Source organism: Coffea eugenioides, chromosome 9 (genome assembly GCF_003713205.1).
Source record: "Coffea eugenioides isolate CCC68of chromosome 9, Ceug_1.0, whole genome shotgun sequence".
Lineage (NCBI taxonomy): Eukaryota > Viridiplantae > Streptophyta > Magnoliopsida > Gentianales > Rubiaceae > Coffea > Coffea eugenioides.
Window position 1 is genome coordinate 6,966,173 of NC_040043.1, and position 126,720 is coordinate 7,092,892.

Below are 126,720 nucleotides of genomic sequence, written 5' to 3' on the forward strand. Positions count from 1 at the left end.
TTGACATCGGATGAGGTGCAGGTCTAGGCAGAACACCGACGACTGGAGGCCTAGGTGGAGGTGGAGCCAAAACACCGGGACCAGTTGGGGTTGAATACTGAACAGTATTAGGAGGCCTAGGGATATTCAAGGCAAGTCCAGGAGGTGGAGGAAGAGGTCTAATTGATGGCATGCCAGGTCTGGGAGGAGGAGGAGCTGCAGGACCTGGAAGATTTCTCATATCACTGTTGCCTGCTTCATTTAGATCTTCTCCACCAGCATTCTGAGACATGGCCTGACTTGCTGTACGACCAATACTTCCTGTATGCCCATCCCAAATGACTTGCTTTGGTTGATCATCTTTTTTCTTCTCGATCTCTGCCTTAACAGCATTAGAGACTTCCTCCTCAGTAGTACCAAAAATATCAGGACGGGTTCGAGCAAGTCCAACAATATTTTTTGTGATCTCATCATCAGGAGCAAGAGTTGTATCCCTAATTTTTGCAAACATCCTCTCCTTCTGCTCCTTGTACTTTGGATCAATTAAAGAGATCCTGATATGTTCAGACATCTCATTGTCAGGAATCAGCTCACCAGTTATTGGAGACACAACAAATTTAGTTGGATCTCTTTCAGCAGGTAACCTCTCCTCAGGTCTCTTCCAATTCTTTACTATCCTCATAGGTGGTTCTGCTTCATCTATTGTAACCTTAGCTTCATTATTCTTCAGGTCCCCATTCTCTTCGAGACTAGCTGCCCTCATGCCCTCCTCAACAAGTTGCACCTCCTCTTCATCCATTTCCATTTCTACTTCCTTTCCAGGCTCAATGATCTCCTCTTCTTCCATACCCGTCATCTTGCTTCTTCGTATAACCTCCTCCAGGGTCATAGGAGGGGGCAAATCTTCATCCTCATCATCTGCAAAGTCTATGGTCTCTACTACAACAAAGTCATGCCAATCAATCATGGCCATATGTAATCGCTCCTGTTCTATCTCATCTTCAGCTTTCTGCCTAGCCTGCTCCTGCGACCGTTCCCACTCCAAGCGATGAAGGCATCTTTCAAGCACCGTAGTCATGTCAGTTACACTCTTTCTCAACTTATCTGTTAACGCTTTTGGAGGCATCAATACTTTCGAATAAGCATCCGCAAGAGATGTAAAAAACATAAACATGCTATGGGTTGGTTTTAGAAAAAGAAATTGAGGATTGTTAATCTCCCTACTGGTCAATCCAGTCAAAAATGATTTCCCATTCCTTGCGACAAACTGGGCAGTAAGCTTAATTATGTCCAACTCCTCCCCTGTAATCCCTTCAGGGAGACGAACAGTGTACTGCTCTGCTTCAGGGGGTTCAAGAATTTTACGAACAGGCCTAAACTGCACCGACGGATCAGGCTTTGCAATCGCATCCTTGCCATCAGCAGCCGGGGCAGCAGCTGCAGACTCAGGAGCAGCTGAATCTGCCAGTTGCAATGGCTGCAGAGCAGAAACCTGATTTTGTGCACGAGCTTCAGATAAACGATGCTGATAGTATGCATGGTATGGATCAGAGGCATTCAAAAAGTTAAATTTTGGATTCCCAGCATTGCTAGCGATAATCCTCTTTTCAAACTCAGGACCATTCTTGGCCACAAACTGAGATGTCTTGTCAACAATGTTTCTGATATCTGGAGGAGGATAAATAATACCAATAGTTCTCGTATGAGTCGCAACCGAAATAGGAGCTGAGTTGGATTTGTCAGCTTTGCTCAGATCCTCTTGACTTCCATTCTGTTTCTCGTCTTCTTCAGTTATCTGAGCTAGTGGTAAAGGCCCAAGATTACCATCAGAAGGGGGTGCAGGTAAAGGCAATATCGGCAAATTGCCCAACATTTCCAGATGGTCTGCAAAAAGTTCACAAAAAAGTTAAAAACAAACCAACAAAAAACACATGCAGCACACTATTTTTACTTCCTAGCATATCATGCTCTGATAACTCATGACTTCATGAAGCTTTATCACGATGAAGACCTCAAAAATGAGCACAACTACAAGAGACGGGTATTACCCCCTTAAAGATCATAAACTAGGTATGAGTTCATGCCTACTTCAGACCATCCACAAACTTTTCAATTCACTCAAGACAAACATTCACAAACATATTTCATCACATATGTTCACATACATCAAGTGGAATCACTACATAATCCCAAGTACAAGCAAAATAAACTAACGAATAAAAAATGTTAGAAAGCCACCTTTTCTTAAAATGAAAATAAATAAATTACAGTAACAGAACAACCAACTTCAGAATAAACTAATCACAATGAAATTCATTAGAGCATCAAGATTCAGATTTCAGCAAAAACAACACCAACTAAAATAAGCAAGGAGAACTCATCACTAACCAAACAGAAAATATCCCCCAACCACCAAGGAATAATAAGAAACTTTCTCAGCATAAAGAGAGAGTAAAGAGGTCACTACAAGCTGCAGATTCAGAATTGTCGATAGGGGAACTAGAGTTACGGATTTGGAATTTCATTTTTTTATTCTCGCTCTCTTAGACTTTCACTCTTGCTGACTCTACATTATGTTTCACATAAAAACTCAACAAAACCCAAAGGAAAAAGAAATGGGTGGGTTGGGGCATTCCAGGTTCTGATACTACTTCCTATTCTTCCTTTTCAGGGTCCGCTACCCAGCCCTAAAACTTTTTCAGGATGCAATATCCTTCAAGTGGAGTTCTTTTAATAATTGTCCCAAAAAATTCTTACTACTTAATCAAGTTGGAGAAGGAGGTTTACAAGTTAAACTTTTTTTAGTCATTTTTTAGCGTTACTTTTTCCTTCACTAGAAAGGTTAAACAGTAGCATTTGAAAATAAGAATGTTAGCCCCCACTTCGTATTGATTAATCAAAAGCTTACCTCTTCAATTTATTCATCTTCATTTTATTTCTTATCTATTTATAATACACAACAAACACCACTAATATACACCATAAATGGCATACAGAAATAACAATAAAAAGGTTAATTACAACATTCACTCCAAAACTATTATTAATTTGTACTTTCTCACTTATAATATCAAGTCAGCACTTTACAACTAACAATTTGTGCATTAATGGCAAACAAGTAGGATGGCCGGGTTTTAAAGAATTCCAAGATACAGAAACAGACACAAGAAATCCAACGTTGGTCAAAGAACTAATGAGTGAGACAATATAAAGCCTATTTTAGTACCCGCCTCCTGTTTTACAAATTCTACCCATATTAACATCCACCCACTTACACTCTCTACCTCTCTTTCCTAGTTCCCACCATCCCAAATACCTTGAGGTACTTGGATTTACAAGTTTTTAAAATCATTGAAGGTACTTGGATGCATGTTTTTAAACTCAATTCTGATATTAAAACAAAATAGTTTGGTGTCTGGTTAACTCAAACAATCCAGTAGGTCTGGTTCAAAGACTAGGAAATAAGTACAAGCTTTTCCATCATATGTTCCAGTTCGAGTTAAGATACAATTGCACTTGGGCTTTCTAACGGTTGTATTTTTTTAAAATGGAAAATAAGTAAATCCAAGATGGTTGCCTCTCAAAGTCCTTTGTCCTATCCCAAATCCAAGTGGATAGCCCAAGAAATGGAATCCACTACGAGATACAACAACACCAGACAGTACCCCAAGAGCCGAAACAAATGACAATTATCAGACCAGGCAAATCAGTTGCAGGACATGACCCAATACACTGGCTCCAGGAACACAGAAGCAATTCAATCAAATCGACTCAGTGAAATCGCAAGCCTCAAAATCCCACCAACATCAAGAAATCAGAATCAGGGACCACTAAATTAATAAGAAAAACCTGGCACCAGGGAGGTTGGGTTGGACTAGAGGCGGTGCGCGGGCAAGGGGGCAACGAGCTGTGCGTCACGAGTGGCGCAGGCTGAGTGTTGCGCGAGGTGGTGCGCTGTTTGAGGCTTGTGGGCCGCGGCTGCTGGTGGCGCGGCTTCGGTGGTCGCCCGTTGGAGAGCTGCGGCGGAGCTGGCTGGAGGGTCGCGCGTAACTGTGGGCTGCAGGTGGCGGCGGCGTCTGGTGGTGGGCTGGAGAGAGACGCTGAGAGCTGGTGGCGCGGCTATGGCCGCGCGGCTGTCGAGGTGCGGCGGTGGCGCAGGCAGCCTGACAGGCAGCGGCGTGCTGGGCTGTTGTCGCTGCGGCGTGCTGGTCAGCGGCGGCGCGCGAAGGGCGGGTGACGGTGGTCGCGGAGCTCGGTCAGGCGGCGCGCGTTGGTGGCCTGGGGCGCAGTGGAGCTTGGAGGCGGCGGCGGCTCTGGTTGAAGAAACGAAAAGGGGAAAAGGGGAAGAGGGGAAAGTAGCGGGGAAGAAGAGAGAAAGAAAGAAGAAGAAAGAAAGAAAGAAGGAAAGAAGGAAAGAAAAAAAAAGAAGAAAAAAAATGGGAAATTTTTTTTTTTTTTTCAAAAACTATCTGAACGTAGATCTGAAATCTGAAATTATTTTTTTTAAAGTAATAATAATAAACAATAATAATAATAATTAATATTTTTGTTTTTTTTTGATAAAAAACATGGTTTAGGTCGTCCAATACCGCGCGGGCACGCCAAGATTGGTTTTCGTCCTCTGGTCTCAGAAAACACAAATACCGCACGCCAAGATTTCACTTCCTGGTCACAGTGGAGGAGATATTAGCCTTGATACTACCCAATGGAGAAACGACAAAACGAAAGAAATAAACAACTAAAACCAATAAAATCAATATTCGGGTTGCCTCCCAAACGAGCGCCTTTCTTTAATGTCTTTGGCTAGACATAACCTATAATTTGCTCAAAATAAGCAAATCAGGTCTTCCACATGCATCGTCTCCATCCGTTCAACTGGAACCCCTTCATAATACGACTTAAGACGATGGTCATTCACCACAAATTTCTTCTCTGTCCTTAGACTCTGGATCTCCACTGCACCATAATCAAAGACATTAGTTACCACAAAGGGACCGATCCAACGAGAACGTAACTTACCCGGAAATAACTTCAATTTTGAGTGGTACAGTAGAACTTTTTGCCCACATTCGAACGTCTTCCTAGAGACTTGCTGGTCATGAAAAATCTTGTTTTTCTCCTTATAAATCACAGCATTCTCGTAGGCTTCATTACGAATCTCCTCCAATTCTTGTAATTGCAACTTCATTTGAATTCCTCCCTCTTCAATATCCATATTGCATCGCTTAACTGCCCAAAATGCTTTATGCTCGAACTCAACTGGAAGATGGCAAGGCTTACCAAATACCAACCTATAGGGAGACATCCCTATAGGTGTCTTGTAAGCGGTCCTGTATGCCCACAAAGCATCTTCCAACCTTGAGCTCCAGTCCTTCCTATCAGGGCGGACCATCTTTTCCAAAATGGACTTTATTTCCCTATTCGAGACTTCAGCCTGGCCATTGGTCTGTGGATGGTAGGAAGTGGAAACCTTATGTAGAACGCCATACCTCCTAAAAAGTGTAACAATCGTCTTGTTGCAAAAATGGGTACCCCGATCACTCACAATCGCTCGCGGTTATCCCCAAAGCGAACAAAGATGTTCGACTTGACGGAATTCTGCAACTACTTTGGGAATTCATGTACGGTGGCTTTTGCTTCCACCCACTTCGAGACATAATCCACGGCAAAGGCAATTATATACAAAAAACCAAAAAGACGAAGGAAAAAGGGCCATTTAAAGTCAATTACCCCACACTGTCAAAAAATCTCAACAAAAAATCATTGGGGTATGGGTTCATTTTTGATCTCTACGAAGAAAATTTACCTACTCGTTGACCTTATCAACCATACTTACAAAATAAGGTAGGCAATCCCTTAAAAAGGGTAGGCCAAAAAAATCCACTTTCCAACACTTTTCTAGCAGTCCGTTTAGGTCCAAAATGACCCCCACATGCAAAAGAGTGACAGAAAGTCAATATAGATTGGAATTCACCTTCACTTACACATCGCCTCATTATTTGGTCAGCACCTTGTTTCCACAGATAGGGATCATCCCAGACATAGTACTTTGCATCGCTTTTTAGTTTGTCCCTTTTTGCCTTGGGCCAACCTGCGGGCAATTTGTCAGTAACTAAATAATTCACAATATCTGCAAACCAAGGAGGGGATGAATTGATAGAAAGTAAATGCTCTTCAGGAAAAGACTCCCTTAATGGTAATTCTTCCTCCGCTACCAGTATTCGACTTAGGTGGTCAGCTACTAGATTTTCCGCTCCTTTTTTATCTCTGATTTCCAAGTCAAATTCCTGCAGGAGCAATATCCATCTTATCAAGCGGGGTTTAGCGTCCTTCTTGGTCAGTAGGTACCTCAAATCTGCATGGTCAGAATACACAATTACTTTAGCACCTAACAAATAAGGTCTAAACTTTTCTAAAGCAAAAATAACAGCTAAGAGTTCTTTCTCCGTAGTAGAGTAATTGAGTTGGGCGCCATTTAAAGCTCTAGAGGCATAATATATTGCGTGCGCCGCTTTCTCCACCCTTTGTCCCAAGACTGCTCCCACGGAGTAGTCGCTGGCATCACACATAATTTCGAATGGGCGATTCCAATCAGGAGGTTGGATGATAGGTGGAGAAGTGAGTAATTTCTTCAACTTCTCGAACGCTTCTTTGCACTCCTCGTTGAATTCAAAACTGACATCCTTTTGCAAAAGCCTAAAAAGTGGTGCCCCGATCTTTGAGAAATCCTTGATAAATCTACGATAGAAACCTGCATGTCCTAGAAAAGAACGAACTTCCCGTACAGTTACGGGGTAAGGTAAAGCAGATATCACATCTATTTTAGCTTTATCAACTTCAATTCCTCTAGATGACACTACATGTCCTAGAACTATCCCGTGCTCAACCATGAAGTGACATTTTTCCTAATTGAGCACTAGGTTAGTCTCGATGCATCTCTTTAAAATTAATGTCAGGTTATCTAAGCAATCATCAAAACTATCACCATAGACACTGAAGTCATCCATGAATACCTCAATTATTCTCTCCACATACTCAGAAAAAATGCTAATCATGCACCTCTGGAATGTTGCAGGGGCATTGTACAATCCAAAGGGCATCCTTCGATAGGCGAAAGTGCCAAAGGGGCAAGTGAAAGTTATTTTCTCTTGATCCTCTGGCGCAATTGCTATCTGAAAATAACCAGAGAAACCATCTAAAAAACAATAATAGGCATGCCAAGCTAACCTTTCAACCATTTGATCGATGAATGGAAGGGGAAAATGATCCTTCTTGGTCACTGCGTTCAATTTACGGTAATCGATGCACTGGCGCCAACCCGTAGGCTTTCGAATTGGAACAAGGTCCCCTTCATGATTTTCTTCCGCAGTTACCCCTGCTTTCTTTGGCACCACTTGGACCGGACTCACCCATGGGCTATCTGAGATAGAGAAAATAATTCCTACGTCCAGAAGCTTGATTACCTCTTTCTTGACCACTTCCATCATGATGGGGTTCAATCTCCTTTGTGGTTGTCTTATCGGCCTAGCATCCTCTTCCAGGCGAATTCGATGCATGCACACGAACGGGCTTATACCCTTGATGTCCGCAATTGTCCAACCTATAGCTTCCTTATGCTCCCTTAAAACCCGCAGCAGCTTGTCCTCCTCCGTGGGTGATAATTTGGATGAGATTATCACTGGTAAAGTCTCTTTTTCACCTAGAAAGACATACTTTAAATGCTCGGGCAGGGGTTTCAGCTCCACTTCAGGTGCCTGCACGATAGAAGGTAATAGCTTTAGGTGTGGTTCAGGCACAAATATAGGAGCAACATCATACCTTAGAGGACTTTGGCCAAGTGAATGCAAGGCTCCAACCATTCTTTGCAAACTGATGCCTAACTCCATTTCACAGGTTGCTTCTAGATCCAAATGTTTGGTGATTGCTACCTCCAATTCATTCCTGCCATTAATCTCAAATACTTCTTGCACCAAAGGGTCAATTATACTCACAGCAAAAACAGCATTAGAATGACACGGATATTTCATGGCCTCAAATATACTGAAATGAACTATTTCTCCATCAAATTCCATCGTTAGGGTGCCCTTACTAACATCAATTTTTGTAAGAGCCGTGCTCAAGAAGGGCCTCCCCAACAAAATTGGTGATGGATTTGGAGAACGTTCATCACCCATATCAAGAATATAAAAATCAGCAGGGAACACTAAATTGTTCACTTGTACTAACACATCTTCTATCACCCCATCAGGATAAGCATTAGTCCTATCAGCCAATTGAATTATAATGCCAGTTTCTTTTAAGGGGCCCAAATTCAGAGAAGCATATATAGCCTTGGGCATCACATTTATAGAGGCTCCTAAGTCTAACATGGCATTCCTAATGCTAGTGTTCCCTATTTTACAAGGAATAGTGAACATACCCGGGTCTCCGCACTTTGGTGGAAGTTTTCTTTGAAGCACTGCAGATACGTTCTCTCCCACGATTATCCTTTCATCTCCCCTCAATTTCTTCCTATTGATGCATAGGTCCTTCAAAAATTTGGCATACCGGGGTACTTGCTTAATTGCGTCAAGTAAAGGGATATTTATCTCCACCTTCCTAAACATCTCCAAAATTTCCTTTTCCTTGTCTTGCTTTTTAGGCCTTTCCAACCTGCTAGGAAAAGGTGGTGGGTTAGGCTTAACTGGACCCACTGGGTTACGTAGTACCTCTTCATTTGTGCCAGGAGTTCCTTCTTCCTCAAGCTCCTTCTCAATACGGTCCTCATTCTTGTCCTTCGGAGCCACTGGTGCTGGACCTTCAACCTCTTTCCCACTCCTGAGGGTCATTGCACTTACATTCTTGGGATTCACCTCAGGTTGGGATGGAAGTTTTCCCTTCCCCTGGGAGTCTAGTCGGTTGACAATTGAGGCTAATTGACTCATCTGATTTTCCAAATTTTGCATACGTGCTTTCATCTCTTGATTGTTGGCCTCAGTGTCCTGTTGAAATTTCATAGTATTAGAGGCTATGGTTTTAACCATGTCTTCTAGGGACATACCTGAGGTAGAGGAGGGTTGATTCCTTGTTTGATATTGTTGCTGGAAGCCCTGCTGTCTATTGGGGATGAAATTTTGTTGCTTATTTCCCCCATAGCTTAGATTTGGATGATCCCTCCAACCCGGATTGTATGAGTTGGAATAGGGGTCATACTGTCTACGTGGCATGGGCATGTTACCAGCCATATTTGCTTGCTCAATTCCCTCTTCATGTAACTGTGGGCACGAGTCAGTGGTATGACCAATATTCGTGCAAATCCCACACACTTTGGCCTGCTGTGCATTTCCTACAGCTATCTGTCGAACAAATGAGGTTAATTCCGATAACTGCTGTTCAATGGAAGATGAACTTACCTCATTGACCTTTCTCGTAGGAACATCTGCTCTCGTACCAAACTGCTGGCAATTCTCTGCCATTCGCTCGATTAAGTCCCATGCCTCCTGGGTAGTCTTATTCACCAGTGCACCACCACTTGCTGCATCAATGATATTTCTATCGTTCATCAGTAATCCCTCGTAGAAGTACTGAATCAGCAGTTGATCACTTATTTGGTGATGCGGGCATCGGGTACGCAGCCTGGTGAACCTCTCCCAATATTCGTATAAGGATTCTCCGTGAAATTGCTTGATGCCACATATTTCTTTTCGCAAACTAGCAGCTCTGGATGCAGGGAAATATTTTTCAAAAAATTTTTTCTGCATCTCTGGCCACGTGGTGATAATGCCTGCAGGTAGACAGTATAACCAGTCCTTTGCCGAATCCTTGAGAGAGAAAGGGAAGGCCCTTAATTTAATTTGTTCATCAGTTACTCCCGAAGGTTTCATACTCGAACACACCACATCAAATTCCTGCATGTGTTTGTGGGGTTCCTCTCCTGGCAGACCATGAAAAACAGGCAACAAATGTATTAAACCAGGTTTTAATTCAAAAGCTGCATTCTCACTAAGGCGAGGAAAAGTTATGCAAAGAGGTTGTTGGGTCAAGTTTGGAGCAGCCAACTCCCTTAATGTTTGTGTGTTTGCCATGTCGACGCTCTCTTGGCAAAAATCACTTGAAGTGTCACCAAACGAATCTGCTGGTTCAACTTCGGGCTCAGGTCTCTGAGATGTAGCCCTGGAGTGCTCCTCTCTGAGCTGTCTGGTTTCTTTCCTTGTTCTACGCGCGATTTTCTCTACTTCAGGGTCAAAAATCAATTCACCTGCACGAGAGGACCTAGGCATACACTAGAAAAGTACCAAAAAATTAGAGCAAAAAATGAAAATTAAAAAGAAACAAATAATAACGCCAGTCCCCGGCAACGGCGCCAAAAATTGACAGGTCGTCAACCTGTGCAATAATAATAATAATAATGTAGAACCTAGCTACCACTAAGAGCTGTCAATAATTAATCCTAGGTACTGGAGCAGGGACTCTAGGTGTGCAATGGGTTACTTGATTCACCCTGTTCCCGAAGAGTTTGCTGAATCCGATATACCAGAATTAATTAGTTGGCAAAAATAGTAGACAGTGGCAAGTAAAGTCGTCTCCTCAGGGACTGGAGATATTTGTCTCTTCTTAAAGTCCAATTGATAAGGGGGGGGTTTTACCGGAATGAAACTAAAAATAATTAAACAATTCAACTAAAAATAAATAATTAACTAGCACGAATATAGCAGGAATTAAATCAAGAATAAATAAATTCTAGCCAAGGATGCAACTATTCAGGCACAGTCCATTTATCCGATCATTGATGCAGGAGAGGTTCACTTAATTTATTAATAGGCTAGTTATAGTCTGACGACCAATTTTTCCTTAAATTATTGATAACCAAGGTACGACCGTTGATTACCCCTAATCAGCAAATACTCCTAGGTACGACCATAGGAATTTATTTTCCAATTGCATTAATAACTAGAAAAACCTAGCCCTAATCAATAGCACGCTACGAGGGTTATTTAAATTAGATCGCACGTTCCCCTAATGTGTAAACACACCAGTTGCCACTAATATTAATCAATCAAACAATTACGGATTTAATTGACTAAATTGGCACGAGATTAATAAATCACATTGAACATCGGGCCCTTGACATCCAATTAATAAAATAATCTCATAAAAATTCAAGCAGACAACGTGCAAATATTAATAAATAAAGAAACACGTGAAAACTAATTAGATCTCACAGATTTTCGGGACTGCGCCGTCGAGTTGACCCTTGACTAGATGGAAGGCTTAGCCACGCCGCATAATTAAATCACCACACGAATTAATAAATTGCAAAGGCATTGCGTTTTCTATTAGGAAGCAAGGAATAAAAGGTGTTTTTCCCGTTGGGGAATATTGTCGAACACCTGGCGTGTGTCAGAGGCCAGTCAGGAGAAGAAAAGAAAAAACTAAAGACTAGACTAAAAACTAAACTAAAAGATAAACTAAAACTAGAGATATCTTCCTTCCCTACGTTATCCCTATTTAAGAGACAAAAGAAAGATAGACTAAAGCTATCTAGGTGGTCCCCACACATGTGGACAAAGCCTCCAAAGTGCTTCTTCTCCCAAGTCTCTTTTCTGTAGCTTTCTTTGAAGAGCCCAAATGACTTATAGCTTTGTGGTCCCCACCAATCCAAGGGCCCAAGGATTGAAGCCCTTAGAAGTCTCCATATTCTCCATAAAGTCCCTCCTTTTTAGTAGTTTTCTGTTTCATTCCTGAAATTAAGTCCACAAACCAAATATAAGTAGATATCCGCAATTAACACAATATTTGGCAGGGATAAAAGGGGAAATTACTAATAAAATTACTAACAAATGACGCCCTATCAATAGCCTCTCTACGAGTTTTTCTTTAACTATTTTGTTTGCTGAAATCAAAAGGAGGGAGGGAATCCATTTAACAATGAAAAACTAGGGAGAAGGTGGAATCCTTTGGGAAATTGACATTTTTTCCCTAAAACATGAGCACAATTACAAGAGAAGGGGTATCACCCCCAATGAAGATCATGAACTAGAGTACACTTTCCAGCCCATTTCAGACGATCCACAAACTTTTCAAGTCCCTCAAGACAAACATTCACACACATTTCCGCCTCATATGTCCACATATCAACTCGTATCACTACAAAATCCTAATCACAAGCAAAATGAATAAACAAAGTCTAACATGTTAGAAAGCTGGCTATGCTGAAAACGAGAACAAATATTATCGTAACAAAGTAACCAACTTCAGAAAAGAACAATCACGATGAAATTCACCCGTCTAGACGAAGAACAGAGCCCATTAAGATTCAGACTTCAAAGAAAAAAAAATCACCAAATCAGCAAGCAAGAATAACTCGTCGCTAGCCAAACACAAAAAATCCCAAACCCCAACGAGTATGCCCAAAAAAATGAAAAAAGAATTCAGCATAAAAATAGAGTAAAGAGGTAATTACAAACTGAAAGCCAGCTACTTCTTAGCAAAATTCACCAACTTTACCTGAATTTTACAGAACCCCAACCAAAAAGGGGAAACTTCTACGTTTATAGGGTTTATTCATCACAGAACTTCAAAACGAAAAACAAAAATAAGAAGAAAGAAATGGAAATGATTAAAGCGAAGAAGGACTGACCAGAGAGATTTGAGCTCACTAATTGAAAACAGTATATTGAGAAATTAGGGTTAGGGATTCGGAATTTCTTCTCTTTATTCTCTCTTGCTCTGACTCCCACTATCGCCGACTCTATGCTTCGTTTTGAGATGGTAAAATCTAAACGAAAGGGAAAATGGGTGGGCCGGGGTTTACCGGCTTCTGGAACATCTGTTATTACTTCCTAATTGCTTAACTCTTTTTTTTTTAATTATAAGTAGAAAGTCTTGAATCCAAGTACCTTCAATGATTTTAAAAACTTGTAAATCCAAGTACCTCAAAGTATTTGGGATGGTGGGAACTGGGAAAGAGAGGTAGAGAGTGTAAGTGGGTGCATATTAATATGGGTAGAATTTGTAAAACAGGAGGCAGTACTAAAATAGGCTTTATATTGTCTCACTCATTAGTTCTTTGACCAACGTTGGATTTCTTGGGTCTGTTTCTGTATCTTGGAATTCTTTAAAACCCGGCCATCCTACTTGTTTGCCATTAATGCACAAATTGTTAGTTGTAAAGTGCTGAATTGATTTTATAAGTGAGAAAGTACAAATTAATAATAGTTTTGGATCCCAGTTCTCAAGGACAATTTTTACAAGGTTATTCTTGCATGTTATAACAGGCAAGCTTTAGATCCAATGGAGAAGTCACTAAATTAATTGATCACAATCATCTCATTTACTGGGTGTCAAATTAATCCAAAGAATAGTTTTTGTCCCAGAAGACTTTAGTTTTGGAGGACTGAACCTTAGTTCCCCGTTTGCTCCAAATCAAATGACTAAACAAGCTAATGAATCAATATGCCCATAAGAATGACCACAAGACAACCACCAAAGGATGAACAAAGTTCAATTACTAAATTGGCATACGATAAAGATCTCAAGAACGACAACAATATTTCGTGAAAAATTCATAGAATATTTTAGCAATTGACCCTAAAAGAAGTAGATACAACTAACAAAATGAGCTCAATGAACCTAATGAGCTCCAAAACCAAGTCTTTCTACACCAAAAAATATTCTCATGCTTCTGAAGTAGAAAAGTTTCTACACAGGAAAGCATTCTCCCCTGCATCATCAAACAAGGAACTTCAACAATACCTAATTATGTCAACACTAATCTTCAAAAACCTTAATAATATGTTAACATTGAACAAAATACTCAATTTAATATCTAAATTAAATAAAGTAACCTTGGAATTACTGAATTAGCTAATTTTAGTAGAACATCTCCCCTTTAACTTCTTATTTTCCCTTTTTTTCCCTTTGGTATCTTTAGGAAAGATAGAAACCCAATCAGGGCCAATGTGGAATCTTGTCAACCCTAAACCCTTCTAAAACCAACAAAATCAACCCACAATTTCGACAACCCAAAAAAAATGCTGAAAATCAATCTATTCAACAAAAAAAATCCCAAAAAATTGTAGAATTTACCTGGTGAAGATTAGGGCTAAAACTGAAAAAGGGACTTGCTTGCCGGGATTCTCTGTCAACCTGCAAACAATCAAACCAATGAATCAATCAATTTTCCTGTTAAACTCCAAGAAATAAATCAACAAAAATCCCAGTAAAAATTGAAGCTTTTTCTCGCCGGAATCTGTAAAATTCCGGGATTACCAAGAAGACCCAGTTGACGGCCGACTTAGAAGAGACCGACGAGACAGCAAATACAAGAAACCATTAAGTAATCTTGGAGTATATGTATATTAGCAGTAGTAAATATACCTGAACGGAGATCGCGGACTTGAAAAGCAGAGTAGGTGCCTAGCTTTGGGTTGGGATGGGGCTTATAAGTTACGGGGCAAATCGCCAATTTAATCCCTAAATTTTTTCACTTAAATCAATTTCGTTCTTTATAATTTTTTTTCACCAATTTAGTCCTCGAACAATTTTATCAGATTTAATGTAAGATTTATTGGGCGACGTCATCACATTTTATGTATTTCATATGGTGGGCCAAGGGTATAATTGGAATGACAAGTTACACTGTCTAATTATAGGGATTATAACTGAAACTTTTAGATGATTAAAGACAAAAACCTCTGAAAATTGAGATTTCCCAAATTTAGAGAGGCAATTTAGAGAGATTCCTCCGGCTATCCTGTTTCTAAAACCTTTAGCCTCTGCAAAACTCCAATCCAATGTCAAGCAACAATGGCTTCAAGCCCAGCCAAACTAGTTCGCAAATCTCCCTTGCTGTATCGTTTTGTACAGTTTTCTCGCAAACCCACTTCACATTTTAGGTGTGCCCCCAAAATTCCACCTTTCTCCACTTCTATAAGCAGTAGGGGCTTCAGCTTCAGAAGCTGCTATCACTCAATTTCTTTAACCTCAACTCCTGTGTATAAAGAATTGGGTTACTCTAAAATTGGTTTTAGACAACTGGGTTCTGATCATTTTCGCCTATTTGCTGTATCTAATGGTGGCTCCGGCGGGGGAGGTAGTGGGAATAGTGGTTCAGGTGGCGGAAATTCTGGTGACGGTGGTAGTGGTGCTGCCACCATGGATCACAACTAGAGAACCAGAAATAAAAGTGGTTACAAGCTTGATTGGCATCGCGAAAGCGTTGAGCTTGAAGGGTAGCGGCGTGTTTGGAGACCAAAGCCTAGATCACCAAAGTCTTGATTTCCCCAGCAGAGTAGGGATAACCCTTCCGGGCATCGGAGTTGAGCAGTGTGGCGGTGGACTCCTTGACCAGCCCAGCAAAAGCGTTGCCCAAGTTGTCGCTTCTGGATGCTGCTTCTAAAAGCGTCAGATCGTACCTGAATCTCTCAAAGGCCCTGGAACCAAATACATTTGATACAGTAGACATCTGGGGAACCATTTTCGGCCACGACTCTGCTCTGCTGCTCCATAAGGATCCAAAATATTACCTTGGTTGGGTTTCTCTTCAGTGCTCTTCTCTCTCAATTTTCAGCGGTTTTTGTCTTTAATCATCTAAAAGTCTCGGTTATAATCCCTATAATTAGCCAGTCGAACTTGTCATTCCAATTATATGGCTGGCCCGCCATATGAAATACATAAAATATGGTGGCGTCGCCTAATAAGTCTACATTGAATCTGATAAAATTGTTTGAGAACTAAATTGGTGAAAAAAAATCATAGATGACGAAATTGGTTTAAGTGAAAAAGTTTAGAGATTAAATTGACGATTTGCCCTAAGTTATAATATGTAATGTTATCTCTTCAGCTGTCTTTCCGCCCAAGCTAAGGCAATATGCTTCAAAAATTTCAAGTTTTAATTTTTATTTATTTATTTACAAAAAATTTATATTTAAAATATGTTTGCTATTTTATTCAGACCCCTCATTTAGCTACATATTTTAAATCCCACCTATCTTTTATTTTTCACTTTCCAATGGAAATTTGAAATTTATTTAATGTCCATTTTTTCTTTGTTGTAGTTTGCTCGAGTATATATATATATATTTTATTTTTATTTTAATAGTAAAATTATATGTATATTTTTAATATTTTATTATTTATTAAAAAAATATTATTTTATTTATTTTTAAAAAATAAAATATTATTTTTTATTTTTTCGAGCTTGAGCTTTAAATTGGCAACTCGTCGAACTCGATTTGAAGTTCAAGTTTGATAAAACTAAGTCAAGGTTTGGCTCAATTAGGCCAAAGTTTGGCTTGACTCGACTCGTTTGTAGCCCTAACATTGATCTCCAGTTGAGTTCGAGCTGAAGAAGTCGAATTTAAGATCAAAGATATTGAGGTCGTTAACTCGCGAGCCCGCTCAATTTTATATATATTTTTATTCTAATAGTGATTTTACACCCACACACACGCATATATATTCCTAATATTTTATTATTTGTTAAGAAAAATTACTATTTTGTTCATTTTTTAAAATAAAATAATTATTTTTTATTTTTTTAAACTCGAGCTCGACTCGACTCGAATTTGAGATGAAGTTTGAGTTTGACTTTATATTGAAAGCTCGTCGAACTCAAGTTCGAGTCAAGTTTTGGTAAAATTAAGTCGTGACCCAACTCACTAGATCAAAACTCGATGCGATTCGATTCGTTTGCAAGTCTAATCCCCAACAATTTGTTTATTTCATATATATCACATCACAAAAAGTGCTACATTAATTATTTTAAATAATATTTCAAAAAATCTACTATCTAAACACACAAGAGTCTCGTGTAATTAGTAAGCAGTTTCTACTAATTTATTTCTGCAAGCCATGAATCTTATCACTATGAAGTTATGAATCTTATCATCTTTTTCAATGATACTCTAAACCCAGCTTGCATGCTTGTGTTATATATATATGACTAAAGTTGGGATTTTTATTTCAAATTTTTACAAGGTTATTCTTGCATTCTATTCTTTAAACTTCTAAAATTTCTTGGGTGCTAAAATCAGAAAACAGAAATGCTTGCCAAATCGTAATTGAGCAGACAATCAGAGGTAGTTAATGGCGGTTGGCGGTTACGTTTAGCAGACATATCTTTTAATTAGTTAACTGCTTATACACCTATTCAATAAGGATTGCATCCTGTGATAGTGCCTTAGACAGGTGCTTCAATTCTTTTAAATAGTAGGATTTCGACAGAATTAAATCACTTTTACTTTTCATTTGATAGTTCTTAGATTTTGTTGTATTCTAGTGGTAATTTGTCTAATATAAGCAAATAACACCTTAAGTAAAGTGCTTTCACGCCTCAAAGTCTCTACATTTGTCTAGTTTAGTTTTGTTATTTACTACAATTTTCCAACAGTTGGACGAGATGTATTTGTGGTGTAATTAAGGATCATGTCGACATCTTTTATGGTGACACTGAAGAAGCCATTCACATCTGTTATAGTTACCGGAGCGACAAAATTTGTAGTACCAAGATTGCAAGTGGCTGAGACTTTGGCTCCAATTAGAGGAGGAGAAAGGCCAGCAGGTAAATGATTCCCCGTATTGGTGCAGTGTAATCGACCAGAAACCCTCATCCCTGACACAACTATATATTGACGTTGGCTGTAGCAGAAGCCATGAAAGCAAAGAGGATAGCGAGGCAAAGAAAGACATGACAGAAAGAATGATCACGATGAGAAGCCATTGAGGAAAGCGCTGTCTTTTTTTTTTTTTGGGAAGGAGGAGAAGTTAGAGAAAAGGAGGAGAGTTATATAGAAGAAAATATCGTTCACCACTAATGTTTAATACATACACCAGTGGTAGCGTTTTTTTTTTTTTTTTTTTTTTTTTAAATGTAAGTGAAAAATTTCGAACCTCTATCAGATACACTACCAATCCCACCCCTACTGGTGAAAATGTTTTGATATTTTTATTATACCCTTAATTGTAAGGCCTAAGTCGTCCTAACCTCTTAGGTTAAAAAATAAAAAATAAAAATAAAAAAATACCATATTTGAATTTGAACTATTATCCCCAACAATTGCACGTTAATCTCGATACTGCTAAATTAACAACCATACGTTATTTAAATTTTTCTAATCATCCTTGTAAGTGACATGTGATCCTAGAGGCCTGATTTGACCGAGGGAAGTGACTAGAATTAAAACCATCCAACATTTTTTCTGTCCAATAACTTCTCCAATCATTCATTCCTAGTCCTCCACCATTTGTAAACAAATTCATTATTCATTAAACAAGTAAAAACTAATTATAAGTTACCATCCATTCACATAGACATATCTATATATTCATTAGGAAAATACAAAATCAATTTTCATAAAAACAATTTTACAAATATACGATATTTAAGATTTGATGCATATACATTGAGCGTGCACTAAATACTAATTTTATGTAAATTTGGTACAATAATAATATGTACAAAAAAAGGTTGTAGCAAACACAACGACTAGTAGAACCGGTCCAGCCGGACAAAGTACAGCTATACCGACTTTGAAGTCCGACATTATCTCTTGCTACACTAATACCAATCATATTTCAATTTATGAACAATTTAATTTTACAAAGTATTTGATAAGAAATGATGGATAGTGAGCTATTGCACCCATGCAATAACTTCTCGGTCTTATAGATAAGGGACTGCCCCAGCAAACGTGCAAGAACAGCAGCTACCTTAGGAAACTACCCTACCACAATCCCACCTATAGATCAGGGACAAGCTTATATATGGTTGGGACCGTCCACGAAAATCCACTGCAGCAACTGTCCTGCCATACTGAAATCCCCTAAGAAGTAAGAGCTTGGACAGGGAAGTGCCAAAGTCAAAAATTTACAGCTAATAATAGTTAAAAAAATAAATAGATCCCAAATCACAGTGGGGATACTTAGCAAGAAAGGACCGGAAGTTGTCAGGACTCGAGGAGAAATGGCGAGCTACAGCGTTTGCTTCAGCATTACCAGCTAAAACTAGCGGCTACGACGCCAGCGAATGGATAAGCAAAACCATACATGGATCCAATTGTTATAGCAATGGGTTAAATGGGTGCTCTAAGGAATCCCCTTTGAGGCAAAGCTGAGCATTCATGTTGAGATTAGAGATGCTGACGCCGGTTGGGCTACTTAGAGTGAGATTGACGAACCCCATTGACATTTGCTTTGGTTCCCGGAGTGACAAAATGTCGTGGTAGGATTACAAGAAAGTAAGACATTGGCTCCTACTAGAGGAGGAGAAATTCCCCCGTGTTGATCCAATACAAGGGAACAAAACATTCATCGCAGGTACAACTTTAGCGATCTTCCCCCCTGGTGCATCGATTGTAAGTAACGAGGCCACCAAAGTGTCCTAGACATTCTACCGTGTCCTACCATAATCCTATATATAGATCCGGCACCAGCTTATTTATGGTTGGGACGGCCCACGAAATTACACCGCAGCAAATTGTGCTACCAAACTCTAAAGTCTAATCCTTTGAGAGGCGGGATGAGGGACCTCCAAAGTCAAGAATTTACAGCCAAATATTCCTATAGTAGCTAGGAATGGCAAACCGATAGTAGGGCGCATTGTAGCAGCCGATAGTAGGGGGCAGGATGTGATGGGATGGAAGATGAGAGAAAGAGCAAGTGAGAGTCAATTTCAACATTTGAGCTGAAGGTGTCAAGAGCAAGGATGGAGGTTTGTATGCATTGGAGTTGCAAATAAAGACCAGCTGCAGCAAATTCAAGGGGGTAAAACAGTCTATATATGGCTAGCTACCCTGACAAATGACATCCGTGAATTGAGTACGTTTTACAAATGCTCCTTTTGTTTAGGAAAAATTAATAAGAATTATCTTAGCTGTTTATTTAATGCTCAAGCTCTGAGTAATTATCATGATGTAGAGTGGGTTAATCCCAATCTACTGTGCTAAATGCACATTGTAAAGCATCGAGCATGTGCTCGCCTTTATATACTTCTGTCCAATCAATACAATTCTATTGTTTCAATAAAAAAAAAAAGTTAGGCATGGCAAACACTTGCCCCGCAGAGAGCAACGGGGCAAGGCGAGGCAGTGCGAAAGTGGGGGGATTTTTCTTCCCCCATTTTAAATGGGACAAGGGACGGAGAAGGATATTCTCGTAGCAAATATACATACATACATACATATATATATATATATATATATATAGCTGCACATTAATAATATATGCATATATCTTATAATTTAAGAACTAAAAATATCATAATTTGTATGATAAAATGATGACTTGGTTATTTAGAGTTCATTTTAATTTTTTACATATTGTAAGTTATTTATTAAAAAATTTAAAATAAATATGATGGTTATAAGCTTATATTTGCTGTACCTGTTATGACTACATATCAATAATATATGCATATACATTAAATTTTGAAAATATAAAAACATAATTTGTATGATAAAATGATGATTTTGTTATTTTTAGCTTACTTAAAATTTTTTTACATATTATGAGTTGTTTACCAAAAAATTAAAAAAAAATGCAAGATCCTAATTATTCTTTTCAGTGACATACCTATTATCAAACATAATCGACAACAAATAATAAAAAAAATTGCAGATGAAACATTACAAAGAGCAAACCTTAATATCATAAATATCCTTATCAACATATTAAGGTTAGTTGTCGAGATTTTTATGGTATTAAAGTTCGCTCTTTGTAATTTTTGGTTGCAATTTTTTTTTAGTTATTTGTTGTTGTTCATGTATAACAATTGGTATATAACTGAAAAAGTAATTTGAATTTTAAATTAAGTGAAATATATACAATGATATATTATTTTTTGATACTATATGTTATTTGATCCTAGATGATAAACAGCGGATTCTAGTGTTTTTCTTTAATGTGTGAGATGATATTAGATTAACTGAATAATCTAGGCAATGGTGAAATCATGTTGTATTCTCTCTCCTGATATCACCTTTTAATTGCTGGTTGAACCTAAATGTTATAAGATAATAAATTTAAAAAAGGTTAGTATAATTTTTGAAGTCTAAAAGGTGGCCAGTGAAATAGTTAGAAACCTCAAGGGAGGTTTCTAAAATTATTCCAAAGGATAATTAGTGGGATTATTTGTGAAGAGTTTGGTCAATCTTTGGTACATTAGAGACTCTTTTTTGCCTGGTTCATATATTTCAGTTTCTCCAAAAGCAAAATAATTTATGGGCTCATCTTATTTAAGCTCACCGTCCATCCCAAATTGATCTTCCTTGAAGAAAGTTGAATCTTGAAAGAATTCAATTGATCTTGCATTATTCTCAATCAATGGAAAGTTCCCCTACTTCAACAACATTCTTTCGTGAATTCCCCAAAAATTTTTGAGATAAACCATAAAAAATCTTTCCTTCCAAGTTGGATAATTGAGTGAGAGGAAACTTGCTGTCTGGTTATAAAAGTTCTCAAAATTAAAAGGTCCGGTTTGTCTTCAAAAAGAGTGGTTGTATAGGATTTACTCATCCCTTATATCCAAAATCCTTTCACTTCTTTCTTAAATTCCCGAACAATATTAAAAGTTCATCTTCTTTTCTCTTCTTAGCTAACTACAAAACTAAACTTCTGTGCAAACTACTCCTAATCTGTTTATACTACTGTAGAAACTACTAAGCCTAAAAACCCTAATTTCTACTAAGCCTAGAAACTGCTGTGAAAACCCTAATTTTTTTTTAATTTCAATACTGTGCAAATTACAAGGCTAAAGCCTAGAAATTTACAATAATATCTAAAACATGACGAATCAGTACCGACATAACTCAAACACGGGCCTTTGGCCCTCCTTAGAGCCGAAAAAGTGATAAACCGAAACTCCAATGGTCCAATCCATTCTACTGAAGTCTGAAGAAAACAAGAGTTTAGCATGATTGTAAATAAATAATTTTCAGACCAGAAAAGTTACCTAACTGTCAAATGAATAATCTTTTACCTTTGAAAATTTCATTTTGCTTTTTGGTTAAAGAAGGAAAAGTAATAACAGCTGCTTATATTTCCAAAATTTTCTGGAACCATAAAAGTCCAATGGAGATTGCAAAGTTTTACTTCGAGAATTCCAGTCCGGAATGCAGAACAAAAGAGAAGGGGGTATGTAAGGTTTCATCAGTGGTTGATCAACCACCATACTGAAAACTTGAAGGAAAAAAATATAAAGAAAAGAAAATTTAGAGTCCAACAACCATGTTAATAAATTGATATTACCACCTCGAACAGTAAACTGAATTCCAAGAAGTATTAATTCGAATATCCTTTAGAAATACATAAATCCACTTTGCCCCTTCATTATCGATCTAATTGGATTTATTTTGCCAATAGCCTTTCAATACTTAATCAACCTAAGAAGCCCAACCAAAAATATCGAATTTTCATGTGATATATAGACTATACGTAGACTGCCTTATTCAACCAATTTTGGGAGCTTCTTTTCTCAAACATTAAAGTTGCACACCTACATTCATTGTACATTTGATTTGATTAGTCTTAGGCACCATTTGGATGGAAGGAAATTGAAGGAAAGGAAAGGAGAGGGCTTTAATAGGAAAAAAAGAAAGAAAGGAGAATAGAGAAAACTTGAGTCTATTCATCTTTTTAACTAAACTTTATAACTCCCTTTCCCTCTCAATCCTTTTCTTTCCCTTCTCAAAAATTAATTCAAATATCAAAAATCTTCTCTCTCCATTTCCTTTCCTTTCCCTCCCATTCTCTCAAAACAAACAATGCCTTGGAGACGGACAAAAATCTTGACTTAGGCCAATTCTTTTTCAAACAAACTATAGTTGTTCTTTTGGCTTCAACATGTGCATTTTGCGCTCAAACTTATATTCAATAAATAAAGAGTTAATCATATATCACGGTTACATGCACGATACATTAGCTGATTTTTTATTTTAAATTTAAATTCAGAAGAATTATCATGCATTCAATGCTGACGGATCATACATTATCAGTGTATTGAAGATTCATTTATAGATTAATTGAAATTTATGAGTTGATTGTAAGACATTGGGAAACATAGCTTAGGAGTTTGATCTAATTAAACCTTAAAGAATTGTAATACTCTTTCCTAGAGAATCTTTATAGGTAAACTACACCATTTGGCAAAATATTTACTTGTTTGCTGAATAAGCATTTTATTTAATTGAGGCAACTCAGAAGGTTAAGGTCAACTTTATATGCTTAATCCATGTTTTCAATTTTTTTTCAAATTTCTGTTTCTTTATTGTTTAGTCTGGCTAAGTCAGAACTTCCTCCACAATTTTATGTGACTTCCAGTTCGGGTCAATACGCTAGCTAAATGCAGTACAAGAAGGTCTGGCCAAAAAAAGTGGAGGTCAATGACGGATTCTATCCACTGAAGACGAATACGTGTATCGATCCATACAAACTAAAAGAGAGGTAACTTTTAATTTCAGACAATTTTTTTTTTTTGTGGGGAATTAAGTTCTAACTTAAGTAAAGATCTTCATGAAATTTTATGTTGTAACGGTGTTTTTTTTTTTTTTTGTTTGGAAAATACCATTTTTTTCCACCACAATTTTATGTGTTTTTTTTTTAACCTTAAACGATTACCATGAAAAAAAAAACAAAAAAAACTGTATGGATGTACTAACAAATTGACTAATGGAAGAATCTGAAAAAACTTGATCACTCAATATCTGGTAAAGAAATTGCTATCTCTATTAGCCCTTTTTTTGGGGCAATATAATGGTGAGAATCACATGAACTTTACTTGAAGTACACTGAATATGTGACAGCAAGCAAAGTTTTCCAAATGTTGATGTGACTTTCAATTAATATTCCAAAAAATCTTTATTGAGTATTGAATATTATACAACTAATTATTATTAGTTTACATCAACAAGGAATCAGTCTTCAGACCCTTCAACTATTCTTTGCCTCAGTCGTCTTGCCTTGCCATGCCATATGGGTTTGAATTTCAACAAGTTTACTTTTACTAACTCTTGAAAACGATTTGTGCGAAATTAATATGCCATGCATCACTTGCCCTTATTTGCTCTTAATTGCTTGCTTTTTCTCGTTAATATATAGTATATTTTTAAACCCAATAAAGTTTATTGCCCAGATTAAAAAGAAATGAACCCAGAAGGGAATTTCATAACTTTATTCACTTGCTTTTATTTTACGTTGTTTCTTTATATAAAGTGGATTTTTTCTTATACTTTTCAGCTTAGGAATCTTCTTGTACCATTTTCAACTATATCTCATACTCCATAACATTTTTCGCTAACCAATAAATTTCTTTTGCACTTGTTTTGAGAATCTTATTTCAAATACTACGTCCGGAGCTCCACATTTAGCAAAGAGTTCATTTTTGCTCGTTTGTCACTTTCCATGCTTCTCTTGTATTGCGCTTTTCATGACATATAATGTCATTAATTTAGCCCTAATAATGCTTTTACAAAAATTACTTCTATGGGATGAAGTTTTCTTGAAGGAAAATGTTGTAGCCCGATTAGTATTACTTGGAATGAGTTTGAAGTCTTTCAAATGTTAAAAATAGATAATCTTGATGCAGCGCAGAGGATCTTAGGGGTGTGCATCGAATTCGAATTCGGTAATTCGGAAGTTTGAATTTGAAATTTTTTAGAATTTTGGTATAGGAATTATCGACCGATTTCGATTTCGAATTCACCAGTTCCGATTTCGATTTTGATTCCCAATTCAATTCGGAATTCAGTAAATTCCGAATTCACTGAATTCGAAAACCTTTTTTTCCCTTTTTTCTTTCTTTTTTGTTAGATGTATTGTTATATAATATAAATTTTATATTACATATATTATAAAAAATATTATTATATATAAATATATTATTCAAATATTATTATATACATAAATGTATATTAATATACATATTATAAAACGAAATTGAAATAAAAAATGTTATTATATATATAAATAAATAAATATTAATATATGTATATTATAAAACGAAATTGAAATCGGAAATTCCGATTTCAAAAACTCCATTATTGAATTCGCATAATTCGAAATCGAAAATTCCGATTTCAGTGCAGAATTTCGAATTACCGATTTCGAAAATTTATAAATTCAATTCAAATTCGGTCAGTAAATCAGAATTTTTCGATTTTACACGCCCCTAGATGATCTAGTAACAAAAGGTAGTCACCTGATTGTCTTGATCAACCTTTCTTAATAACTTAATAAACATATACCATATCTTATTCTATAAAGTATAGATTTTTGGGGCGATAAGATTTTGATTTAGTGAAATCAGAGATTCTAGATTCAAAATTTTTATGTTCCCCCTTCGCTTCTGAAGTCTCACACTTCCCCTACAAGAAAAAAATTTTAAAAAAGAATAAAAAGCAAAGTATAGATTCTCGGAGAATGGAATAAACTCCTCCAAGGGTTGAAGAATAATAAATAATATTTTGCATCATGCCATATATTTTGCATCAACTTGTATGTGTAGCATTTCGATAGTCCCCATATTTAGTAACTCTCGAATTTTTTTCTTAATATTGAGGATCATCGATTAAACATGCACAATTAACAAATTTCCATCTTTGTTTCTGCATCTTTATTCTGTAGTACACAAATTAACGTGGCCTATATTTCATACCATAACTAAAATGTTTCTCTATTTTTAAAACTTGTGTTTGATATCATTGATTTCATTTTCTTTTCATGTACTTTGATGGATTTATATTACCCTAGCCACTTAATGGAACTATTAACTTGATGACCAGTTTCGAGGAAGCTATAAGAGAAAAAATTTTACATTTTTCGTAAACACATTTCTCAATCACTTTTTTTTTTTTTACTTCACATATAGCATATTGCTATAATACATTTTCTACAAAAACTCTAGAAAATAATAATCCAAACGAACTATAAGGCTATCATATTAGCTAAGTTGTTTTGCATCTGCTTTTTTATCCCTTTAATGGATAAAAGAAGCCTTATCTTTGCCTTCCAACTGTATATGCTAAAGTGGATTGTCCAAAAGACACAGAATCATGGCACCCAAGTTTAAGAGGAAATAGAAATTTTAATTTATAATACATCACCCAAAATCTTCATAATCCAACTGGAATTCACAGATTGCCATCTACCTGAAACAAGTACATCCATGCCTTTCTATGATCAAGATTTTTTAACTCCTTATTTTGATTTTTGAGGCATTTTATGATAATATCCTCAAAAGGGATTCATCATTGCATAGCTATGAGTATATCCCTAGACCACCATCTGTTGATTCTCTCTTCTTTCTGTTTTTTCCAATTGATTTGTAGACAGTTTATTTTAAGGTATTCAATTAGATCTTTTTTTTTTTAAGTGCAAAATCCAACACAGAATGGTAAATCATAGTATATGTCCAGCAGTCCCATTTTTCTTAGCATGGAATTCAAAAAAAAAAAAAAAAGAGGACAATTGGCACTGCAATATATGATATTCCAATTGGACTTCACCAGTAAAACCAGAAATATAGAGTTCTTTATTAGGAATACCGATGTCATTTTCAATTTTTTATCTTCTCCAAGCCTTTGCTTAATTTGTAAGATAAAGATTGAAGGTATAATTGACTAACTGTAGTGTGGTTGATAACAGCAACTCTCTAACAACATATTGTAAGATAATAACTTACCAGATTTTGGAAGAAAACCCTCTGATTCATCTATTTTAATCTCCCTTCCTGTAACAAACTTATTTCTGGGAAAAATTCAAAAGAAAATTTTACAAATAATAATCAGGAAGAAATTTCCAAATTTTCTATATATTCTTTTATAACTTACAAACAATTGCAGCCTGATAAGCTAGAGGTACTTAGTATCAAGTACCCAAATCTCAAGGTGGAAACTTATACAGAAGAAGCATCATATATATATATATATATATATGAACAAATCTCAATTCACTTTTTAACAAGAAATCCCACCAAATCCCAAACCAGTCATCAATTATTAAATTGGTGCAACCTTCAACTTGTGGGGTGATCTTCCATGGTTTACATTTTGTAAATAAGTGAGTAGATAGGTGAGTTTCTATGATTCATTATTGCTAATTAGGTAGTTACATGAGCTAAGAAAATCACAATTGAGCACAAAAATTTCATGGACCGCACAAGGCACACATCCAATTGTCAAATATGCATGCACATCTAAAAGTCCATAGATTTGCATAAATTTTTAAATTTGATCAGGGTTGGCCAAGTAATTACTTGAACAAACTGTTCTTTATTATTATTATTATTATTATCAGTTGATGCCTACAAGATGAGAATTGCATTTTCTATTAAAGCAGTAAAGTCAATAATACACGTAATCACAAAAGTAAGCATGCAACAAGTAGGTAGTGTAAATAAAATATTTCAACATAATTGCCTTTTCTTTTTTTTTTTCCCCCTTTTTTGTGAAATTGCCTATTAGTATCATAAATCCCCTATTAGTAGAATATTTAAAAAAAATTATAGAGTTTCAAGATTGAAAAATGCTACTTTACAATTGAAAAAAAAAACCTGTCTTAATTTAGGTTAGTTCTATTCAAATTAGAAAAAAAAAAGTGCTTATTAGAATCTGTACTTTTGATTTTCAGTTGGAAGTTGCATTCGTGGTGGTTCCCCTGGCTGCTTTCCACAATCCACACTCCAACTCTTCCTTGCTCTTTCTCCCACCTTTCCAGTCGTTTCCTTTACGTCATAGCATTGATTCAATTCAAGAACAAGAAGAAGAAACAACAAAAAAAAGAAGAAAAAAGGTGCAATAGAAGCCAAAGTCCACCCCTAAACCTTTCTTTTTTTCTCAGTTTCTCTTCCTTCAAAGTCTTCTCTCTCTCTCTTCGTCCAATATCCATCCATCCCATGTAGCAAAAACACTTGGACTAGTTCTACTACTAGCATTTACTGCCCCTTGTAGAAAGACCTGTTCTATCCTCTTCCCTCCATCTGTTTCCATTTTGTCAGCATTTCATTTCACCTCTTTCTTTATATCTGAGCAGAACCCACAATTTTACAAACGCTTGTCTCAGTTTCTGCAGCATCTCAAATGGCAAATACTCTGTTTTCAAGAGCTTTCTTGATTGTATCCACCCTTGTATTGTCTAGTACTAGTATTTTAACTGAGGCAAGATTCGTGGTGGAGAAGAGTAGTATTAGTATACTTGATCCTTCTGATATTCGCTCCAAGCATGATGCTGCTATTGGCAACTTTGGTGTGCCTGACTATGGAGGATCAATGGTTGGAACTGTTGTTTATCCTGATACAGGTGCTACTGGTTGTTCTCCTTTTGAGGGTGATAAGCCCTTCAGGTCAAAGTCTTCCACTCCCACCATCCTCCTCCTTGATCGTGGAGGTAATCATCAGCTTTCTTCTTCTCCTGTCGCTTTTCCTGGTGCAATTTTTTTTTTTGTTAGTTTTATACATCTGCATGTGTTTATGTGACATGCAATTAACAATTTTTGAGAATTTGGAGAATGGGATTTTAGTAGTTAGCTCTTTAAGGTGGTGGGATTATTTCTTTTTAATTTTTTTAAAGTGAGTTTTATGTTGTTTAGAAGATTTTGATGTGTTGCTTCTGTCCTTTAGGTAATTAAATTGTCTTTTTGGATGTCCAGATTTAGTTACTCTGTTTTATTGCTCTGTTTTCATGGTCAACCTTGATACTTTCTGCCATGTGATCATCCGACGGCAGAGAATCAATTTGCAGTTTATACCTTTTTTTTTTTAATTTAATCAACTATAGTTTCCTAATTTAAAACCTTAGATTTTTCTGGTGTATTTGTGCAAACTTCTTTTTATTTTTCAGAGGAAATAAGTTGTTTCTGATGCATCAAGCTGTTCTTATATTACCCTTCTGTGTCTTCCTAGAGGCACCCAAACAATTTTGCGTTCTGGAATACTATCCTTTGTGCATGGATTATTGATGCTTAACGGAAAGTCCTGGATGAACTCAGAATGCTAATCCAATCAAAATAATTTTGGTTACAGTATAAACGGAGCAACAAATAGTAGGGGTTCAAAAGTGGAATTTAAACACTGCAGAATTATGGAATCTCAAATTTTGGCCGTGGTTGATGAAATTCTACTTCTTTTCTCCTGTCTTGTTATGAAATCATGCTAGTTCTGGTTTCTGGGAGAGTGGAGGGAACCTTTTAGCTGTATACCAATTACCAGGAGACCTTTTTGAGATAAATGGACGAGCCCGATTGAAACCAATAACAAGTAATTAGAACAAACAATTTTATGATGCAATGGAACGCTGTGGTCTCTAATTAAAACTTTTTTCTGCCCTTTACAGGATGTTACTTCGCTTTGAAGGTATGGAATGGACAACAAGCTGGTGCTGCTGCAGTTTTAGTGGCTGATAGCGTAGATGAGCCCCTAATAACTATGGATTCACCAGAAGAAAGCTCAGATGCAGATGGATACTTGGAGAAGATTGGAGTCCCTTCAGTTTTGATTGATCATTCTGTCGGTGAATCTATAAAGGGTGCACTGAAGAAAGCTGCAAATGTTGTTGTAAAAATTGACTGGTCGGAGTCAATGCCACATCCTGATCAGAGGGTGGAGTATGAGCTGTGGACCAATAGTAATGATGAGTGTGGAATCCGGTGTGATGAACAAATGAATTTCATCAAAAATTTTAAGGGCAATGCTCAGATTCTTGAGAAGGGTGGATACACCCGTTTCACACCACACTACATCACTTGGTATTGTCCTCACGCTTTTCTTCTTAGCAGTCAATGCAAGTCTCAGTGCATCAATCATGGAAGATACTGTGCACCTGATCCTGAGCAAGACTTTGGGATGGGGTATCAAGGAAAGGACGTAGTATTCGAAAATTTAAGACAGCTCTGCGTGCACAGAGTTGCAAATGAGAGCAACCGCTCTTGGGTTTGGTGGGATTATGTGACAGACTTCCACATTAGGTGCTCAATGAAGCAAAAGAAATACAGCAAGGAATGTGCAGAGGAGGTTATGAGATCGCTGCGTGAGTTCTGCTCTCAAAAGCTTTTTCTGCAGAACAAATTGATCTTGCATTTTGAAAATACTCAATTATTTACGTATCTTGTCCATCAGATCTACCGATTGAGAAGATAAAGAGTTGTATGGGCGACCCCGAAGCTGATGTGGAAAATCAAGTACTTAAAATTGAACAAGACCTCCAGGTTCTTACAATCTTCACACCTCAATTTTATTTGTCTCAGTTGTCAGAAATTAACGCTGATGAGACAAAAGTTAGACATGATTTTTTGGATGAATGACCATTACATTGACTTTTTGTTCTTTGTTAAATCTAGGTTGGTCGAGGATCTCGAGGTGATGTCACAATATTGCCAACATTGGTTATAAACGATGTCCAGTACAGAGGTTTGTTACAGATGTCTATGTTGTTCAATACTTGTAGTCCCTTGGTAGTTTTGGATATTACTTCAGAAGATTAATCCACATTCTTTTTGGATGGTTAATGGAGAAAACATTGGACTTGTAATTTTCTGTATCAGTTCAAAAATGCTGGCCAGCTGACATGGTCATCCATTCTGATTAAAATTTTCCGAGTTAAGATCAGATGCAAGATTCTGTCTGCAGCTGCAGCTTTTGGCCTCCTTTTTCTCCTGAAGATAAAAAAGGACTCATTTGGGAGTAACAGCATTGTCTTGCATTAGTTTATCCAAACAAAATTAGTAACTGAATTGACAACTTAATTCGATCACAGTAAGAATGACACAAGACTGGAGACAATATTTCAGAATGGGGTTTTCCTGAGACATATTCCCTATTGCGAATTTCATTTATTCTAATACTTACTCTTGCAACTCCAACAAATTTACAATCTGAATGAATTCTGATTTGGTTGTGGCATTTCTGATCATACTTCAATTAGTTTGACTAAAGCATATAATGTGAAATGCTTCTACATCAAACAATTAACCATATAATAATCTAAAGAAACTATTTTTCTAGTTAATGATGGATTTTTGTTTTGCTAACCAAACTAAATTTGCTTTTTCTTCACTCCATCAAGGAAAATTAGAGAGGGTTGCCGTCTTAAAAGCCATTTGCGCTGGATTCAAGGAGACTACTGATCCTCCCATTTGTCTAAATGGAGGTTTGGCTCTGCATGGCTGATGGTTTTTGCTAGTGACAGAAATAGTACTTGTGTAGCATCATCTGATCTCTCTGCTTTATAAACAGATCTTGAGACCAACGAGTGCCTTGAAAACAATGGTGGCTGTTGGCAGGATTCTCATTCTAACATAACTGCCTGCAAGGTAAGTGAAAGCATTTCTTCTGATTACATACACGTGGTGACTTGTGCTTCTTGCTGTGGAATGTGATTGAAATACACGAATAAACCACTTTAGCTGCTCTCTTATCAGCCTTTATTTGTTATTTCTTAAGGATACATTCAGGGGAAGAGTTTGTCAGTGCCCTTCAGCGAATGGTGTGCAATATAGAGGAGATGGATACAAGTCTTGTGAAGGTATCTATTCTTTTCTATAGGGAGATATATCTTTCAACAATTTAGCTTTGATACTTCCAAACATGTTCCCTTTTTATTATCAACTTGTGAAGGAATCTTTTCCTGGAACCATTTTTTTTGGGGGCTTTTGCGGTCCAGAATAAGGCATTACGAGATAACATTTTAAGTGATTTCGCTTTGTTCTGTCACATTGCCTAGATCCAACAGGCATGCAAGTATCTTACACATTCACCAATTCCAACCCTGCTGCTTTACATAAGTGGCCAATTAAAATTATGTTCAAATTCTATATTCAAAGATTGCACCTGAGTTTCTCCTTAGAATTATAACCTCGCAGGCACATACTATCCAGGATTCATGCCTCTTATGCTTTTGCTTCCTCTTTTATATTTGCAGCTGTTGGACCTGGAAGATGCATGGTCAATAATGGAGGGTGCTGGTCAGAAACTCGACATGGACTGACAGTTTCAGCTTGCACAGTTCAGTGATACATTACTTTTCAAAAGACAACAGTTCTTTTATGGATTCTACCATTCTAATGTTGATATGATATCCTTCTGTGGATAAACAGGAATCTGATCTTACAGGCTGTCACTGTCCTCCTGGATTCACTGGAGATGGCTATAAATGTGAAGGTGCTTTCCTGCCATTATCAAAAATGGATAACTCTTTAACATATATAAGATCCCCAGTCTTCTACTTAGCTCTGGCTATCCTTCTTAAGTTTACTGCCTTAATCTGAGATTTCAATTCAATGTTCTACTCTTTAATGTATGACAGAAATAGATGAATGTAAGGAAGGTAAAGTTTGTCAATGTGATGATTGCACCTGTAAGAACACATGGAGCGGATTTGAGTGCGGTTGCAGAGGGGACAAACTTTACATTTTGGAGCACGATACCTGCATTGGTAAGAAAAATCATCTCAAATTGATTAGAATTTGTGATTCTGCAGAAGTAACACAGAGTTGTTTGCTGCTTTAAACACATCATGTGCAACTAGTTTCATTATCTTTCTCTTTGGTTGAAATGAAAATTTCATATTTTTCCGAGATTCTAATATTCATCTAGGGTAAAAAAGATGTAAGAGCCACCAAAATGTAAAAGATGAACTATGTCTTATTCTTTGCTTCAATCTGCTGATATCTCCTTGCTTGCATAGAGTTCCATCTAAACACCCTAAAAAGTGTTGACTTTCAATCCTGAGTACATATTCCATGCAGAATACAATGTGAGCCTATTTTTATGGGATTTATTTACTCAGACTTCCTAAGTGCGGGTGCTTATGAATTTAAAATTTGTCCCTCGAATAAACCAACAAAAAGAAAAGCTCAAAAGACTACTCATGCTGCCTTATTTGTAAACGGCATAAGAAGATATAATGCACAAGACTCCCACCACATGGGGCTAGGTATACAAGATTAGATAGTATTTTCGTGTACCTGACCTATGAATATCGTCCATGTCAGAATATTCTGCAGGAATGCCCAAAACCTCGACCACAGCAAATGTTTTAGGTTGTCACTCAAGAAAATGAAACTCACTTCTTTAATGGCGATTCATTTCTTCAAAATAAATAGATTTAATTTTACTTGTTTGTTTGCAGTATACTCTCTCTCTCTCTCTCTCTCTTTGTGCTTATGTATACAAACATAAGCTCCTATGCAACAGGACACACGTATCAGTTCAAGACTTCATTAACTTCAGTTTTCCTGCATCTTTTTCATTTCTATTTCTTACTGTTTTCCTTATAATGAGAGGCAAACCACCTTTTATCAACAGGACAGTACGTTTGAGTTGCTAGTAAGAAGGTTAAAAGCTATGCACTCGACAAGTTATCCCCTGAGGGGAGATGAAAAATATGTACTTTAGTAGGATGCTGCAAACAAAGAACAAATTACTAATTACTATCTTTCTCATTCCTCACAGAAAGGCACACATCAAAATTCGGGTGGTTCCTCACATTATTGGTTTTAGCTGCAGTAGTGGCTGCTAGCATGGCTGGTTACATCTTCTACAAATATAGACTTCGAGTACGTCTCATTATCATCAGCTCAACAAACTTCTTACATTGCGATCATCTATTTCATGTATCTAACTTCCATCTGATTTGCAGTCTTACATGGACTCGGAGATTATGGCCATCATGTCACAGTACATGCCAATCGACAACCAGCAAAATCAGGTTGTCCATCATGAAGCTGAGCCTCTTCAACAACGTTCATCTGTGTAGAAGTCGCCGATTGCTATCTACACTCAGCTGCCACTTGTCTTCTTCATCAACTCTACAGTTTTCACAAATCCTGGATGAGGCATGCATTGCTTTATTTTCTAAAGCAGCAGCTGAGGCAACGACGAATTCTGATGGAAAGTATACATGAGAACTTGCATCTGCTGGTTTGGAATTTTGAAGCTGGATAGAAATGAATTAATGTAGCTACGCTTGAAGTTGGCAAAAACATTTTCCCTTGTGTACATAACATTACTCGTAGATGTAAGCCTAAACTTGACAGGCAAAGGCGTGGAAGTTTACACTGAAATCATTTTCAGCTTTTATAGATGATGAGCTTTCAAAGGTGCAGATTTTGATGGGAGGAACATTTTCATCTTCGAATGGGTAAATTGAAGGCCATTCCTGTTTACTGTGTTTCTCCTAGAGTTTATAGGATATGTATATACAGATATTCCGAACTAAGAAAAGACAACTTACTCTCCTCATCACTCAATAAGCAATTTCAAAGGAAGCTCTAAACATCACAAAAAATAATTTTGGTGAGACAATGACAGGACAATGCTTCTTAGGAGAAGTAACAGATCCAAATAGGAAAATAAAGCGTTTCAAGGCTTTGGCCAATGTTAAGCTTCTCATCTCTTTCTTCCTCCACGCTCTCTGAGAGAGAGTTGAAGTGTTTCTCCGGGTGCAACGTTATAATATGCGAGCGACAAATTGTCCTTGAGAAAACCAGGCCTTCCACTCAGTTTCTGTTTGTTAGCCGGAAGTTGAATCTCACCAGCTATTTTCTCTTTCAAGCTGCTGACAGTTTCAGACAGCGACTGCACAAGAATCTCCAGCACCTGCCCTTTCATATTGCCTTCATCATGATTGGGCACAGACACGTTGATACGAGCAGGTCCCTGCAGTGCACACAAATGCAAGCTTAATTACAACCCAATGACGTAAAACCTTCTCTTTTTTCACAAAAGGAAATTTTTTTTTTAAAAAAAACACAAATATAAATGAATGCAAAAGTGCATCATACCGAATGTTGAGCTAAAAATTGATCCTCGGGAACAAGCAGAGCATCATCAAGTTTCTGTCTTTTTGGTTCTGGTTCTTCAGGAAGTGGTGGAGGAGCTTCCTCAGGTGGAGGTGGTGGCATTCCCTGAGGCATGGATGGCGGTGGGACCATAGGCAGGCCAGGCTGAGACATGGAAAGGGGAACAAAAGGCCGGGGAGCAGACAAATGTGTAAATTGAGATCCAGGTGGCGGTGGCACAGGCATGTTGGGGGAATTCATGGACATGGACGGATGCATTTGGGGTCGATTTACCATCAGAGGTTGCTGGCCCGGCATCATTGACATCGGATGAGGTGCAGGTCTAGGCAGAACACCGACGACTGGAGGCCTAGGTGGAGGTGGAGCCAAAACACCGGGACCAGTTGGGGTTGAATACTGAACAGTATTAGGAGGCCTAGGGATATTCAAGGCAAGTCCAGGAGGTGGAGGAAGAGGTCTAATTGATGGCATGCCAGGTCTGGGAGGAGGAGGAGCTGCAGGACCTGGAAGATTTCTCATATCACTGTTGCCTGCTTCATTTAGATCTTCTCCACCAGCATTCTGAGACATGGCCTGACTTGCTGTACGACCAATACTTCCTGTATGCCCATCCCAAATGACTTGCTTTGGTTGATCATCTTTTTTCTTCTCGATCTCTGCCTTAACAGCATTAGAGACTTCCTCCTCAGTAGTACCAAAAATATCAGGACGGGTTCGAGCAAGTCCAACAATATTTTTTGTGATCTCATCATCAGGAGCAAGAGTTGTATCCCTAATTTTTGCAAACATCCTCTCCTTCTGCTCCTTGTACTTTGGATCAATTAAAGAGATCCTGATATGTTCAGACATCTCATTGTCAGGAATCAGCTCACCAGTTATTGGAGACACAACAAATTTAGTTGGATCTCTTTCAGCAGGTAACCTCTCCTCAGGTCTCTTCCAATTCTTTACTATCCTCATAGGTGGTTCTGCTTCATCTATTGTAACCTTAGCTTCATTATTCTTCAGGTCCCCGTTCTCTTCAAGACTAGCTGCCCTCATGCCCTCCTCAACAAGCTGCACCTCCTCTTCATCCATTTCCATTTCTACTTCCTTCCCAGGCTCAATGATCTCCTCTTCTTCCATACCTGTCATCTTGCTTCTTCGTATAACCTCCTCCAGGGTCATAGGAGGGGGCAAATCTTCATCCTCATCATCTGCAAAGTCTATGGTCTCTACTACAACAAAGTCATGCCAATCAATCATGGCCATATGTAATCGCTCCTGTTCTATCTCATCTTCAGCTTTCTGCCTAGCCTGCTCCTGCGACCGTTCCCACTCCAAGCGATGAAGGCATCTTTCAAGCACCGTAGTCATGTCAGTTACACTCTTTCTCAACTTATCTGTTAACGCTTTTGGAGGCATCAGTACTTTCGAATAAGCATCCGCAAGAGATGTAAAAAACATAAACATGCTATGGGTTGGTTTTAGAAAAAGAAATTGAGGATTGTTAATCTCCCTACTGGTCAATCCAGTCAAAAATGATTTCCCATTCCTTGCGACAAACTGGGCAGTAAGCTTAATTATGTCCAACTCCTCCCCTGTAATCCCTTCAGGGAGACGAACAGTGTACTGCTCTGCTTCAGGGGGTTCAAGAATTTTACGAACAGGCCTAAACTGCACCGACGGATCAGGCTTTGCAATCGCATCCTTGCCATCAGCAGCCGGGGCAGCAGCTGCAGACTCAGGAGCAGCTGAATCTGCCAGTTGCAATGGCTGCAGAGCAGAAACCTGATTTTGTGCACGAGCTTCAGATAAACGATGCTGATAGTATGCATGGTATGGATCAGAGGCATTCAAAAAGTTAAATTTTGGATTCCCAGCATTGCTAGCGATAATCCTCTTTTCAAACTCAGGACCATTCTTGGCCACAAACTGAGATGTCTTGTCAACAATGTTTCTGATATCTGGAGGAGGATAAATAATACCAATAGTTCTCGTATGAGTCGCAACCGAAATAGGAGCTGAGTTGGATTTGTCAGCTTTGCTCAGATCCTCTTGACTTCCATTCTGTTTCTCGTCTTCTTCAGTTATCTGAGCTAGTGGTAAAGGCCCAAGATTACCATCAGAAGGGGGTGCAGGTAAAGGCAATATCGGCAAATTGCCCAACATTTCCAGATGGTCTGCAAAAAGTTCACAAAAAAGTTAAAAACAAACCAACAAAAAACACATGCAGCACACTATTTTTACTTCCTAGCATATCATGCTCTGATAACTCATGACTTCATGAAGCTTTATCACGATGAAGACCTCAAAAATGAGCACAACTACAAGAGACGGGTATTACCCCCTTGAAGATCATAAACTAGGTATGAGTTCATGCCTACTTCAGACCATCCACAAAATTTTCAATTCACTCAAGACAAACATTCACAAACATATTTCATCACATACGTTCACATACATCAAGTGGAATCACTGCATAATCCCAAGTACAAGCAAAATAAACTAACGAATCAAACATGTTAGAAAGCCACCTCTGCTTAAAATGAAAATAAATAAATTACAGTAACAGAACAACCAACTTCAGAATAAACTAATCACAATGAAATTCATTAGAGCATCAAGATTCAGATTTCAGCAAAAACAACACCAACTAAAATAAGCAAGGAGAACTCATCACTAACCAAACAGAAAATATCCCCCAACCACCAAGGAATAATAAGAAACTTTCTCAGCATAAAGAGAGAGTAAAGAGGTCACTACAAGCTGCAGATTCAGAATTGTCGATAGGGGAACTAGGGTTAGGGATTTTGAATTTCATTTTTTTTTTTTATTCTCGCTCTGTCAGACTTTCACTCTTGCTGACTCTACATTAATTGACATAAAAACTCAACAAAACCCGAAGGAAAAAGAAATGGGTGGGTTGGGGTATTCCAGGTTCTTTTACTACTTCCTATACTTCCTTTTCAGGGTCCGCTACCCTGCCCTAAAACTTTTTCAGGATGCAAACAATATCCTTCAAGCGGTGTTCTTTTAATAACTGTCCCCAAAAATTCTTACTACTTAATCAAGTTGGAGGAGAAGGTTTACAAGTTAAACTTTTTTTTAGTCATTTTTTAGCGTTACTTTTTCCTTCACTAGAAAGGTTAAACAGTAGCATTTGAAAATAAGAATATGTTAGCCCCCACTTCATATTGATTAATCAAAAGCTTCCCTCTTCAATTTATTTCTTATCTATATATGCATACACAACAAACACCACTAATATACATCATAAACGGTATACAGAAATAACAATAAAAAGGTTAATTACAACATTCACTCCAAAACTATTATTAATTTGTACTTTCTCACTTATAATATCAATTTAGCACTTTACAACTAACAATTTGTGCATTAATGGCAAACAAGTGGGATGACCAGGGTTTAAAGAATTCAAAGATACAGAATGAACTAGACACAAGAAATCCAACGTTGGTCAAAGAACTAATGAGTAAGGCAATACAAAGCCTATTTTAGTACCACCTCTTATTTTACAAATTCTACCCATATTAATATGCACCTACTTACACTCTCTACCTCTCTTTCCCACCGCTCCAAACACCTTGAGGTACTTGGATTTACAAGTTTTTAAAATCATTGAAGGTACTTGGATGCATGTTTTTAAACTCAATTCTGATATTAAAACAAATTAGTTTGGTGTCTGGTTAACTCAAACAATCTAGTAGGTCTGGTTCAAAGACTAGGAAATAAGTACAAGTTTTTCCATCATTTGTTCCAACTCGAGTTAAAATACAATTGCACTTGGGCTTTCTAACGGTGTTTTTTTATAATTAAATGAAGTAAATCCAAGATGGTTGTCTTTCAAGTCCTTCGTCCTATCCCAAATCCAAGTGGGTTGCCTCTCTACGAGATTTTCTTTAACTATTTTGTTTGCTGAAATCAAAAGGGGGGAGGGAATCCATTTAACAATGAAAAACTAGGGAGAAGGTGGAATCTTTTCGGAAATTGACATTTTTTCCCTAAAACATGAGCACGATTACAAGAGAAGGAGTATCACCCCCACTGAAGAACACAAACTAGAGTACACTTTCCAGCCCATTTGAGACCATCCACAAACTTTTCAAGTCCCTCAAGACAAACATTCACACACATTTCCACCCCATATGTCTACATATCAACTCGTATCACTACAAAATCCTAATCAAAAGCAAAATGAATAAACGAAGTTTAACATGTTAGAAAGCTGGCTATGCTGAAAACGAGAACAAATATTATTGTAACAGAGCAACCAACTTCAGAAAAGAATAATCACGATGAAATTCACCTGTCCAGACAAAGAACAAAGCCCATTAAGATTCAGACTTCAGAGAACAAAAATCACCAAATCAGCAAGCAAGAATAACTCGTCGCTAACCAAACACAAAAAATCCCAAACCCCAGCGAGTAACCCAAAAAAAAAAAAGATTTCAGCATAAAAATAGAGTAAAGAGGTAATTATAAACTGAAAGCCTGCTACTTCTTAGTCAAATTCACCAACTTTACCAGAATTTTACAGAACCCCAACCAAAAGCGGAAACTTCTACGTTTATAGGGTTTATTCATTACAGAACTTCAAAACGAAAAACAAAAATAAAAGGAAACAAATGGAAATGATTAAAGCGAAGAAGGACTGACCAGAGAGATTTGAGCTCGCCAAATGAAGACAGTATATTGAGAAATTAGGATTAGGGATTCGGAATTTCTTCTTTTTATTCTCCCTCTCTCCAACTCCCACTCTCGCCCACTCTACGGTTCGTTTTGAGATGGTAAAATCTAAACGAAACCCGAAGGGAAAATAGGTGGGGCGGGGTTTACCGGGTTCTGTAACTTCTGTCACTACTTCTTAATTGCTTTCTCTTTTTTTTTATTCTTTTTTTTTTTTTTTTCGTCTATTTTCTTTTTATACTCGTTACCACACAACCAAGTTAGGTTTTGGATCGGAGACTTCCTATTTGTAATTTAAAAAAAAAAAAAAAGAGTTGAGGTATGAGGTTTAATGTTACCTTTTTCTCTATTTTTTTGTCATTTTTTTAATGTTAATTTTTATCATCGGAACCACAGCAAAGAAAGGAAAAATGATAGCATTTGAAAGGTAACAGTTTTGTTTAGATAGAAGATTATTTGTAAAATTTATCAATTGGACTAGATGTGAATAAAAAGCAAAATATTTGGGATTATATTTGTTTTGTTTGAACTCTAGGGACTAAAATCGCTTGTGTTCCAAATATTGCGAATCAAAATTTTAATTCTGTCATTTTCTCTTATGAGTAAATTATCTCGGTCGCCACCAAACTTTTGGTATCGTTGAATTTTGACTATTGAATTATTAAAAGTTTGATTTTGACCATTGAACTATTTAAAGTTTAGATTTTGAACCATTCCGTTAGGTTTAATCATTAAACATGACAGATCTAAGTGTTCGCACAATTCACAAGACAAAAGAAAATGACATAGTTAACGATTAAATCTGATAGAATAACCCAGAATCTAAATTTTAGATAGTTCAGTGACCAAAATTCAATGATTCCAAAAGTTTAGTAACCATTCAGATAATTTGCTCTTTTGCAATTATTAGCCCCTCTTTATATTGATTGATCAATAGCTTCCTTCTTTCTTTCATTTTATTTCTTTTCCAAATTTGCAGACACATCATCGAATATTTCTAATATACAGCATACATGGTATTAAAAAATAACAAGAAAAAGGGTTAATTACCACATTCACTCCAAACCTATTATTAATTTGTGCTCTGCCACTTAAGTTATGTATTTCAACACTTAATGACTGACAATTTGTGTACTTAAAGGTAAACAAGCAGAATGGACAGGATACAAAGGAATCGAGAATAATGATCTATACCCAAGAAATTCGATGTTGCTGTAAGAACTGAATAAATTGTCAGTACTAAATTTAATACATTTGAATGTAAATCACATTAAGTGATAAATGAATAACTTATCATTTATTTTTTCGAACAAATTTTGTCTAGAAAATTCAGTACCACTTAATGAATTCAGATGTTCTAATTTTGGTTATCAAACGCATCTGAATATATTAAGATCTCATTAAATTTAAGTGTTAAATTGAATTATGAACTCCACAATAGTGGCAGTAATCGGTCTAGGCTCCAAGAGTTTCACAAAGTTGTACAGTTTTAAATCCGAGGGAAACAAGCATGGAAAAAGATATCACATCTTTACGTTGCAGGCATGGGAAGGATGAAAGCACCATACATTCAAGCTCTTCTTGTTTGATGACATGTGGTAAATGAACAATATAATGGTTTTGATGTAGGAAGTTCAAAAAATCCAGATTCTTAATGCTATCATCAAGGAAGGAAAGTTCGAAGTTCTTGAAAACGCGAGAGGCAGAATGGAAAAAGAGCAAGAAATTGGAATTTGGCCATCCAATTTTGAGTCAAATTTCAAAACTTAAAACAGCTTTCCAACAAAACCAAGTTGCAGAATATGGACTTTGAATGATAATTTACCACCTCAACGAATTAATAATAATATTTTGCAGAGAAACTAGTACGCTAATATGTTATTGTACCTGCATGTTTACCTAGATGCCGCCGAATCGAGTCATAAACACACATTGAAGACAGAATTTTATTTTCCCCTACAAAATTTCCAGTTATGAAATGGCAAGGTGAATTTATCTGGAAACAATTATCATATAGTACTGTAGAGTAAACATCTATTTCCTAACAATCACTTTATAGCTTATGCTCAACCTGTCAAGGACGAAAGGCGGACAAGTCCCCTGATAAGCCTGTATAGTTTCTGTTGTACAATGTAATGATGGAAAAGGATTCGAGACTCTACAAAAATTTGTCAATTCGCAGAGCTTAAAGAGATCAAACAATTATATTGATGATGAGGATCCAGCAAACGAGTATTGCCTAGTTTACATTCGACCTCAAGAGGGGTTGAAGGAGGCCAGCAAAATCATGGCATTGCCAGGGCAACCAAAACGAGTGAATTTTGATCAGTATTCTGGGTACGCCACTGTTGATCCTAAGGTTGGTCGAGCTCTCTTTTACTATTTTGTCGAATCCGAAAACACTTCTAGCAAACCTCTTTTGCTGGCCATCACGTACCTCAACTTGTCCTCCATAACAACAAAATAACTAACCAAGCAGTGATCAACTTGAAAGGAATTGCAGTAAGTTTTAATCTCTTCTTTTTCCTTTGTTGGTTCCATGAACGTTTGTTGTTTGAACATCTACAATCTATATGTTCTGCATCTAATGGTGATATTTCTTGTTATTTTCAGATTGGAAATGCAATTCTGGATACAGAAACGGAATGGAAGGGGCAACATGATTTTTTGTGGTCACACAGCCTAATACCTGATGAAATGTATCAAGGTTTAGTTACAAATTGCGTTGCTACAGATGGTTCCGTATCAGATGCTTGTGTAAACTACCTTGAACAAGAGGGAAAGGCACTTGGCAATATCAATTATTATGACATATATTCTCCCTTGTGATCTTCTGCTTCAAAACTCCTTCGGTAGAATGTGATTCTTCATTTATGACATTATCACCTCTCTATTCTAATCTGAATGAAATATCAAATCACCTTTGTTCCATGATTGAAATAGATATCTGAAGCAGATCCATGGGCGGATGATTATGCATTATCCTACCTAAACAATCCTGACGTGCAAAAATCACTTCATGCGACTAAAACAGGAACATCTGGACCTTCGAGTTTGTGCAGGTACGTATGGAATCATACCATTACATTATTTAAAATCATTATTCCAATATATGTGCGTGTCTGTACACTTTACTCTGAATTACCAACATAGTTCTGTTACTTGGATTTTCATATAAAGCAACTCCATTAATTGGACAGATAGTCCAGACCATGGTTCAAAGGCGTGGTCGCGGTCACGGTCGTGACACAGACCGTTCCACATTGGTTTCGACATATCGGTCACGATCTCGACGAGATGCAAATTTTTTGATAATAAAAAAAATAGTAAAAATAATAAAAATTTGAGTTAACTCGAGGCGACTCGGCCATTTTTATCCTTCTCGGAGACGTCTTGGCCGAGTTCTCGGCGATCCATTATCTCGGAGTAATCTCGTCTCGGTATTGAAACAGAAAGCCCTGTTCTGGTGACAACTCGGCCGAGTCGTCTCGGTCTCGGCCGAGTCTTTGAACCGGACACAGTTTTACCTACAATCAAGGAGCTAATGGCAAGTGGCATCAACTTGTGGATTTATAGGTAACTAAGTGATGACCTTGTGGTTGTGTAAAAGCTAGCATTAACGAGATTCTACCTTTCCATTTCATGTGTAAACTAAGAAAATGGAACAATTTTGAATTGAAGTGGAGATACAAATGACTTTAATACCTGTGACTGACGGCAACTAGGTATGCGATAAACAAGTTAGGGGTATCTGTGAAAAGGAAAACCACTTTTCATCCTTGGTACACCCAAGGCGAGGTAACAAAGAGCTGAATCTCAGATGTATTATACCTTTTTCAAGTCATTTTTATTTCTGTCCAACACTTAGTGTTGAATAAACGTGATCTAAATCAGGATTGATCAGGTTGGAGGATATGTGGTGGAATATCAGAATTAACATTTGTGACCGTACGAGGAGCTGGACTTTTGGTTCCTCGCTATCAGCCTGCTCGCGCACTTGCTGTATTCTCATCCTTCATGGAAGGAAAGCTTCCATCATCAAGCTAGAACAAGATGAAATGGTGAAAGAGAAAAGGATTTTGATTAGTGTGATTCTTGTTTCCAGTATGGTTCAACAAAGTTGAACCAAAACAGGTTTCTGTACTTTGCTTCAATTCTATAATATTATGGGGGCTTGGTATGTACCCCAGCTTTGTGGCTTGGTCATCATACAGCTAACCTTTAATCCGAGATTAGTCTAGTTTATACTTGTTCAATCATCTTATTTGACCACGTTTGGAAACATACTAATCACTACATTTTAGCACATCCGCGCTCAAGAAAATATTGAATTTACATTCCTAGATGAAAGTTACAAAGATGGCATTTCCTTGGCTTCAAATCCTCGGTCGCATTTCTTGAGGCACTATTGACTGATAACCTTTCGAGTCACAGATGCCTTGAACAAACCCTTTGAGAATTGAATGGTGCCACTAATTCAGCTTCCACTACTGACACTGCTATATCCAAATTGCTTGACCAATCCTCTGCTTTCCATTAACCTCCGTACTCTCACAGCATCATCTGGTCTTCCAGCTTTAGCATATAAATTTGACAATGTCACGTAGTGTCCGGCATTTTCTGGCTCCAGATGGACCAAATGTTCTGAAGCCAGGACTCCAATACTTATGCTTTGCTGTTCCAGAGAGGCAGCAAGTACAGAACCCCAGATATGTTTATCAGGCCCATGAGGCATTTTTCTGATGAAGTCAACAGCATCATCAAGCTGACCAGCCCGTGCTAGTAAATCAACAAGACATGTAAAGTGTCCTGTCTGAGGTTTGAAGCCAAAATCAGTGCTCATCCTGTCAAAAATCTTGAGACCCTCGTTTACAAGACCAGAATGACTGCAAGCTGACAGCACAGAAGCGAATGTCAAAGAGTTGGGGCTAACACCAGAACTACACATCTCTTCAAGGAGTTTAACAGCTGCTTGGCCGCAGCTATTCATTCCAAAGGCTCGAATCATTGTATTCCATGATACCAAATCCCTCGATTCCATTTGAGAAAATACCGAATAGGCAATATCAACATCTCCACATTTGGCATACATGTGAATGAGTGCGTTACAAACCGGACTTGCTAGAGTAAAATTGTCTTTTATAATGTAGGCATGGATTTGTTTCCCGAGTTTCAGGTCACATACCGGCAAAAGAGTGGAAACTGTTGTGTGATCATTCTTAATTCCCATGTTTTGCATGTCTGTGAAGCACTTCACAGCCGAATCCACCCTTCCTAATTCGGCAAAGCCAAGAATCATGGCGTTCCAAGTAACAACATCAGACGTATCCATCAACCCAAATACATGCTCTACGTCTTGAGTTCTCCCACACTTGGCATATAGGGCAACCAAGGCAGGCCCAGCTGACTTGTAAAATGCATTCCCTATTTGAACTTTAATCCCAGAAGCATGAATCTCTTGTCCAAATCTTAACACCCCAGATTGTCGACAGGCAGCAAGGACACTGGAAAGGCAGTCTACATCTGGACAAACTTTTCCTCGGTGCACCATATTCCTAAAAAGATCCAGAGCTTCTACATGTTTTCCTATTCTAGAATAACCAGATATCAAAATTGTCCATGATATTACAGTAGGTTCCTCAATCTGCCTAAATATTATCAATGCGTCGTCACATTGCCCCATTCGACAATAAGCATCCATTACAGAATTCCAAGCTACAATATCAGGCTCCATCCCATCCAATCTCATAGACCCCAGCATTTCCACAGCCAGCTCAGCAAATTCATTATATACGTACCCTGAAATCATTGCATTCCATGACAACGAATCTCTCCCCACCATAAGATCAAAAACCAACCTTCCAGAACCAACCTCCCCACATTTTGAATACATATCAATCAAAGCATTGCAAACCTGGACATTACTTTCCACTCCGCACACAATTACATCTTTATGAAGCTGAATGCCAACTTCTAAATGCAAACTCACAGCGCACGCTTTCAAAGCCTTCGGAAACACGTAATTATCAGGCAACACACCCTTGAATTTCATTTCTTTGTAAGTGAATATGCACTCGTTAAAAATCCCATTTCGTGAGTAGAACGAAATGATAGCAGTCCAAGCGAACACGTTTGGTCCAGACAATTTGTCAAACAACAGGCGGGCGATCTCTATCTGGTTGCAATCTGCATACATTTGAACCAATTTGGTAGACATGAAATAATTCTGTTGAAGCCCATTAATGATGATTTGCTGATGGGCCTGTTTTCCTTGGTTTAGCGCTTTAGAATTGCTGCAGAGTTGAAGCAAATGGTTGAGTTGAACTGGGGTAGGTAATTTGAAATTGGTAGTGTTAACAGAAGAAATTTGTCTACGAAAAGTCCAAAATAGTCTCATCCAAAATGCAGTAGAGTTGCATCTGGGTAGCTAAATAGAAGTTGGTGTACAAATATACGGATATGTCAAATATTTCTTCGTGTCAAATTATTCTGAGGAGGGGACAAAAAAGGGTGTAACTCTTGGGACAATGAACAAACATTTACTCAATTTTCAATGTCGAGATTTTGCTAGTACTTAAGCGTGGACAATCACATATCATAAAGACATAACCCAAAGTCTGTCTACTTCAATAAAATTTCTGATTGAGTTTTGCTACCAATAAATTGCTTACTCGTAGCAGACAATGATGATGCGTCAAAGTTGTACTTTGTGTTTCTAATTTTTAGTAGGATATTAATTCTACATTGTGTATTTCAAGCTTATCCTTGGCAAAAGCCACTTCAAATCAAACTAGTGGTGAATGTAACTGTGCATCTGAAAAATTTGCCAATAAGAAATGGCTAGTTTAAATCCAATAACAGTAAGTATGTTGACAGAGAATTATGATGAAAATTTGATGTCGAATGACTAAATCAAACATGATTCTTAAAACACTAAGGAAAAATCCATATATAACCCCGATAGAGGACAGAAAATGGAAAATAAATAAATAAATAAATAAAAACCCAAGACACGAGGAGGTGGGAATAAGAATTTTAATGCCACTGGTACTATTTAATTTGCAATTTGAAGAAGTTAATAGAACATTTGGCATGTATGACAAACATTCAATCCACTCATTCAACTAACTACTGTAGATAAAACAGGAAAGAACTTAAAGAAGTTTCTAAATCTCTAGGAAAGAGATATGACCCAGGATTGGACATACTGCCTTTTGAAAGCTTGTATAATATAATAATGTCTGAAGAAACAGAAGAGTAAACCCGAAAAACAACCGTTATATTGCTTCAAGAGCTTCTACTGAGCTTGAGATTTCTGGCGCTTTATGTACTGAAGGATTGGCTCTCTGACCTGTGAAAGAAAATGGTACATCTCAGGAGGAGAGAATTATATCAGGATGACAAATATCTAACCAGTTTATGGCGGCAAATTTAGAGCATACCGTGCTTGCTTTCCTGTAACGCTTGCCTTGTGTAGACCTGCTACATAAAACAGTGTCAACTTCATCTTGGAGATTTGTGTTTGATTTATCTCTGCCATTCTCAGCCCCAGCAGCAAAACTCTCCCCAGAAGCCACGGGCTGTCAAACGCCAATACATTAAAATCAAACCACTGAAATATATCAACAAACAGATAGAATTGTGTTGCTTTCAATAGATGGTTTTTGTCATTTCATGACTGAAAAAACCTCAGCTCTACTCATGGGCGTATTTCCATGCTCCTTTCTCTTTGAGACAGTGTGCTCGCTCCTAATGGAACCATTCTCATATCCATCAGATCGGCCTCTAGTACGTGTAAGATCTGATCCAATAGAGTGAAGGCCACCACAGGTGGACAAATCCTTGTGACTATTTCCTAATTAGCCACCAACAACATCATTAATTTCCATTACTGTATGCAAGAGTCATCTCTCTCATCCAAAAGTACAGAGGAGGTATGATCAAGTACCATTTGCCTCAATCTCTAGACGGTTGGGCTTTTTAGTAGATTCATTCACATCCACATCCTGGCCATAAAAAAGTTGATTAGGAATAATTAAAGACGTGCACTATTATATAAGCCTTCTAAGTAAAAGTATAAAAAACGACGACTATCACCATGGCGGCATCCAAGTCCAGGGTTTTCTTGACTTCCAACAACTTTTTCTCTGTCAGATCTGAGTGTATGACTCGCCTCCCTAAGACGAAAAATGAAAATGTAAATGATACAGCTGCTTCCAAACATAAAGACGAACGACGTGTTTGAACTGAATGTACCTAATTTGCGGTTGCTATTAGCCTCAACAAAGCCATCTTGGGTCATTTTATTTATTAACTTTCGCACAGTAGTCAGGTTGGCTTCTCCATCGAGTTTACTCTGAAGCTTTGCAGCAGTGATGTAGTTCATTGGGAGAGCATGATACAAAGCCTGAAAAAAAGAGAGAACCATTTTACAAGCTATGTTGGAATATAGGAAAGAAATAGCGACCTGGACAGCAACTTGACTTCATAACCAGAGTCTTCGTCAAATATGATGCAGGGATAACAGAATTTTGATGAACTCCAAGTTATCCTACCCTTTATTTTGATTCTTATTTTCCAGGTTTTTCCTCAAAATCTCAATCAATCAACCAGACTCGCAATAAAAAACAAAGTAGCTCTGCCCATCGGTTCCAAAGGATGTGCAGTAGTCGAATTGGAAAAATCTCTTCTTGAAACAAAACCCACAGTAGTTGCATTTCCATAGTAATCAGGTAATAAAGAATCAATAGACCCAACTCAAAAATTTAAGCATAAAGTAGACAACATAGCACACTCTTCAGCAGTTCTTTCTATTTCCTTTTCTGGTTACATAAAACCAATGGCAGCTCATATTGCATACTCATGAGCTCAGTAGTATGCTGCAACGTATCCTTAAATGAGGTTGACATACTTTACAGAGGAAATTCTGATGGTCCAAAAGATTAACTGCTAAATGATATTAAACTTTGCCAAACGTGGACAAGAAATTTCAAAATACCTCACCTTCATGTACATAAGACCTTCATCTGTACTGTACTTTCCAATTGGTAACATTTGAACATTGGGTTCTTCTTTCACAACATCAAACTCATAGTCAAATTTCTGCAATTGATACATTGCCAAAAAGGGAAAAGAATTAAGACACGACAACAAATATGAGTAAAAAATGCTAATCAACAAATGAAAAAGTGCAACCTTCTTTTTGTTGATATTATAACTGTCTTCACCAGATTTTGATAGTACACCTTCCTTAATGAGCTTATCCATGATTTCTGATACGAGTAAAACCAGGGCGAAATGATGAAACAGTGGCAACAGTAAGTTTGTTTTGTAATCAGCTTTAGCACAAAACAGGTCTCTGAGTTACCTTCAATCAAAACCTGCAATAGAAATTTACAATGATAGCATGAACCATATTCCTTTACTATGAAGGTGCTTAATTAAGCTTATTAGAAGATTTTCAAAGAGATCGATTTTCTTTAACATAATTTCACCATATAAACTACTGCTTACCACTGAGATATCTGGAAAGTTTGCGAGAATGTCAGTAAGTTCAATGGTTTCAAGGTGGTAGGCGTTGATCCAGTCCTTTACCCGCTCTAATTGTTGTTCATCCTCTGCTGGATCCTGAGTATCATCTGAACAAATAGCTTGCCATGGATCAGATTGTGATCCTGAAGTCCAGTATTATTTTTTAAGCAAGTAGATGTATACCTTCATCAACAGTGGTGCCATTTTCAGGACCCTGCTGCTTTTCTGCCAAAAGAATAATATTTGCTGAATTACATAAAAGGTGAATCTTCAAGAATTTGCAAAGCACAACACAATAATGTCCATTTACCGACTGGCGCAACTATGTATTGATCTTCATCTGACATACTGGCCTGAAATGAATTCCAGTTAAAAAGTTTTAGTATGTTGAAACATCTTGAATTATGTATGCAAGAGGGAAAGTTTAAACAGAAAGTGCTATTGAGACATTACATCACTATCAGAATCACTATCTCCGTCAGTCTGAGAAGAATCAGCAGCTCCCAAGCTCACTTCATCCTGGTTTTCATCATGTTCATCCTCACAAGGATCAAGCACACTCTTAACCTACACAAGTTCCCATCACAATCAATGTGGATTAGATGCTGCCCTTGACCTAAATAGCATAATTTCCCGCAGCTACATCATTTACCTTCAGAGTTAGTACCAAATGCTTGCTGTTGACATTTCCAACCTCCATCTTGAGAGGAATTTTACTCCAGGGATTTTGAGCTTCCTCTTCTGTGCAGCCTCGGAAGAAAGGAGGCTCATAATCAGCAGGCTGCAAGATCAAGAGTTTTTCTCTTACTTTATGTGGACAATATAAGGAAGCCAAGCAAATGCACAACTTTAAAGAATCCATAAATGCAACTTTATGGAGGTGGATTAATCCATGAGATAGCTGCCATATGCATGGCCATAACTACTCGAGTCCTAACAGAAGACTAAACTATCCCCCTCATATACTAATTACCTAAATATTTCCGATATAGAAGATTAGAATACCTCAAAGAGTATGACAGTAAATTATGGAATCCTTGAATATTTCAATTTCTGTGTCATGTACTCCAAAGAAGAAAATGGATAGACAATCTATGTGTGTATACAATTTAACTACCTGAAACTCAAATAATAGTTATTAAAGTTCTTTAGAAACTCAATAATACAATGAGTGGTGGAAATAACTGGTAAATTATAACTTGATAAATCACATACCGTGATATCCTCATACAAGAGCTTCATCAGGATAATACGCTGAAAGAAAATAAGTATGTTAAGTTTAGAATCATGGAAACAGAAAATGACCTCAAGTATGAGTAACAGAAGTAATTTCAATTTAAGTTTAAAAATAACAGTAAAGTACCTCTTCTGGCATCTGGTCCAGAGTTCTCATCAGTTGAACCAATGTTCTGACCATCTTACATGCAGAACTCCTGAAAACAATGGCTTGCATAAAACTCCAAGCCACTCTTGAAATAAAGTAACATTTTCAACATAACAACAACCAGAATCTAGATCCACTTATCTTGCTTGAACTACCTCATCTCATTGGGAGTAACTTCTTTTGTGGAATTGCATTTGAAGGTCCCTCCCTTCTTGGTTCCAGAACGATTAATGTTCATTGAAACTTCTTGAGAATCAGAATTTGGATAACTGAAAGAAACTGTGGGAACAAATGTGTTAATATATGACCAAAGCAACAGTGGAATGTTAAAAAAACAAATTTCCTAAAACAGAGAGCAGTATCTATGTCCTGCTTTATGTATTATGTTCATCACTAAGCAAATTTTAAAGTGGTATGAACCTAAGCTGTAGAAGCACAAAGGTAGTTCCTCAAGAAAAAAACTAAAATGCAACTGTCTTTGTCTGAATTCATGATTTAGTGTTGTTGTACAAAATATCACATGTAAAAGATGATACGGTGTTGTCAACATTATCTCCACGACAACAAATTCCTGCAGAGCAAATTTAAATTGTAGCATCTTACATGCATATTCTTCAATCATTGGCCCTTCAACAGCTTCACACACACAAAAGAGAAGCGTTTTCAGGTACTTCTTCTGTAATGCATCATAAACACCTACAAATGAAAAGAAACATGCGTGAAATAAAATAGAGAGAATAAGATTCTGAGCTATAATTCCAGCAGATAAGGAGATAGACAGGCCTTTTTCCATCCAGTCAATGAGTCTGCGTGACTCCGCATCCATTGGCATTAGTTTCTTAATTTTCATATCTGATAATAAGGCAGAGAGTAATGGAATCAATCCTGAAACTCAGTAAGCACATTTAGCACAAGTGTCATAGAAAGTTTACCCAAAGCTGGAACAGATTTGTCAGTGAAATATTTCTCAGGGAAAAGGCCCCTGATGTAACTAATGTTGAATATTGCAATTCGCAGCAGATTCCTCGTCTGTTGATTGTCACAGATAAAATAAGATGGAGCGGTTCGTGGTGTCCTCAACAGATAAGAGTATTCAGATATTAGAAACCTTAACCAAAGAAAACAATCTAAAACACAATCGAGATTTGCTCCAAGTAAAACAAACAGAAAATAACCATTCTCAGTTTTGCAGGAGGTTTTACCAGGGAGAACTTGGTAAATTAGACTTATATTATGATTAACAGAGATTATAGCACATCATTAACCAAAACAGGGGACGAATCAGATTTCTCCATTGGATAACCGAGTAATTAAACAACTATAACTAAATTCAATGCTAATTGTGTGTACAATTTGCGTAATACTCCTCTACTCTCTCATCTCTAAGAAACTTGATCAAAACACATGAGATGAACAAGCAAACATCAGGCAGAATTCATCATTTAAAAGCGCAATATCTCCAGTTAAAACTCCAATACAGTTAAATTCTTATGAGAAATACTCAAGGACGCAAACTGCTTCAAAAGTCAATATCTGGAAACTACATTAGGCCATGATTTGTGTAATTTTTCATTCATCATCCAAAGATAGAACCTCCAGTGATCAAAATTCTACACTAAAATGACAACTAAAATATGGCTCCATGAGCAAAAAGAAGATCAGAAAATATGGCAACTAAAATGACGGAAACAGCTCCATTGCATCATCTGATCAAATTAATCAAAACAAAAGACGAAATAACAGCACCATCAACTCGAGCAACATGCATACCGAACGTTGAAGATAGAAGAAAAAGCTACTAGTACTCAAACTTTTAACAAAGTAAAACATTTAAAAAAAAAAATCAATGGATCAAATCACCAGGAGAAGCGAGTCCTGCTCGGTAATCTCCGATTCCTTCACTTTCTGCACAACAACCTGAAAACAAAGAGGAATTCATGGTTAAAATTTCTGGAAATTCATGCCGCACGCGATCGGAGCTGAGAAAAAGCGACGAAGTTTGAAGGAATGCTAAAAATCTCGAAGAGATTATCTTAGCTCACCATTTTTGTTTCTCGTTCCAGAATCTGTTAGAGAGAGAGAGTTGGAAAACTTGGAGAGAAAGAACGAAAGAAAAATTTGAAATGCGTTTGTAGTAAAACGGAAAGATGCTGAAATGGAATGAAGAAGAAGAAGAAGAAAACTGGCGGGAGTTTATATAGAGACGTCAAAGTTAACGCGTGGTTAATTGCAATTAACTGTGGTTAACTGGGCAATGTGGATTGCATGAGGGGAGGGGCAGACTTGTATTTCTCTTCAAAAGTCGGGGCATTTGGATATAGAGTGGTATTCATCTTTTCTATTTTTTTTTTGGTTTGAGAAAATAATAAGTAAGGAATTTACGATTTTTCCTTTTACTTTCTGTAATTTATGAGAAAATAAATTATGGTGACGGATTAATCATATTAAGCGCCGGTGTGCATTTAATTGGTAAGAAATTAAACAAAAAGAGTAAAAAATATTAGGTCATTGTGTGAATGTTGCCTATGGAATTTTCTTGTTTTCCATATTTCTTTATATAATTTCATGGGTTTTTTCTTGTATGTTTTGACCTTTTTTTTTTTTGATATATATATAAGTAGGAGATTTTAAATTCAAAACTTCATACTTACGATCTCTCCTACCGTACTACCCAATCCAATTTCATGAATTGTCGCATTGACACATTGTAATTCTATTTCATAAATGGTTTTTACACAATTATATTCTATTACCTTTTCTTTTGCAAGGACGTGGAATATTAGAGCAAATACACAATTGCACAAATAAAAAAAAAATTAATAAGAAGAAGAACAGTGAGTGCGGAATTCTGCATTGGACTTGCAATCCTTTGTTCACCTTTTAAACAATGAATCTTGTTACAGTTAGGTGCTCTGAGCCACCATATTCACAATGCTTTTGCAGAATTTTTTGTATTGCTTCCCTCCTTATATTAACAATGATGTTAATTCACCAAAGCTACTCCAAGTCATTAAGCATGACTTGTCCATCTTAGCTTCCCTGATCTCAACTGTTGAGACCTTCTATCCTTGAGAAACTAAAGCTTATAGAGATATTTCAAGAAAAGTTGGAAATCAATCCAGCATAGCGCAAAAATTACAAAATCTATAAAGAACTCAATAATTAGTACTTATTTTACTAGCCCTTGTAAAACACCCCTCTAATCTTACAATGGCATTCTTATAGAAGAGATCATATGCCAGATAACGGCTGCCAACTGGGAAAAATGGAGCCATACCACACAAGAAAGAACTAAGCAAAACTAAGAAGTTAATCTTTTTTTTTTTTTTTATGGAGGAATAAGAAGTTAATCTTCATCATTTCTTTTCTATAATATACAAAAGAAAGAACAATGTCAAACCACCCAGCTAATCTGCAATTCTCTCAAACCTAAGACTGCCTTCATCCAAGACAGCCATGTGCTTCCTTTTCTTGGATAATTTAGTAGAACTTTGCCCATCAGTGTACTGAGCAGCTGTACGAGCCCGCAGTTCCTCTAAGCTCTCACCTTCTTTTGCTCTCTCCAAAACCTGAAGGTCAGAACAGCAATCAGATAACTTGGAACAGATATTTGGAGGATATATGCATGTTTCAAGAGGTCTCAACTAACATACCAGATGGCGACCATACAGATGGGTGTTAGAAAGAGCTTGAAGAGCATTCTTTGTCTCTTGCTTTGTCACATATTCCACAAAGGCAAAACCTCTGTGCTTCCCAAACCTCATTGGCAACCTCAAATGCTTTATCTGGTTCCGTATCATACTTACGATGTCAGTCAAAGAGAATAAATTTCAATGAATATGATAGAAAAAGAGGCTGTTCAACTTTAGTCCACCTCAATCGCCAGAAAGAAAGAAAAAACATTTAAAAACAACCATACAACAAAAACTTTTTTGTCAGAAGCCCTTCAGCTTGATTCTCAATTTATTTCCCTTCTCTTCTTTACTTTTGGGCCGACAAGGGGGGAGGGGGAGTGTGGTGGTAAGTGGGGTTGCCGCAATTTTGATAACTGCCTCAAGATGAAAGCCCAAGGTATGATGTAGGACATTGGCAAGGCGTTGAGTCTTTGCCAGCCCCCCAACCCAACCCCAACCTCTCTTTCTCATTTTTTGGAAATTTCATGAAAGACTTTCGTCCGACTCTAGAAAAACCAACAGAAAACATTTGACAAGCTAGAAACAACAAAGAAAGAAAAGGATGGCATGATTCTGCTGTCAGGTTTGAAAGAGGCAGCATAGCACACAGAAGAACTGCAAATTGTGCCACAACTGAAACTCAGGTGACCTATAAACCTCATTAGCTGGTGTGAAACATGCTTATCACCGTGATCTTGTGAGCTTATATATAGCATATTGAACTGTCACTGCTGATTATGCTTGATGTTCAAAATAAACAGAGTTAGTATCTGTAATCCACATGTAAGAACCTAAATGGAGTGCAGTAGTTCATTTTGAGGTCTAGTTATTACTTAACCAAATAAGTAACTTATCAATCATTAATTCAACAACACAATACTCTACTACTTATGGTCGTGACTCTTAACATGGCAATAAGTAATAGCTACCTGGCCAAATGGACTGAATAATTGTTTAAGATCTTTCTCCGTCGCCTCAAAAGCTACATTTCTCACTATTAATTTTGTCGAACTCCTATCATTCTCCCCTATTTTAGGCACTTGTTCGTCCTTCTTAGCATGACAAAGTTGCAAAATAAGTGCGTGCCCATCTAAAACAGTTCCCTGGGGCAAGGAAAAGAAACTGAAATTAGTAACTCAAAACAGTCTAAAAAGGTTTAAAGGTTGCATGAACAATAAATATTACCTGTAAATCTCTGCAAACATTCATTGCTGTATCCATGGAATCAAACTCTATAAAACCAAAACCCATAGAAACATTTTTCCCATTCTTTACATGTTTCTTCACCTGAATGCGAAAACCATTGAGTACAGGAAAGCATCTAAACATGTGAGTGATGACAACAGTAGCACTGGAAGTAACATGTTCTGAACTTCTGATGAAGTTAAGAGAATAAGAAGCAGAAGCATTACCCGGACACTCTGTACTCTTCCTTCCTTCAGGTGTCCAATGAAATGCGTTTTCAAGCTCTCATCAGATGTTTTGAAGTTCAGGTTCTTCACATACAAAGATCTCGACTGTATGACCAAAAGATGGCAAACAAATGAGTTCTAGAATGGACCCTCAAGCTCAAACACATGACCCTAACTGCAGCTCATGCACCAAATAACTCGAGAACATTATGGAGGTCAATAGTAGGTAAATCACTAAGATCAACATTGTCTGAATCAAATTGTGTTTCCTAATTGAAGCTTGATCTAAAGGCAACCAAGCTTTACTCATTTGCCACAAACAGACAACAGACACACACACAGAGACACAGAAGGAAGGCCACTGGATATTTTAACTTAAGATTATGTTTCCTAATTGAAGCTTGAGGCGGTGACAACCAACCTTGACCCATTCGGAACCTTCACGTAAGGAATTAAAATCGTCTGGAGGGGTATTAGTTGCGATGAACCATCTTTACTCCCTTACTTCGTCAAAGGCAGCTAGTTATTCTAGATATTATCACGTGGAAAGAGGAAAGAGAGTTGTATTTTGTCTATGACAAGTGTCAGCAACTACAATAATCAACACACACTAACAGTTTTTACTTTCTCCACAGTGAAGTTTAGTCAAAACACCCGAACCCAGCGGAACTTATAATTGGTCATATGCAGTGCCTTTAAAGCCAACCAAATTGATAACTTTGAAATCAAGATAAACATTATAATTCATGAAATCTGGGCAGGAGGACACAAGTCCTTTATAACTCTTAAGTGCAACTAAAGCTTGAGCTGTAACACGCAGGCTTGACTTTCATGCATCCATAAGTCACATTTTTCTGATAACCCCCCCCCCCCCCCAAGCACAACCAAAAAAAAAAAGAAAATCAACAACAACAAAACTTCATTTAAAACATAGGAACTGTAGAAGGGAGAAGGGACTATAACCACACTCAGCACCACCTAGTTGAAAACCAATAGAAGATTTAAACAAATACACAATAATTGTAAGATGAAAACTACCAATGAAGAAGAGTGATGACATGAAATAGCTCATATTATCACCTCAACCCTGTCAGGATCAACGTCAGCATCCGTAATTCCTCTTTGTTGCTCTAACAAAACTTTCTTTACATCATGCTCACCAACAACATTATCATCTGAACCATCTGAAGATGATGCATTTTGACTAAGGATGTTTGCAGGTGCCCATTCCAAGTACAGTGGAGCATCTCTACGTCACAATAAGAGATGTCATTATTAATGTCACTAATATTTACCATCTTGCAGATTTTCTTGAAATTAAAAGTATCACCATCAGGTTAAAAAGCTAGAAAAGCCAATCTCTAAACTAGGGAGGTCAATTAATTGACTGAACATGTCATTAAATACGTTCAAAAACCCACAAACAACAAAAGAAGCTGTCTGCATGGCATCTTTCAAACTTGAGGATACATTTTATACTATGAGAAGCAAGACACAATGATATTAAAGTGCATTGGCAAATTGGATAGTAATCTCACAATTCAAGTACTCAAGTTATTTATGTAGATGACTAATGATAGCAGTTTATCCACATAAATTGGATTTAGATACGTGAATTTTTGCTTCAACTAAATCAGACACATATGATAAAGCTTTCAAACATGTACTCATGTAAGCATAATTGTGGTTAAGCCAGCATAATATTCAACTAAATGTGAACCAGCACATAAATTAAAAAAATTCTACACTATTTCCCGCAAAGAACCTTTAACAACTGCACAAATATTTTGCCTAAGAAGCATGACTACAGAAAGCACAACAAGCAATGTAACCATAAAAACAAGGCCATGTACATCATGAATTTCTAAAGGAGAGAATGGGAGGAAAGTATGACAAGCAAGAAAGAGAGCATATGTATGTAGACAAGATACAAGAAGACAGCAGGCAAGACATAAAGAGAATTATTTCAAACTCCCAGCAGATTATAAACAAGAGGAAATTAAATCAGCACGGCATGGAACTTAATTCAAATGCATGTCTCCTCTAGATTACAAGTTTTTTTTTGCAAGAGACAAACATCCAAAACCTTCTATAAAACAGGGTCAGCAAAAGGGATTTCAGGCACCTCCCATCTTCCAACAATAATGCCAAAAAAAGCAAGCACTCAGATGGTGCATGAGACCAAGAATTTGAAAACAACTATCTGAACCTCAAGAACTATTAGTTTCATTTCTCTATCAAAACAGCCTTGTTGGTCCTTGTAAAAGGCTAAATCTATAGAAAGGAACATGGAAGAACACTGAGTTGTGGCCAGGCCAACCCTTAAATCAATAGAAAAAGCTCAAAGCAAGACATAAAATTAGCATATAACTGCTTGAAAATATAGAAAATAACTCAACCAGTATCCAATATGCCAAATAACTTGGATAGGAAATGAAAATTAGCTCCTTTAAAAATGATAAACAGGATTGGAAGCAGCTGCTGCAAAGTATCATGAATCCATTATCAATCATGCATGGTTCCTATGAAATACAAGAAAAAGTCCTTATGTTTTGCTTCTATGAAACAAAATCAGCAGTCTGTCTACATATTCTCCACCACAATGCAGGATGGATTTCAATAGTTTACATATTGTTAAGAGAAATGAAGCAGCTTAATGCAGCACTTGGGCCATGAATATCAGATTTTCCCATGCTTCATCGCTAGGTTATGACCAACTCATAACCAAATATTCAACAAATTTGTTCCATTTACTTAATGTGTAACACTATTACATACACAAGTAGCATGTAAAACCTTGCTAGCTTTGACTCCATGACAAATTGAGAGTTAGAATCAGCTGAAGACTTTAGTTGGTTTCCCCAGCTTAAGAAACCACTATCAAAGCTTCCACGCATCAAGGACATGATAGAAGAGTGCCAAGCACAGATACCAGATCTACAGGCAAATAATGAATGCAGACAATGAGTACTAATAGTGAACGAGGGTGCAAAACATACTTGTAACGCTTGTAAGCTAAACCCCTGAAAGCTGCACGTGCTTCAGCCGCTTCAAGGAAGACAACCTAAGTTTCGCAATAATAAGATAGCATAAGAATCTGAAGCATTTAAAAGAATAACCATAGTCTATCCAGTTTCTTTATCATGATATTTCAATTCTCTATATAGCATGAAAAAAATTTCTATCCCTAAATATCACTACACACATTTTGCTCAACTTTTGTCCAATGCCCACCACTGAAAGTTGTAGTAGCGTGGTTTAAATTTTAAATATAAAAATGTTGACATTAACTGTGAGTATGGGAGAGAGAGTATATATTGTCTTTGCTCGAGCGTAAGCCTGTGTATACAGGTGTGTGAATGTGTCCACACCTGCATGCCACTAGCTATTATATGCAAGACAGATAGCACAAGACACAGCTCCAGTCAGAGAAATAATGCAAAAGATTTTAGTGCTATATATGAAGTTGATATCATGAAAAGGTGTGGAAGCCATTCACCAATAATATGTAAGACACAGCTCCAGTCAGAGAAAAATCATGCAAAAAGTTTAATGCCAGATATGAAGTTGATATGAGTCAAAGTGATCTAGTCAACTCAATGTCTAACACGTGAAAAAATGCATGTAAAGAACAATTCAGAAAATGTAAATATTGGTGTGATAGCTCGAGAAGCCAGAACGAATATGATCTGAGCAATAAAGCATGAAAAAGATACAACATAAAGACGAATAGGAAGTTTTCCTATTTTAAAAGTGAAAAAAATAAGTAAATCCATAAAAAATTAAAAAACCTAAAAGAAGTGCTCTATGTGCATCTTCAAGGTCAACTATGTCGAATGTTCAGTAACACAACGTAAAATGGACAGCGTTCATTTGTCACATCCCAAAAGCAGGGAAAAGAAAAATTTTCAAGCAGAGAAGATGCATACCAAAGCCAAGGTTTTTGACGGAGGTAAAATTATTTTGTCCAGGCTCCCATATTTCCCAAACATGTTAGCTAGTTCACCTTCAGATGATCCATAAGGCAAGTTCTTCACTAAAATAACATGGTTGCTTCTTTTTATACCATCAGTTTTTCCAGAAGCAAAATCCTCCAAGGAAGCAACATTGACCCCAGCATTTGCCAAAGCCTTTTTTGTCTCCGCAATCACTTGAGTTTCTCCAAGAGCAATACGAACAGCCAAGTCATCAGCTTCCTTATCTAAAAGGTCGCTCTTACTTACGCCAAATTTTCGAGCAATATTTTCCACAACCTACAATTTATGAAGCAAGTGAAAAAGAATTAGAGTTTGCTCCACATATACAAATTAGGAGAAGACATGGAAAAAGAAACTATTACAGACAATACCAATCCATAGTCAAAGATGAACATATTATGATGCCATACAAGATATAGAAATGATTATTACACCAAAATAAAGCAAATTTAAAGACACTGAGGGAATCCTAAAACAAAACCACAGGAAAAATTGTTTTGGATAAATTAAGACTAAGCAGGAAAAATTATCCTAACCACCGCAAGATAAGAAAGAATTAAGGAGAAACCAAATTAAAATATAAGAACCAAATAGCAGTATAACCATTATAAGAAAGGATAAAGTAATATAGGAACATATCAAGCATCAAACTCTGTCCAACAATGTACATACAGTTGACAGAGAAAACCAATAGCGTAACTTGTAGGGTGAGAAATGCTCAACAGGTATGACATTGAAGTTGAGACTCTAAATGAGGAAAACCTGCAGATGCGAACCTCTAGTAGATATGAGAAACAATATTCTTGTCCCCCAAAAAATAAAAAATTCTCTAGCACATGCATAACTAAAATTAGTTCTAAAGAACTAAGGCAGTACTTGAGCAACCAAAGCAGCTGACTACATCAGACACCCAAACAACTAGAAGATTAAAGATGCTATAACATTCAGAGGAAATCCTGATTTAGGAAAGAGGTTAAAAACATTGACAGCTTTACTCAGCAGCTTTACTCAGTTGAAAGGAAGACATCAAAACTAGAGGTTGCAATTCGCGGGCAATGGATGAAGTGGAGAGAGCTAGCATTTTGCATGGCACCAAAGGGAGTTGTACCTTTTTTTTCCTATTGTTGCTTTCTTTGCAATAACACATTTTCACTATATAGTGTACCTATGTGAGGAGAAATCTAGATTCATTTTCAGTCCTTAATCTAAAAACATAAAAATGACATCATTATCGGGGGCTGCATTTGTTCTTTTTCTCTCCTTGAGAACAAATGCATGCACCAAAATCACTCAATCAATCATTTGAATTCTATCTTCTTTTCATCTTTTCATTCTCAGGAACAACACGGATAGAAGTCATGCACATGAGGTACAGTATGTCCAAAAGAGTGCATTCTTCCAAAAGCTCAACAAAAGTATTCACAACGTAAAATATCAATTAATGCAGAATGCAAACATAATGCTGAATTATCCAATAAACATGTGTTTCCTTCAGGTTTTGAACTCCAAACATTTGTGCTTGCTATAACATAATATTATCGCCTAAAGCTGATCGTTGTTTTCATATTCTTTTTTAAGTCCTGTCAGTACTCGTCCCTCTCTCTCTTCAATTGTGTAATGGGTAGTGGGGTTGCAGATGAATAGGATAATGTAATCAATCTCCATAAGTTCTTAAACACAGAGGCCAACAGCTAAACTAATCATCTTACAACTTAAATATTAACACTCATTTAAAGAAAATAACGATATATACTATTCGCTCATTATCATGTTGCCCCAATGATAAAATGTTACCTAGTGATAAAGCTATTATTGCTCCCTGCAGTAAGACAGAAGGCCTGTTTTAATGGTAAAGCACCAAATTACACAACAAATTCTCCAATCCTATGGAAGAATAACTACTCCTTTTGTCTTGGGAGAGAAGGATAAAAGTCATTGGATGAAAGGTCCACGACATGAATGGGCTTAATCTGGCATTAAACCAGAAGCAATCTCTATGAAGGTGTTTGCCCAGTGCTCAACGTACCATTATCTTGAAGCTTTAGAAGAAGAAACCAAAGGAAGACTTTAGAACAAGCAATTGATGAAGAATACACCAGGTAATTTTACTCTTGTAGTCAACATACTCGATGGAGCGACTTCGGGAATTGTAAATAAAGCTTTTCTCCTACTCTTTGTTAGGGACTGGCAAGCAGCCTTGTTGTATGTTGGGTTGAAAAAGAAGCAAATAGAAACGAGAAGAATAGAATAGAAAGCTAGGAATCCTGATGATGAAATAGAAGGTCAAGAAACTTAAACAAAATCCTCATCAAATTTTAAGGGTAAACTCAAAAACATATGCAAATCCTGCAGAGCATTATAAATTCTTTCTGAGTCAAGCTGTGAAGATGAGTAAGAAACATACTGTATCAGGGCGCATGAACAAGCTATTCCATGATCGTGTATTTCCACTAGCCTCAGATGTCTTCCTCTCCTCCACCTTCTGTTGCTTAAAGGTTTTTGCAGACTGTTGAGTCAACACATTGGTCCTACAACACAAGAACAGTAGAAGTGTGGCTCTTGTCAATCAGACAGCTTCTAAACAAGTACACAGGATACATTATTGATATTTAAACCTTCACATCGACGTAATTTTCCCTGTATGCATTTCAAAAAAGAAAAAAGAAAAGGAAGACCAACAATCTCTGCAGAATAGAAAAATCTAAAAATTTAACGGGGAAAAAAACTTACTTTTGTTTCCAGGAAGAACTGTTTTGTTTTGCCACCATAACATGCAGTAATCTTCCTTGGAAAATGGAACTATCCAGTTCTTCTAGTGCCCTAAAGAAATCTAGAAATTAGCTGCTTGAATTTTCAGATGCACATACGATGAATACAAATTTACACGACTTTATGCAATAGAATTACAAATGACATGCTCTCAAAATAAATAAAATATGCCAAGGAAAGACGGAAAAAAGAACCCTAACATGCTATAGAACTCCTTGGGAGAAGAAAATTTCATTGTTAATATAGTGACAAAAATAAAGTGAATGATGCAAAATATGAATCAGATCTAGATATTGAATTTGCATCACTAATACATGTAAGAAATGATTTATTCAAACAAAAAATCTAGCTTAAATCTTCAAGCACAATCCAATCCAATCGAATGAGGTAAAACTCAGATTTCGCACCTTGATGGTGCAAAATACTTTGCAATTTGAAGTCTAATGGAAACTAATACCAGCAAATTTTCATAAAAAAAGCATATTTCTGACTGTTTCTCGATACAGTACCTAGAAGCAGATTCTGGAAGCGCATATAGAACATAAGCAATCCCCTTGGACCGTTTCGTATCTTTATCCACAACAATATGGACTTGCAAGACAATTCCAAATTTTCCAAAGTGCTCTTCAAGTTCCTCTTCTCTAAAGTCATTATCAGAAGTCAAAAGATAAGAATGTCACAAATTGGAAAGACCGTGGTTATTGCCATTCTGGCAACTTACGTTATTATGGTATGATTTTAAGAAGAAGAATGTTCAGTACTTACGTGGTAGTATATGGCAAATTACGGACAAATAGACGGCCACTCTCCAGAACTTCTTTTGGATCTTCCACAGTTGATGATGGTCCTTCAGTCTCAATCAGTTCATCAACAGGTTCTTCACCATCTCCATCTTTGTCATTTTCTTGTTGGACATCTTCTTCATCTTCATCTTCAATATCCATTTCATCTTTGGTTTGCCTCTGAGAATCACTGTTACCATTTTCGATATCTCCTTCCTCATAACTATCCTCATTTTCTCCATCTTCACCTTCTGAATCTGACCACTCTTTCTTTACTCGACTTCTGAAATAATCCATATCAGATATAACATCATCGTGAACTGGATTTTGTGGTTTATCTGCATCTAGAGTCTCAGATGACCTATTTTCCTCTTCATCACTTTCATTTAACTTTGATTTCTGGTCACCTTTTCTCACTTCACTTTGCTTATCTCCAATCATTTTTCTTTGATCTGTTGAGGTAGCAGTTAGGCTATCATTAGCCCACAACTTTGACTTACTTCGTGGCTGCATGACGTCAAGGAATTCCTGAAGCTGAGGATCGTCATTGCCATCATCCTTCTTATTCTTTTCCTTTTTCTTCTTCTCTTTTGAGTTTGCAATCTTTGAACTATTTGAACCAGGCACTTCCTTTCCCTCCTCTGATGATTTCTCTTGTTTCTTCAATGAGTGCCTACTCCAAGGACGTGGAATATTTGGATCTCCAACTTTCCTGGCAATCTGGCCAAATGTAGATGAATTTACTCTCAGAAAAAGAAAAAAATCAATGACAAAATCTTTCCAAGTGAAATGAACTTTGTCTACAATTGTAGTAACAGGTACTATAACAAATAAAATACAAATGAGGTACTAATGTCTAAGACAATCAACTGATGTCATCCTTCAAGCATTTAAGCTAAACTCTTTATTCTTCAATATTTTCGTTATATACTAAAACTATTATTAAAAGAGCAAGGAACTTGCCATTGCCAGGAACCTATAGCAATACAAAAAAGACCATTTCCAACTCATTTGGAAAGATCATTCTTTGCTCACTTTAAACTTTCAGGAATTCACTACTATAAGAGAACTTCAAAACTTGCAAAAGGTGACTGTACTAACTTAATCATGCTTACAACAAATTTATTTTGTAAGAATAGTTTAACTTCAAACCTTGCCAAATCAAACATACTAACTTCTAAAATCATCAATCTTCAAAAACTCATCCATGTTAGCATATTTCTTCAAACACAGTTAATAAAAGTTCAGAATTGCTACCAAAAATACCAAATAGAGAAACTGACCAAGAAATGAATAGAAAGGGTAAAAAAGAATCACACCTCGCAAGTAATTCTACAAGTATCCATGAAAGACCTATGGAAAAACTTGATAGCTTCCTCTGCTTCTTGCTCCGTTCGAAATCCTAAAAACCCAAACTGCCTACTCTTCCCATCCCTGCTCAAAACATAAAAAAACATACCAAGCAAAAAAACTTCAAAAAAAAACCCCGCGAAAATTCAACAATGACATCCTCATATTGCATAAAATAATTAATATCAAAAATTAATAACCAACAAACGCAAAAAAATGTATACTTGGTACGCATGAGCTTGGCATCAGTAACTTCACCCTTTTGGGAGAAGAATTCTCTGAGACGATCTTCACCAACGTACTTCGGCAAATTCTTCACACATATTCGAGACCTTTTCCATAAATGCACAAGCAATTAGTACAACAGTTGCAACTTAACTTCCAATAGAAAAAAAAAAGCTAGAATTAAATGATGGAGACTTACATTGCTTTGAATTTCCTGTTAGAATCAGCTCTATGCGTATGAAAGAGAAGAAGGGTGAGAAAATGAAGTTACTGGGATTCTGAATTTTGAGGGTTTTGAGGTTTTTCTCCACAGGAGAGAAAATGTGGCCGGTGGCGGCGAAGTCCTGAGCGGCGCCGAAGCTGCGGCAGGGTGACGAAAGAAAGCACGAAAGTAAGAGTTAGTTTATCTTTTGGGTTAATTACACTAAAACCCCTTATGTTTATAGTTAATTAGTTACCCCCTCAACAGCCTAAACAACTACTTTTTTTTTTTCAACATGAGCAGTATCCTAATTTTGCTAGACTAATCTCCCCGCTTGTGAGCTCTAATTTAAACTTTACAAGGTTGTGATTGGTAACACCCCTAGTTGGCAACAAAGATTATAGTCTTTCTTTTTTTGTATTTCCCCCTCCTATTGGATTGCTATTGTCTTGGGTTTTTGTAGAAAAATATAGTATAACGATTTGATATATATGAGATAAAAAAATTGAAAAATGAATTCACGAAAAATGTAAAAAAATTTTAGAAAAATAAAACAATCCAAATAAAATTTAAATTTGGATCTCGACATAGATACTGATAAGTGACTATTTTGAGATATATTATAATGACTTTTTATGTTATTTTCAGTCATTTTTGCAATGCTATAAGAAGGAAATGGATTATGTTGGCTATAATTAATTTAAAATGCTCTTAAGTGTTTAAATGAGGTTTATGTTCCTTTTTACTTGCATTTTGTCCATAATTTTTTATAGAAGTTGGAAACAAACTTCATTTGGAAAAAGGAAAGTGACAGTTTTGATATATTTTCGTATTTCGGCTATAACTTGAGTTATAATGATCAAATTGATATAATTTTTGAACCATTTCGAAGATAATAGATAGATCTACAATTCCTATGAAAACATCGAAATGCAGTTTAAAGGAGTTTTACATTAAAAAATCGAATTACAGTAGCTAACTTCTATGGTCGAAACTGAAATAAGGTATTGAGCAGTTAAGGGTATTTCAATTATATTGTAGCCTACACAAATCCAAATGAGGTGATTCTTAATGCATTGGAAAGCTAACTCAGAAGGGTACGAGTGTTATGTTTTGGTCAAGAGTTAATTTGTGAGAACCCGTAATTTTTTTTTTCATTTTTAGGTTTTATTCGGGTTAATGGCTTGTTTTTTACATTTTCTTTATTAGAAAAATTTTCTAGATAATTTTTATGAGTAGATATAGTTTTTAAATGATTTTTCTAGTATCGAATAGGTTTTGAGAAATTAAGAACGTATACCGGATGTGGGACCCACTAGGGCGAAAAGTTCGAAAAAATTCGGTCAGTTAGGTTAAGTTTTGGATACTGGATTTAATTTATCGGGTGTTAAGAGATAAGTAGATGTTGCAATTTGGATTGGTGTGAGAGGAAACAAAGTGATAGACATGCATTAAATAAAGTGACAAGTGTCACTTGCCTATTGGATTAACTTGTATAACTACTATTCCATGTTTTACCATTTGATTAAATAAATCAAAAACTTACCAAAAATTCCCCATTTTCTTCTTCCTCTTGGCCGGCTACTTCAAGGAAAAAAGAAAGAAAAGCTCTCCAAGTTTTGCTTCAATCTTGATCCAATCTACCAAATCAACCATTGAATCTTGTTTTTGCTCCATAGAAAACCTTAAGTGAGTGATAGTGAGGTGTTTTGTGAAGTTGTTTGGAAAGCTAAGGTGACTAGTTGCTCTCTCTCTTGTGTTGCTAAGGTAAGTTGTGAAGGACCTCTCTCATCCCTCTAAAGATGCTTAATTCATGATTGGTGGTAATATAAGATGCACTTGTATGGATTATATCTTGATTTTTGGATGAATTGGTGAAGTTTTGTAATTATTGGGAATTTTTCTGTTTTCATATGAATATGATTATGTGGTCATGTATGATGATTGGAAATGATATTTAAAGAAGTTAGAAGGTGGAAAAAGTGATTAATTGCAAGCAATTTCTGTTTTGGAAGAAATTTGGAAAGTTAGGGTTTTATGATTGTACATTCTGCCCGGCACAGTAGCTCATAGTTAGAGGCCGAATTGGCCTTAGTCAAAACATGAAAGTTGTAGGGAATGATATTTTAGAGATGCTTGCAAAATTTCAGGTCAATCGGAATAGCGTAGCTTGAGAAAAGCCGGAATTACCCTTGCTGCCCTGGTTTTACCCGAATTTGATAGTTGCGTCTCTAATTGGTTATTTTGGTTGGAAATGCTTCCGAATTGGTTGTTGAGGTCTTCTGATGAAATGTAACCTTGTATCTTAGCTTTCGGATGGCTTTGGAATTTCTGGATTTGGACTTAGGTAACCTGATTTATGATGTTTGCACCAGAATGCGTTCTGTGAACCTATTTTTGCGGTTCTGGTGTAGTATCTTGCATTTTTGACCTAGTTACACTCGAAACTGGGCTGAGTGACCTTCTGTAATATTATAGCCCTATCTCTTAGCTTCAAAACGATGGGTCTTGTACCTTCATCCGATAATCGTAGTGCCATTGGTACCAAAACTGCAAAATGATATCAAAAACTGTTTTTTTCGGGTTAACGCTTAATTCCATTTCCGGATTTTTCTGGTTTCCTCTAATGCTTATGTATGCTTATGGAATCCTATTTTGGTCGTATTTGGCACTGGTTTATGACTCGTTATCGAGTCTCATTGTACTTGTTTGCATATTTTAGGGCGTGACGGTGGTTCACGACGCTCCTTTGACGGAGGTGCATGAAATATCATTTTCAAGCTTGGTGAGTGTACTACTCACTTGTGTGTTACTATATGGCTTTGATACTTGAACTTGATGAGTTAAATGTTTATTGCACCATCGATATTGATTGAAGTGAGGGTGTACTTTATCACTCTCACTTATTTCTCATGTTATTGGAATGTTACATGGAATGTTACATGAAATGAAAAGTACATGACTTGGTGTCATTTGGACGAGTATCCAACGACCATGATTGTTACCATTGAGCTCAACCCCATTGGTAGTTGATTGAATCGAGCCGGCAAGGGTTTGTCGTGACAATTAAGTAAAGTGGAGTCTACGGTTGGTTACTTTTAAACATTGACGGAAAGTCAATGAGGTCCGATCAAGAATGCAAACGAGGAAAAGGGCTCTTGAGAGCCGCCCGTATCCTTTGATCACCACCATTAATGTGTGCCTTTATTTACTTTTGATGTATTGAAATGAAAAGTTTAATGCTTATATGAACTTTTGCTTGAGTGGTATTATCTCACTGGGCGTAAGCTCACCCTATTCCTTTTGTTTTCCTTACAGGAAAATAAATACTTTTGGACTGCAATTGATAGTTGGTTGCCGAATTGAGCTAGTTGGACATATCTTTTGTATAGCTCATTGATTGAAACCCTAAATGTACTTTTGGGTCCATTTCCCTTTTGATTTGGCAAACCGTACTTGTATCCACTTTTGAATCACTTTGGTATGCCACTTTGGATTGTATCTGCTAAATTTCAACATGTAAATATTTGCTTGATGTTTGGTTGGGTTTTGACGTGTCGGTTACTATTCATGGCCGACTTCGGTTTCGTTTTTTATTTTGACATTTGGCTTGTTTACGCGCGTTTGTATGTCCCGAAACGTATTAGATCGCTCTAAACTGAACCGTTAGTCCTGGCGAGAGTTGGGCAGGCATTCCGCTAACCCCTTTGGTTCGCCTTAGGGGAAAGTGGGGCTGTCACAGGTGGTATCAGAGCTTAGGTTTGAATTGGCCTGGGTGTATTAGAAATGCTTGATTTGAGGATTATTTTGATTACGTCCTTTAAGATTATTATACTTATTTCTTCTTTTGGTGTAGGATGGACGGTCAGGGTGAGCCTAGTAGTCCCCCAACTGAGCGAGCGCCCCCGTGGGGTGCTTCCGGTGATTTGTACCAGATCCGGCCCAGAGGGGCCGTTGTGCATTGGAGCCCGGCTAACCACCTCCGACGTTGTGAGTGTCAACATAAGTACGCTTACCCTAACGCTCTGGTGTTGGCCGTAGCCGAGAAGCGTAAGGAGTTAGCCGTCGACAAGGCTAGGCTTGAGGCCGAGGTGACACAGCTTACGGTGGCCAACGAGAAACAGGCCGAGCGCATTAAGGGTTTGGAGTACGACGTGCTAGAGGTAGAGGATAGGGTTGATGACCTCTGTACTCAACTTAGGGAGACCCGTGAGCGTGAGACTAAGCGCGCTCGCAAGGTGAAGGTTCGAGCCGCATCGATCCTAAATCTCTGCGCGGACGTGGTCGAGGGCGTGAGTGACGATGACTCATGTGCGGGGCCCGAGGCTGGGGTTGGATCTACCCCGTCGGCTGGGTCTACTAGCTCTTCGTCGGACTAGGTCACGACTTCTAGAGTTTTTGGGGATAGTTTTGTTTGTATATAGGGTGGATTGGGAGAAAAGCCTTAACTAATCGTTTTGTACGTTTGGGTTAGTTACGTGTATATTTCTTTTGATGGGCTTTTCCCTCGTGGATTGTCCATGTTTGTACTTGACTTGATTGGTTGTTTATATGTGTGTTGTTGCCTTGTTTGGAATGTATATATATGTGTGTAAAAGTTTTTGGGGTTTATTTACATGCATTGTTATTTTATTGTTCTAGTACGTTTGTCTAGATCAAATAGATTTTATGGAAGGCACACGTAGTGGACGGGGGCGTGGTCGCGGGAATAGGCAACCTACGCCAGACCGGGGTGCTGGGGAAATCTCCTCTGGACTTAATCCTGAACCGAGAGTTGACCCCAATGTACAGATAACTGCCGCTATGCAGCAAATGACCAACCTGCTGGCACAAGTGGTGCAGCAACAAGATCAGAACTCAAACCCTAATCCTGGAAACCCTGGCATTCATGTCGAGAGCGAAGACAGAGCTCTTGAACGATTTCAAAAGTTTGCTCCACCCAAGTTCATTGGGGGACCCGATCTGGATGTCGTCGAAAGGTGGTTCGAGAAGATGGTCGATATTTTCGCTGCTCTGCACTATATCGAAGAACGGCAGGTGACTTTTGCCGTTTTTCAGCTGGAAGGGGCGGCCCGTTCCTGGTGGAATGTCATTCGGCAAAAATGGAAGCGGGAACAAACGCCCAGGACTTGGATAAATTTTATGAGAGAGTTTAACGCGAAATTTTTCCCTCCTCTAGTTCAGGAGAGGAAGGAAGATGAGTTCATCCGACTTCGCCAAGGGGCTCAATCGGTGGCGGAATACGAGAGCCAGTTCACCCGTCTGTCCAAATTCGCGCCTGAACTGATCATGACTGAGCAGCGGCGGATCAGACGATTTATCCAAGGCTTGAATGCCGAAATTCAGAAAGACCTCGCAGTGGCTCAAATCAACACTTTTAGCGAGGTCGTGGAGAAGGCCCAACGGGTAGAGAGCGCCAGGGTACAAGTACGGAACTTCCAGGCGAAGAATCGGGGTTTTCCTGGAAGCAGTTCTAGATAAGGGGATAAAGGTATCCCCTCCAAGTTCGGACGAGGAACTGGAGGTGGGCGACAGACGAGTTTCGGTAGAGGGGCTCAGACCAGGGGTGGTTCAGCAGGAAAAGGCCAAGGCGGAAACTTCCAGAAAGGTTCAGGTTCGGCGTCCCGTGGGCCCTGTGGGTACTGCGGAAAGCCGAATCACTCTGAAGACAATTGTTGGAAGAAGGGAGGCAAATGTCTGCGATGCGGAAGCGCAGACCACCAGCTTGCTATCTGCCCACTCTTAAAGCAAGACGGAAAGGGAACTCAAATCGCGCCAAAGACCAATACGGGACCGGATAAGGGGAATGGGACGAAACCTAAGGTGCCAGCTCGAGTATATTCGTTAGAACCACGACAAGTCCCAGATTCCTCAGAGGTCGTGGAAGGTACGATCCCTATTTTCCACCGTTTTGCCAAAGTTTTAATTGATTCTGGTGCCACTCATTCCTTCGTTAACCCTGATTTCATGTGTGGCATCGATATAAAATCTGCTAGTTTACCATACGACCTAGAAGTTAGTACACCTACGGGAAATCAACGTTTGGTTATTAGTATGGTTTATAGGGATTGTGAAGTGTGGGTAGGAGAGAAGAGATTGTTAGGGGACTTGATAAGCTTGGTCATTAAGGGGTATGATGTGATATTGGGTATGGACTGGCTAGCCGAGTATAATGCCCAACTGGATTGTAAAACAAAAGTGGTAGAATTCCGCATTCCTGGTGAGGCGACCTTAAGGTTGGATATAAGGGGTAGGTTAGCCTCATCTGCTTTGATTTCGGGCATTCGGGCTGGGAAACTGCTAAGTAGAGGGGCGCAAGGATTTTTAGCCTTTCTGATTAATACCCCCTCGGATAAGTTAAAGGTGGAGGATGTGCCTATAGTGAAGGAATTTCCAGACGTGTTTCCTGATGAACTAGTAGCTCTACCTCCGGAAAGAGAAATAGAATTCAAAATAGACCTGCTATCGGGATCCTCACCTATCTCAAAAACACCATACCGAATGGCTCCTGCTGAGCTCAAGGAGCTAAAGATGCAATTACAGGACCTTCTGGAGCGGAGATTCATTCAAGAGAGTGGGTCTCCTTGGGGAGATCCTGTACTGTTTGTGAAGAAAAAGGACGGTGGTTTGAGGATGTGTATCGACTATCGGGGCCTGAATAATATTACGGTGAAAAATAAGTATCCACTGCCCCATATAGATGAGTTGTTTGATCAGTTACAGGGAGCGGTGGTTTTCTCGAAACTAGATCTCCGCCAAGGGTATTACCAGTTATTAATCAGGAAGGAAGACATTTCGAAAACCGCTTTCAACTCAAGATATGGGCATTACGAGTTTGCAGTTATGCCCTTTGAATTAACCAATGCTCCTGCCGTCTTCATGGATTTAATGCATAGGATTTTTAAGCCCTACCTGGATCGATTTGTAGTAGTCTTCATCGACGATATTCTGGTCTATTCCAAGACGCGTGAAGAGTATGAGCAGCACTTGAGAGTTGTTTTACAAACCCTAAGAGACCATCAACTGTACGCCAAATTCAGCAAGTGCGAATTTTAGCTGGAGAAAATTACTTTTCTGGGACACGTAATTTCTCAAGAGGGTATTTCAGTTGACCCGGCAAAAGTAGAGGCTGTGACTAATTTTGAAAAAGGCCAGAAAATCCGACCGAGATCCGCAGTTTTCTAGGACTGGCTGGATATTATCGAAGTTTTATCAAGAACTTTTCCAAACTGGCCGATCCCTTAACTGACTTGACAAAGAAACATGGTCGATTCATTTGGAATGCCCAAAGTGAGACAAGTTTTCAAGAATTAAAGAAAAGATTGACCATGACTCCAGTGCTAGTCTTACCAAACGGGGTGGACGGATTTGCTGTGTATACGGACGCGTCACGAGATGGCCTGGGTTGTGTATTAATGCAGAACCGTAATGTGATCTCTTTTGCCTCTAGGAAGTTGAAACTTCACGAGCAGAATTACCCGACGCATGATCTGGAGCTAGCTGCCGTTGTTTTCGCTCTTAAAAAGTGGAGGCACTACCTATATGGGGTAACCTTCGAGGTTTACTCCGATCACAAAAGCCTGAGGTACCTCTTCTCACAGAAGGAATTAAACATGAGACAGCGACGGTGGATGGAATTTCTGGAGGATTACGACTGTACTATCAACTACCATCTAGGAAAGGCGAACGTAGTGGCCGATGCTTTGAGTCGCAAGGCGCAAGTAGTAGGGTTAATGATTAAAGAGTGGAATTTACTCGAGTCGGTTTGCGAGTGAAAACCCTACCTTGGGAATCATAAAGTGATTTTTGGTAATATTACGGTAACCTCCACCCTCTTGGAGAGGATTAAAGAAGCTCAAAAGGAGGATTTGATGGTACAGAAGTGGGGAGAGAAAGTGGGAAAAAGAGAAACAACTGATTTCAATTTTAGTCCTGAAGGTGTTTTAAAATACCGAAATCGAATTGTGGTGCCGAAGGATGAGTCGTTGAAAACGGAGATTCTAGAGAAAGCCCATCGGTCCAAGTATACAATCCATCCGAATAGTAGTAAGATGTATCAGGACCTGAAAGGAACCTATTGGTGGGATAATATGAAGAAGGAAATCGCTCTGTACGTGCAAAAATGTCTCGTTTGCCAACAGGTTAAAGCAGAGCATCAAAAACCATCGGGTTTATTACAATCCCTTGAGATACCCGAGTGGAAGTGGGAAAATATCACCATGGATTTCGTTTCAGGTTTGCCGCGGACGCAAAGAGGGCACGATGCCGTGTGGGTGATCGTCGATGGATTAACCAAATCAGCCAATTTCTTGCCAGTAAACATGAAGTACTCCATGGACAAATTGGCTCAACTGTACATGGACGAGATTGTAAAGCTACACGGTGTTCCTGTGAGTATCGTCTCCGATCGAGATCTACGGTTCGTATCTCGGTTTTGACAGAAGTTCCAAGAAACCCTGGGGACGAAACTCAACTTGAGCACGACCTATCACCTTCAGACGGATGGACAATCGGAGCGGACGATCCAAACTCTCGAGGACATGCTACGGACTTACATTTTGGATTTTGGAGGCAACTGGGGTCAACACATGATCTTAGTAGAGTTTGCGTACAACAACAGCTACCATTCGTCGATTCAAATGGCTCCATACGAGGCACTATATGGATGAAAATGCCGGTCACCAATTTATTGGGATGAAGTTGGCAAGAGAAAGGCATTAGATCCAACCACTATTCCATGGATGGAAGAGGCTCGAGAAAAGGTGAAGTTGATACGACAACGACTCCAAACCGCTCAAAGTCGACAAAAGAGCTACGCCGATAATCGAAGAAAAGACTTGGAGTTCGAAGTTGGAAACCGTGTTTTCCTCAAGATTACACCATTGCGGAGTATCACAGCAGGCAAAAGAAAGAAGCTCCAACCGAGGTTCGTTGGACCTTACAAGATCCTGCAGAGGATAGGTGCAGTAGCATATAGGCTAGAGCTGCCATCCAGTCTTTCTCGAATTCACGACGTCTTCCATGTTTCGATACTCAAGAAGTACTATCCCGACCCATCCCATATCTTACAACCAGAGGAGATCGACGTAGACGAATCGCTTGCTTACGAAGAGAAACCTGTCCAAGTGCTTGATCGGAAAGTCAAAGAGCTCAGAAATAAGCAGATTCCGTTGGTTAAGATACTGTGGAGAAACCATGGGGTAAAGGAAGCTACTTGGGAAGTGAAAGAAGAAATGCGAAAGAAATACCCTGAACTTTTCGTGGGTTAAGGTGAGAAATTTCGAGAGCGAAATTCTTTTAAGGGGGAGAGAGTGTGAGAACCCGTAATTTTTTTTTCATTTTTAGGTTTTATTCGGGTTAATGGCTTGTTTTCTGCATTTTCTTTATTAGAAAAATTTTCTAAATAATTTTTATGAGTAGATATAGTTTTTAGATGATTTTTCTAGTATCGAATAGGTTTTGAGAAATTAAGAACGTATACCGGATGTGGGACCCACTATGGCGAAAAGTTCGAAAAAATTCGGCCAGTTAGGTTAAGTTTTGGATACTAGATTTAATTTATCGGGTGTTAAGAGATAAGTAGAGGTTGCAATTTGGATTGGTGTGAGAGGAAACAAAGTGATAGACATGCATTAAATAAAGTGACAAGTGTCACTTGCCTATTGGATTGACTTGTATAAATAAATAAAAAACTTACCAAAAATTCCCCATTTTCTTCTTCCTCTTGGCCGGCTACTTCAAGGAAAAAAGAAAGGGAAAAGCTCTCCAAGTTTTGCTTCAATCTTGATCCAATCTACCAAATCAACCATTGAATCTTGTTTTTGCTCCATAGAAAACCTTAAGTGAGTGATAGTGAGGTGTTTTGTGGAGTTGTTTGGAAAGCTAAGGTGTAGTTGTTCTCTCTCTTGTGTTGCTAAGGTAAGTTGTGAAGGACCTCTCTCCTCCCTCTAAAGATGCTTAATTCATGATTGGTGGTAGTATAAGATGCACTTGTATGGATTATATCTTGATTTTTGGATGAATTGGTGAAGTTTTGTAATTATTGAAAATTTTTCTGTTTTCATATGAATATGATTATGTGGTCATGTATGATGATTGGAAATGATATTTAAAGAAAGAAGTTAGAAGGTGGAAAAAGTGATTAATTGCAAGCAATTTCTGTTTTGGAAGAAATTTGGAAAGTTAGGGTTTTATGATTGTACATTCTGCCCGGCACAGTAGCTCATAGTTAGAGGCCGAATTGGCCTTAGTCAAAACATGAAAGTTGTAGGGAATGATATTTTAGAGATGCCTGCAAAATTTCAGGTCAATCGGAGTAGCGTAGCTTGAGAAAAGCCGGAATTACCCTTGCTGCCCTGGTTTTACCCGAATTTGATAGTTGCGTCTGTAATTGGTTATTTTGGTTGGAAATGCTTCCGAATTGGTTGTTGAGGTCTTCTGATGAAATGTAGCCTTGTATCTTAGCTTTCGGATGGCTTTGGAATTTCTGATTTGGACTTAGGTAGCCTGATTTATGATATTTGCACCAGAATGCGTTCTGTGAATCTGTTTTTGCGGTTCTGGTGTAGTATCTTGCATTTTTGACCTAGTTACACTCGAAACTGGGATGAGTGACCTTCTGTAATATTGTAACCCTATCTCTTAACTTCGAAACGGTGGGTCTTGTACCTTCATCCGATAATCGTAGTGCCATTGGTACCAAAACCGCAAAATGATGTCAAAAACTATTTTTTTCGGGTTAACGCTTAACTCCATTTCCGGATTTTTCTGGTTTCCTCTAATGCTTATGTATGCTTATGGAATCCTATTTTGGTCGTATTTGGCACTGGTTTATGACTCGTTATCGAGTTTCATTGTATTTGTTTGCATATTTTTGGGCGTAACGGTTGTTCATGACGCTCCTTTGACGGAGGTGCATGAAATATCATTTTCAAGCTTGGTGAGTGTACTACTCACTTGTGTGTTACTATATGGTTTTGATACTTGAACTTGATGAGTTAAATGTTTATTGCACCATCGATATTGATTGAAGTGAGGGTGTACTTTATCACTCTCACTTATTTCTCATGTTATTGGAATGTTACATGGAATGTTACATGAAATGAAAGTACATGATTTGGTGTCGTTTGGACGAGTATCCAACGACCATGCTTGTTATCATTGAACTCAACCCCATTGGTAGTTGATTGAATCGAGCTGGCGAGGGCTTGGTCGTGACAATTATTGAGCCTTAGGGAAAGTTATATGGAATCTTGTAGTATGAGAGACTCTCGATTCCGATATACTCGAGTAATACCACATTGCAAGTGTTTGGAGTTCGGGCCCGGTAGGGGTATGTTGGGTGGAAGGAATGGAAGTAAAGTGAAGTCTACAGTTGGTTACTTTTAAACATTGACGGAGAGTCAATGAGATCCGATCAAGAATGCAAACGAGGAAAAGGGCTCTTGAGAGCCGCCCGTATCCTTTTATCACCACCATTAATGTGTGCCTTTGTTTACTTTTGATGTATTGAAATGAAAAGTTTGATGCTTATATGAACTTGGTTGCTTGAGTGGTATTATCTCACTGGACGTAAGCTCACCCTATTCCTTTTGTTTTCCTTATAGGAAAATAAATACTTTTGGACTGCAATTGATAGTTGGTTGCCGAATTGAGCTAGTTGGACATATCTTTTGTATAGCTCATTGATTGAAACCCTAAATGTACTTTTGGATCCATTTCCCTTTTGATTTGGCAAACCGTGCTTGTATCCACTTTTGAATCACTTTGGTATGCCACTTTGGATTGTATCTGCTAAATTTCAACATGTAAATATTTGCTTGATGTTTGGTTGGGTTTTGACGTGTCGGTTACTATTCATGGCCGACTCCGGTTTCATTTTTTTATTTTGACATTTTGGCTTGTTTACGCGCGTTTGTATGTCCCGAAACGTATTAAATCGCTCTAAACTGAACCGTTAGTTCTGGCGAGAGTTGGGCAGGCTGTCCGCTAACCCCTTTGGTTCGCCTTAGGGGAAGGTGGGGCTGTCACATAATTCAATTTCTATCATCAAGAAAAGTTCAGTTGATTTTGATGCAAATTTGAAACAACATTAAAAACTGCATAGAAATTGAGAAGCAAAGCAGGGGAGCAATCCAGCCAGTTTCTCGACGAATATTTGGTTGGATTCTGATCAGAAATTACGACTTTCCACTTGCACAATTTGTTTTCTCCTCCAATAATTTATAACTATTGATGGACATGTGATAACTATTTTGCAGCTGTAAATGTGATGTTTGAATGCTCATTTCTAGACTAAATTTACCTATAAATAGCCATGAAGTTGCAAGAATCAAGAGAACTTAGAGAAGGGGTGAAGAAACACCACAAAATGTAGTTCTTAGATAGTTTTTAGCTCTTTAGTTTAGGCAGTATAGTTTTAATTAGTTCATCATTTCTTGTGTGTTAACCAACTGAAAAAGAAGTTGGAGGATGAAAAAAGCAAGGAGAGAGCTCATGTGACAAGGGTTACTCTACCTTTCCAACTCTTTATCTTTTGAAATTGATTCTAAGTTTAGTTAATATGCAAGTTTTGGATTTTATGTTTATTATGTGTTTCTAAAGTTTATACCTTAGGTTTGGTTTAACTTTTTATGATTGTATTGTGTTAATTTCTTAGTTATTTGATACTTTTAGGTTGAGCAAGTTATTTAACACTTTTGCTCCTCAAATCATGATTAGTTTGGTACCATTAATTGTGATTATCTAAAGGTGTTGTTTGTTCAATGAAAATTGGGATTTAATACTAGTTCAAGAAATGCTAAACCTAAGCAGTACAATCACGAGAGTAGATGTACATTTTTGTAGTTTTAGTGATTCATTTTATATAATTTCATAGAGGTAATTAATTTGTAACTAATTTCATAACCACGAGAGTAGGCGTGGATTAGTTATAAGTATAGTTGATTCACTACGAGAGTAGGTTTCACATGCATGAGAAAATTACGCCATAACTAACTAAGATAGTAGTATTCAATGATCCAAAAATTGCACTTGCATGAATAGTTAGGTACACCATAACCTAAGGAACTTTTATTTACTATTTTCTTGCATAAGTTTAGCATATTTTTATTTCCTTTAATTTGTTAGTCGTCTAAATAATAGAAAAATTTTAGTAGTGACGGTAATTGACAATCTTCCTTGTAGGTGCACTTGCGAAAAATCGCGTGTGGAATATTTAGAACGTTATAAATATAAAACTTGACCGTAAAATGAGCTAATTGTTATATGTATACCCGCACTTATCAAATACAATTTTTAAGATATAAGTTTATGTACAACCCTATTTTGATTACTTCAAAATACGACCATTCTTCTTAAAGATGCCTAAAAAATTATGAATACTCATCCTCTTACCCATTTTTTATATGAAATTATTAGACACCATCCCTCAAAAAATTGAACCCTTTTTTTTGGGGAAGGTTTATTTCAAGAATAATTAACTCGATTTGATAATTGATGGTCAACTTCAATTTTCAGGTTTTGCAATTGGCTATTCAGTTTTCAAATTGAGCAATATAAAGGGTGTAAAACTAAGAGAACTTCTGTTCAAATTCAGAACATCACACATTAGAGTGATCAATATGTCTACATAAATCTCTTTTTTTTTTTTTGGCCAATGTAGTTCTTTACTGGGACAAGAATACTTGTAGCTTTTACTTATTTTCAGGAATTTTTTTTTCAATAAGAAAAGATGTACGTTTATTGAGGAAAAATTATTACAATGCCGAAAAAAACTAAACCATAAAAAATGCATTCATGATAGAAAAATTAGGCGCTTTTGCATAATACAAGCATAATTACATCAAAAGATATTTAAAACACGTATGAAAAAAAGTAGTATCTGATTCCAATTATATCAAGTCATTTTTTCTTTTTCTCTCTTTGCTGCTGCAAATTGGCTTTTATCCTCCTAATCGTATTCAAAAGAATTTTGTCATATACTGCATCCAAAGCTCTTCCCCAGAACTGACAGCTGCAAGAAATGCCAGTAGTGTAACAATGGCTCGTCTTCTGTTCTCAATTAGCCAAAAAGGGGTTTCAGTTCTTTCATCTGTGAAAACTAATATATTGCCTCAATGGATTCCTCCAGCTTCTTCTTGACAACTGGCCGCCCAACTCTTGTTGTATTAGGTCCCTTCAGAAACTCCATCGCTTGCTCTAAGGTAACATCTTCAGACTTAATGTTCTGTCCACAATATTCAGAGGATTAAGCATTATAGCAGACTGCATTGTGTATTTGGAAAAAACAAGAAAAGAGGTCAAACTTATACTACAGTTACAGTTCAAAATAAGGAAACATACCAGACAAGAAGGGTAAGCTACTTTTGGATTCATTTTTCGAGCCCATGTCTACTTCATGATTTACTACTTCACCATATCCCAATTTCTTATGTGTACTCTTTGTGTTCTAGATGCGACATCCATGGTACCGTTAAAAAGAAAGGAAAAGGATATACTACAATGTGACATAAATTTGTGCATGCATCAGAATATCTGTTGAAGGGCAACATCTTCAACCAACAAGGCAATAATGTTTTTTAACTGTTTCTGTTGTCAAAATGAGTTAAAAGTTTCCAGTACTGGGCTCTGCACACCAGAAGCAGTAAATTATCCCTAGCTTGAACATCCTATGACAGCCATTATAACCATTGTAAAAATTAAACGCAATACTCTAAATCACATATAGACATAAATGGTACAGTTGCAGGCCGGTGAGAGACTTTAACTAGAAAACATACCTTGGGAACAGGAGCGAATGTCCTCCCATGTCTAATGACAAAACTTTTCTTCTTTCCAGGAAATAAAGTCACAGGCCGGCCGTCATCTGGATGTTTCCCCTAATATATCAGACAAGCAACTTAGATGAGTTGACCAGCAAATACTTAAGCACCATTTTGAGTTTTCCTTTTTTTTGTGTGTGGGGCCTGGGGTGATTTTTTTTTTTTGGGGGGGGGGGGGGTGGTGTGTTGGGGAGTGGCTGGACAAAGAACAACAGTACAATCTGCTAACAGACACACCAAGGTCACTGGATAGCGCAGCAACTCAAGAGCGACTTCCAAGGTAACGCAATCCAAATCTTTTACCTGGAAAGGAAAAGGAAATCCAGTAAACCTTCCCATTCATGGTATGATGTGTAAAAGTCAGAATTTTGAAAAATAAGAACTGAATTTCTGATCCCTGTAGAAGGAAAGGACGATAGATACTCACGATCCGTAACTTTTAAATTAAGTGTTCAAATCAAAATAAACCAGTTTAAATGTTCCAAGAAAGAAAGCAACTAAAAATGCTTTTCAACTTGGGACAACCTCAATCAACAAGAAGACTTTAAGCCAATTGTTGACATCAAGTCACAGGTTTAACGGAGTAGATGTCACAGATGAATAAATGACAAAATAGTCCAAGATATGGTAAAGTGACATAGTTGCGCAACAACAAAAAGGAATAAGGAAGTATAACACTGCAGTGTTAAAATAGGCTCCATGACAGTAAAACAATGTAATATGCGACTCCCATCCATGAACCAAACAAATGCAACCCATGTTCTTAAATGGCATTGACCCCTAAAAGGAAGTATCCAAATGACCATATTGCTTACCAAAACCATAACTGTCCATATTAACAATTATCAAACATGATGTGATATTTCTTGAGCCAGATCTAAAGTCATATTCCAATTTTCTTGTAAGTCATAAGTTAAATTGACTAGACCAAGAGGCACAATCTGTGCACCGAAAATGTGCACAAAATAAAAGTTCTAGGGGCCTCAATAAGTCAACCATTAGAAGACGAGACATCCACCCCCAAGCTTTCAACAAAATTTTGTAGTGAACTCACAATGAAAAGTTTGACTTTACCAGCTAAATGACCAAAAATTCTGTTAACACATATATTTTCCTTTATGTTCAAAATGGAACTATTACACTTGCACCAAATTTTTCTTGCAAAAGAGTTAAATAAACTACAAGGAAGATGTATCAGAATACCGGAGTTCATCGATGCAATTATTCAAAGATACCAAAAGTTGGCAGAATTAAGAGAAAAAAGAATTACAAGATTCTGTATAAACAAAAGTTATACATCACTCTTTCAGGCACAGAAGCAGTATTAAAAAGGTATTGGAGAACAAAACCATGTTCACATAACAGTTGAAAATGCTGGCGAACCAAAAATAGTTAAATACTGGACAGTGCTGCAGACTCTAGCGTGCAACACAAACAAGTTGGACAAATTAATATAATTCCACAAGAAATTTCATGGTATATGGTGGTAATATTTCCCTTAGAATTAAATTTCTCTGTAAATAGATGTTAAATCCTAAGTAACAAGAGTGCAGATTTTTTTTGGGGGGGGGGGGGGGGGGTGTGTTCGCGGTTGGGGAGCTCTTTATGTAACCCACTAACTGTTTTACTTACATTGTTCAGGGAAGCTCGTTTAGGCAAGAAACCTTCCCTGTCTTCACCAAGCTGAACATAGTTTCCATACGGACCACTCTTCAGAAGAACCTAAACACAACCATTAATGCATGTATGTAAACAAAAATAATCTACACAACACATATATCATTTGGTAACCCAGTAAGTAGAAAATTTTAGCCAAACCTTCTCATTGGTACCAGGATTTAGGCCCAGCAACTTTGGCTCCTCCATATTTTTGTTGTTATTGTTGTCACTAGGGATCTCTTCATCGCCTTCGCGACATAATGTCTTGGCAATATACCTGCAGAACAGCTCATAATTTCAGATGTAAGCTCAATCACAAACCAATGGCTATCAACAAGCAGGGACCATTAACAGAAGTCTAATAAATATAATTTGATGACATTTGCAGCCAGACAGTTACCAGAGAATGACAAAGAACAGTCTAGTTACCTGCCCAGAATTGACTGGGAAAACAAAAATCATAAATTAGCAAAACATAAAGAAAGAAAAAAGTGTAAGAACTCCACTTAGTTGGATTAGCCTCGTGTTGTATATTGTTTTCATCTTTCGATTTCATTCAGCTCTAAGAAAATTAAAAGAATGTATGATGCAGGAAAAAAGTTGTACATCTACACAATGATTGAATAAGGAAAAGAATCTATCAGACATATAGATGAAGTAACAGCCTGATCTGTTCCTGTTTCTTTCCCCTTCCAACACTCCTCAATCAAGATAATTTATCAGGTCTGGTACTGAGACTCCAAAGAGATAAAAAATGCCATATCCCACCAACACCTATCCATCTTAAAGTTACAACTAGTAAGTATCCTCCCTCAGTTCTTCGAACAGAAAATGAATACTGATATAGTTTTCTTTTGTTTTCCTCAAGTTCAGCTGTTAACATAGTAAGGGACCAAATCTATTTACTCTGGATTACTTCCCAATGAAAAGTATCTTTTCTGGTTGTGAACAGACTATGAAAGAATACAACTGTAAGTTTCCAAATTCATTAACATTCAATTTCAGGCAATCCTTCACCAGCACTTCAAAAGTAAGCAGACAAAATTCTGAATTAAAATTGAGAGACCTTTTTCATTCGTTTAGAGATCTTCCAAAAAGGAGATTGAAAGAACTGCAGCAGTATATCACTCTCTAGATATCTTCTGGACTCTTAAGAGTGATAAAGCAATAATTGATTTGATGGTGGACTGAAGCCCAAGATCGTTCAATTATCTATCAGTAAAAGTGATGGTAAGGATTTTCTAGTAATGCTAATTCACAAAAGTAGGAGCGGATGTTTTGAACTGTTTAATAACAAAGATTACTACAGGATAGTGAGATCAAAATGACTAGCTTAGATGTGAGGCGCATAGCCAGCAAGAGAGAAAAAAGATGAGGAAGAAACATTCATCAAGTCTACAAGAAGATAAAACAAAACAAAATCTACAGGAAATATAAAAATATATTAAAATATAAAGGAACATATTTGAGAGGCAAGCTTTGCTTCACTTTTTTTTAAATAAAGAAATGTATCATAATTACTTCCAAAGCGGGACAAGATTCAAAGGTTAAGTCAACTGCATCATCCAAGCCACTGTGTCTAGTGTTACCCGGAATTAGTTTGCTTCATCATCATCAAGACATAGATTCCTCATTCAAAGCCTTAGCTCTATAGCAAATATCCCACCAAAACTTAATCTAGAACTAGCTTTTATAAAATGGGCAATGAACTTTGAAGAAGATTACAAGGAACTGCATTTTACTTCTCTCCACAGTTGCCCCGGTCAATGCCTTTTTTCCCTATAGTATGCCACTCAACAAAGCATCTTATTTTACTTCCATAACCATTTCAACTTCAATGCATGATATGCAAGTCTTGGTATATTCGATTCCGCTCCAAAAATTTCAGATCATTGACTGATACCATTTCTTGATTATACATGACTTTTTGTCAGCACTGAGATTTTAAATTCTTAAGGCAGATTTTCAAGGAGGACTAAAGCTCATAAAACTTCACCATACCTTCCTTTGAGTCACAGGGCTCAAACATGTAGCATCTTTTCTGAAATAATATTGAATCTTTTGTGCACATGAGAGCCCAAGCTCATTCACGGCACTAATGGTGTCTCAAGACGGAACTCTAAACACATTGATGTTCTTGCATATATAGCAAAGATCCTAGAGAAAAACTAGGTTTTCAAAGCAGTAGACAATTCATCCTTAAAATTAGGCTAGAACCTAAACGGCCACTAAACTAGTCTCATTGATTAACCTTGCACAATAAACTTGTAGTTTCAATCATACATAACTCACAATTACCATTAAGATAGACAGAATCACGAACGAGTATGATATTAGATATTGTTTTTAAGGATATCTATGTCATCAAAACATGTAAAAGTAAAGCAAAAGACATATCAATGTAAAATTGCACCTTATCACCAGACAGACTGTCCCAGAACCCCAACCACCTGAGGGTGAGCCCCTTTTCCACTCATTACAGCCTAAATACCTCTCTGCAACTACTCACAACAAGAGAAAGAAAACAAGAGAAATTTAAGCTCTCCTCTTCCAGGACTGAAGAGCCCCCCACCAACCAAGCCGTATGCTGTGCTGATATATTCGATACTCTTTCCATTCAGCTTTATCTCTTTTAGAACTGGACCAAGTTAAAAAATTGTGCCAAGAAACCATCTGGTCTTGTTCTTAACTTTTGGTCACAGAATACTATATAAGCATTATCCCCTCAAGCTCTGACAGAAATACTTCCTTTTTTGTCAAATTTATCTTTGTGTGTGTATATATAGAGAGAGAGAGAGAGAGAGAGAGAGAGAGAGAGAGAGAGTCTAATAGAAGAAATCTCACTCTTCTTCTCCTATAAACTTTATGATTTTGCTTAAAATTGTTAAAAAGCATTCACAAAATGATGTGCAGGCTCATTTGGTTGGACAGTGGTTCTCTTTCAAATTGGTCTCCAAAAGTCCCATCTACACCGGTGTCGACAAGTTCAATCTATGATGTCTAAAAATTAAAAGATATGGAGAATTGAAAGAGAAGATTGAATTTTATTTGGTCAAACATATGATCAAGTGCTATGTCAATACAGGGACTTCAACCAGCAGATTGACCAGCACAGTGGTAAATTTCCGTTCTTCTGGTGATCAAGTATCCAGTATATAAAATGATGTTAAATCCAGTCTTAGAAGCATACAACCTATCAAAAGTCATTTATATAAGATTAATACGTTTTTACTGCATTGCGTACCCCAGGGATGGTATTTAAAGAAAAAGAAGAAAAGAAAGTTGGATCACTTATTCATTTCTTGACCTGATTACTACTTAATCAAAACTCTCATTCTTTCAGAGCATCCGATGCTCATATACTTGCACAGACTGTACCAAATAACCATGGACATAACACATTGATGTGTAACGAACACTTTTATCACATAGGAAATTGTAGTCAAACAGTGGAGACAGCACAAGACAGTGAAAGTACAGACTGAAAAAGCATCCACAAAGAATGTAGCTAGCATTAGAAAATAAATATGATAAGCAGCGTACTCACTTGCATCTTGGATGCTGATCACAACCTATAAAGTAGCCTGCCCCAAATCTGCTGACCTTGAAGATTAGATTTCCCTCCAAACAACTAGGGCATCTCCTACTTCCATCTGGGAGAGAAGCAAACAAAAAATCTGAAAATTCCTTCTCCAGCATCTTCTCCACCTGATGAATATGGACATTAATAGCATGTGTACAGTACTTGCTAAACCTTGTCCAATAATCTTTTAGAAGGCCTTTCCATTCAGTCAATCCAGCTGAAACATTATCAAGTTCAGTCTCCATGTCAGCAGTGAAACTGTAATCTGTGACCTCAGAAAAATAATGGGAAAGAAAAGCAGACACCATCCGCCCTCGAAATTCTGGATGCATAACCCTGCTATTTATTGTTACGTAATTTCTATCTTTCAACACCTTAATCGTTATTGCATAAGTCGAAGGTCTTCCAATGCCAAGCTCTTCCATCTTTTTGATCAATGCCCCCTCAGAGTAGCGTGGTGGTGGTTGTGTATAGTGTTGCTCAAGTTCTACCTTACCCAAATTCAAAGAATCCCCAGATTTCAAAGTACTCAAAACCTTGAAAAGCTCACCACGATTATTTACTTCATTCTCATTCAAACTTACTGTCTTGGATTCCACATCCTCAAACACAGTTTGGTAGCCTAGAAATTCAACTCTTGAGCACGAAGATCTAAGCATAATGGATCGATCAGTATTCGCAATATCAAGTTGTACCTGATCAATAATAGCAGGTTCCATTTGGCTGGCAATGGTTCTAGACCAAATAAGTTTGTATAACTTCACAGAATCATCATCCAGGACCCCAGCAAGCACTGAAGGTAGCCTCCTGATATTAGTTGGTCTAATAGCTTCATGGGCCTCTTGAGCATTCTTCACCTTCTTAAAATATTTGCGAGCACTTTTTGATGCAAAATTTTGTCCATACCTTTCTGTTACAAACGACTGAAGGTCTTTTACAGCATCATCAGAAATGTGTGATCCATCTGTCCTCATGTAAGTGATCAATCCTACTGCTTCACCATCAGCTAACTGCACCCCCTCATACAGCTTTTGTGCAAGTTTCATAGTATATGAAGCAGAAAAATTTAATTTGTTTGCTGCTTCTTGCTGAAGTGTGGAAGTTATGTACGGGCTGGGAGCATTTCTTTGACTTTTGCTTTCCTTAGAGGCAATAACTTCAAACTTGGATGAGTTAATCTTCTGTTCAATATCCCTTGCCTCAGTGTAAGAACCAATAGATACCTTGCTTAACTTTTTGCCACTAAAGTGGGTTAAATTTGAGGAGAAGCTGAGAGTATCTGTTGAACTTGTGTCCTTCTTGTTGAACTCAACCTCAATTGTCCAGTACTCCTGTGGTTTAAATTTATCAATTTCTGTTTCCCTGTCACATATAAGAGACAAGGCAGCTGACTGAACCCGACCAGCTGACTGGCAACTAGGCAATTTCCTCCAAAGCAATGGTGAAATGTTGAACCCAATCAAGTAGTCCAATGCACGACGTGCAAGATAAGCATGTACCAAACTTACATCAATCTCTCTTGGAGCTTGAAGGGCATTTTTGATGGACGACTCTGTTATTTCATTAAAAACAACCCTTGCCACAGTGATATCATTGCGTAAGGTATCTTGTTGCTGCAACATCTCAATTATGTGCCAAGCTATAGCCTCTCCTTCACGATCAGGATCCGATGCAAGAATAAGATTTTTGGCTCTGAAAGGGAAAAAATGCACATATGAGAATGCAAGTAAAGATGGTGAACAAGCCAAACCTAAATGGTAATTTCTTGTGACCAAACTGAAACATATTATCAAATCTTGTCATAGCAAGTATAGAATTCAACTGGCAGTCAAAAACAAGTATTCAAAAGAAAGACATCATACCCACTTAGTGCAACCTTGATACTCTTAAGATGAGTCCAGGCCCGCGATGGAACCTCCCATACCATACTGAAGTTATCATCTGGTCTAACAGATCCTGACCTTGCAGCCAAGTCCCTAACATGACCGTAACTTGGTAGGACTTCAAACATGTCGCCCAGGTACCCTTGAATAACCTTTGCCTTCGTGACAGACTCCACCACCACAACTGATTTAGCAACAGGTGGATATAATTGAGGAAATTTGCCCTGCAAACTACTTTTGCCACTCATCTGTGATTTGTGGCTCTGTGATACCTCGCTGCTAGATGAATCAGCAGGTGATTCATCAGATTTTGAAAGGGCAGCAACCCCTTTATCAGTCTTTTTCTTCCTAGATGACTTAATAGGCTTAGGTTTGGAATCCTTGGTCAAGACATCATTTTCGAGTATTTCTGTAGAAGTACTTTGAGTTGTATTAATCTGCAAAACTGCGTGGTCAGAACAATTTGCAGTTAAGAAGAACCGTTATTGGCTAAATAACAAAGATTACTTACCTGAGAAGCTACAGGAGATTGGTTTTTTTTCTTAGGTTTAGGCTTCTTGGCTTGAGAAACTTTTTCAGGGTCTTTAAGATGGTTTGCCTCATCACAAGCAGCAGTATTATCAGAACCATGATTTTTGCTTTTCTTGCTCCTTGCCTGCTTCACTTTGCTAACACCATTGGAATTACGACTTCCACTGGTATCAGAAGAATGTGAAGTGTCCAACTCCACATCCTTCATCTTGTCCATGGGAATGCCATCTTTTGAACTGACCGTACCAGGGGCTTTAGTATCAGATGCTTTATAACTAGAATTGCCTCTTCCAGGTCCAATATTGGAGATCGCATTCCTCCTATGAGCAGAAAATGCCTTTTTCCTTTTCCAGTACTTGTTGTATACTTTTAAGGTTGAATTGCTATCACTTCCACCACCTCGTATACCCACTGCATCATTTTTATGTGTCAAGGCTCCAGAGACCTTGGAAAAAGACCTCTTGCCAGTGACAAATGCATAGCACTGACTTTCAAAACCAACTATTGACCTATAACTTATTACATTCATCTGTATTGCACCACTTAATGATGCTACTCTCATATTGGGCTGTTGAATTGAGGCAGAGAACGGCCAAAGCCCATAAGAATGGCTTTTGAGAGCACAAGATTTTCGCTCAGACTTAATCCTTAAAACTTTGGGTTGAGATCTTGTGAATGCAGAGCACACCCTAAGTTTTCGGGGTAACTGGGCAAATTGATCAGCATCTTTGAATGGTGAACCTAGTAAGCATGTCCCTGAGAAATTATGCAAAGTCCTATTCTGCAACTTTTAGCACAAAAACACAATTATGATTTTGCAGTAACTGAAGATACAAAGGAGGATAAGGAAGCTCACATTGGAATTAATCTAAAATAACTTCTTCTATGATCAAATTACTCAAAGCGTATTAATTTAAAGTCAAACTTTGAGACTGAACAATACTCATACAGGAAAGAAAAAAAAGTCAAAGAAATATTAGTCCAGGTAATGGATTAGATTATTAGTAAAATTATGAAGAACATAGCCCAGGCCCAGTATCAACACATTTGCACTAATTTAAAAAAAAAAAATATCAAACATAACATCGCAACCATTTCAAGTATAACATATTACTGATATTAGTCATTCGTGCTAGATAAGGTTTATGAGAGTGCTGGAACAAGAAAATCTACAAAGTTTTCACGTGTTCTATCAGCTATATATAAGCAAATCCAACTTACACAGTAATGCAACTCAATGGCATCAAAGATGACAGGCAGTAATGCTTAACATCTAGCACTTAACTCGTTCAACTACTGAAAACCTCATTCCTGCATTCTTTTTGCAGCAATCCAACAAAAATCAGTTTTCCTTCCAAAAACTTTCTTCCTTTCCATCATGTTCCTCAATTTCCCTATTAACCCTCAAGGTTCTCCAGTTATCTTTGGTCATCAATTCAATTCATTTCTTGTGAAATAAGAGAAAAATAAGGGAAATAAAAAAGAAGCAAAACTCCTCTTTCTAACAAATTATATGCATCAAAGTTTAGAACTTTCATATGCACAACTTGAAAATGAGAGACACAAGCCCAAGTGATGGCTTGCAAATTCAGTCCTCCAATTGTTTGACAACGAGTTCTGAGAAAACAAATAAAATTTCTTTCTCGTTTGATCATTTCCTTCTCGCCGCATCCCTAAGTTCTGCATTCCAGACAAAGCCCACCTAGTTTAACACATATAGAAAAGTAGCACCATGAAGAACTACAAACCATAACAGCATTTCGCTTATTCAACCCGTTAAACAAACCAATTGGATAAGTCCCAAAAGGAAAAGATGAAAAATAAAAATCCTTCCTACCAGCACTTTCAACAATTTAGAATTGAACCCATTAACATTCTACCAGCAAAGTTGGAAAAGAAATAATAAAGGGCTTCAAACGAAAACAAAAATGGGGTTGGCTTTTGGTACCATAATGGAGCGGCAGCTAGAAGTAGCAGTTGAAAAGAGTAGTTGAACCAGAGCCATAAAAGAAGGCGATTTATTATTGGTCGTTAATACAAGGCAATGCCCAAGAACAGCCAATTATATTCTTGAATTCTTTATTTAGATGAAATTGATAATGAAACATCTGTTTTGTGGGAGTGTGACCGCCGGCGGGGGTGGCGGTGTGTGACTCTGTGTGAATGTTGTTCAGTTGGGAAGAGAGATGGATAAAAGAGAAGAAAGGGTTTTAGGCCCTTGTGCCCCCCCCCCCCCTTTGAGGGAAGTGATGGAAGGGTTTTAGATTTCAGAAAAGGTTGAGGGGCCACGGCGTCGTTTTTTTTTTGGCCCTTTTTGTTAAGTCAAATGAAATTATAAGAATGTAATAAAATTAGAAATTTGCACTCCATGTTTTATTATTCACACTCCCATCATTTGTTTTATCATATTATTTTAATAAACGAAAATTATATAATAAGATGATAGCGGGAGTATGGGTAATAAAAATGTGAGTACAAATAACATTTCTATAAAATTATCTCAAAGAATATATGAAGTTTTATGAGAATACAGTATAATTATTTTTAATAAGGTAAATTACTTAGAAATTAAAGCTTAACTTCATAACTTTTTTTCCTTAAATTAATTAAGCGCATAATTTTGGATATTATGGATATAAGGGAGTCGCCTTTTTACTATTTATATTTTTTGCTCAATAAACTTCAAGTTTGCAATAAAATCTTTCATCTTTGATAGTAGATATTTCATTATAATTTGAAAATTAAGATTTTTAAAATTATATTTTTATTATCATCTTGAAAAAAAAAAAGAGATTCCGTTCTAAACTTTTTTTCTTCTTGAAATTTAACATGCTAAGACGGTAATCCAAAATTCTTGACTTGAGATATGAGGACTAAAATGACAGTTTGTGCCTTTTTTCTTCAACTATTAACATATCAGAATATGGTAGCTATAGCAATTTCTTTTTTTAAAAAAAAAATATAGGAGTTATTTTTATTTAGAAAATTACCCTGAACAAGCACAAGAAATAGAATAGAAGTAGAACAAACGACAAACAGCAGAAGGAAAAATACGTAAACCACTCTTGCCCTCCTTCGGCCTGCCCTCAGTCTCCGGCCGCCACCACCATCATCCTCTCTTGCTGCTGCCTCTCCGATCGTCACGGTTTTACCATATCCCATCCCTCTATTTTCACTAGAAGAAGGAAATCATAGGATAAAAATGGAAGCTTTTCTGCAGATTATCTGAGGAAGCAGTTGAAGCATTTGATTCTTTACTTGGTTTTTAGTTAGTGGACTGAAGCTCCTATCCAAGAAAACCCAAACCATAGAAAAGGTAAAATTTTTCAACTGCCCATTAACGGTTTTTAGCTCTGGATTACTCACTGTTCAGTACAAGGTCAAAACATTTCAGTTCTTGTTTGGTTTATTAGATTTTTTACCGTTTGTTTTTTCCTCAAATATGCATTTCCCTGAATTTAGCTTTCCACTTTAGTGTATTCTTATATAGTGTGCATACTTAGGTTGAGTTAATGATGATTTCCCCATCCAAGTTTATATATGTCATGAATGTTTCATTTGTGGGCTGCTCCCCTAGAGAATGCTTCCAATAATGGGGAAATTTCTAAATGTTCAATCTGCGTTTGCTGAAAGGTAGGACGGAAGGATATATAAGGGAGTAAGATTGGCACATAGCTGAATTAGCCACTTAAGATGGACTCCTAGTAATAACCATTTACATTAAATTTCAGCTTGTATTAGCTACAAGGAAATGAGCTTCGGGAGCTTGAAGAGCGTACTGGCTGAAGCAGCCATCAAAGGTGTGACTGAGGCAAGAGCTAGAATATTTGGGCATATACTTAACCCAACCGGGCAGAGATCGGCTCACAAGATTTTGCGCAAGAAGCTAATTGGTGAGAAGGTTTCGCAATGGTACCCTCACGACATCAGGCACGACGACCCTCTTGTCATGGCCCAACAGGAGCAAGAGTAAGCTCTCTGTCTGACCCTCTTATCTTGTTGTCAAAGAGTTTTTCTATGGCCATATTATGCTTACAGATGTGTGTTTGCTTATTGACTGTTTTATTGTATGCTTGATTCTTACATCCATCCTTGTGTTTGTGTCTTTCCTGGTTTTTTTTTCCTGTTCAAAAAGTTTGATTTGCACAATGGGGATGAAAATTTTGAGAATTTGTCCTTTTTTTTTTCCATGTGAACAAATTTTGCATGACAAGAGAGAGCAAATTTTGAAATTGTATGCGTGACATGAGAAAGATTTGATTGTTGCATGGTCCCAAATCTGGGATATGTTATGGTGGTTCTTGTCAGCAAGAAGTAAAAATGGTTCATTTCCTGCTAGGGGAAGGTTGTGAGATGAGATGAATATATTCCAGATAATTGCTTTAACTTCATATATTTGTATGCTTCCTTGTCCTACTGAAATCTCAATTTTCCCTTCTTAATGAGGGAAGACTCTGAATTTGAATGGCTTCTAAATTTACCTTTACTGTGTTGATATAATGAGAAAGGTTTAATAGCTGTCTTGCTGATCAAACAAACTTGTCTTCTGTTCTATACCTTTCCTTCAAGAATGCCGCTAAGAGTTGTATCTAGATCTGCTGGAGTTTTTTAAGGTTTGAAAAGTGTCTGTAAGTCATGATATCACTGAAAAATGAAATGAAAATGACTCGTAAATCTGAATAATGAGGTTATGTTGAAAGATTGTCACACCATAATGTGGAGGTAAGGTTCTCTATGGAAAGATAAGATAACAATCACTGAGCATGTTGATGAGGCAAAGATGTGCTTTTGAAATTGTTCGTGCATATTACATGAGCACTACTATGATAGAATTTCATACAATTGATTCTGTTGATATGTTTTTGTAGTCTTTTCATATTCGAACAATTGTTTTGAGGAGTCATCTCTCAACATACAGCAAAGCAGGTTTTGATAAACATGCTCAATGAATACAGTGAAAACTTCCAAACTTTTAACAATGGTATAGATGAATTCCTGTTTTTGATAAACGATTCAGGTGGTTTTTTGGAGTAAGCTAAGAAATACAAACTTAGGACAAGAACGAGTTAACAAAGTTTGAATGAGGAGATGTACTTTTCTTTTCTTTTCTTTTTTGTGCAAACCAGTGTCCGGTGACCGCATTGGGCCCTGACTAATGTGGAGTCGAGCAATAATGAATGACTGTAACGGAGGATTGAACTCTGCTACATTTTGGCTCCATATGGATTGGAGCTTTTTTTCAAAAACTGTTTTTGTTTGTGGAGTCTACAGTACCAAGTCCTTGTTACTTCAGCTTCTAACATTGAATGACTATAATAAATGATTGAGCAATAATGATGTTTTAGCATATGAGTTATTCTGTGTGAAAGTAATATGATGTTTCTTGTGCCTTTTACCTTAAATAGGATTATGTGTTGATCTAGCTAAATGGTGAAGATTATGTGTTTCATATACCATGTGGGATGTAACCGAATGTTTTTGCTTCTAATGCATGGGATTCAATGTATTCAGTTCATAGATCTTGACTGCGTGTTCCAACACGTGATCCTATCTTCTGTAGCTTTGTCCTCATGTTTACTTTCTTAAGACACAGTTGAAGAATCTACCTTATGGCCAACCCCAAAGAAATATGAAAACGCCCCATCTTTTCCATTTAAATTTGTCCTGTGCAGCAGCATCAGGTGTTTACCTTCCCTCTTCCTTGTGGTGCTCACACGCACAATGGAGACAATTGGACATTCATGTCTTCACCAAACCTATATTTACTTACTACATCTTCTTGCTTCTTTGGATCTTCTTGTTGGAACCTGTACTTACTACAGATTCTTGCTTCTTTGGAGCTTCGCCTCCTTTCATTAATCTTGTTTGGAATTTTACTTAACCCTTGCCTCCTTTCGCTTATCCTGGACATAGTGCTGCCGTACCTCCTGTTTGAGCTATGTAGTTAATGGGTTGATACCGGTCTAATGGCATGGTTATGTTTGTATATTTGGCAGGCGCCTGGACAAGCTTGAGATGTTAAAACGTCGTGGAAAAGGACCACCGAAGAAGGGTCAAGGAAAGAAAGCTGCAAAGCGCAACAAAGTCAGCACCCCTGGGAAATAGTGACTTTGTCTTGGAGTTGAATGTGTTCCAAGGAAAATTTAGACTAATAGCATTGGAAAAATGGGTACCTATTGATGGTTGTCCAGTCATATTCTGAGCTACTATGTTGATATTGCCACAAGTTTTTTTGGGCTGACTTCAATGACAATGGGTACGATCTTCAGGATATTGTAGAATTATCTTTTTTGGTCTATAGTTCCATTCTCTTCATTTTTCTTTCCTCGTCCTCCTGTAGTAAACTATGATGCTCGTATGGCAGCATTGTTGGGTCTCTGTTCTGTAGTAAAGACTAACTTGTATCTAATTTTAACGCCGCTAGGCCTTTGGCCTGGTAGTCACCACCAACTTGGTGGTGCGGGAGAACCCTTGACCTCCCACCAAAATTTGCCACAATATGTGGCGGTTTTAATTGGCTTCCTTCGATAGAGTCTGTATTCAGATCGAATCCCCCTCCCCCTTCCCCGTAGATTAGGTTAGATTAGGTTATAGGAATTCTATCGTTATCACAAAAAAAAAAAAGTATCTAATTTTAATGCCTTTTTTCTTTTTTCTTTTTTTTTGGGTTTTTTGATTTTTAATGGCTGAAATCGGCTCAATCTAGCTCGGGCAGAAGTCGACCGTGATTTGAGTTGAAATTCAAGTCAATGGCTGAGATCAGCTTTAGTTCTGCTGGGCTGATCTCGGCCGTTAAAAGACCTCTGCAGTTGCACCTACTACCACAGAGTATCCGCTTATCAGTGCACCTCTCCTTCCCTGAGAAGGTGTATTGTGAAATATCGTGTAGTGACGTTATATTTTCTCTACACTTAAATTTTGGCCTTTCATAGATTGTGCATTGAACATGATTATATGTTGAGAGTCTTAACAACAAAACATTAAATGAAAACGAGTTTTCAGATGGAATCTAGCCACCCTCACGCAGATGACTCCCAAGGTATTTCTGAGAACATTTTCTTCCTCCTCCATAACCCTCTATATGCTCCACAAAAATGGTTGCCCTTAGAATTATCAGTTTTGCTAAGTCATATTTACCTCTTATTTTCCAAGCACTCATGCAACAAAAGTGTGTCATCTGGCTCTGGACTTGGAAATGCATCAGAAATCTTTTCCCAATCCTCACTCTCCCCTTTTAGCATCAACATCATCCATCAGTAGACAAACTTAGTCGATGAAATAAGCATTGTTGTTTAATTTGTTAGTTAATCAAGTTTTGCAGTTCTAATCTGCTTGGTTTGTGGAGAAACTTGGTATTAATGTTCCAGTGACAATTTACTGCCTAAAGACTTTATGAAAAGTTGGTATTAAAGATGAGAATTTAATCAACTACTGTATTAAGAAAGTGAGAAAGTTAAGCAAACTACTCAATATATCCAGGGTTAAGTAGAATGTGGTCATATGAATCAGACAGGAGGACACAGCTGGAATACACTATTAAGAACTTACAAGCTTTTGATCGTATAACATTTCTTCATATCTCATCTCCGCTCTGCTGATCCTCAAATTGTCAACAGAGAGCAATCAAACACTAGATAACAAATGACACAAAATGTACATTTGGTGTTTCTATCTGTACTTAGCTCAAACGTGTCTGTTTCCATTAGGGACAAAATATCACCAGTAATCCCCACAAGAGCAAGTACCATCCTTGAAATGATGGAACCTGCGAACATCTCTCACAATGATCTCCCTCTCTACAATCTTTGAAATGAATTTGCAAGCAGCATGACAATCATTGCAAACTCTAAGATTCTTGGCTACTCGAATAGTAGTCCCAGGAGGGGTATTTAGGAGACCAAAGGCCATTGCTAATCTCTCACTATGTCCACACAGCAAATTCTCTTTCTGCTCTTCATCAACATTGTGAAGTACACAGGAAGTATCAGGCTCATAACCCTCCTCTTTCATCTTATCTGACAGTTCATCAATAAAGCTGTAGAGCTGCTCACTTTGTGGGTGTGATAGGTCTCCAGCCAAGAACTTATGAACCTCATCACCAAACTCAATCCAACTGCACCCAGGTTCTTTTCTCACTCCCTTTTCCTTCATGTTCTTGCGGACATTATTAGCTTTTTCCCAAAGTCCAGCAGATGAGTAAATGTTAGATAGTAAAACATAGTGGCTAGCAACATCTGGCTCCAACTGAATGAGATTGTTTGCTGAAATTTCGGCAAGTTCTACATTTCGGTGGACCCGGCAAGCACCAAGCATACTGCTCCAAGCCCCTACCTTGTCATAGTGTATGGGCATCGAATTGATGAGTTGAAGTGCTTCCTCAAGCTGACCAGCTCGACCAAGCAAGTCAATAACACATGCATAGTGGTCCGCTGTAGGTTCAATCCCATGATCTTCTTTCATTTTATGAAACAGTTGCCGGCCTTCATCTACCAACCCAGAATGACTGCATGCTGCAAAAATCGCAATAAAGGTCACTTCATTAGGTCTCAGTTCTCCATTTCTGGATCCATCCACTACCATAGCATTGAAAAGTTCCAAGGCTTCGTTTCCTTTCCCATGCATCCCGTAAGCCATGATGATGACATTCCACGAGATCAAATTTCTGGAAGGCATGCCATCAAAAAACCTTTTTGCTAAATCTAGACATCCACATTTGGCATACATATCAACCAAGGCACTACCAACAGCAACATCTGAGGCAAGGGCATTTCTAATAGAATTGGCATGAATCTCTTTACCCTTTGATAGTGTTGATAAGGCAGCACAACCAGGAAGGACAGTCATTAGTGTTATTGAATTTGGTTTAATAGGAGTTCCAAGATTGCCCTCATAGTTATCCTTCCATTCCATGCTTATTTCTGCTTCTTGCATTTGATGCATTAGACGAAGTGCATTTTCATGGTATCCACACACTACACAGCCTGTAATCATAGTGTTCCAAGAAACAATATCTCTACTGTCCATGATTGAAAAGATATATTCTGAAACAGTTATCTTGCCAATCCTAGAGTACAAGTCCATCAATGCATTTTGCACATACCTATCTCTAGCAAAACCTAGTTTTATTATATATCCATGAATGACTTCTTTATTGGAAAATGCTTCACAGTGCACGCAAGATGGCAAGACACTTGCAATTGTGGTTGGGTTTGGCAGAAGCCCTGGAATCTCCATCATATCCATAAAAAGCATCAAGGCATTCTCATAAAATCCATTCCGTGCATAACCAGCAAGCATGGCATTCCAAAGCCCAAGCCTCCTCTCTGGAGTACCATCAAACACTCTCCTCCCACTTTCCACCTGTTTACAATTGCAGTACATGTCAACCAATGCACTTGCCACGAAAGAGTTCTCTACCAAATCTTCATTCCTCAGAACAAATGCATGAATTTCCTTCCCAATGTCAAGTAGCTCTAGATTAGAACATGCAGGAAGAATACTCGAAATTGTCATGCCATCAGGCATGAACCCCTCAATTATCATAATTCTGAAGTGCTCCAATGCCTCATAAAATTGACCATTCTGTTGACATGCACTTATAATGGTATTCCATGCAACCACATCGCGATTAGCATAAACCTCAAATACTGCCCTAGAATCACCAACACTTCCTAGTTTTGCGTACATAGTCATCAAAGCATTCTTGGTAAAAGTCTTGCAATCATCCACTCTCAAACTATACCCATGAACTTGCTTCCCAAGCTTCAACCCATCACTACCACCCAAATTACTACACGCCAGTGCGGCACTCACCAAAGTAAAGGAGCTAGGCTCAGTTCCCTCATTACCCATCAATCTTAACGCCTCTAATGCCATTTCCCACTCCTCAAATTTACACAAAGCATTAATCATCGTATTCCAAGACACTTGATCTCTTTCAGGCATTCCATCAAATACCTTGAACACTTCCGACACATCTCCACAACTCCCATACAAATGAAGCAGGGTATTGGCCACGGTAACTGACGAATAATCATACCCAAGCTTAACAACAGAACCATGTACCTGCTTTCCAAAATTCAAGTCATGAAGACCCGTGGTGGCCTTCAAAACCGCTGGAAAGATAAAGTTGTCCGGCGTAATGCCTACAGTGGTCATCTGAATGTAGGTGGAAATGGCCTCTTCGAAGCGTTTGGCTTGGGTCAGGGATCGAAATTCTTTGCTCCATGAGGTTAAGGAACGTGCGTGTGAAGTGGGTTTTGGTGGGTTTTCAGTGATGGTCGGAGGAAAAAGAGTTTTAGTGGTGGTGGTGGAGAGCGGTGGCTGAGGGTAAGTTTTTATCTGAGATGGTGGCTTCGGAATTTGAGTTTGTACAGAAGAAACAGGGTAGGGAGGCTGAGAAAGAGCTTGTGCGGATGTACAGGGGAATGACATTGGCGGATAAGGTAGTTATCACTGTTGATGCGGCTTCCCTCCCTTGTAGTCGTTTGTTTTGGATGGTTTATTATACTTGCATACTTTTATGGGTTAATCACAAAAAGTCCCCCTAAAGTTTGGTGTGTTTGGAAGTTTACCCCTTAACTTTTCTCACTTTATTCTCTTTGTCAATCTACCTCTGCAAATGGGCCGTCAAAACATATTATAATCAGCAAAAATATCCCTCATTTTAATCATTAAATTTTTTTATGAAAATGGCACTTTTCATGTTTTATAAAGAAATGAACCCCACAAGTTATCTAGTATGTTTTGGGCATTTATCACGTTGAAAAATTTGCTCTCATTCTTTTGCAATATTTGCAACTAAAATGCCAAGTTTCTTTAAATGCATTCCCTTGCTCTCTCTTTAGATGTTGCTCAGCACACCATATGAAAAAACCAATTCAAGAAACCTGTGAATGTGTTAAAATAGCCTTGAGAGGATCTTGGACGTTGAAAATTTTTTGAAAAGATATTTCGTGGATATTCAAATTATAAGGTTTGATTTTTATGACAGGCTAATTATTTTTTGTACTTTTTCGAAAACTATTTGAAATACAGAATTTTTTCGTCATGCATATAATTACTTCGAATGGATAGACCCGAAATTTTGCGCAAGAAAAGAAAAATATATGCTATATCCAACCCAAATCTATGGGCATTTATATCTGTTCATTATTTTTTAGGAATAGCATTATTTTTTAGGGATAGCATTATCCTTATGATGTCCACTCTCAGCATTACCCTTTTTTATGTTAATTGTCAGCACCGTCACTAAATGTTTGCTTTGACTATCAGTCAATGGGATAAAATGAGAAAAATAAAACATTAGGAGACAAACTGCAAAACCTTAGGGGGACTCCTTGTGATTAATCCTAATTTTATTTGCTTGGATTTTAAACCCATTTCTTAACCACCATTTATTTGGAGTACATTACATCAAAATAGTGTTACATATCTTTTCAAAAAATTATCCCAAATACTCTTCTATCCAAACCTCATCAATGGGGGCGGGAGGTGGGGCGGGGACGGGGGGAATTTTTTTCCCCCCGCTTAGAAACGGGGCGGGGGAGTGTACCCCCGCCCCATCCCCCGCCCCGCCACCCGCTTTAAAAAAATAAATATATAAAATATATATGTATATAATTTTATATAATATATAATTTAATTAGTTACAAACTTATGATAATGATATTATTAGTTATATGTATTATATAATGTCTATTAGTATATATAATATAATTGATATTATTAATTATACTAATAATTATATATGTGTACTAATACAAATTATTACTTGGTTATACTAAATTTACTAATACATTTATACTAAATCCCTAATTACACTTAATACAATACATTTTTTTCTTAAAAAAAGCACAAGCACAATAATAAATTAGTAATTGTATTTGTGTCAAAAGTGAAAACTTGACTACTTTAGTTATATTTATTTCATCATGTTGGATTGTATTCAAATAATTTTTATTTGATTGTTTTTATAAGTTTCAATTGTAAAATTACAATGAATAATAATTTGATGATATGTTGATATTTTAGTATTTGATTATTTGCTAAAATTTAACCATAATAAAATTATATAATAATTTTTTATTAACCCCGCGAGGGCACCCGCGGGGGAAGCAGGGCGGGGCGGGAGGAGTGGGGGACGGGGGATGGGGCGGAGGCGGGGGAGTTTGTAGGCAGTGGGGCGGGGGATAGGGGTGCCATCCCTAATCCCTGTTATATTTAGTAATTTCTTATTCATTTATCAGGGACAAATTAATCATTTCTTGATTGCATTTTTACTTCAAAAGAGATAATGTCCTTCCATTGGATACAACGTGAACATTCTTGCTTTTCTTTTCACAGTCTCGATGACATGTAATTGAACTTAAATCTAACCGAATCCAAAGATAATTATGCAGGAAAACTTAATTGACATAAGTCAATTCCTTTACTTCTCAAATTTCTTATGGACTATAAAGCATAAAGATTTTTTGCATCACCGATCTAAGATAGACATGAACACATCTTAGTGCATCATACTATTGCACGGATGGTTTGACAGATGAATTGTGAACGTTTTTTTAACATTTTCTGTACTTGGCAGTATTGTGAAGACAACGTAAGATAGGATTATTTATATTATCCAATGTCCATTACTAAAACTTTAGGATCCTAAAAGTGACATTCCATGTCTATCCAGAAAGATAAAAAGAGTAGAATCTCTTTTCAAGAAAAAGGAAAAAAAAATAAATCTTATATTATTGACTGACGTTTACATTAAGAGTGTATACACTATTACAGTTGGAAGGTAGCCGACCTAGTGGTGTAGTCCCTAGTTAGGGTATCCACCAGAGTTCGACCCTTATAACAAAAATGGGGAATAACCCAACAACCCAAATAAGGGTTGGAGCCTGAAGTGGGACCAGGTCTTTTTTTTTGACAAAAAAAAAAAAACAACACATAAGCAAAATTTAATTTTCAAATTTAAATTATGTATCATACATATAAAATGTATATTGTCTGTGTATTAACGATTAATTAAAAAATATGCCAAAAAAAAGAAGGGGAATAGATTCAATAGAATCTTGCAGAACTTTTCCATAGAATCTTTTGAAAGTGCAAGTGAAGGATAAGAATCCGCACTCTTTCCACATTTCTGAACCTGGTCATCATCTTTCATCCTTCCAGCACGGAATCCCCCGCGCCCCAGCCCATCCTCGAGACCGCTTGACTACGACCGATCACTTTCTCGCATCAAAATCACATTTAACATCCATCCCTCCAGACAACAAGAATCCCAGTTGAACTTTCTTTCTATCATTTTACTGTAGGTTAAGATTTTGGTAGAGACTGATTGCTACTATAAATATGAAGTCTTGAGCAAGGAAGATTGCATCCCAGAACAGCTTTGCTTTATCTACCATAATATCAGCACCAGCAGCAGACTGGTAGTACTAGTAGTTGTTAATATAGAGGCACAAAAATGGCCGAGTATAAAAGAGAAGCAGCTAAAGTTACATCAATCTTTGTATACCCCATCAAATCTTGCCGTGGAATTTCTGTTTTTCGGGCACCCCTTTCTTCCACTGGTAAAATCAATCACTCCTCTACATCTTTTTAAATTTCAGATTTTCATCTTCTTGTCCCTTAATTGGTTTGGCATATGCTTTCAATTTCTATCATGGGTTCTTGGAATTCCCCGCATGCATTTGATTATAACCTATTTGTGCTGAAAAAAGAAAATATGATCTTGGAATTTTGGTCTTCAGTCCATGCATATGTAACTAAATTCAGTTCAGTTAGAAGAGAATTTTGGGTTTTTCTTTAGTTAACAAGAATGAGAACATTTACTGTCGAAAGGGATAGATTATTGAAGGCATAGGTCAGTTGAAAAAAGGATTCTGGTACAGGTTAATGGGGCCGTGCTTAACCTTGATGGTTGTTAATGGTCCTTTCAAGTTATGGTAATTATGCCTTCCTATTCTCTTTCTTTCTTGTGCTACTAGTCATTCATTTCCTTCTACACACGGCAAATTGAGCCCATAGTTCTGTTGGATGATAACCATGTAATCTTAGTACTACAAGAAGGTATTGGATGGTTAAGGTACACGCAATTTATAATTTTTAGCAGTAATACTAAATTTTAATTCTGAAATGCTAGCCTGGCTTGTCAGCGATTCTTCACTAACATGAAACTTGATTTCAATTTCACGTTCAGAATGATACAAATTCTTTCCTGCTAAATTTATGTTGCAGGGTTTCGATGGGATCGACAGTGGTTGGTAGTGAATTCCAAAGGCAGGGCTTATACACAGAGAGTAGAACCAAAGCTTGCTTTAGTTGAAGTAGAACTGCCAAATGAAGCATTCTCTGATTGTTGGGTTCCAAATAACAGCTCATACATGGGTAAAAGCTCGGACTTCTACAATAAAATTCAAATTTATTCTCCAGTTTTTTGATATTTACCTTCTTGTTTTGTCATTTGATCAATAACAACCTACTACAGGATTGAAAATTTCCCCCTTGACTTGACTTTTCATGTCAAGCTGCATATCTTAGGCATTATTAACACAATAAGATAAAAGAATTTAGATAAAGAACTGGCGGAAGAGTTGAGAACTAGTAGATTAATTGCGAAATTATGAGCATACTTTCCCTGTTGCCTATTCGTCCTTTTCTTTTTTTTTTCTTTTTTTTTTTTGGGGGGGGGGGGGGGGGGGTGGTTGGTTGTCTCCAGAGGGGGTTGATGGAGAGATTGGAATTTCTTCCTATAATTTATGATTGCAATTATACCTGTAATCTTTGGTGACTATTGGATATGCCATAAACATTGATAAGATGTGCATGTAACTTTTTGTTCCTTTCCCTGACCTCCGAGGTAGGGGAACTTTTCCCCTGGTTCTATGATTACATTATGCATGTTCTTTTTCTGACTAATGGATGATACATAATGTCACAGTGATAAGAGCTCCTAGCATGGATCCACTGAAGGTTCCCTTATCTAAACCCTCTGCAACAGCTGATGGTGTCTCAGTCTGGGAGTGGTCTGGCTCTGCATTTGATGAGGGAGATGGTGCATCAAAATGGTTCTCCAGATATCTTGGAAAGCCCAGTAGATTAGTTCGTTTTAATGAAGGTAGCGATCAATCTTTATATCTACAGAAATTCTGGTTTTATGTCTAGCAATGAAAAATCTGCCGCTTGATATTATGGTTGTCTTCACCTCATGAATGCAAATTCATGTTTGTGATATTTACCCTGCTTATTTCTTGAAAGGTCACTAGGCATGCTCTGAAGCATTTCGAAAGCAACTTGTTGAGCGTTGTAGCTTTTTTTTTTTTTTTGCCCCTTTTATAAATTAAGAACTGTACTCTTTTGTTGGTTGGCTACATTTCACAGAAACCTGGCTTGAAATAAACTTCTCTTGATCTTTTTAATTGTTATTCTTCAATTTTTTCTTTTTTGGTTTTTGAACTTTTTGATTGAACCATCGGCTTCTCTAACTTCAAGGATGACTTGTCTGTACTACTAAGTTTGAGATTTTTAGTCATACATGGATCTCTCTGATAGTCTGTTTACTTAACAATTGATGCCTAGAGATCCTTACTATGTTTGACAAGAATTGAAGTTTCAAAGTAAATTTGAGTTGCAGTCGTAAGTTGAGGCTATAAGGCTAGGATCTTCAAGGCTTTTCATGTTATGCTTTACTGACAGATTTATTCAATTAGCAGGAAATTGACTGTCTATATATCAATACTTGGTAATGTCCCTGAATTTCCACAATTGCTAACATGTTGAAATACAGGGTAGTTTGATTGCCTGTTGCCAGTTGTTGGCAATTAGAGGATTTGACTTAGTTGGATGTCCTTGTTGATGACTTAGAATCCAAAAATGCTACTGTTTTTCTTTGCATCTAAAAATTTGACGTGCAGTCCATGCTGCACCTAAAGCAGAATGACTAGGCTGTTTATTTAAAAGAAAAAAATAAATAAAATATAGATGGATAGGAGGAGAATGATTTTGTGTGTTGTTTGTGGTGCAGCGTCAGAAACAAGGAATGTCGACCCTAACTATGCTCCTGGATACAAAGTCATGTTTTCTGACCAGTATCCCTTCCTCCTTGCATCCCAGGTTAATTAAATTTGAATTACAGTGGCATTGTCCTATCAGATGGTTTCCAGATGTTGATAATTCCCAATATGCCTTTTGCAGGGATCATTAGAAGCCTTGAATAAACTTCTCAAGGAACCAATACCAATTAATCGTTTTAGGCCCAAGTAAGTATAGAAAGTTCTCCTTTTCATAGTTTTGATCATTCCTCACTGCATATCTAACACTTCTGCGTACAATAGCTACACTCAATTTTTGCAGTGCTCAGACCAAACATATTTGGTCTTTTAAAATCCTTACAGGTGTTTGCTTCTCCTGAAATGGGCAGAGATTCTTGTTTATTCTTTCTGCAAAAAAATGTTCTTTTCTTGAACTAAAGATATTAAAATTTGCACAACGGCAGTATTCTTGTTGATGGATGTGAACCATTTGCTGAGGACTTGTGGAAGGAGATCAGGATCCAGAAGTTAACATTCAATGGTGTCAAATTATGCTCTCGCTGTAAGGTAATATCCTATCCCTTATCTTTTGGCTGAACTATTTTCATTCACCTTGTTTCTTTAGAATCCAATTGTCGAGTGGAGAGATCCTGGCTTTCAGTGGGCAGTAATTTATTGGTCATCTTGTTGCCAGATGTTTTATTGCTAACAGAAATGTGGCTGTCTTATCAACTGGAAGAACAGTGCTTGGTTTGTAGTTGAGTGTCGCAAAATGCTAAGTAGCTCCTCAATATGTGAATTTGTGGCTGACCATGCATGTCACAAAGCTTTAAATATGAATACGATTGTACTAAAAATTTTTGCAGGTTGCCATAGGTTCCGAGTCGACCGTGCACATTTATTTGTATACACTTAATAGACTCCAAGAGCCATAGAGAAGACTTGTCCAACTTGGTCTGCTACCTAAAAGGAAATTGATATTTTGTCATCATGTGATTTTTTGAGTATAAATGAGACTCTAAGAACCGAAGTAGAATTTAGCTGGTCTATTAGGAATTTTGAAGCGAAATAGCTTGAGAGCTAATCAGAACTACAATAAAAAGTTCATACTCTAAGCTGTGTAATGTATTTTTTAGCTTGAGAAAGGTTGTAATCTCATACACAAGAACCGTTCATGATAACCTGCTATTGGATTTCTTTTTTCAACTTTCATAATTAACCAGCCATAATCAAATGTATTTATTCCTTACCTTTCGCCCTCATTTCATCATGAGCTTCATTTTGGGTCAAACTTGCACTGATGGACATAAACCTCAATAAACACGCAGTGCTATAACATGCTGAAATCACAAAACTCGTAGATTATAATTACTAGGGTAGAAAGATAGTTGCTGTTCTTGTACTTCCAGCAGTTCGATTCTCAGTCTGATGTAAATGTCCAGTCAAATTTACAATGTCAGCTCAAAAGCCACATGTCTGTTCATCACAGATTACAAACTGACCTTACATGATCTTAACATCTGTAATGTTGACTCAAATCTTTCGCATCCAAAGCGTGGGATTTTAGATGGTTGTTAGATAGACTGTGTTTATTGAATGCAATTGTTAGTTCAGGCGTGCATGTGTTGATATGTTATAGTACTTCTCATCAATCTAGAGTTGAAGACTTTAATGTTCTATGCTACATGTCTCTTTCAGGTACCCACAATTAATCAAGAAACTGCAATGGCAAACTCCGAGCCAACCGAGACTATGAAGAAGTTCCGTTCAGATAAAGTACTGCGCCCAAGCAAGAAACCGCAGGGCACCAAGGTAAATCAGGGGAACTTAGGCTATAACTTGGAATATAATCTATCAGCATAATTACGTATTGAGGGTGTGAGCATTTGAATCTGCAGGTGTATTTTGGACAGAACATGGTATGCTCCGACTCTCAAATTCCAGGAAAGGGAAAGATGATAACGGTGGGAAATCCTGTCTATGTCCTCAAGGCGTTCTCTTCTGCAGCTGATGCTGCAGCTTGAATGCTCTTGTAGTCTTCCCATTTGCCAGTAATCTGTTTTATGGGAAACAAAAGAACCAAATAAACAAGTTGTCACAGGGTATTTTCTTCGCCTTTGTGAATCATTTCCCCCGTTGCCCGATGCATTTCCTCTACTGCATGCCATGGCATGGTTTGCTCGGCAACCGGTTCAGAATTACAGAGGGAATTGTATGCAAACAAATAAAAATCCCGTGTTCTTGCCTTAAGCAAAGATATTTTATTATTATACAATGCCGTCCAAGTAATCTGAGATATTTTTTAAAAAGATTTTATACGGTAATTATTATATCAAGCTTTTCTTTAAAACTATCTATAATGAGTAGCACAAGACTGATAAACACTTAGTGAAGGCTACCACTTAAAATGTACAAGAAGAAAAAGTGTAAAACCTGCTGCTCATTTTTATATTTATAATAAGGGTCAAATTCGGGCCAAAACAGACTGATCTGATTATTGATTGATTCCTGTTCTGAAGATCAAAGGCTCCTGTGCTAGATTTTGGAAACCACAAAGCACAAATTGTGGAATCCTCCTCCTCTTTTGTGTTTTTTTTTATATGATAGTAATACCAGTGGATGAACCAAGCTGCAGTTAGAAATCTGCCCAATCACTCAAAAAAAATTGCAAGAAGACAAATTTAAATCAAAATTCTGTAACCAGCAAGTTGTATAATCTAGTTGCTGGCAAAATCTCAAAATCCTTGACCATTAAGATAAGCAACACTCGTACAACTAAACAAAGTAATGCGAACTAAAACAAAACAATTCTGAGCAACCACTGCTTGAAGCAAACATGCTCTAGCTCACAGGTCCTGCACGCTCAAACCTGCAATACTTGAAAGAGAACGAGCGTAAGTGTCCAGGAAAGATGATAAAACAATCTCAACTACACCACAAGTATCAGACATAATGCACAGAGCTCTTGCAACCTTATTATTTGATCTGTCAAGGGCAAGGCAACTCAACCATAAATTACAGCCACTAGCCAATTTCTTGTCTATTCATATTTTGGTTTTCATTCATACATTGTTAAGAATCTGTGCCAGAATACCCAGCTTAAAGTTTCAAAATCAAGAAATCACTTCAAACTCAGAAACAAAGACATGAAGCTAAATAATGAAATCTACTAGTTTAACATTGGAAAGCAAATAAGGTTTAGAAGCACGAGTCAAATCACTACAAAATCCAACTTAGACAAAGTCTACTCAATCTATGAGACTTCCACATCATTATCAACAATAGCAAAATGAAGTTAGAGATAAAAAGCACAAAAAACGAGCTTGTACTTTATATTCTGATTGATAGTATGTTACACTACATAATTATGGTAGTGAATGGTTTTGAGAAAATACTACTGCATGAATATCACAGTACTTGGAGTAAAAGCAGTCATCACAAACCTGGGGGAAGTGATTGCTTCAACTTGTCAGCCTTCTCGGAGTCGAAGACGCAGAGTGTGTACAGATACTTAGAGCAGCGAACCTTGAACTTCACCACATCTTTGCTCCTCTTTATCTTCACGGAACGCGCATCCTTCCTTCTAGCAGTGAGAAGGAAATCCTTAATCTCGTGTATTTGCTTCGGCTATGATCAAGATCAAAGATCAAAACAGAAGGCAGTTAGTGACATCCACAAGAAAGAAACATTAGCAGCTAAAGTTTTACTGTAAAAGTAGATACTATTGCATAATAATGAATTAAGTAGGAATTCCGCAGAAAAACAATTCTCGCAAATCAGTTTTTCAGCCTAAGTGTCTCTTTATCAGATTTCAACTTCTAAGGCTTTCCTCTTCCCTATATAGAAACATAGTGAATTTATCAAAAAATAGCACCATTTGTGAACTAGATAACAGTCTTGCAATAACATCAGGACAATAGCGTATGAGCTCTGATAACAAAGTCAATCCAAGCATAATGAGTCCACGATGGTCCAAATTCAAAAAGAAAACTTTCACCAACTGAATTGTACATAGCTAGATATTCAGCTATCGCTCAATCTCATTACAGTTACCAAATTTAAGCAGAACTTCAAAACAAATTCTACATAAAAGTAAATGTGCATATGATCTCAACGCTAATAGGGGAAATTTTATATAAATTGAGCCCAGGAAGCTATGAAACGGGGAAATGACAACAGAAAACGGTAATAACCGCAACATAATTACGTATATTCGTATATCCACTCCAACCAATAGTCATCGTTCACACAAAATCAAACGATTGTATGACATTTCCTTAAAATCAAAGTAAAATAAAATCCAAAAAGGAAGAAAGATCCTAAGCCCGAAATGGAAAAAAAAATGAATCGATAATCCCCTAACCTCAAGTAATAGTAGAAGACAAACAAATGCTAGTTCTTCCACGAATAAGAATTAACCAAAAAAAAAAGGAAAAAAATGCAAAGAAAATGACTACAAATGGCGCATTAACTCGAAACTCATACAGAAATATGGCAAAGAGAAACCAAATTAAATGGTAAATCGGAAGAAATTTGAAGGGGAGATAGAGATAGAGAGACAGAGTACCATGTTTAGCGACGATGAAGAGCAAAGTAAAGCAGCTGGTGCGGCGGCTCCTCCTCCAGCACCAGAGCAATGGTTTATATAACACTCTCGGCGCACATAAAACCCTAGGATTTTGTTTTCCGAAGTTTCTTTTCCCAAAATTTACCCCTAACCTCATGATATTTATCCTTAAGTCCCTCCCTTTCTTTGGTCATCTAATTTTTGTTCAGGATTTTGGAGGGAGAAAATTAGAAAATAGTGTTAGTATTGGTTCTAATTGTAATATAGACACAAATAGGAAAATTTTTGATAAGATAATCTCTTTTTTTTTTTTTGAGTTAGGTCCTGTTTGATAACTCAATTCAGTACGTAAATTTAATAGATTCAGATCTTAATATATTCAGATCGTTTGATAACAAAAAATTAAACATCTGAATTAATTAAATGTCACTAAATTTTCAAGGCAAAACTTGCTCCCAAAATTAAGCGATAAATTATTCATTTATCATTGAATGTGACATACACTCAAATATATTAGATTTAATACTTAACAATTCAATAATTTAATAAATTCACACTTCAAATTTCAAATTTCAAATTTCAGATTTCAGATTTCAATTGTTAGACTTCAATTTTATCAAATGTATTGCTTAAATATTTCAAAATCTTAATTGAGTCCTTGAAATTTTAAAAGGTTTTCTTTTATCCTTTAAATCATTCCAAATAATAAAAATCTCAATTTGGTCACTTTGAGAGAAAAAGTTTCAATTTGGACACCAAAGGTAGCACAAAATTGTACCTTGGACTCTAAAAGTGAAAATCTTAATCGGGTCCTCCAAATTGAGAAAACATTCCAACATGGTCCTCTATATGTATTTTGCATTTGCTATTAAAACAAGAGACCAACGCCGAAAGAATTAACTCCAAAAATAGAAATATATAAGCAAAAGTAATTCTTGTCCTTCTATCTAAAAAAAAATCTTCGTTGGTGGTTCTTTTTCTTCTTTCTTTTTTTTTTTCACACAATGGTGAAAATTATTTGGAATAATTCTTTTTTTTTCACATAAGATGACAAGTAACTCATAATGGTGAGAATAACATAATTATAAAATTAACCCATTAATAATGAGAATTATAAATAAATCATGTTAGGATAAGAAATTATTTGAAATAATTTTTTTAAAAAATACTGTAGCACTTTTTTGATGTGATATTTATGAAATAAAAATGTGATTAAAAAAATATGTTGATGATGCAAGCAAGTCAGTGTGTACAAATAAAGTGTAAATAAAGTGCAATCCAAACACAAAGTTGAACCCCTTGACTTCTATTATTGATAAACTCCAAGCCTTTTGTGCTAAAAACTCAATACAAGTAAATTCTTTGATTTAATTTCAATACAACATACCGTTTTATTATCGATGAAACTCAATATTGTTTTGTGTTAAAATCAAAAGAAATTAACAATAAATTGGACTCTTATCATTGAATAAATTAAGCCTCAAATGCTTTTTGTAACAAGACTAAAATGGGATTGCGTTTTGTATGTATTTTACTGTTGTAGCTCCAAATCAAACAAAAAAAGCAGGGAAAAAAAAGTACTGCACATCTAATATACTATATACACCTGCTTGAATTTTACATCTATAGGTTTTAAAACAGCACTGGCATGGTCCATGGTTGGAGCAATCATATTCGATCTAATCATAATGTGATCACGCTCAAATTGAATTTAAATCAATTAATTAGCTTGGCCTGAATTCTAGTTGGAACTTAGTAATTAGTTCAATTAATCCTTTAACCTTCAACCAATTAGAAACTGTGACGCCCCGAAAAAAAATGAGTTTGAGAACCCGGAAATTTTCTAATTTTCTAGGGTTTATTTTTTTAAACGCCCGCCTTTTCTACATTTTCTTGATTAGAAAAATTTCCCAGATAAAGTTTATGAGCAAAGATAGTTTTAAAATGATTTTTCTGGTATCGGTTAGTTTTTGAGAAATTAAGAGCGTATTTTGAACGTGGGACCCGCAAGTGCGGTAAACGCAATATATTTTTGACAACTTCTTGAAATTTTGTATTTAGTAATATTATTTTACAAGGTGTTAAGATATTTGTATTGGAGAGACAAAAAGATAAGTTTTGAACCAAAAGGTGACAAGTGTCACCATAAGATTAAGTCTTGGACTTTGACCTTACCTTTACCTTTACCAAATACATATCAAAAAAATTGCCAAAAATCATCCTTATTTCTAAAGCTTCATAGCCGGCTCTCTCTCAAAGGAAAAGAAAGAAAGCTCTCAATTTCTTCCTTCTATTTCTTGCTCAATCTTCAAATCCAACCAATAAAACTCCAAATCACTCCATAAAATCTTTCCATTAGGTGCTAGTAAGTTGTTTGGTGAAGTTTTTAAGGAAGCTAAGGTGTTCTACAACTCCCTCTCTCTTGTTTACTTAGTAAGTGGTGATGGAATATCCTCCTACACTTAATGAAGCTTAAGTTGTGCTTAATGGTAGCTAAAGTGATGAATTTGTGGTTTATTTCTTGGTTTGAGATGAATTGGTGAAGGTTTCAATTTATTGATGAATTTTCTGGTTTAATTGTGATCATGATGTTGTGGTTATCTATGATGATTGGAAATGGTATATAATGATTCTAGAAGGTGGAAAAAGTGGAAGATTGCAAGTAAATTCTGTTTTGGAAGAAATCTGGAAAATTAGGGTTCTTGGTTCTTCATTCTGTCCGAATTTTTAGCTCCTAGTTAGAGGCCGAATTGGCCTTGGCTTAAAACATGAAAGTTGTAGGGAATGATATTTTAAATGTGCCTACAAAATTTCAGGTCAATTAGAGTAGTGTAGAATGAGATAAGACGAAATTACTATTGCTGTTCTGGGTTCATCAGGATGTTAGAACTGCGCCTGTAATCGGCTGTTTTGACTGGAATTGCTTTGGATTTGGTTGTTGAGGTCTTCTGATGAAATGTAGTTTGATGTCCTAGCTACCATATGCCTTTGGAATTTCTGCATTTGGACCTGTTTAGACTGAGTTGTACTAATTACAGCATAGTGTGATTTGTAAACCTGCAATTACGGTTCTGGTTTGGTATTTTGCATATTTGACCTAGTTGTGCTAGGATTTGGACTGAGTGACCTTCTACGTTGTTGTAGCCCTGGTTCTTAGCTTCGAAACGGTGGGTCTTGGACCTCCATCCGATACTCGTAGTGCAATTTGTGCCATTACCGCAAAATGATGTCAAAACTATTTTTCTGGTTTGAGCTAACCTTTCATTTCCGGACTTTTCCCTAGCTTGACTTGTACTAGTACTACTTGGAGCTTGCTGAATGGCTATTGGATGAACTTGTTGTTGTGTGTGTACCTTTGGGACTGGCTGAGGATATAATGAAGCCATGATGGCTGGAAAAGTAAGCAAATTTAGGGGAAGTGCTGTCCGAACTTTTAAAGGATTTGTTTGCATTGAGTTTGTGATCTAAGGCTTGGATTTGAGCAAGGCAATGATACATGATGGATGGTTTCTGAGCCGTGGAGGTGAGTGACCCTAAACTATTTCCAAAGTACTTGTGAAATGTTTCTTGCATTATGTACTCGATTGCATCTCATGCGTGCTTGCATGTGAATTCATGACATGATTTGGCTTCAATGAGTTCTGGGAAAGTCTTGTGCTGGACACCAACGTCTCCACCATTTTCGTGAGTTCGTGACATGACGGAGCAAATGGCTCCGGAGCTCAAAAAGGGGCTCCCTCCTAATGTTAATGTTAATGTTAAATGATCTATTTGAGCGTTGGGTGTTCAAGTGCTGTGACTTCACCGGCTCACGAGAGCACTAAACGTACATTTTGATCTCTGAATCATGACATCATCGAAATGATCGAAATGCAACATTGTGAAATATATTTGTTTAATGATTTTCCTGGTTACTCGCTGAGCTTCTAGCTCACTCCAAAAATATTTTATTCCCCTCCACAGGGCTCAAGGCGAAGGAAGGACTTGTTGTGCTTATTCACGTGATTGGATGGCTTAGTTGGAATTGTTATATTTTGTACCGTTTGGATGTGGAATCATTTTATGTATAGTTGGAAATCGTTTCCGCTTCACTTATGACATGTAATTATTGGAGACTTGGATGTATATTTGTGGACCATGTGATGTATATTTGAGGTTTATTCTTGTAATTCATTTGAGGATTGTAGTGAACGACTGAGTCCCGGCGAGAGCTGGGTAGGCGGCCCGCCGAACCCTCTGGTTCGCCTTAGGGGGAGGTGGGGCCGTCACAGAAACTACATACTCTAAGTTCAAAAACCTTAATTCTCGAAAGGGAAAAATGGCCAAATTCATTTCTAAACTTTTTACTAGTGCTGATTTAGTCTCTAATTTTCATTTTTGGCCAATTTGATACGTGAGTATATGTTGTGGTTCTAATTAAGGACTTCTGAGGCGGTAACACCACGTAAAAGCACTCGAACCTCTAATTGAATAGCTAAATAGGGGTATTTTGGAAACTTCAAGTATGGATGTTAATAAAACCAAGTAAATCAGAAAAAAATCATTAGTTTTTGGGGTATTTTAATATTTAAAACTTTTTTGAGGTATTTTTAAAATTTTTATTTTAATTTCTTTCCTTTTCTCCTACCTTACCTCTTCCTCGTCCCTACCATCGTCACTAGACTCACCACTCTCCTATTTGCCACAGGCACTACCCCCACTATTTCCTCTCCTCTTTGTCTACTATTCTCTCTCCTACCCCTTTGCTAATGCTGCATCTCTTGATCTCGTTCCATCAAAGAAAAGTCCAAAAGATGAAAAGCCAAAGTTCCCAAATTAAAGGAAGAAAGAAAAGTTTTTAAAACCAGATCTTGCAAAAATCCCAAATTAAAGGAAGAGAGAAAAGCTTTCCATTCGATCTCACTTCATAGGATAGGATTTCTCTTCCAAAACTAGATCTTACAATTCAAATAATTAAAAAGGTGACTGGATAAGAACATTTTGAAAAACCCAAGTTCAATATTAGAAGTCTTTAGTTTTTTTTCCTCAGTTCGTTAAACTCTTTCTCAATCTCAATGCATTGGGATTTGTTGTCCATAATACTTCCAGTTATCTTTCTTACTGCTAGATTTCTTGAATGTCATCAAGATGTATCATTTCCTCAAGCAATTGTCCTTCAAAAGAAAATTTTACTACTACTGCACTTCGCTTCTCATGTCCAAGGGAGAGGTGGGTGGTAGGCAATGGAGTTTGGTAGTGGAGGAAGAAGATAACCAAAAATACCAAAATAACCTTGTTTGTTCGGTCTATCAGGAACTAAATCGATGTTTAGCGGTGGCACTGTCGCGGAGGTCCCTAATTAGAGTCGCAATATAAGTTCACATATCAAATTGACCAGAAATAAAAACTAGGAACTAAATCAGCACTAGAAAAAAGTTTAGGGATGAATTTGGCCATTTTCCCATTCTCGAAACTTTAAGGCTCTTATAAAAACTTGGATTAATTTCACTTTGCACCCTTCAATTATATTCAAATTCTCATTTTAGACCCTAAATTTTCAAAATGAGATAGTTAATTAGTTCCTAACATATAAAATTTGTCCCACTTAAATAAAATCATTGACTGAAGTAGGACAAATTTTATACATAAGTTGGATGAATTTTATGAATTAATCTTTTCTATATTATTATTATATATAGTGATGGATTTAGAAGCATGACACAACATCTCAATTTGAATTTGAACACCAAACTTTGCACAAGTAACACTCACTAGTGTAGGCATTGACAGTGCATAAAAGATTTATCCAAATTTTGTACTTTATGAGCTAAAGTGCGACATAATTTATATTTTAGAAAAGTATGTTAGATTTTATATATATTTTAGAAACCAAAATAGGACATATTTTATAATTTAAGAAATAAATTATCATATTTCCAAGTTTATGAACCAAAGTAGAAATTTAGCTATTGTTGAAAGTGCAAAGTGGAATTAGCCCTAAAAACTATTTTTGTTCATAAGTTCTGAAAGCACAGGTACTAGCAAATGTATTGACATAATTAAGCATCTTACATAGATTTAGTTTTGCATGTGATGCCCATTCTTGGTCTGAATTGTCGAAGATGTTTTGTTTACTTGTGTTAAAGAGTACGTATTTCTAATCTAATTTGTTTCACATGATAAGTATTGCTTCGAGTAATTGAAATAGGATGGAATTTATCACAATTCAACCTGATTATAGTAGCAAATAAAGTCTATGCAATAGTCTCATGACTTAAACGTAGTAAAAGGACATAAGATAAAGATGCTGCTGCTTGTTTGTAGATGGCCATGCAAATTCTTCACTTATAACTACCTGAGTTTTCTCTGAAGTATACCTTATGGCACTTAAGAATTATGGTTGCTTTTTACCTCATTTTAAGTAATGCAAACATAGAAAGAATATAAGATGATCGAGTTTTGTCAAGCAGTAAGTGACTTCTTTTTTTTTTTAAATCAGTTTGGGAAGGAACAAAATTTAAAGAAACAAAGATTATGTTGCTTTATAATATATAAACCAAGTTCAAGCCCAAAGAAAAAAAAATAACGAATCAGTAAATCTAGGCAATCCCACTCGTATTGACATTGGCACTCAATTCCAGGTTTGCCAATTTAAAGAAAATTTCACGTCGTTGAAGCAAAATTAACCAAATTCAAACGCTAATAAAACCAAAAACACAAAATTTTTTTTTTATTAAAGAATCATCTCAAAGAATTGAAGTCCCAATCTTGATCTTATTAATCTTAATTATTGTTTTAGCAGGAAAGCAAGAATTAGAAAATCACCTAAAATATGCATGCAATCGTCTTCTTAACCCTAAAGGGCCTAAACATTCAGGCTCACACTGCATATACACAACATGTATCTACCTGATTCTTTTGTCTCCAATTCTTGCAATCAACTGCTGATTTTGGCCATTCATAAATACTCTTAAAACAAAAAAAAAATAAAAAATCATGTCTGCTCATGCTGCACCTGAATCACAAACTTTATCAAGGGTTTTCTTTTGGAAGTTTTTTCATGCCAAATTTCCATTAAACAAAGGGAATTGAAGAACAATTTCGAGGCCTTCCAAGATTAGCCAACTCACATTGATTAACAATCATAAACAAACTTCTTCTGCACATCAAACATGCATGCATGCATGCACATATAATTACAGAATTAACAGGGAATATATATATTAGCATTATAGAAACAGAATGCTATATATATATATAAATAAGTCTAGTTCTAGATCAGTTGATCATCGTCTTCTTGCTTTTTCCTTCTCCTTCCTCTTCGAGATTGCTTTCTAGTCATCGTCCTCTTTCTGCCTCCTCGAGGCTACCCCTATATCTTTCTTGATATCAGCATATATATGTCCGTAGTTTCGGCAATGGGCTCTTCTTTGCTTTCAAGTCATCGTCCTCTTTCTGCTTCTTCAAGGCCGCCTCCATCTCTATGTCTTTCTTGATATCAGCATATGCCATCACCCTACACTGAAACGACATCCTCTGCTCATCATGCTCGTTACTACTTTTAGACTTATAGAATAAGCTAAGCTGTAAGAGAAAAAAAGGGCAAAGGATATTCTTAGAAGAGGAAAATAAGCTTAGAATTAAATGTGGAACAATTTTATTAACTCCAAACCCCATGAATTTATCAAGCAAGCTATATAGTGGCTGATTTCTAGCAAGTTTCATGATAATTTTTTTTTTGTCAAATAAAAAAAAGCTCCACCACAAAATTTCAAGTTTGTTGAAATAAAAAATAGACATAAATTGCAATATTCGGCTTGTTCACTGCATTTTGTATTCCTGTTTAGAGCCTATTTGGGAGTGCGGTACTTTTGTTTGAAAAAATAAAGGTACTTTTCAGTAATAGAAGTATTTTTGTGGTGTTTGCTGAATATTATTTCATAAATTTAGGTATATAGTTTTTGGTGTCAAAAGCACTTAGCAAATGTCCAAAATCGGTGCTTTTTAAAATAATTTTTATGTTTTAAAAAATAAAACATAACTTTTGATCATTTTATCATAAATTATGAACTGAATAAAGAAATAAATACATTTCCAAAATTTAAAATCACACATTATCTAACACAATAAGCATTTATCCAAGTTTCCATCCAAACAACATATTTTATCGGTTGATTATCATAGTAAACATTTGATTGGTTAGGCTTGGTAACTTTTAAAAATTAATTTTCTATACACTAACAGTACATATATTTTTGGCAAAAGACGCAATCTAAATTTTGAATTTAAAATTCAAATTTTACATATATGTCATACATCATATTATGATAGTATATACATTTTTAGTGTATATAAGGTTAACTCTATTTTTACCAATGTGGTATGTGTCGTTATATGTTATACATTCAATCGTGATTGTAGTGTGTGTCGTTATGTGTTATACTGTTATGCATTTAACCATGGTAACGTGTACATTGTTAATATATTTAAGGTGAACTCTACTTTTAATGGCTTGTAGAGTCCTGCCCGAAAATGCAAGCGTGATATGCGAAAATATTCGAGTTGATAACCTGCGGGATGCTTGTGTACGTGGTTACTGGCCAACTTCCGGCTGGGGGCTGCTTAGTTTCTAATAAATCCGGCGAACTTTATGCTGACCTTTGGGCTTTATTGAGCCCACTCTGCAACTCCTTTCCAATATGTAGTGTTTTTTAGTGATGAGATTGGGGGCAAATCAAGCATTGCCGTTTGCGTGTTGTCCGATATGATTTTTGTAGTTATCCTCTCAATCTCATTAAATTTACATTGAAATAGTTTTAACCTAGGTTTGAAATTCATTTACGTACACCAATACTATGTAAAATTTATATAGATATTATTTCAAAAAATTATGTGGATATTAACGTAGTTAAATACTTATATAAGTGTAATACTAAACATTGTAAAAAATTTGCAATAGCGACCATCCCTTTGAAATTTTCATGACCACTAACAAGTCTAATTCCATGAGTCACTATTACTCCGTTTGGATTGACTATTTTTTCAAAAATAATTTTTTTAAATACAATGGTACAATAATACACAATAATTCCAAAAAACATCACATCCATACAATATATCAAATATTTCAAAAAATTTTTATAGTAAAAATTTTTCATATAAACTGTTACACTAAATTTTTTCAAAAACACTCCCAAAACCAGCTAATCCAAATGGAGCCCTTTCACAATTACAAAACTAGGTAGTGGTGTCAAGTTTGTTACCACTTGGGATCCTCGGTGACATATTTTGAGTGCCAATCCAATGCCACCTCTAATATTGCGCCAAGTGTCCTGTTATTATTTGCACTTTAATTTTTTTTTAATAATTCAAATTGGTTTGGTTTAACACAAATTTTCTCTATCCTCTAAAATTTTGAACCAAAATTAATCGGCCGGTCTAATTCAAATACCATCACTCTTGAGTTAACCACTCACGATCTGGGGAAAAAGAAAAAGAAAACCTAAGCGATTGAGCCACCAAAGTCTTTCATCGGTGATTGCTTTGAACAAAGCCAAAAAGAGACAAAGTCCCTGGAAGCTTGTGTCACCGTTGCCCAATAAGCTAAAAGTTGAGAAAAGACCTTGCATCACCAACGGCATCGAGGAGGGAGATGCGGCCCTGGCGATCACCGACGCCGAGAAGAAGGTGGTTGAGAGAATCTGGGGAGAGGAGCTGGTGGGGCAGAGGCTGCGAGGACCAGCGGACGGAGGTGACGAAAGGGAAGAGGGAAGGAGTAGCAGAGGTAGCAGCAGTAGATGGAGGAGGGAGAGGAATTGTGGCAACTAACTGCATAGAATGGATACCGACAAGGGATACAGAGCTGCCGGCGGCGTAAGCAAGGAGACCGGAGGGAGATAGATCGGCGGCACCGCCATTGTTGCGAGAAGGTGGACCGGGAAGCATGCTATCCCAAGATTCATTTAAGGGTCACGGAATTGATGCCATGATCCTCGTTGAATCAGAGGGAGAAGTATTAGATGATGTGATACTAAATTTTGAATGGAATGAATTGGAAGGATGGGGAGTAGTGTTGAGAGATCTTGAGGTTCATTGATGATGGGTTTGTTAGTTTTTTCAGCTATTACTGAAATATGGGGACCGGCGACTGGTGACTAGGGGAGGGAGGAGGAGTTCTGAAGTGGCTGAGAATTTTCACCGGAGCAAATCTGCACGTGGAATGGCGAAGCTGGTGGAGGAATCAAAAAGATGACGACATTGAAGTGTGGACTGCATCGAAGTGGATTGGAGAGTTTGAAGGCAATCAATGATGAAAGTATTGGTATATGAATTAGACCGGTCGGTTAATTTTGGTTCAAAGATTTAGAGGGTAGAGAAAATTTGTGTTAAACCAAACCAATTTGAATTATTAAAAAATTAAAGTGCAATAATAACAGGACACTTGGCACAATATTAGAGATGACATTGGATTGGCACTCAAAATATGTCACCGAGGATCCCAAGTGAGTTTGTTACACCTAGGGGTGGCAATCGGGTCGGGTTCGGGTTGGCGGGTCGGGTTGAGGCTTAAGTATAACAAGGAACCTGCTGACCCGAACCCGACCCGCCAACCCGAAACGGGTCAGGGTACCTGACACGAACCCGAAAATTTCGGGTTGGCGGGTCGACCCGAAATGACCCGAAACTTAATTTTAATTTATTAATTTATCACTGTAATTTCTAATAAATTCAATTTTTCACAAAATTAATTACATCATCAAGTAATAAAAATTTAAATAAATAATTTCAAACCAAATTTAAAATAAATTAAACACCATAAAAGTGTTTTATCCCAAACCAAATATAAAATAAATTAAAACAGCATAAAAGTAAAAAATAACTTAATATATTATTTGTCCAAATATAATAATTTTAACTTCACACAAGTTAAATAAATTCATTTAGGATTAAGTAATTAATGTCTTTAGAAAAAAAGAATGATTTAGTTTAGTTAGATAAAATAATTTTAATGTTTATTAAATTAGTTTTAATTCGTAAACGGGTCACATCGGGTCACATCAGGTCACCACGGGTTGACCCGAAATTGACCTGTTTTCTTTTCGGGTTCGACCCGATTCTAACCCGAACTCTTGAAACCTCAACCCAAACCCATTATTTTCGTGTCGGTGTTTTCGGTGCGTGTCAGGAATTGCCACCCCTAGTTTACACGCCTATAAAAAACGCAACGAATCTTCTGTGGCCACATCCTATGCCATTCTTCTGCCCACTTTTTATTATATTACTATTTCTCCTACATAAATACCATGTTTTAGTTCTTTTTTTGTTTCCTTAAGATCCAATAACTATTAATTGAATAAAAAATAAATATAACAGTTTCAAAAAATAATATATAATAGAAATTTAAAAATTACAGCAGAAAATTCAAAAAAAATCTCATTTTTTATGCATTTTGATTTTTTGAATTTGTTAAATTTTGTATATTACTCAATTGATAATTATTAAATCTTAAAAAAAACAAAAAAAGAACTCAAATATAATTTTATGTAGGAAAAATAGCAATATAATAAAACTGAAATCAGAAGATGACACGGTGGAGACGAAAACGAAGATTAGCAAAAAAGAAAAAGTCCGAATGCCGTTCATTACCCTAATTCTTCTTTTATGCTTGGAGGTATTTAATTTCTGTGTAAAGGTAGTGAACGGGTTAATTCTGTAAGAGGGAGAGAAAAGAAATTACAATTGGAGGAATTCCGGCAAGAGGATACGATCAGAGTCCGTCCTGGTCTTCGATTTACAACATTAGAATAATCTGAGCTCATGCGAAACAAAGTTTTAATATAATTAGCTATAACCAATACAGATGGGATGGAATCCTCTTGCTATTCGTTCTACTTTCGGTTTCTTGTCGCCAGTGATTATATAACAAAAAAGGAGAAATCACATTAGTATTTGTTATAGCTAATTGTATTGAACTTTTGTTTACGCATGAAGAGAATATATACTCATGTTGTAAACTTCGATCGACCAGAAGGATCTGATGTACTTTGCGGAGTCTGCCTACATTTTGTATTTTCTTTTTTTCTCCTCTTGGTTAAGTAATTAAACCGTCAATACCTTTACAAAGAAATGAATACTCAGCATAAAAAAAAGGGAAAAATTAGGGATAATGAACGGCATTCGGACATTTTTCTTTTTGGCGTAATCATCGGATTTTTGTCTCACACACTGGTTGTACTTCTCTGTCATTATTTATATAATTGCTATTTTTCCTACATAAATATTATATTGAGTTTTTTTTTTTTAAATTTAATAATTAAATTGAGTATATACAAAATTAAACAAATTCAAAAATCAAAATGCATAAAATGAGAATTTTTTTGGAATTTTCTGGTGTACTTTTTAATTTCTATTATAAATATTTTGAAACTGTTATATTTATTTTTTATTCAATTAATAGTTATTGGATCTTAAGGAAACAAAAAAAGAACTAAAACATGGTATTTATGTAGGAGAAATAGTAATATAATAAAAAATGAGACAAAGAATGGCACAGGGTGTGGGACAGAAGATCCATTGCGTGTAAAATAGGTAAAATATATACTAACAGTCATGGTGAGAGATTAAAGAAGTTGTGTGAATATTATTATCATTGAAACTAAATTAATAGTCATTAGGCTTTCTGTTGAAGAGCTTAAAAAGTAGCTTTAAGACTCAACCATTTTTTAACATAATTGGTTATGTTGTACAAATGTACACAATTAACAGTAATAGTATAAATAAATTTACAATCAATTATACCCAATCCTCTCATTGATGTATCATTTTATCCACAAGTGTCAACCCTTCACACCAAATCCAAATCTGACAAGCTTTGTCTGAAACCACAACGGAGCAATTCATACCCGGATTCACTAAACCCGTGGAGTCCGGTTCGTAACCGAGCGTTACGGGTTGGCCAACCAGGCCCCTTTCTTTTTCTTCTCCTCCTCCTCTAGAAGCTGAAGACGACCTCAGACTTGCTGAGGCTTCGAGCTCTGCATCAACAAATTAGAACTGAAACTCCAATCTTTGATTTTTCAAGCAAAATTAATATGAGGAAGCGCGACCTAGCCATTCTCATGCTCTCTGCTTTCGCTATTTTCTTTTCTCTTCAGGTAATTTTTTATTTTAATTACTGAAATTTTCGCCCACTAGGATGAACTCCAATAGCACTCCTCTGATAAACCTCAGAGACCTTAGGCTGCCAAATTCAATTCATTTTTGCGAATGTTCATGCTGAACTTCCATTTAACTGAGTTGAGCTGAATAAGTTTCCTTATTTTGTGTAAATTTTGGTTCCGTAATGATAGCATGAAGGTGATTTTTCGTTCAAAGAAGCGTGGTATCATATATCCGATGAATACCCTATCAAATACGAGGCTGAGCGCCTGCCGCCGCCAATTGTCGCTGATCTCAACGGTGATGGGAAAAAAGAGGTTCTTGTCGCTACTCATGATGCCAAAATTCAGGTGTTGGTTTATTTGTTTTTGCCTTTTTTTTCCCTTTTTTTATAGTTTCTATGTTGTAAATTTTTGACTAGTTAGGGATCAACATCCAGAGAAAAGTTGAGGGTTTTGGGTAGAGTGCTAGTGAAAGTTACCCTGTTGTAGTGAGCTTTTAAGTTTAAATGAAGTTGTTGACCAAGGAGCAGCTATGTAATGTAAACCGAGCTTCTAGTGCCATGGTTGATGAACTCTAAAATTAGGGAATGAATTTGTTGTGGATACTGATGCCTGCCTGTGAAGTGGAACAAGAAGTATCGGAAAGCAAATTGGATTTTGCCAGTATCGTAGCTCTGATTCACACTGTCTGGTTCGTTGTGGGCTTGTGAAAGTGTGATGCATTGACCTCATGGTTTTTGTTAATTATATTCTTTGATTCCTAAAAAATAAATATTGCTTCATAAAGTTTGTGTTAGTATGTGTTCCACGCTTGTCAACTACATGATGTTAGTTTTTCGCTATGTAAGTGACGTATCTTTTGCTTTTGACGTGTAATTTTGAATCCTAGTGCCTGTGTTCCTTCTGCTTGCTGTTCATGATATCTGTTTCTCTTATTAGGTTTTGGAACCTCATGCAAGGCGAGTGGATGAAGGATTCAGTGAAGCACGTGTTCTTGCAGAAGTGTCCCTCTTGCCTGACAGGATTCGGATTGCATCTGGTAGACGTGCTGTGGCAATGGCCACTGGTGTCATAGATCGGAACTACAAGCGCAAAGAACCTCAAAAACAAGTGCTTGTGGTTGTTACATCAGGTTGGTCTGTAATGTGTTTTGATCACAACCTCACGAAGCTATGGGACGTGAACTTGCAGGTACATGAAATGGGAGTTCTGTCACATTGGTTTTACCATGGGCACTTAGCTATAATATCATAAGTTGATAGTTGGCACTTGTGCTTCTGCTGTTGAGTTCTAATTTATTCTTCTCTTTTGTATGTTTATAGGAGGATTTTCCACATAATGCTCATCATAGAGAGATAGCTATCTCTGTTAGCAACTATACTTTAAAGCACGGAGATTCAGGCTTGGTAATTATCGGTGGGAGAATGGAAATGCAGCCTCATGTATGTGATTGATATTTCCAAGTCTTCCAACGTTGTGCTTTTTGTTTAGTTAGCTCATGTTACATACTTTTTTTTTTGGGAATAAAATTGTGCTACATTTCAACTTTCAAGTCTTTATAAGAGATATGGCATTGTGATGAATTATTGTTGTTTATTGCAGTTGCATATGGATCTGTTTGAGGAAATTGAATTGGCAGAGAAAAATGCAGAGCAGCATAGGAGAAGTGCCAGTGAGAAGGAAGTATGGATGGATGTTCTTTATTCAAATGTGTTCTTGTTACTTTTACTGCTATTTAGTTCTTTAAACTTCAGAATTGTCAAGCTGGTCAATTTTGTGGTTTAAGGTTACTCTTTCTTGATGACTCATTTACTGATAAATAGAATCCATCAGCCTCCTTTTCTTGCAATGTCTTTTTTATTCTCTAAAGCATTTTCCGCCATGTCTGTCTGCAGTTTGACTAACAGGGTATTGTAATATTATCTGTTCAATGGACATTTTTCTGGTATTTTTAGCTTGAGACCAAAAAAAAAAAAGAAAAAAGTTCTTGATAGTGCACTTTATTTAGTCTTGTAGTGTAGACAATACTTGATAATTTTTTGTTTATATTTTTATGTTTCAAATGAAGTTAAATGCTTAAGATTATTTACTGTTAAATGCTCAAGATGTATTTAAGTGGTTATCTTTATTTGAATACTGTAATTTTCCTCATAACTCCTTGTACCCATCTTTGCCTTGAGATGATATACTGGGAACTGTTATATTTTAGGTAGTTTTTTTGATAACTGCCTTTGCCTTCATCTTCTAATTCTTTAATTGGCTTCTTTTTAAGCATCACTTTTTTGAAGGCCTTGCATGGATTTTATATCTTAGAACTAATTATTGGTTTCTTTTTTGCTAAACTAGAGCTTTCTACTGGTCTTTGTCATAGTTCTTGAGATTGTGTTTGTAAATTGGTTGAGTGATAAGTCAGGTACTGCACTTTATTTTTTGTTGTACAGTCATTCTTTTTATGTTTTTTACACCTAGGCTTCTGACAATTCTGGGATGGTGGATTTACGCCATTTTGCATTTTATGCATTTGCTGGTCGATCTGGCCAACTCCGTTGGAGCAGAAAGAAAGAGGTTTGTCCATTTCCAAACTTTGATTAGTCTGACAGTTCATGTGTCTTATGCCATCTTTTTTGCAAGGGAGATATTTCATGCTATTTCAATAAAGGATGAAGAAAAACTCAAAATTTTTGTAGGTTATCCTTCAAAAGCTACCTCTCTGATGCAATCAGGGCCTGCATAGTTCTAAGTTTTTCTTTAGCAAAAATCTTGAATGTCAAGATATTGTTGTCTTTAACTATTTCTTCGTGTCAAAATACTTGGTGATACCTCTGCTACGCCGAGATTTCTTTCTTGCTTATGAATGAACAAAGTTGGGAAGAATTTCTTTTTTATGGACGTACACATTTCATATTGGCTTATTGGATCAATGGTGCTTTTACTGGCATTTCCACTCTGGAACTGAAATTGCAAAATAAGTTTATTTATTATTTTTAAGCTCAAACTTGAAATACATGATTCGTGTGGTGGATTTTCTTTTTGCTCATTTCGTGTTCAAAATGTAGGATATTGAAAGTCATCCTCCAGATGCATCGCAGTTAATACCCCAGCACAATTATAAGCTTGATGCTCATGCTTTAAACAGCCGCCATCCAGGAGAGGTATGCAGCAGTAGAATTAACTTCAGTTTACAGTTCAAAAGGCAGTAGTCAACTTTTCCAATTTGAAGTAATGGACTCTAGGTATTCATGAATTGAACTTTAATTGCTAAAGAAAACCATAAAGTGAAGGTCATTTAAGCTTTGGGTATAAACATCTTAGGACTGGATTTTGTACTTGGGTGTGGATGTTCTCAGGTCCAGCTACGAGAATAATGGGGAACTTATTGGGAAAATAGTAGGGAGAAGAACATATGAATTGTTGAAGAAGAAACCTAAAAAAAATTGTTTCATGCGTTGGAGTACGTATTAATGTTTAGTTTATTGTAGCATGTTAAAATTATAAATTCAGTCAGGTTATTAATTTCAGCGGAGAAATTAAACCCCGCATATTTATGTATCATTCATCCCCTCACCCCCCTTTTTCCCCTTATGAAGTGTTCATTTGTGCATCAGTGTCCCATGTGTTGCTTAAGTTCTAGTCTTCTGTCGACCGTGCGACTATACAACCATGCGACTCTTGTATAGGTTACCATTATATTTCACATTTGTTACTTATTCCACGGTAGAGTTATAATTGTTGATGAAACTGTGTTTGATATCAAGAGTCTCTTATCTTGAGTGAGCTTACTTAAATGCGTTGAACCAAAGTTTGAATGCAGGGACTTCAGAGAATCTATCCTTGGTGTTATGCCGCATCATTGGGTAAATCTGATGTCTTCTTCTGAATCTTCCTTCTGCTATTCATCTTTAAATAGTCATAACATTACTAATGTGGAATATTTTCCCAATCAGGATCAGCGGGAGGATACTTTATTTGAGCTGGCACATTTTAGGCGTCACAAGAGGAAAACTGTGAAGAAAACGCCTGGAAAGAACATGAACTATCCTTTTCACAAACCAGAGGAAAATCATCCTCCAGGAAAGGATACATCAAAGAAGATTTCTAATGCAATAGGGAAGGCAGTAAACTATGCTAAATCTGCAAAATCCAAGAAGGTTACTTTCATATTCCTCAGTGGCTAAAGTTTTATATAATTTTTATTAATATTATTGTTATTATCAGTATCATATGGACCTCCCCCCCCCAATAAAAAAATTTTAAAAATTTTACTTTTGAAATTTAAAGTTTTGCCCCTGCAAAAACTTGAAAATGTTTTATGTTATGTGCATAAATTTTGATATGTTAAAATTTGCCTCCTAAACAGAAATGTTCTGGTTCTGTCCTAGATTACCATTATTATTATTTCGTCTTAAGAATAAGATATTTGGTGTCACCTTTTAGTTCTTTCATACATATTAATTGACTTTCAGCTAGATGTAAGATGTATATTGTTGTCTCTATAGATTCCATTTGTTTTTTCTTGAAATCTTCAGTATTTTGTATCCTAGACTGGACAACTGTGCAACTTGAATCCTGTGGCATCGGTTTCTATAAAAATTTGTTGTTTTGATACAAGGTGGCAATATGGCCCTATAATTCATGTAACTCACAGGTGAAATGCAAATGGTCTTTAACCAGGAATTTCAAGTATGCTTTTATCACTTTTTTGAAGCCAGCACTGTCATAGCAATTTTTTGAACTCAGTTTGTCTATTAGAGCAAATAAATTCTTGAAATGTTAACCGTAATAATCTTCCTTTAATCATTTTCATTCATACACTGGAGTACTTCCCTAAAGCCTTCTGCACTTTGGTAATGCAGCCTTTGCCTTATATACCGACCATAACAAACTATACTCAACTCTGGTGGGTTCCTAATGTTGTTGTTGCTCATCAAAAAGAAGGAATTGAAGCTGTTCATTTGGCATCAGGGCGCACCATATGTAAGGTAAAGATAAGTAATAATTTGCATATAAATGCACCGCTCTCCTTGAAATCCAAGGTCTCTGCTAGAGTCTCTACATGCTTATTTTCACTGAATATTCAAAGACAATCGCTATAGATTGCTAGGCCATTTTATATTTCACAGAAATCACTAATTATCCTATGACTGTTTGGCTTATTGAAAAACGAGTAATAGTAACAATTGATCCCATTTGTAGACCTGTGACTATCAAAAATTCTTGCCTTCCCAATAGCATTTTTTAGAAGGAATGAGTTTACGGAAAAGCATTTGGAAGATAACCAGAATTATTATCAAAGCGTGCTGGTTTTATGGGACTCTCGTCTTGTTTTAGTTGGGGATTTGACACCGGGTATTTACCTAGATGATTGATATTTATGCAAAGAGATTGAAAGGTGAAACGCCAGTTGACTGGTTAAAAAGGTATTACTTTGAAATCTACAACATCATTCTGCATTGCTGAGTTCTATATCTGTGTTGGCGGGCCATGACTGTCGGATATAATCTATTTTAATCATCTTCCTGATGATTGCAAATTCTCATCTTAACAGACTTAGATATATGAAGACGTGCATGTGCATTTTCCATGTCATTATTAATGTGATCTATTTTGATCCTGCAGTATATACTGTTCAGTTGGACTAACAAATTTATTGTATGATGTGAATATTGGTTTCCTTAGCTTCATCTTCAAGAAGGTGGCCTCCATGGCGATATTAATGGTGATGGAGTCCTAGATCATGTCCAGGTGAAATATTTTCTTTTATCTATT

At 36.9% G+C, this 126,720-nt stretch overlaps 12 protein-coding genes and 1 long non-coding RNA gene across 15 annotated transcripts in view; 4 read left to right on the top strand and 9 right to left on the bottom strand.

The window, feature by feature from the left end:
- LOC113782086 (probable splicing factor 3A subunit 1) overlaps nucleotides 1-12,606 on the bottom strand; it is a 17,586-nt gene extending 4,980 nt beyond the window's left edge. The window contains exons 1-2 of the mRNA XM_027327998.1: nucleotides 12,599-12,606; nucleotides 6-1,863 (exon numbers count right to left, since the gene is read on the bottom strand). Coding sequence (XP_027183799.1) covers nucleotides 6-1,852 — 1,847 coding nt within the window. The 5' untranslated portion in view covers nucleotides 1,853-1,863; nucleotides 12,599-12,606. The remainder of the gene's footprint in view (nucleotides 1-5; nucleotides 1,864-12,598) is intronic.
- Nucleotides 12,607-13,554: 948 nt separating this feature from the next.
- LOC113782963 lies at nucleotides 13,555-14,422 on the bottom strand. The gene is made up of 3 exons (XR_003469872.1): nucleotides 14,338-14,422; nucleotides 14,047-14,106; nucleotides 13,555-13,681 (listed from the first exon to the last, which is right to left on the bottom strand). It is a non-coding gene; the product is annotated as an uncharacterized LOC113782963 (long non-coding RNA).
- A 13,313-nt stretch (nucleotides 14,423-27,735) lies between these two features.
- Nucleotides 27,736-34,049, top strand: LOC113782962 (vacuolar-sorting receptor 7-like). Its single transcript, XM_027328950.1, has 12 exons — nucleotides 27,736-28,335; nucleotides 29,281-29,973; nucleotides 30,063-30,151; nucleotides 30,284-30,353; nucleotides 31,009-31,092; nucleotides 31,179-31,255; nucleotides 31,386-31,467; nucleotides 31,864-31,946; nucleotides 32,039-32,102; nucleotides 32,248-32,376; nucleotides 33,396-33,499; nucleotides 33,583-34,049. Exons 1-12 carry the CDS (start codon nucleotides 28,029-28,031, stop codon nucleotides 33,697-33,699), a joined length of 1,899 nt encoding a protein of 632 aa, XP_027184751.1. The 5' UTR covers nucleotides 27,736-28,028; the 3' UTR covers nucleotides 33,700-34,049.
- On the bottom strand, nucleotides 33,995-39,505 carry LOC113782961 (probable splicing factor 3A subunit 1). 2 transcript variants are annotated; one of them, XM_027328947.1, is made up of 3 exons: nucleotides 39,404-39,505; nucleotides 34,727-36,906; nucleotides 33,995-34,601 (listed from the first exon to the last, which is right to left on the bottom strand). In XM_027328947.1, exons 2-3 carry the CDS (start codon nucleotides 36,893-36,895, stop codon nucleotides 34,332-34,334), a joined length of 2,439 nt encoding a protein of 812 aa, XP_027184748.1. In that variant the 5' UTR covers nucleotides 36,896-36,906; nucleotides 39,404-39,505; the 3' UTR covers nucleotides 33,995-34,331. The 2 variants fall into 2 exon arrangements, with proteins under 2 accessions (XP_027184748.1, XP_027184750.1); XM_027328949.1 differs by lacking the exon at nucleotides 39,404-39,505 and adding an exon at nucleotides 37,411-37,617.
- A 4,067-nt stretch (nucleotides 39,506-43,572) lies between these two features.
- LOC113783677 (pentatricopeptide repeat-containing protein At2g03380, mitochondrial-like) lies at nucleotides 43,573-45,845 on the bottom strand. The gene has a single exon (XM_027329882.1). The coding sequence runs from the start codon at nucleotides 45,828-45,830 to the stop codon at nucleotides 43,911-43,913; it is 1,920 nt and encodes a 639-aa protein (XP_027185683.1). The 5' UTR covers nucleotides 45,831-45,845; the 3' UTR covers nucleotides 43,573-43,910.
- Nucleotides 45,846-46,714: 869 nt separating this feature from the next.
- Nucleotides 46,715-53,623, bottom strand: LOC113782087 (meiosis-specific protein ASY1). Its single transcript, XM_027327999.1, has 22 exons — nucleotides 53,558-53,623; nucleotides 52,209-52,265; nucleotides 51,281-51,377; nucleotides 51,132-51,200; nucleotides 50,952-51,044; nucleotides 50,504-50,627; nucleotides 50,328-50,397; nucleotides 50,180-50,218; nucleotides 49,617-49,745; nucleotides 49,418-49,531; nucleotides 49,275-49,317; nucleotides 49,148-49,189; nucleotides 48,947-49,071; nucleotides 48,801-48,813; nucleotides 48,629-48,705; nucleotides 48,437-48,535; nucleotides 47,690-47,840; nucleotides 47,531-47,610; nucleotides 47,403-47,439; nucleotides 47,122-47,288; nucleotides 46,876-47,013; nucleotides 46,715-46,784 (listed from the first exon to the last, which is right to left on the bottom strand). The coding sequence occupies exons 1-22, from the start codon at nucleotides 53,621-53,623 to the stop codon at nucleotides 46,731-46,733; spliced, it is 1,884 nt and encodes a 627-aa protein (XP_027183800.1). The 3' UTR covers nucleotides 46,715-46,730.
- Nucleotides 53,624-53,679: 56 nt separating this feature from the next.
- LOC113781978 (multiple RNA-binding domain-containing protein 1) lies at nucleotides 53,680-64,923 on the bottom strand. Its single transcript, XM_027327881.1, has 15 exons — nucleotides 64,737-64,923; nucleotides 64,537-64,644; nucleotides 64,282-64,396; nucleotides 62,946-63,682; nucleotides 62,690-62,821; nucleotides 62,142-62,231; nucleotides 61,816-61,939; nucleotides 59,364-59,687; nucleotides 58,434-58,498; nucleotides 56,515-56,683; nucleotides 55,435-55,539; nucleotides 55,208-55,309; nucleotides 54,952-55,125; nucleotides 54,002-54,133; nucleotides 53,680-53,917 (listed from the first exon to the last, which is right to left on the bottom strand). Coding segments are annotated over exons 1-15 (2,541 nt in total). The 5' UTR covers nucleotides 64,739-64,923; the 3' UTR covers nucleotides 53,680-53,755.
- A 13,587-nt stretch (nucleotides 64,924-78,510) lies between these two features.
- Nucleotides 78,511-89,423, bottom strand: LOC113783689 (DNA topoisomerase 1). 2 transcript variants are annotated; one of them, XM_027329893.1, is made up of 9 exons: nucleotides 89,166-89,423; nucleotides 87,198-87,998; nucleotides 86,666-87,123; nucleotides 84,768-86,495; nucleotides 81,380-81,497; nucleotides 81,194-81,283; nucleotides 79,799-79,864; nucleotides 79,520-79,618; nucleotides 78,511-78,966 (listed from the first exon to the last, which is right to left on the bottom strand). In XM_027329893.1, exons 1-9 carry the CDS (start codon nucleotides 89,220-89,222, stop codon nucleotides 78,841-78,843), a joined length of 3,543 nt encoding a protein of 1,180 aa, XP_027185694.1. In that variant the 5' UTR covers nucleotides 89,223-89,423; the 3' UTR covers nucleotides 78,511-78,840. The 2 variants fall into 2 exon arrangements, with proteins under 2 accessions (XP_027185694.1, XP_027185693.1); XM_027329892.1 differs by having other exon boundaries at nucleotides 87,198-88,004.
- An 815-nt stretch (nucleotides 89,424-90,238) lies between these two features.
- LOC113783320 (28S ribosomal protein S33, mitochondrial) lies at nucleotides 90,239-93,540 on the top strand. Its single transcript, XM_027329419.1, has 3 exons — nucleotides 90,239-90,533; nucleotides 90,949-91,186; nucleotides 93,214-93,540. The coding sequence occupies exons 2-3, from the start codon at nucleotides 90,969-90,971 to the stop codon at nucleotides 93,320-93,322; spliced, it is 327 nt and encodes a 108-aa protein (XP_027185220.1). The 5' UTR covers nucleotides 90,239-90,533; nucleotides 90,949-90,968; the 3' UTR covers nucleotides 93,323-93,540.
- A 1,178-nt stretch (nucleotides 93,541-94,718) lies between these two features.
- LOC113783868 (pentatricopeptide repeat-containing protein At3g57430, chloroplastic) lies at nucleotides 94,719-97,679 on the bottom strand. Its single transcript, XM_027330111.1, has one exon. It carries the CDS (start codon nucleotides 97,649-97,651, stop codon nucleotides 94,934-94,936), a length of 2,718 nt encoding a protein of 905 aa, XP_027185912.1. The 5' UTR covers nucleotides 97,652-97,679; the 3' UTR covers nucleotides 94,719-94,933.
- Nucleotides 97,680-100,369: 2,690 nt separating this feature from the next.
- Nucleotides 100,370-105,520, top strand: LOC113782824 (mitochondrial amidoxime reducing component 2-like). Its single transcript, XM_027328753.1, has 8 exons — nucleotides 100,370-100,788; nucleotides 101,456-101,605; nucleotides 102,159-102,335; nucleotides 103,242-103,330; nucleotides 103,412-103,476; nucleotides 103,713-103,815; nucleotides 104,947-105,060; nucleotides 105,147-105,520. Exons 1-8 carry the CDS (start codon nucleotides 100,683-100,685, stop codon nucleotides 105,270-105,272), a joined length of 930 nt encoding a protein of 309 aa, XP_027184554.1. The 5' UTR covers nucleotides 100,370-100,682; the 3' UTR covers nucleotides 105,273-105,520.
- Nucleotides 105,521-105,878: 358 nt separating this feature from the next.
- LOC113782825 (60S ribosomal protein L38) lies at nucleotides 105,879-107,927 on the bottom strand. The gene is made up of 3 exons (XM_027328754.1): nucleotides 107,816-107,927; nucleotides 106,692-106,875; nucleotides 105,879-106,117 (listed from the first exon to the last, which is right to left on the bottom strand). The coding sequence occupies exons 1-3, from the start codon at nucleotides 107,816-107,818 to the stop codon at nucleotides 106,095-106,097; spliced, it is 210 nt and encodes a 69-aa protein (XP_027184555.1). The 5' UTR covers nucleotides 107,819-107,927; the 3' UTR covers nucleotides 105,879-106,094.
- A 12,806-nt stretch (nucleotides 107,928-120,733) lies between these two features.
- The window catches only part of LOC113782088, a 13,832-nt gene continuing 7,845 nt past the window's right edge, over nucleotides 120,734-126,720 (top strand). Inside the window, exons 1-11 of the mRNA XM_027328000.1 lie at nucleotides 120,734-120,948; nucleotides 121,144-121,302; nucleotides 121,894-122,145; nucleotides 122,277-122,396; nucleotides 122,557-122,637; nucleotides 123,424-123,519; nucleotides 124,011-124,106; nucleotides 124,755-124,808; nucleotides 124,899-125,102; nucleotides 125,808-125,933; nucleotides 126,631-126,696. Coding sequence (XP_027183801.1) covers nucleotides 120,886-120,948; nucleotides 121,144-121,302; nucleotides 121,894-122,145; nucleotides 122,277-122,396; nucleotides 122,557-122,637; nucleotides 123,424-123,519; nucleotides 124,011-124,106; nucleotides 124,755-124,808; nucleotides 124,899-125,102; nucleotides 125,808-125,933; nucleotides 126,631-126,696 — 1,317 coding nt within the window. The 5' untranslated portion in view covers nucleotides 120,734-120,885. The remainder of the gene's footprint in view (nucleotides 120,949-121,143; nucleotides 121,303-121,893; nucleotides 122,146-122,276; nucleotides 122,397-122,556; nucleotides 122,638-123,423; nucleotides 123,520-124,010; nucleotides 124,107-124,754; nucleotides 124,809-124,898; nucleotides 125,103-125,807; nucleotides 125,934-126,630; nucleotides 126,697-126,720) is intronic.

Excerpts from the sequence above, each read along its gene's own strand:
- LOC113782962 (XM_027328950.1), top strand. The coding sequence starts at position 28,029 with ATGGCAAATACTCTGTTTTCAAGAGCTTTCTTGATTGTATCCACCCTT. Across the intron at positions 29,974-30,062 it reads GGAGGTTATGAGATCGCTGC|ATCTACCGATTGAGAAGATA; the intron begins GTGAGTTCTGCT and ends CTTGTCCATCAG. Across the intron at positions 32,103-32,247 it reads AGATGGCTATAAATGTGAAG|AAATAGATGAATGTAAGGAA; the intron begins GTGCTTTCCTGC and ends AATGTATGACAG.
- LOC113782961 (XM_027328947.1), bottom strand. The coding sequence starts at position 36,895 with ATGTTGGGCAATTTGCCGATATTGCCTTTACCTGCACCCCCTTCTGAT. Across the intron at positions 34,602-34,726 it reads AATTTTTAGCTCAACATTCG|GGACCTGCTCGTATCAACGT; the intron begins GTATGATGCACT and ends TGTGCACTGCAG.
- LOC113783677 (XM_027329882.1), bottom strand. The coding sequence starts at position 45,830 with ATGAGACTATTTTGGACTTTTCGTAGACAAATTTCTTCTGTTAACACT.
- LOC113782087 (XM_027327999.1), bottom strand. The coding sequence starts at position 53,623 with ATGGCTCCATTTTTCCCAGTTGGCAGCCGTTATCTGGCATATGATCTC. Across the intron at positions 47,440-47,530 it reads TGGACTTGGATGCCGCCATG|GATGTGGATGTGAATGAATC; the intron begins GTGATAGTCGTC and ends TTTTATGGCCAG. Across the intron at positions 47,014-47,121 it reads CGCCCATGAGTAGAGCTGAG|CCCGTGGCTTCTGGGGAGAG; the intron begins GTTTTTTCAGTC and ends GGCGTTTGACAG.
- LOC113781978 (XM_027327881.1), bottom strand. Across the intron at positions 62,232-62,689 it reads CTTCCAGAATCTGCTTCTAG|GGCACTAGAAGAACTGGATA; the intron begins GTACTGTATCGA and ends AGATTTCTTTAG. Across the intron at positions 55,310-55,434 it reads GAAGAGTACAGAGTGTCCGG|GTGAAGAAACATGTAAAGAA; the intron begins GTAATGCTTCTG and ends TTTCGCATTCAG.
- LOC113783689 (XM_027329892.1), bottom strand. The coding sequence starts at position 89,222 with ATGGCTCTGGTTCAACTACTCTTTTCAACTGCTACTTCTAGCTGCCGC. Across the intron at positions 81,498-84,767 it reads GATCAGCATCCAAGATGCAA|GTATATTGCCAAGACATTAT; the intron begins GTGAGTACGCTG and ends GCTGTTCTGCAG. Across the intron at positions 79,865-81,193 it reads AACGAGCTTCCCTGAACAAT|GTAAAAGATTTGGATTGCGT; the intron begins GTAAGTAAAACA and ends TTTCCTTTCCAG.
- LOC113783320 (XM_027329419.1), top strand. The coding sequence starts at position 90,969 with ATGAGCTTCGGGAGCTTGAAGAGCGTACTGGCTGAAGCAGCCATCAAA. Across the intron at positions 91,187-93,213 it reads ATGGCCCAACAGGAGCAAGA|GCGCCTGGACAAGCTTGAGA; the intron begins GTAAGCTCTCTG and ends TATATTTGGCAG.
- LOC113783868 (XM_027330111.1), bottom strand. The coding sequence starts at position 97,651 with ATGTCATTCCCCTGTACATCCGCACAAGCTCTTTCTCAGCCTCCCTAC.
- LOC113782824 (XM_027328753.1), top strand. The coding sequence starts at position 100,683 with ATGGCCGAGTATAAAAGAGAAGCAGCTAAAGTTACATCAATCTTTGTA. Across the intron at positions 100,789-101,455 it reads GGCACCCCTTTCTTCCACTG|GGTTTCGATGGGATCGACAG; the intron begins GTAAAATCAATC and ends TTTATGTTGCAG. Across the intron at positions 102,336-103,241 it reads ATTAGTTCGTTTTAATGAAG|CGTCAGAAACAAGGAATGTC; the intron begins GTAGCGATCAAT and ends TTTGTGGTGCAG.
- LOC113782825 (XM_027328754.1), bottom strand. Across the intron at positions 106,118-106,691 it reads GAAGCAATCACTTCCCCCAG|GTTTGAGCGTGCAGGACCTG; the intron begins GTTTGTGATGAC and ends CAAGTATTGCAG.